This window comes from Chionomys nivalis, chromosome 1 (assembly GCF_950005125.1).
Source record: "Chionomys nivalis chromosome 1, mChiNiv1.1, whole genome shotgun sequence".
NCBI classification, from domain to species: Eukaryota; Metazoa; Chordata; class Mammalia; order Rodentia; family Cricetidae; genus Chionomys; species Chionomys nivalis.
Window position 1 is genome coordinate 85,738,509 of NC_080086.1, and position 136,360 is coordinate 85,874,868.

General features: G+C 40.4%; 1 protein-coding gene and 1 pseudogene across 1 annotated transcript; one reads left to right on the forward strand and one right to left on the reverse strand.

Annotated features, from left to right (window-relative positions):
• The first annotated feature begins 33,783 nt into the window (after positions 1–33,783).
• On the forward strand, positions 33,784–104,506 carry LOC130879782 (PRAME family member 8-like; annotated as a pseudogene).
• A 12,489-nt stretch (positions 104,507–116,995) lies between these two features.
• Atoh1 (atonal bHLH transcription factor 1) lies at positions 116,996–118,051 on the reverse strand. Its single transcript, XM_057755035.1, has one exon. It carries the CDS (start codon positions 118,049–118,051, stop codon positions 116,996–116,998), a length of 1,056 nt encoding a protein of 351 aa, XP_057611018.1.
• Positions 118,052–136,360: the final 18,309 nt, after the last annotated feature.

Here is a 136,360-nt window from a genome sequence, read left to right on the forward strand (position 1 = left end):
ACATCTACAAAATTACCACCACACCTAAGATTTTAGGATCATTATGGAAAAGGAGACACAAAGATTGTAAGAGTTAGGGGATCAAGAAGTTTGTTGTCAGATTGTATCTTCTACTAATGTAGTGTAGATGCTTCATCAATAAAATCTCATGACTGACAACCTATAGAGGACATGTCCCTGAAGAAGGCTGATACTTCTGTTCTAAGTTACCATGAGTTGTCTATAGGTCTTCCTTTAGGGGAGGAACTTATGAGAATTTCCCCACACATGTTGGCAGGTCAATTGATGTTGTCATTTTTCAGGTCATGCTTAGTCAACCATAATGTTGAGATGTCATTGGCACAATATCCCTGCCATATATAGAAGACATTCTTGCCGTAGACATCTGGACCCTCTGGCTCTTTCAGTTTTCCTATTCTCTCTTCTGTGGTGTTCCCTGAGCCTTAGGTGTAGGGGTTATGTTGTGAATATGTCGGCATCCCTCAGTCAGCTGGGCATCCCTCAGTCAGTTGCTCTCTGCATATTTTCTGAAAAATTCTGTCTTTTTGCATAGTCTGCTGGAAAAAGAAACTTCTTACCACTTACATGTGGGATACAAGAATGAGGATTTACAATGTATTTAGAAATTATTCTGGTTTAGGGTAGCAACAGTAATAGGTTATCCTCTAGCACCCATGACCTCACCAGCCACAAGTTGTGGGCTAAGTTTACAGAACCCAGGCATTGATTCCTTCCTTTTAACTGAGTCTTAAGCACAATTAGATGGCGATTAGTCCCAGGCTATAAGTGCCACTATTGCACCTTTCAGAATATCTTCTTCTTCTGGTCACTTTGAGGGCACCTAAGTTTTATGTCTCTTAGAAATCACTTGATCTCACTATTTTTTCTTTGTTCTCCAGAGATGGTGCCATGCTCCCTGAACTGAACGTCTGCCCTCCATTCATCTCTCTCAAACATCTATTTACCATGACTTGTCTTCATTAAGTCCACTTGAGAGGTTGCACCCTACCTCAGCACCCATCACTGCTTTATCCTCTCTCTTAGCCCTGATGCTTTGTGCTAAGTTAATTTGTCCTTGTTTTCATGTCCCTTTTGCAAGTGCTGTTATACTTTTCAACTGCATTTTGTTCTCCTATTATAGTGTAAATTCCCAAGAATGAGGACAATGTATTTGCCTTCATTTGCATATCTCCATGGCATCCAGTTGAGAATGCCATTAGAAGGCAGCGCTCATTAAATCAAATTTTCACTGATGAAATCATGTCTAGGTTGAAAAAAACACGGGTCATGCAGCATCAACATAGTAATTACATATATTTTCTCTTGAGGTCTTTGAGAAATATAGGCATATAAATGCCATGTGAAAGATACATGTTAAGGAGTTTTATTAAAAACAGCCCTCACAAATTAACATATTCAAATATAATTGTTTTTTAAATCAAATGATTTATAATAACATATCATTGACTAGTGTGTTTGTGTGCAAGGGCTGGGCAAATAAAGTTTGTTCATTCTAATAGTATTCAAATAAATATGATTTTATAGTACACACTTTCTCTCATCAGAAGAGGTAATACCAATATGACTACATAAGAATGACAGAATCTGTAACAGACTCAGCTTTAGTATAACTGGAAGGTACACTGACACACACACATCGACACACACACACCGACACACACACATGAAAGAGAGATCCTCAATTTGTTTTTTTTTGTTGTTTTGTTTTGTTTTTTTGTTTTAGAAAATTCCTTCAAGCTCCTTTTTTACTACATCAAATTTATGTCTAGTTTTCAACTCAAGAATTCTGTTTATAGTTCTTTGTTTCTTTTGATAAGGTACTTCTAAAGTATTAGAGTTAGAGGAATTAATTGCTAAGAGTAGTTTCTAAATATGGAAGGACGGGCAGAATCAGGAATGAATACAACTAAATATCCAGGTCTCATTCACAGCCAAGAGAAGCATTTTAGCAACCTATTTACACTTTGCATCCTATTTACATCTGTTCTGTTAGCAATTCAATGATTAGTCAACTCTTTTTCATATACGTAAAAATATGCACCTATAGTGAGTATACTGCTCCTCTTAGCATGTGTGTGTGCACACCACTCTTTCTAATGCATATATCTGTGTGTATGTATGCACATGTGTTGTGAATATGTTGCTCTCCTTGTTCCTTTGCTCACAGTGAGCTTTTGCTTCAGTAACACACTTGAGTCAACATTCATCTATATCCATCATATTAATTGTTTAGTCACACTCCACGTACATCACTTGTGAAATTCCATCTTCAAGACTTTAACCATGATTAATGGTTAATAAATACATGAAGTGAATAGTTGAATTTGTGACAAGCACTTTGATTTTTACAATGTCTTGTTAAATCAAAAAGAAAGAAAGAAGGAAGGAAGAAAGAGAGAGAAAGAAAGAAGGAAAAGAAAAGGGAAAAGAAAAAAGAAAAAAAGAGTCAGTCTTGGTGGAAATCTTCTTTAATCCTGGCACTTGGGAGGCAGAGGCAGGTGGATATTTAGTTCAAGGCCAGTCTACAAAGTGACTTCCAGGACAGCCAAGACCACACAGGGAAACCCTGTCTCAGGAAAAACAACAAAAACAAAATAAATAAATAAATGAAAACCCAGTCTCATTAAAGAGCTCTTAAGGACATCTAAAGTGCTGCATAAAATTAAAACCAAGAAGCATAGGAAATGCATCATTCTCAGAAAAAGAAGCCCCACAAAACGTAAAGCTTTGTGGATTTTGTTGTTTGTGTTTTTTTGTTGTTGTGAGGTTTTGTTTGTTTTGCTAAGTTCAACTTCAATAGTATTTAATATGAGAGATTTAAGAGTCAAGTCATTGAAGACTAACAAATCAACTGCAGGTTGGGGAGATGGTTCAGTAGGTAAATTATTTTCTATGCAAGTGTGAGGAACTGAGTTCAAATCCACCAAACTCACATAAAGCTGAATATAGAAGCATGCAAGTCTATAATCCCAATGGGGATTTGACAAGTAGAGACAGGGAATCTCTAGAAGCTTGAGGTCAACTAACATATATATATATATATATATATATATATGGAAAGAATAAAGACATTCAAGGTTGTATGTGCATGTGCACACACACACACACACACACACAAAACACCCCACACAAAGATTAAGAACTCAGGTTCTAAGCTAGAAATATTGTCACATTCTTTTAGTCATGAGTGGAGCTCTATGAGTTCAAGGCCAGATTGCTCTAAAGAGGGTTCCATCCTAGCCAGGGCTACAAAGTGAGACCCTGTCTCAAAACAGGCAACAAAAATCAGCTTCTAAATTATGGGATTTAGAATAAAATCTATCCATGAAGGATGTATAACTATTAAAATGAGTGATATTGTTTCATCAAGCTTTAGATTTTTACCTGAAATGTTTATAGATTAGATGAGATAATCTATCGCTTTCTTTGATGGTATTGCTAGTCAAGTGGAGGCATTAACATGACTCTCAGAGAGATGAAGGTATTTGCCTCTGGACTGCACTCTCAGGACATGGGTGATCTGATGTGTCCTTAGGGAAGAGCACTTTGAGTCCCTCTCCCTCTTTCCTGGATTTTTATTGTCTCTTTTGAGACAATAGAGAGTCATATTGGTAGGACTCATACTGAAGAGTGTCATAGTTTTAACAAGTAGCTCCTTCTTTTGAAATAAGGCTCAAAGTTTCATTTGCTCTTATTAGAAATTCTTCTTCAGTATAAAAACCTGTGTTTATTTGTGTGGGTCTTGGGGTAATTTATGAATAGAAATAAAAATACATTTATATTTAGAATACTATCCATTAGAAATAAACATAAAATAAAATATATATGAAGAACAATTACTAGTTGCACACTTTTACAGTGTTTCTTTGTCTACTCACTGAAATGGTCAAACATTTATTTTCAGATTTTATTTTTGCTGAAAAGTACTTTGCAATTCATTACACAGCTTCTTTCCTTTGCTCATAATCACTTCATTAGCCATTGTGGACAGCATGCTTAAGTAGGCTATTATTATTCTCTTGATTTTATGATTACTACATTGAACCTATTCTATGTTGACTTCTAACCAGAGTCAGGTTAGTACAAATCCTGGTAGAAGTGTAACTTTTCTGTCGTCCCACAAGAGAACTGAAGTTTTCTGTACTATATTAGATAGCAGCTCTTTTCTTTTTTTTTACTTCCTTTTTTTATTAAAAATTTTCTTAATTAAAAATTTCTGCCTCCTCCCAGCCTCCCTTTCCCCCCCCCCTCCCCCCACTCCCCACACCCCCTTCCATCTCGAGTCCAAAGAGCAGTCAGGGTTCCCTGCCAAGGTCCTCCCCCCTCCATCCAGGTCTAGGAAGGTGAGCATCCAAACAGACTAGGCTCCCACAAAGCCAGTACATGCAGTAGGATCAAAACTCAGTGCCATTGTCCTTGGCTTCTCAGCAGCCCTCATTGTCCACCATATTCAGTGAGTCTGGTTTTATCCCATGCATTCTCAGTCCCAGTCCAGCTGGCCTTGGTGATCTCCTAATAGATCAGCTCCACCGTCTCAGCGCAAATGAATGTAGACAGATTATATAGATATATACAGCTTTAATAAGGAAATAAACTTACAGGACCACAGGTTCCCGCGGTGTACCGGAAAAGCGGAGCAAAAGAAAAAAGGGCTGCTGGGCTCACGCCTGGCAGATTTATCCGTAAACATTAGCCCGAGGCGAACACGCCCCCAATGGGTGGGGCTATGTCCCTACGGGTGGGTGCACCCCTCGCGGTCTTGACTTCCTTGCTCAAGTTCTCCCTCCTTCTGTTCCTCATTTGGACCTTGGGAGCTCAGTCCATTGCTCCAATGTGGGCCTCTGTCTCTATCTTCATCCATCGCCAGATGAAGGTTCTATGGTGATATGCAAGATATTCGTTAGTATAGCTGTAGGATCGGGCCATTTCAGGCTCTCTCTCCTCAGCTGCCCAAGGACCTAGTTGGGTACATGTCTCTGAACCCCTGGGAACCCCTCTAGAGTCAAGGCTCTTGCCAACCCTAAAATGGCTCCCTTAATTAAGATATATACTTCCCTGCTCCCATATCCAACCTTCCATTATCCCAGCCATCCCATTCCCCCAAGTTCTCCCTATCCTCCCCTTCTCACTTTTCTCTCCCCATCTCCCCTTTCCCCCATTCCACCCCACCGTCCAGTTCCCAAATTTTTGCCCAGCAATCTTGACTATTACCAATATCTAGGTGGATGACTATATGTTTTTCTTTGGGTTCACCTTCTTATTTAGCTTCTCTAGGATCGCGAATTATAGGCTCACTGTCCTACCATGGCTTACACCCTACACCCATAGGCATGCTGATTACTGAAGGTCTTCAGGCGTGAGGTGTGAAAGACATTAACATTAGCCTGCAATGGAGAGTCTTCCCAAGCAAGAGTTTATTCTTAGCAAGGGTGAAGAGAATTCTTGCATATATGCCTTGTTTCATCATCTTTCCTCCATGGCTCCTTTTCCAGGTTTTTGTCTTGAGTTCCTGCCCTGACTTCTCTCAATGCTGGACCATGACCTGGAAGTGTAAGTGAAATAAACCCTTTCCAAGTTGGTATTCATCATGATGTTTTTGTTACAGCAAGAAAAACTAAACTGGACTATTAAATTGGACAGCTGAGAAACATGATGCTTTTTTTCTTTCTAATGCTCATTATCTTATGAATTTGAATCTTTTTAATATTTTTTTCTTGGAATTTAACATGGGATCATTTACATGTTTGGCAAGAGCTCTAAGAGTGAATAAATCATTTTAAGTGCATATGTGTCTAGATACATCAAGGCTCCTATGTTTCATGCACATGTTTTGTTAATTGCTTTTAGCCACTTATTAAATAGTGGGAAACGTCACAACTATTAATTTGTTCATCTCAGAATAGTTACTAAAATAGATGAGTGTCCTTCACATGACAGGCCACCATATCCCTCTTAGAAATGAATACAGAAATATTATTTATTTCCTTGTTCTACCTTGAGGAATCACAGTATAGGCAATTCTGTAGAACTTTTTGCTTGGAAATTCCTATAAATAGCGTTCTAAGAATTTGTACATGAAAGAGTCAATAGATAGATGATACTGTAACTAACATTGTAACTTTCTTTTCCAAACCTCTTTTCTGCTTTTGAAGGCAGGATTGTCTCTCTCCCTTTTCTCAGGTACGCAAAGCCGGAAGTAGTTGTGCATACGTTGAAGCAATATTCCCCATCATTCAGATACTTTTTGCAGACATCCGATGCACATTTCTATACCAATCCAGCCTCTAGAAAAATACTTTTTAAATAAAAATATCTGTTGTGTCTTGGCAAATATGTGGCTGTGGTTGGCTAGAACATACTTTACCAGAGAATACTCACAGAGAGCACCCCAATACATTCTTAGAAATGGGCTGCAGTTTCCAAGGAGTGTTAAATGCAAGGATGATGTCCCGGAGTAGTGGTGGTGGGTCCTAGAGTGCAGCAGCTTCCCCTGGAAGTGGACACCCGAGAGAACAGGCATGCTGTGTCTGGGTGCTATCTGCAGCAGGAACCCAGTGTGTAGAAGGGCTTCCAAAATGTTGGCTTACAGCAAGGATCAGTTTCAGTTTTCAGTGTTGTGAGCAACAATTTAAAAATGTTCATTAGTGCCAGTCAGCATTCAGTATCCCAGCTTAGGCATGCTGGGAAATTCTGCAGCTAGCTGGGTCACAGGGTAACAAAGACACCCTGTGTTTTACAGAGAAGAAATGATGGGACCTGGAAACAGACACTCTACAAAACCACCTTGGTATCAAAGCCTGCATCAGGTACACTAAATTTAAGATTTCAGTTTTCTTCTGATTCTAACACTCCACATTTTTCATCTCAGAATACCTACTTGAGTGGCAAACAAACTATGCTTATATTTAAGTCTCAAAATAAAAACCACAAACAAAACTAAAATAATATGTCAACTAAATAAAGTTATAAAAAGTTTCCCAAGAGCCACAACGTATGGTTGGTGAGAAACACAGCTCTCAACTCCTTTCTCTGCAAAGCATGTTTAAACTCCACTACTTCATTTTCCGCAGATAGTCCTTAAATGCTAGGCATGCTGCGAGGTTCTGTATTGGTTTTTCATTTTAAAAACAGATATGGAAATATATGTTTATAATTAAAATATGCTGCACTGCAGTCGTGAGTATCTTTTCAATCATCAACTTGCACATTTTACTCACTGAAGACAGAGACAATTGGCGTCATGTCTGAACCAGCTGTGAATGTAGTGTTTGAAAATCCTCTGTAGTTTAGTAGAGAGCCACAAATTGGAGGAGTAAATAATCCTGTGATGAATAGAGCTGTACTCTAAATGCTCCGATTTACCCCTCAGAGGTCAAAGCTTACTCATCTGTCTATTAAAGAACTGGGGCTAAGAATGATTACATGAACGCACTATAGACAGGAAAGAGGTCAAAGAAATTTGATGAAATGGGACAGTAGGCCAGGTTCCAGAGTGTTAAACAACCTCTGTTCTCTGCCCTCAATGACAGACAGTTAAGCCAATGACCACTATCCCAACTATTCATTCAGTAAAATTCAGCCTAGTAATATTTCACAAGTGGGTTCAAGTTTGGAAATCTAGAAAACCAGCACACTAAACCATGGAAGAGAATACTATTTCTGTGAAGGAAGGTTGGGTAAGCCTGGCTTCTAAGTAGCTGGGGTTTTTGTTTTGTTTTGTTTTTTTTTTTTTTAATGTTGACATACATTCCAAGATTTTATTTAAGAAGTTCAAAATTATCTTTAAATAATGAAGGTTTGGGGCAGAAGACATAGTTCAGTATTTAAGAACACCGAGTATTCTTTCATAGAACAAGGGGTGGGTTCCTGGCACTTATATGGTGTCTTACAAGCATTGTAACCCCAGTTCCAAGGGATTTGGTACCCTCTTTTGATCTTTGTGGGCAGCAGGAACACACATAATACATATGCACATATGCAGGCAAAATACTCATATGCATACAAATAAATAATTCTTTAAAAAGGAAACCTAGAACACTAAAATTTAGAAAATTTGTAACACAATTCAGCAAATTATAATCAAAAGATGTTTTAATGTAACACTGTTTAAGTGATAGCATTAATATATATTACTAAATATACTTAAGAATCTCCAGAAAGCACAGTGGATTGCATAATGGAGTACACTATGAGAAGATAACAGCTCAGGGGAATTGGACTCAAGGTTGATCACTATACTTTATGGAACTACTTTGATGATTTTCTATGTCATATTTGCTGGGAAGGAAAGACAATATATATATAATTATGATTTTTATATAATCAATTTTATATAAGTCTATGAGAACATGTGACTTTATTTCAATGAATATATTTGGACACCAGGGCTGGGGATGCAGCTCAATGGTAGCATGTGCATCTAGCATGCACAAAGCCCTTGGCTCAATTCACACTATCACAAAATGAAGTGGAATTTCAGTAGATTTTAAAAAGTAAAATAGCCTAAAATAGCAGAAGGAATTCATACAAAGTCAACTGTCCTCCAGGTGAAAAGGCACTCGGGTGACTTTACAGCTCACTGGCAGTTTTGTCGAACTCTATTCCACAAGCTTAGATATCAGGGTATGAAAATGTTCCAGAAGAAAATCCTCTTTGCTGATGTGGTAGTTAGCCAGTGCACCTTAAGCACTCAATCGCTAGGCACGCTGTATCACTCCACACAGCAGATGCTCTCCTTGTCATACCCTGCAGCACCTTGTTAGGCATTCCATATGGCTTGCAGAGCTGCTAACAAGTACGTGCAAAAGCCTGCGGGCTGGAGTAAAACTGAACTGTTTAGACAATTGATTTATGTGTGAGAAGTGCCATGAATAAGGAAATTCATGTCATTATCGCAATTAAATAATTATATGATGACTTTTAATTCTAACTATAAAATTCATCAAATAATTATAATTTCAGAATTAGACTGAGAAACAAACACAATATTCCCTGGACAACCATTTTTTTAGAGCTCAGGGTGGTATTTATCTTCTAATATTCATAAGTATGCTGGTAGGTACTTGTTATATAAATAGAAAATGACATTAAGTATAAAATTCTGTAAGTGAGAAAGTACTTATGTTTGTATTATTATGCCAGCTCCATGGAATGCTCTCTGTAAAGAGAGCTATCCAGTTGGACTGATGCACATATGACAGTTTCTAGCATGTTCAGAATAGAGATTAGGGCCAGGAATAAAGAAAGTTGGGTTGTGGTCTCCTCACTTTCTTTGGGTTATATGCAGAGATAATTAGTCTCTTTAAGCTTACATTTCTACATTGTGGAAATCTGGATATGAGCTGAGGTAATTAATATTCAATCAAATTCTAAAATTGGAAATTTTCTTTTGTCTTCCATTTTGTATTTTTTTTCATGAAGAGTAAGTGTAGATGGACAGTTCCTGTCCCAGCCACCAGGTCCCTAATATCCAACTCAGAGGCTGAATATGAATGGTTAATGATTGACTGATAGCTCAGGCTTGTTAATAGCTAATTCTTACACTTAAATTAACCCATATTTCTATTTATGCTTTGCCATGTGACTCATGGCTTGTTACCTCATTTTTCATACATCCTACTTGCTGGGTGGCTGGCTGGTGTCTCTCTGACGCCTCCCTTCCTCATCTTATCCTTCTCAGTTTGGTTCTCCTGCCTACGTTTATCCTGTTCAGCTATTGGCCAGTCAGCTTGTTTATTAAACCAATCATAACAGCACATATTCACACAGTGTACAGAAAGATTATTCTCCAGCAAGTAAGTATAGAAGAAATGATGTAATTTTAGATGTAGAGAAATACAAACCCACATGCACACATGTATGTGCACATATACACCTCCATTCCGCCTCCCCCGCTGCAATAAGAATAAAGAGAAAGAAAGGAAAGAGACAGGATAACAGTCAAGGGTTACTGGTTAAACTGTCAAATACAGGTCAGAATGCTTGTCCTTCACCCAGGAGGTTTATATCAGCTAGTTGGAACCTTCATGTGGATTTTTTCTTGCTTTTAGTCTGGATTAGGAGGGAGTGTGGTATGTTTTTACTCTCATTCTAAAACATTTGAGCAAAGAATTTTAAGAACAGCGTGGATGAGTAGCGTGAGTATTTTGCAATCAAGATATTTCATACAGGCAATAGACACAGAAAGTGTGTCCTCCATCCCCAACAGATAAGGTAAAGCCATACTAGAATGAGATAGACTAAACCATGACACACAAGCTAGAGGGGGAAGATAGTTCTCTTGTTAGGTGCATAAATCATCAGAGTCAGTACTCAGAGGTTAGATTCCATACACCGAAACCATGAATAGTGCATTCCATTTGTATTAACATTCCGCTTCCAGAGAAGTGCAGTAAAATAATCATCCTGCAATTTTCAGAAAGATGTGTTTTGTTTGCTAAAGAGTGTTAATTGTGGGATTTGTTAAAACAATGAATATGGGTCAGCAAGATGATCCAGTGGTTAAAAATCTGTCCATCTAAGGGCCTTCATTTCATCCCCTGAACACATGTGGAAAGGGAGAACTGACATTCATAATTTCTCTCTGTCTCTGTCTCTCTCTCTCTCACATACACAAATCTAAACAGAGAATATAGTTAAATAACATTTATCAATGGTGAAGATCAATAAAATCATAGAAAACAATAGGGTAAAATAATTGGTTTTTACTTCACATAATTTAAGATGCATGTTTTTTACTGCCTGTCTTTCATCCGTTGTGCATAGGCAAAGCTCCCAAATACAGAGCCTTTGTCATCTTTGTCTTCGTATTCCATACCTCCAGGCAAACCTGAGAAATTGTAAGGAGCTTAATATATGTGGATGAATGAATAAATTTATAAAGGCAGAGTATAAATTTATGTTAAAAGAATTTAGAAAAGTAACAAAAGGAGAAAACCCATAGTCACAGTTCAGGGGTAAATAAATAAACAAGTTGGAAGATAAAAAAGTAACAATCTCAAAATTTTTTGAAGCTTGGTCTTACTACCTAACCCAGGCTATCATTGAACTCATAATTTACCCAGGTTGGTTTTGAACCCATGATCCTCCAGCCTTGGTCTCCAAATACAAGGACTGTAGTTCTTGATCATTGCACTAACTTTCAAAGAAGAATTTTACAAAGATTGTGCTTGTGGTCTATAGCAGTAGAATTTTAAAGCTTATCTAATGGAATGGAATAAGAAAACTGGAATTGTTGAAAGCAAGCTTATGCATGGGTATACTAGCTTTCTATGATGGTGATAAAACACCTGAGAAAACCAACTAGTGTAGAGACAAGGTTCAGTTTGTCTCATGGTTTTGAGACTTTCAGCCCATGGTTTGTTGGTCCTTTTGATTTCCAGTCTGTGGTGAAGCGGCATGTGATAGATGTGTGTTCATAAGACAAAACAACCCACTTCCTGTCTGGGAATAGAATAAAAGAGTGGGCAAGAGGCAAGGATGAAGCCCCACTTTCCCTTGCAAGTACTTATTTCCAGTGGTCAGAGATCTTTCAGTAAATTTGAGCTTGTAAAAATTCAAATAAAGTCAGGCCAGGAGACAAGCCTTTAACACAGGGGCCTGTAAGGTGTTAGAGATTGAGTATGAAATATCTCTCACAGGTTTACACGTCTGAACATCTAAATCCCAGTTGATGTTAGATTATGGGCCCTATTGGGTCATACAGGGCCCTTTACTTCCTGAACAACTGATGTGCTTCCGTTGGTAGAGCCTTCTCTGCCATGCCTTCTCCAACACAAAGGCCTGCATCCCCTAAACCACAAACTAACTATATCCTTCTCCTCTTAAGTTTTCTCTGTCAGGAGTCTGATCAAACTGAACAAGAAAGTCACCAGTTCAGAGTCCTGGTACTGAGAGGTAGGGCTGCTGCTGTGGACTGTGAAATCCATAGGCCTTTGGGTCTAGTTTATAGGAGAAATATGTAAGTTTCCTGCTGAAATGTTGCTGTGGAGACCCACCAGCCAGAAAGAACACAAACATCCTTGTCAATTACAGACCACAAGGAAGTTCCACTATCAGTCAGGGGGAGTGAGGGCAGCTGGATCACAACACTTCTCCTCTGAAGGTGCATACCAGACACTGTCAACAAACTCACAGCTTTGGAAAGTTATTCAGAGTATCCAAGAAGTGTCTTTGACCATTGGTTTTGCAACTGTAGAGTCAACATATGATTCTATTAAGTGAGGTCCTAAGCCCTCAGACTCCTCAGGAGGAGGTGACTTAGATGAAGGAGAGTTTCTCCAACCTGCGCTCACCTGTGGAGGATCCAGGACTGGTACCTGCACTCTCCCCTTTACATCTACAAGGCATGTACAGGCTTCGCCAGTGATGCTTGGGATGTCTTCCTAACAAATTTTAAAAGCTAGCATTTGTTAAAGCTTACTGAATTTTGTTACCTTGCTTTACAAATTATTCGTCTAAATAACCAGTATCTTTTTAAATAGAATGACATTAAATAATATGGTTACCGCGGTCAGTATGTGGTGACCGAGAGATCTGTACATTGATAGCAGCAAAGAGTTGACTTTACCTGCCAAGGTAAGGCTGCTTGCCCTGGGTGAGTAGAAGAACCCACTGGCTGGTGAAGGGCCATTAGACCATATAGGGGAAGGACATTCACAAGCTTGCTCTGGGACTGCCTGCCATGGGTAATTACAGCCTGCTAGGTGCCATTAGGTGCATGCAAGGGAAAGACATCCATAAGCCTGCCCCGGGTGAAAAGAAGAATCCACTGGCCCACCTTGGCACCTTCTAGCACCAAGCAGCCAGTACCATTACGGTGAGCAAATATATGGTGGAATCTCAAGGAGAGAGAGAGAGAGACAGAGAGAGAGAGAGAGAGAGAGACAGAGAGAGAGACAGAGAGAGAGACAGAGAGAGAGACAGAGAGAGAAATGTCCAGGGTAAACTTAAAAGGAATCATTTTTTCTATCCCAGGGAATATGTATTTTTAAACTGAATCTTAAAAATAATTTCATTTGGGGGAATACATGTCTCTCCATGTAGCTCAACAGTATAAAATATATTTACTGCATATAGGTACAACAATTTGATGTTAACAAAAAATATTAAGTCATGGTTTCAAATACTAGATAAGGTCATTTAAGGCAATAATCTTAATTTTTAAAATATCATCTTATCAATTTTTTTCTATCAAATTGTTTCTAAACAAAAACTGTGTTTCCCCTGAGATTCTGTTTTTGTTCATCAACATCTGGTATTGTTAACATCTGACACAAATCTTGAAAGTTTATCAAACGCGGAAGCCAGAGACATCACTTAGACACATTCTGTTCCCAGTCGTTCCTAGGATGATGCTGACTTTGACTTCTTTTACAAAGCATCTAGGTGCTTGCTCCTTATGCAGGAGTCTGTTGTAAGCAAACAGCTGATTACAGTCACCTTATCCTTCTACAGAGCTCTGGTGCATGATCCGGCCAGTTGCACAATTGCATTTAATCTTATACTATGTTGATTCATGTTAACCGTGATGCAAAAGTTTTCCTTGTGTAACTTTGTCTCTTAATGTTCCCCACAACACACAGTTAATGCCTCCCGACTCTTCTTCTGGGTCTTTGCCAACTGTTCTGTTCTATCATGGCCCTTTGGATGGACCCTCTTCTGAAGAACTCTAACTGCTGCTCCCCTCATTGCCCTTCTCTCAGCCTTGGCCAAGATATTAATATCCCGAAGCCCCTAAAAGCAGTTTGGGTGACCTCTGAAAGGAGACTTAATGGACAATCTGCCTCATCTCGCTTCGTGTCACTCTGGACATTGTCTTGGGGACTCAAGAACTAAAACATCTGGGCTGGTGCCTTGTGCATCTATTAACCTTTCTGTCTCAGCAGATCAGATCTGCTTACCACCCTTCAAGGACCAACTTGGTTGCCGAAATACCCCAAAATTTAAAAGGACCAAATCTGACTACTGCTGACCATGGGATCTGTGTACTCCTTAGCCAAAGCTGTTCCCGCACCCCCAAATCCCAACTGTTTGAAATGGAGTCTAAAGATACAAAGACCCAGGCGAAACTTTCTTCTGGCTGCCTCCCACTCTGGCTCCTTTCCTTGATCACGCTTTCCTCCTTCTTATCCTCACACCTGTGTTCTTACTCTGTCCTTTGAATGTTTTACTTACTGAACTTCATCTTCTACCCAAACAAAATGTTCCAGACAAGCTCTTCCCAACAGCTTCCACCCTACAGCAGTGTCATTTGTACCCAGATACCTCTGCAAAAAGCATAAGGGAGGACAGTCCCCAGGGTCCGTACAGGATATGCCTAGACTCCAAACTGTCAGCACAAAGGAATATTTTTACCCCAGAGGGGCAAGCAGTGGGTGATAAGGGGAGAGAGGAGGCTGCAAAGACCACAGAAGCAGAAGCAAGTGGAGCAAGCAAGCAAGAGCAGGCATTTCTGTGAGTTTTTAAGGGACAAAGGAGGGAGGGGTCTGTTCTAGGGTGAGTTGGTAAGTCCTGATTGGACATATTACTCAAATAATAAATTTTTATTATTGGACTTCAGTGTTTGATCTCAGGAATGAGTCAGTAGCCAAGTCAGGAATAGACTTGGGGGTTAATTTTAGGAATGCAATCTAATGGTTTGCAACAAGGGAGGGAAAAGGGGTAAAGGGGTAAAACCTTTTTGCACCGTGTTTGCCATGCTTGGGCCTGCTAGAGCCCTTCAGAAAGACCTATTAGAGGCCATGAAAAGCTGGTTAAAGGGGCCTTCATCCCTTTTGTCCCAGGCCAGATACAATTCTTTACATTAGTCCTCCATTTTCTTCTGTTCTTTTCATTTGAGAATCCATAGCTCCTTGCTAATTCTGCTAGGTCATCTTGGTGCAGCAGTCCTGGCCATGGGACCAGTCACTGTCACTCCAAATGAACTTTGTGTCCACTTCCTTTCACCATCCAACTCTGTCTCTCCTGCCTTGGCTCCTTCCCCACCACCCCAACCTTCCCAGAAAAATCTTTCAGTTCTTCTCTGTAGTCAAATCATCTGCTTACAGCCCTCTATCAGTTATTTTCCAAGTCTCTTCAGCAATATGGGATGACAATTTCCTAATCCATTATAGCAGATTAAATTAAGATCCTCTCCCTCTTGATGTGAGCAGAAAAAAATCCTACTTCAATGAACCCTGAATTACCGCCCCTCACCTCGCCAACAAGGACTCAGGAGAAGCAGCTCCCACACCCCTGCCCTGCAGTTTTGTACCCTCTCAGAGTTAGGAATGACAACTTCTTGCTGAAGGACTACGCTTCCCAGCTTCCTTTTAAGAGCATGGGAATCATTTTTGCCCCATAAGGGGTCACATTTCATCTTCTTCTATAGGCATTTTGGCCACCTGCACACCTGAATGACAAAGATGCCCTTGCAGTGAATAAATATGATCCTGCTTAAGATCAGAACAAGCCCCTCTCTCTTTCTGCCTCCCCCTTTTTTCCTTCAGCTTTAAATAATCTAACAACAGTAAGATTTAGGAGCTGTATACTAGAAAATCCTAGATTCTAATAAGGAAAGTTTAGTGGGTTATTAAGACAGAATGCAGACAGAAAGAGAGACAGTGAAAGCCAGGTCCTTCAGGTTAGAGGTGAGATTCAGGATGCTACTGAGGATTAGGCTAATGGCAAATAATCTTGCTGTGTCCTGACCATGAATTTGAGTGAGACTGACTTCAAACAGAATGACACAATTGTTTTTTTGTAGAGAATATTTCAGAATAACACAGCATTCAGGTTGTGGAATGGTTAGTGCTCGTGATTTAGCCAGACTTAGAGTAGGAGCAAAAGAAGAGAGTCTAGCAAAAGGTAAACTGTACATTTGGAGGAAGAAAGGTGGATGAGCAATTTATTTTTTTTTTATTTTTTATTTTTTGGCTTTTTACCTTTAAATTTATTTTTACTTAATTTTCTTCATATATTATATTTTGTTTTTTTTCTTGCTGATTTTTTTATTAATTAATTAATTTAATTTAATTATTAAAGATTTCTGCCTCTTCCCCGCCACCACCTCCCATTCCCTCCCCCTCCCCCAATCAAGTCTTCCTTCCTCCTCAGCCCAAAGAGCAAGCAGGTTTCTCTGCCCTGTGGGAGGTCCAAGGACCACCCACCTCCATCCAGGTCTATTAAGGTGAGCATCCAAACTACCTGGGCTCCCACAAAGCCATTACATGCAATAGGATCAAGAACCCATTGCCATTGTTCTTCAGTTCTCAGTAGTCCTCATTGTCCATTATGTTCAGCGAGACCGGTTTTGTCCCATGCTTTTTCAGTCCCCGGCCAGCTGGCCTTGGTGAGTATACATAACCGACCCCAAAAACTCTACCAAAGAACTCCTACAGCTGATAAACACCTTTGGGAATGTGGCAGGATACAAAATCAACTCCAAAAAATCAGTTGCCTTCCTATACACTAAGGATAAGGAAGCAGAGAGGGAAATCAGAGAAGCATCACCTTTCACGATAGCCACAAATAGCATAAAATACCTTGGGGTAACTCTGACCAAGGAAGTGAAAGATCTATTTGGCAAGAACTTTAAGTCTTTGAAGAAAGAAATTGAAGAGGACACCAGAAAATGGATGAGCAATTTAAAGCAGTAGAGAAAACACTGGTAACTAGCAGAGACCAGTGCAATGAAAGAGAAATCATGAAAATAGGAACGGTACCTTGAGGGCGCGTCCCTGCCCTACAAAGGCTTCTGAGCGGCAGTTCTTAACCCATGGGTTGGGACCCGTTTGTGGGGGTTGAATGACTCTTGCACCTAACAACATCACAAAACACAGAAATTTACATTGTGATTCATAACAGTAGCAAACTTACAGTTATGAAGTAGCAACAGAAGTGGTTTATGGTTGGGGTCACCACAGTATGAGGAACTGTATTAAAGGGACTTGACCTTAGAAGGCTGAGAAGCACTGCTCCAGAGACTGACCTGCATACCCATTCCCAGAGTGTTCATTGAAAAGAAGAGTGCCTGAGCGGATAAAAACTCAGGAATTTTCTTCCTCAGGGTTGGCCAAGCAGGTAATTCAAAGGCCTCTGCAGTGGCGAAATGGGGCCAGGATATGTCTTGAGCTGGCAGGAGAACTTGGCACTGTCAGTCACAAAGCGCTCATTTCAGACGCGCAGAACCCAAGAGTTAGAGGCTCAGGAAAGTTTACACAGAGGATCCAAAAACAAAACAAAACAACAACAAAAAAAAATAAAACAAAGCAAAATGTGGCTAAGCAATGTTTTAACAAGGTCAGACTCCCTGAAAAAAAGGTCTAGAGAGGCCATTGTCTGTAACTGGGAAGGTGAAGTTTAAATTATTGTGGAGACCTCAGGATGCTGAGGAAGCCAGACTTGTGAGGACCTTGCGGGAGAGCTGGGCGCCACTTCCTGAGCTGCCTCAAGGGAGAGCCCATGCAAGGTGCAGGACACTGAACTGCAGAGGTGAGGCTACCAAGCCACCTGAACCTGGAAGCTGCCAACTGAGGTTGGAGCTAGGCATGGAACTGTGGTTTGGTGTTGCCCCATAGCTTCAGTTTACTTTGGGTCTATTGTTCCCTTGCTATCCTCCCACTCCTTCCATTGCAAAGGGAATGTTTCCTGCATGCTGTTTATGTAGGGAGTGTGTGACCTGTGCTTCCCTTTTCTTAGCTATGAGTTTGAGTCTTTCGATTTCCACCCCCCCCCCAAATGTCTTTACTTGTGTGTGTGTGTGTGCATGCATGCAGGTGCAGTGGGGGCCCAAAGAAGGAGTTGGTTTGCTTTTTACTGGCTTCAAAAGGCCTCTCAGCATTAACTGACCCACCACTATTCAAAGGTCCAAAACTGGGGCAGGAGACATGGTTCACCAGAATCTTCAGAAATTATCTGACCACGTGGTCCATATGTGTTTTGCTAAGTGTTACACTAGTGGTCTGAATGCATGCACAAACACCTGAATGCATGTTCTGGGTTTTCTACAGATCATATGGATGGGAATGGGTGGGATCATATGGATGGGAGTGGGTGGGAGCTGTCAGCAGCATCCTGGAGGGTAGGCTATACCTTCAAGTTCGGTGTTGTTGTTCAGAAGTATCTTTCTCCCTGAATCTCATGGTCCTCACTTCTAATTCCATCCTCCCAAGCTTTCCATAAATAGAGGACACCACCCATCAGTGCCCATGGACCAGTGCGTTTTCCTAGGCGGCATGGGCAGTCAAAAATAACACTGATTTTTGCACACCAGAAAGAGCTCCCCACATATATCACTTCCTCCTTATTTTATAAACTCCCTTGTATCATTCAGAACTCTTCATCACTCATAGTTTGATCTTTTTGTCTCCTAATTATCTGATCATTTAGAATGTGTCATCTGCCTAAGTGTGGATGAAAACATTAAGGAACAGTATCTAAAATGGATGTTCTGATTGGTTTAGCAGTCTGCTTCTGAAATTTCATGGTGTTTGGGATCTTCAAATTCTTTTCTTCTCTAAACCTTACCCACTGAAGACAGAATACCACCAGGTATGCTGGCATTGATGGTGTTGCAGGTTTCATATCTAAGTTATGATGGGTAGAATGTGAGGCCACAGCATGCTGTTTTACCACCTGTCAAGATGTCTTTACCAAAACTCTATGGAAAGCAAGGAGGTCTTTCTCAAGAGACTCATAGCTATTCAACTGAAGAAAGATGACTGTGCTCCAGACCTCTAGGGACCTGTGCTGAGGCACTTTATGGTTTCTTGCACAGTTTCCAAACAGCCTGTTTCTCTAGCTACTTTTAGCACCAGTGAATTCTCCAGCATAATGCAACCTGGCTGTATTTGAACATAGTTATCAGAGTTATTTTTAATACTATTATTTTTTCTTTGGCCACCAGTCAACATAAAAGTCTCTTAGATAAACATTCGGATAGTGTCATTAAAGCTCAGTACATAGGTTTTCTTTTTGAAAGCAGGATCCTGCCCTTCCTCTTACTGCTTTCATCCTGCAGATACTTAAATCCCCAGGAAACAAGCTGAGGTAACTGTCCTCTGTGTGTTCATGGAATTTCCCTACCTTGTTCTGTTGTGCATGTGATTTGACAAAGGTTCTAGCTGTTTGTCCTAGCTTTTAGATCTATAAGTCTAGGATTTTAAATGGTGTTTTTGGTTCCACCATTCTGTCTGCCTCCTGTTAGGAAAATTACCTTCACAAAGGGAACTGAGGGGTGCCTCACTTTCCAGAGGTGGGGTGTAGTCAAACAGTTGATATATCGAAAAACGGTGATTTCCTCAGTATTGTGAAATAAGACAAACTGTGCTGCACTGATTTTTAGTAGGGTTTTTTTTTTTTTTGTAGAAATGGGAGAAAATGATTATGATTATTCTTCAATACTATGGAAGTGTCCAATTGGTACAATTTTGTCCTCAAGGATGGGTTCCATTTCATGATTGAAATTTATTCCCACAAATTTTTGCCACTATTACACCAGATTATCATGTAGGCAGGTCAGCATTGTAGATTGAAGAGTTTGTAGCTGGGTTAAGAGTTACTTTTCTCTTCTGGTAGCACACAGAGTGCCTTCCACTGGCTCATGGGGCGAAGGCTCTACTTAGACAGCAGCGTGAGTTAATTATTTGTCTTAGAATGCAAATGTCCTTAGTTTGAAAGTCTTCAAGGAAGTTTGATGGCAAGGCAGGAATGAGATCTACCTGATCATAATCATCATGAAAATTAAATATAACTTAATACATACAAGGCTAATATATATAAGGTTAACCTTAATTTTTTTACATTTTTATATTGATAGTGCCTGTGACCGTCAATATTTGGGTGAAGTATTTATTAAGTTTCAATATAAAATGTGTTTCTAATTGTAGATTGTTACTAATCTAATCATCTGAATGGATCTAGTCACAAACTGAGTTAATGGGGGCTGATAGAAAATTCTTTTCCTGCTAATAAGGGCCTTCCTGGTTTTGCTGTACATAAGAACACAGACTACTAGGCAGTGGTGGCACACGCCTTTAATACTAGCACTAGAGAGGCAGAGGCAGGTAGATCTCTGTGAGTTTGAGGCCAGCTGGTCTACAGAGTTAGTTCCAGGACAGCAGGATTGTTACACAAAAAACCCCTCTCCTGAAAAAACAAAAACAAAACAAAGCAAAGCAAAACAAAACAAAACAAAACAAAAACAAAACAAAACAAAACAAAAAGAACACAGACTATAAAACAAAATATCTGAGTTGGGATCTGCAATAGGTTGTGAACTACTTTTGATTTCCAGACAAAGTACTTGATATTTTTGTATCTCAGTTTCTTCAGGTATATAGAGAGAGCTGGTTATTAGTTGTGATGTCATGGGCCTGTGATGAAGATGGTGTTAGGAGAGGACAGCATTGCAGCACCATCAGGCAGCTATGACAACATTTAAATATAGTTTACTAAACAAACAAGAGCTTGTGAGTCTTCAGTCAAAGAAAGAACATCATTTTACCCTAGAGCACAACAAACACACATCACTATCAAAAGAAGAGTGAAGTATGTTTAATTAGAATAAAATATGTTCACAAGTAAGTCCAAAAAAATAAGAGCATAATCCAAAATGTGGTTTTTATAATCAACAGTTCCCTGGAGAAAGGTTTAAAAAAAATCACCCCTACCTAATAATAAACTGGTTGGAGATAATTTTCTAAAAAACTTGCCTGAAGTTGCTTGAGTGGGCTTTGCTCTACAAAACCTTTAAGTTCATGTTTCATTTATGTCAGTCCATTGAATGCTTTAAACTTCGGCAGTGAAACTAACTTCTGTCCTTTGTCAGAGCTGGAGGGATGTTGTGGGAGCATTCTAGCATCTGCCCGTGCAGCCAGCACTTGACGGAAAGCTGCTTCTATTAAAAACAATTTCCCCACTTTAATCTTGAGAAAGAAGCACAGGGGCCGGAGGACTTCGTAAAATGTCAGTTCCTATGGTCACTGGCATAGATGTCAGTTTTGGATTAGGAAAATTATAGGATCCATGATAAATATTTCAGGCTGCTGACTACAATGAAAAGTAATTAAACCAGCCAGGACAACAGGTGCTGTATGGGGGACGTGGTGCCTTTTATCAGGAGGCTGTGGGTGCGTGTGCTAAATGTGCTCATCGTTTTCTCTGTTCTATTCTTCAACAAATACCCTGGGGAGGTTATTCTATTGCCAGCATTTATTGGATATAATGAAACCACATTAAATATGTATCTGATTGCTACCGACTGTGGAGAAAGAGCATGCTAACCATGGCTATGTGTGGCAAGCTAGCCTCCGAGACCAGTGATGTCTGACTTCACTGTGGCTTCTTTGTGTCTGACCCATAGGCCTTCACTGTTTCATTGACCTTTAATTCAAGCATGAGATGTCTTTTGATTTGTTTCTTTTTAAGTGAAAATTTCAGGGGGGTTATAGTAAGACATATCATTCTTTAGACATGTTCCACTCGGGGAACTCCTTAACATATGGCATATGAACAACCGAGATGGAAAATGACTTTAATCTGATCAGTTTTAATTATATATTTCTTTGAAATATTAAGCACTGCGTTTCATAACACATCTCATTTTAACCTCATGCAATTCATAGACTTTTTCTTAGAAACCAAAACGAAATGCTTTCAATTGTATGCTACTCCAGTTTTGATTAAGAAGGAGTTATGTCCATGTTAAATATGTGAAATGAAGTAACAAATATGATTTATGACATGGTTTTAAAAACTGCTTTTAAAAGGTAGACAGCTTCTTGTCTGCTTCTGTAAAAGATGAGAACCAAGTTGCAGTTGAACTGCTACTTTAAATGCAGAAGTGACTTCTATGTTTGTCTCCCTGTTTCTATTATGACTTTTCCCATACAAGGATATACATTTTCCCAGTATCATAAAGGTGCAAAACTCCTTTACATAGATGGAGTTTATCAGTAGCAAATATATGGCATGTCCATATTCACTTCAGAAGATTTCCAGCTGTGGTAATGCATAGTAACCTTTTTCTTTATTTTCCACCAATTTAATGTAAATTCAAAAATAAATTTTTTTGTTTGTTTTTTGAGACACAGTTTCTCTGGCTGTCCTGGAATTTGTTCTGGAAAACAGACTGGCCTTGCTTGAACTCAAAGATTTGCTGTTTCTGCTTCCTAACTGCTGTGATAAAAGGCTTGCACCACCATGCCTGGCTAAAGACAAAAATCTTAAATTCATATCCTATTAAAATCTATATGATGTTGCAAATGAGTTAATACAGAAAGCACCTAAGAGTTCTGATAATACCATATAAAATTTGCTAAGAAACTACATTTACTTATTTATCTATTTATTTATTTGGTTTTTCCAGACAGGGTTTCTCTGTAGCTTTGGAGCCTGTCCTGGAACTAGCTCTTGTTGACCAGGCTGGCCTTGAACTCACAGAGATCTGCATGCCTCTGCCTCCTAAGTGCTGGGACTAAAGACCTGCACTATCACTGCCAGGCTTCAAACTAAGTCATTTATATTTTGTATTTTTGTGAAAAGGGGAAAAATAAAAATATTTCTAATACATGAAAAAAGAGTTTTGAATCTGTCCTGAGTTCTCAATCATTTATTGAAGCAGTCGTTGACTGTTGAATCCTGCTGCATTCCTGGTACAGTCAGTCTGCACGTTGAAGTTGATGCCGAAGAAGTGCTGAGGAGGGCTCTACTGCAGACCCAACTTATAGAAACATGGCTTTCTTCTTCATTGGGATGAGAGTCATAAAAAACATCTTCCCACCTCTCTGAAGTGTTTGACATTGTTGATATAGCTCTATTTTCTAGAACATTCCCTGGGCTTTTGGTCTCTGGATTAAAATGTACAAACTCTGTCTGTAGGATTAAATTGTAAATGTCCTTTTTAAAACCCAAGCTAGAACTCTTTAGGCATCAGAGCAGCACTCTGGAATGTGATCAGAGGAATCTCATCCTAGTTGATGAGAGCTCCATTTAGCTCAGTTTCCTTCATTCTTCCACTCCAAGTGTTTTATTTGGAGTTACAGGCAAGTAAGATGACTTCCCCCAATCCTGTCCCCATCTCCACGGGGAAGGACTGTGCCAAGGTGAGAGGACAGTTAGGAAAGCAGCAGTCCTATCACAGAATGGCAATCCCCGTGGGATGGACACCAGCTGCCGATCAGGATCCTAGAGATTGACCCTAGAGCCCTGTACATGCTAAGCAAACATTGTACAAGGGAGCTATGTCTCCAGCCCTATTTTTATGCTGTTATGCTGTGACAGTCTCACTAAGTTGCCCAGGCAGGTCTTGAACTCACTGTACAGTTCAGGTAGTCTTTGCATTCCTTTTGCTTCAAACTGTGGAGTAGCTATTCCACAGTGTGTCAGTAACTGGGAGTAAACCGCACCATGAGCCTTGATAAGAAGAGAACCTGAGCATCCAGGAGAGAGCATCCCAAGAAATTCTGAGCAAGCACCTATAGAAATCGGTTAGGAAATTGTGGATGACAAGAGGAATGGAGGCAACTATTCCTTTCAAACTTTCAAGCCACGTGGGCTTTGGTGCTATTGTTCTCCGCTCAAGGTCGGCCTGGAAATCTACCTAAAGCTCAAGCCTTGCTTACATTTGGGGCCAAATCACTATTTGATGAGTGTCACTGCCAGGCGTGTTGCGGGATGCCTAACAGTAGCCCTGGCCTATGTCAGTTAGATAGTAATAGCACAAACTTATTCCCAACCGTGATGTGGCTACACACTTCCAGATGTCCTAGCAGAGCAAGGACATTCAGAGATTCACTGTATATGAAGTCAAATCTCTTCACAGACTGGCATTTTTGTCTTTTTTAAATCCACTCTTGTGTCTTCTGTACTACTAGGAAACTGGAATCCTGCTTTTGACCGCTAAGGAAGCTGATATGATTCTTGTACTCAGTCAACACTGGCCCCTCTGCCTTGGATTCTGAAGAGACTTTCCAGGGCTTTGCTGCTGCTGCTGCTGCTGCTGCTGCTGCTGGCTCCACCTGCCTTCAGACAATAGTTTTACATCACCTAGATTAGAACCTTCCACCTGGAGGCCTCTGTCGCAGCCTGTTGCTCTGCTCTGTTGTCAAGCTGCACTTCTTGTAGCCAAATAGAAGTAGGTACCTCCCTAAAGTCCAAGGGCTAAACACATGCCTTCTGTCTTTCTGTGCTTCATTAGGAAGTCTCTCCTCAAATCCTAAGACACAAACATATGTAATATTGTTGATGGCACCAAAAGGGGTTTAAGGCAGAATCTTCAGCAGCCTTGTGACAATATACAAAGCACCCCTACTTTCCTTTAAATAGCCTCTTGTAGCTTCAGCACCCTTTCCAAAATTCATCTTTTATGTTACAGTATAGCAAATAAGGTTGCAAATGAAGAATGATTATGCATTTAACTGCTTTTCTCAATTCTATAGTGTTTCCTATTAGTTTTAGAATTTGGAAATCTGGCAAACAAGGCATTGCCTTCAACATGCTCAACCCTGTGCCTTCGGCTCTGGTCATTTCCCTCATAGGTCTGTGTTTCCATTATTTGACTTTTCCTTTTCTTCGCTGCCCAGAAATACTGCTCTCTTTTTGGGAGATTTAGTTGCTATGAGTCTCGTGTTCTCTCTTTTTGAGGTGTGACTAGCATGAGTTGTTTAGTGTTCTAAATGCAGAAAGCTAGAGTCTTGGTTTCCGATGGGTGAAATAACATTTTATGTTAACGTTGTCTCTTTTGTTTCTGATTCTTAGTGCTGAGATACGTCAGATAACTCCATTAAAAAAAAAAAAAAGGACAGGTTATCCAGTGAGTCACAGTGTTGGCGACATGTTTTGTCAAAAATCTACCTTTACTATCAAATGGTTAATTTTTGCTAAACTTACATAATGAGATAACTTCAATATCAGTGCATGTTACTTTCTAACATGAATGTTCACTGATGTGTGTTCCCACATCCACACATCTAAGCTGGGCTGTGACGCAGGGTACTGCAAGGGTTTAGCAGTCCTTGATGGCCAGTGGCAACTGTCTTAGCATAGCTATGGTGTCTCAAAGTTGAGTTTGGTCATTAATACTTTGAAGACTATCTTGTTTTATACAATTTAGTCCCTTTCGTGTGATTACCCTAGCCTTGACTATTGTCATATTTGAATCACCTAGCCATGGATTAAATGCACTGTGTGGAAATAGAATTGGTTAAGTTCAGCAAGTCACCTCCTTTCACTGGGAATCACCAAACCTTCTTCACCAAACCAGTGCCAAAGCCTCAACAACAAAGGTAGCAACGATCTTTCCCTTGACATGAAGCCTTTTGTTCAGAATTTTGAAATTTCTTACATTGTTGAATTTGAAATCTATCCTAGAAGCAAAAGTTAAGACAATCACGTAAGAAAACTAATCCCGGGAGGCACCGGCAGGCAGGCCTAGGCGGCGGAAGCACCGGCGCGCAGGCAGGCCCGGGCGGTGGAGGCACCAGCACGTAGGCAAGTCCGGGCAGCAGAGGCACCGGCGTGCAGGCAGGCCCGGGTGGCGGAGGCACCGACAGTCAGGCCCGGCAGGCAGGCCTAGGCGGCGGAAGCACCGGCGCACAGACAGTTCCGGGTGGCGGAGGCACCAGCAGGCAGGCAAGTCCGGGCGGCAGAGGCACCGGCAGTCAGGCCCGGCAGGCAGGCCTAGGCGGCGGAAGCACCGGTGTGCAGGCAGGCCCAGGTGGCGGAGGCACCGGCAGGCAGGCCTAGGCAGCGGAAGCACCGGCGCACAGACAGTTCCGGCTGGCGGAGGCACCGGCAGGCAGGCCTAGGCGGCGGAAGCAACGGTGCGCAGGCAGGCCCGGACAGCGGAGGCACCAGCACGCAGGCAAGTCCGGGCGGCAGAGGCACCGGCGTGCAGGCAGGCCCGGGTGGCGGAGGCACCGGCAGTCAGGCCCGGCAGGCAGGCCTAGGCAGCGGAAGCACCGGCGCACAGACAGTTCCGGGTGGCGGAGGCACCGGCAGGCAGGCCTAGGCGGCGGAAGCACCGGCGCGCAGGCAGGCCCGGGCGGCGGAGGCACCAGCACGCAGGCAAGTCCGGGCGGCAGAGGCACCGGCGTGCAGGCAGGCCCGGGTGGCGGAGGCACCGACAGTCAGGCCCGGCAGGCAGGCCTAGGCGGCGGAAGCAACGGCGCACAGGCAGGCCCGGGTGGCAGAGGCACCGGCAGTCAGGCCCGGCAGGCAGGCCTAGGCGGCGGAAGCATCGGCGCACAGACAGTTCCGGGCGGCGGAGGCACCGGCAGGCAGGCCCGGGCGGCGGAGGCACTGGATGCAGGATAGTGCGGGCAAGAAACAGTGAAGACTGCACTGAGAACAGATTGCCCCACTACAATTAAATCAAACCCAATAGATAGCATCGGTAAGAGGAGATGGGCAGACGCCAAGGCAAGAATTCACCCAACAATCTGAAAAACAACATGAAAACACCAGAACCCAATGATCTTACAACACAAGGACTTGAACACCCTAACACAGGAGAAGAGGAAAAAACTGACTTTTTGAAAGCAATAGAGTCCCTTAAACAACATGTAAAAAATGCCCTCATAGAAATGGATGAGAAGTATAACAAAAAGTTTGAAGAAATGAGTAAATACATAAATGATACCCTGGGAAGCCAAGAAAAAACGATCAAACAGGTAATGGAAACAGTCCAAGAATTGAAAACTGAAATGGAAGCAAGGAAGAAAACACAAACTGAGGACCAGCTGGATATGGCAAATATAGGTCAATGAGCAGAGACTACAGAAACAAGCATAATCAATAGAATACAAGAGATAGAAGAAAGAATCTCAGATTCTGAAGACAACATAGAGAAAATAAACGGACTGATCAAAGAAAACACCAAAACCAACAAATTCTCATCACAAAACATTCAGGAAATATGGGACACAATAAAAAGACCAAACCTAAGAATAATAGGGATACAAGAAGGAGAAGAGGCACAGCTCAAAGGTCCAGAAAACATTTTTAACAAAATTATGGAAGAAAACTTCCCCAACATAAAGAAAGATATTCCTTTGAATATTCAAGAAGCATACAGAACACCAAACAGACTGGATCAAAAAAAAACGTCCCCTCGCCATATAATAATCAAAACACAAAATATACAGATTAAAGAAAGAATATTGAGAGCTGCAAAGGAAAAAGGCCAAGTAACTTATAAAGGTAAACCGATCAGACTTACACCTGACTTCTCTATGGAAACCATGAAAGACAGAAGGTCCTGGATAGAGGTACTACAGAAACTAAGAGACCATGGATGCAAACCCAAACTACTATACCCAGCCAAGCTATCGTTCACTATCAATGGAGAAAACAAGACATTCCAGGATAAGAACAAATTTAAACAATACGTTGCCACAAATCCAGCCCTACAGAAAGTAATAGAAGGAAAATCACAACCCAAGGAATCCAACATTGCCAACACTGCCTACAATAACTCAGGCATCTAGCGACCCTTCAACAGCACAACTCAAAGAAGGGAGACACACAAACTCTTCTACCAAAAGCAGTAAGAATAACCGGAGTTAACAACCACTGGTCATTAATATCACTTAATATTAATGGTCTCAATTCACCAATAAAAAGGCACAGGCTAAGAGATTGGATACGAAAACAGGATCCAACAGTCTGCTGTTTGCAAGAAACTCATCTCAACCACAAAGACAGGCATCTACTCAGAGTAAAGGGTTGGGAAAAGGTTTTTCAAGCAAATGGTCCTAAGAAAAAAGCAGGTGTGGCCATACTAATTTCTAACAAAACTGACTTCAAACTAAAATCAATCAGAAGAGATCGAGAGGGACACTTTATACTCATAACAGGAACGATTCAGCAGGATGAAGTCTCAATCCTGAATATCTATGCCCCTAATATAAAAGCACCCACTTATGTAAAAGAAATATTGATAAAACTCAAGGCAGACATCAAATCACACACACTAGTAGTAGGAGACTTCAACACACCTCTCTCACCAATGGACAGGTCAATCAGACAGAAAACTAATAGAGAATTAAGAGAATTGTTGGAGGTAATGAATCAAATGGACTTAATAGACATCTATAGAACACTCCACCCAAATAGGAAAGAATATACCTTCTTCTCTGCAGCTCATGGAACCTTCTCGAAAATTGACCACATACTTGGAAACAAAGGAAACCTCCACAGATACAAAAAAATATCAGTGTCCACATGTGTCTTATCAGATCACCACGGATTAAAGTTAGAAGCCACCAACAAAGCTACCCCCAGAAAGCTGACAAACTCATGGAAACTGAACAGTCAACTACTGAACCACACCTGGGTCAGGGAAGAAATTAAGAAAGAAATTAAAGTCTTCCTTGAATTTAATGAAAACAAAGAGACAACATACTCAAACCTATGGGACACGATGAAAGCAGTGCTAAGAGGAAAGTTCATAGCACTAAGTGCCCACTTAAAGAAAACGGAGAAAGCATACATTGGGGACTTAACAGCACACCTGAAAGCTCTAGAAAAAAAAGAAGCAGACGCGCCCAGGAGGAGTAGAAGACTGGAAATAATCAAACTGAGGGCAGAAATCAACAAAATAGAAACACAGAAAACAGTCCAAAGAATCAATGAAACAAAAAGTTGGTTCTTGGAGAAAATCAACAAGATTGACAAACCCCTATCCAAACTAATTAAACGACAGAGAGAGAACACGCAAATAAATAAGATCAGAAATGAAAAGGGGGACATAACCACAGACACAGAGGAAATTCAGAGAAACATTAGATCTTACTACAAAAGCCTGTATGCCACAAAACTGGAAAATGCAAAAGAAATGGACACTTTTTTAGATAAGTACCATATACCAAACCTAAACCAAGACCAGGTGAACGATCTAAATAGACCTGTTAGTCGCGAAGAATTAGAAACAGTTATCAAAAATCTCCCTTCCAAAAAAAAGCCCAGGGCCAGATGGTTTCAATGCAGAATTCTACCAGAACTTCCAAGAAGAGCTAATACCTATACTTCTTAATGTATTTCACAATATAGAAACAGAAGAGTCATTGCCAAATTCCTTTTATGAAGCTACAGTTACCCTGATACCAAAACCACACAAAGACCCAACCAAGAAAGAGAATTACAGGCCTATCTCACTCATGAACATCGACGCAAAAATTCTCAATAAAATACTGGCAAACCGAATCCAAGAACACATTAGAAAAGTTATCCATTATGATCAAGTAGGCTTCATTCCAGAGATGCAGGGCTGGTTCAACATACGCAAATCTATCAATGTAATCAACCATATAAATAAACTGAAAGAAAAAAACCATATGATCATTTCATTAGATGCTGAAAAAGCATTCGACAAAATTCAACACTCCTTTATGATAAAGGTCTTGGAGAGATTAGGGATACAAGGGGCATACCTAAATATAATAAAAGCTATTTACAGCAAGCCGACAGCTAACATTAAATTAAATGGAGAGAAACTCAAAGCCATCCCACTAAAATCAGGAACACGACAAGGATGTCCACTCTCTCCATACCTCTTCAATATAGTGCATGAAGTTCTAGCAATAGCAATAAGACAACATAAGGGGATCAAGGGGATCCATATTGGAAAGGAAGAAGTTAAGCTTTCATTATTTGCAGATGATATGATAGTATACATAAGCGACCCCAAAAACTCTACCAAAGAACTCCTACAGCTGATAAACACCTTTGGTAATGTGGCAGTATACAAAATCAACTCCCAAAAATCAGTTGCCTTCCTATACACTAAGGATAAGGAAGCAGAGAGGGAAATCAGAGAAGCATCACCTTTCACGATAGCCACAAATAGCATAAAATACCTTGGGGTAACTCTGACCAAGGAAGTGAAAGATCTATTTGGCAAGAACTTTAAGTCTTTGAAGAAAGAAATTGAAGAGGACACCAGAAAATGGAAGGACCTCCCTTGCTCTTGGATTGGGAGGATCAACATAGTAAAAATGGCAATTCTACCAAAAGCAATCTATAGATTCAACGCAATCCCCATCAAAATCCCATCAAAATTCTTCACAGATCTGGAGAAGACGATAATCAACTTTATATGGAAAAACAAAAAACCCAGGATAGCCAAAACAATCTTATACAATAAAGGATTGTCTGGAGGCATTACCATCCCTGACTTCAAACTCTATTACAGAGCTACAGTACTGAAAACGGCTTGGTACTGGCATAAAAACAGAGAAGTCGACCAATGGAATAGAATAGAAGACCCTGACTTTAGCCCACAAACCTATGAACACCTGATTTTCGATAAAGGAGCTAAAAGTATACAATGGAAAAAAGAGAGCATCTTCAACAAATTGTGCTGGCAAAACTGGAAGTCAATCTGTAGAAGAATGAAAATAGATCCATATATATCACCATGCACAAAACTCAAGTCCAAATGGATTAAAGACCTCAATATCAGTCCAAACACACTGAACCTGATAGAAGAGAAAGTGGGAAGTACTCTACAACACATGGGCACAGGAGAACACTTCCTACGTATAACCCCAGCAGCACAAACACTAAGGACATCATTGAATAAATGGGACCTCCTGAGACTGAGAAGCTTCTGTAAAGCAAAGGACACTGTCACTAAGACAGAAAGGCAACCCACTGACCGGGAGAAGATCTTCACCAACCCCGCAACTGACAAAGGTCTGATATCCAAAATATACAAAGAACTCAAGAAATTAGACTGTAAAAGGTTAATCAATCCAATTATAAAATGGGGCACTGAGCTGAACAGAGACTTTTCAACAGAAGAAGTTCAAATGGCCAAAAGACACTTAAGATCTTGCTCAACTTCCTTAGCAATCAGGGAAATGCAAATCAAGACAACATTAAGATACCATCTTACACCGGTCAGAATGGCTAAAATCAAAAACACCAATGATAGCCTCTGCTGGAGAGGTTGTGGAGAAAGGGGCACTCTCATCCATTGCTGGTGGGAATGCAAACTTGTGCAACCACTTTGGAAAGCAGTGTGGCGGTTTCTCAGGAAAGTCGGGTTCAACCTACCTCTCGACCCAGCAATACCACTATTGGGAATATACCCAAGAGATGCCCAAACATACAACAAAAGTATATGCTCAACTATGTTCATAGCAGCATTGTTTGTAATAGCCAGAACCTGGAAACAACCTAGATGTCCTTCAATGGAAGAATGGATGAAGTAAGTATGGAATATATACATATTAGAGTACTACTCAGCAGTAAAAAACAATGACTTCTTGAATTTTGCATACAAATGGACGGAAATTGAAAACACTATCCTGAGTGAGGTAAGCCAGACCCAAAAAGAGGAACATGGGATGTACTCACTTATATTTGGTTTCTAGCCATAAATAAAGGACATTGAGACTATAATTCGTGACTCTAGAGAAGCTAAATAAGAAGGTGAACCCAAAGAAAAACATATAAGCATCCCCCTGAATATTAACCTTCATCAGGCGATGAAAGAAGACAGAGACAGAGACCAACATTGGAGCACTGGACTGAAGTCTCACGATCCAAAGGAGGAGCAGAAGGAGAGTGAGCACGAGCAAGGAACTCAGGACTGCGAGGGGTGCACCCACACACTGAGGCAATGGGGATGATCTATCGGGAACTCACCAAGGCCAGCTGGCCGGGGACTGAAAAAGCATGGCACAAAACCGGTCTCGCTGAACATAATGGACAATGAGGACTACTGAGAACTGAAGAACAATGGCAATGAGTTCTTGATCCTATTGCACGTAATGGCTTTGTGGGAGCCCAGGTAGTTTGGATGCTCACCTTAATAGACCTGGATGGAGGTGGGTGGTCCTTGGACCTCCCACAGGGCAGAGAAACCTGCTTGCTCTTTGGGCTGAGGAGGAAGGAAGACTTGATTGGGGGAGGGGGAGGGAATGGGAGGTGGTGGCGGGGAAGAGGCAGAAATCTTTAATAATTAAATTAAATTAATTAATTAATAAAAAAAATCAGCAAGAAAAAAAAAGATGGGGGAAATGAAAGTTTATGGAAAAATTGAAAAAAAAAAAAGAAAAAAAAAGAAAACTAATCCCGCTTAGGACTGATATGAGTTATTGCTAAGAGTGAATTATTAAAACAGGAAACTAGAAGCTTACAATAAACAACTTAGGCAAGGGCACTGCCATCCCTAGTGCCTTTTAATATTGTTAGTTATGTAATCATGATCCCTGGGGAAATAGAGAACATGAATTAGAATTTTTTGAGTCTTATGCTTCGTTGTGTGATTTTCTCAGCAATGTTATAAGCAAATGCCTCTTTTCAGCACAGATAGGACACTGATGACAGATTCAACATGTGTTTTGGATGAAATGCTGAGTTCACTGGGGTTACTTACAAGAATGTGGGTACATGTGACTGCAGGAGCATGGCAGCCGCATCCCTGTCACCCTGGGTGAGGGAAGCTGCACTGGTGGAGCTCCATGCTGTGCTTTCAGGCAACTCCAGGAGCAGCCTTTCCCCAGTCTTCACTGCTTTTGTCACAGTGGGGAAGGACCTGGAAAACTGTAACTTTCTAAGCATTTGGAGCCTACTAAGCTTTATTAACTTCCTGAGTCTTATGTACCATCATTCCTGTTTCTAAAGGGGTAGGAAAAATAATGCAGAGGAAATAACTACACAACAGACTGCTGTCATTTCATTACAACCATGTGGGAAAACCTAGATTTCAATAATTAAAACAAACAATTTGCACCAGTGAGCATTTCTGAAGTACTTGAAAATATGTCCAGAATAAAATCATATTCATTCTCACATGTGGGCGAAACATTTGAAAGTTATTGATTTGCACACATATATACAAAACACTGACACATGCATGTGAATTAAAGGTTATAAGCAGTCCCTGGTCTCATCCCAGCACCGGAACATGAATGGTCACAGTAAGCAGGATCTTCAGGTGGAGAGATTCTCCATGTCTCTGAGGTCATTGGTTCAGTATGGTGGCTTAGAGGAGGATGGGCAAAGCAAAGACACCAGAAGACACAGAAAAGAAAAGAGGCAGGATTCATGAAAAGGCACACAGCATCCTTTCTTGCCTCAGCAGCTAGTAACTAGAATTTTAAGCTCCATTTCCTCTATTTCTTGGATAGTCAAAAGTGGAAAACAGTTGACACTTAAATGTTTCTGAATCTCTGCAGATATTGATCTGGGAAAGGTTTTGTATTTATCCTTGAACATGTAAGATTCTATTCTGATGGATTTTTTTCTGATGTAACAGTATCTGTGAGATCAGGTCAGAGAGCAGGTTGTAAAAGCAGAAAGGATGCTGGGATAGGAGCAAGGACCAGAATGTAGTAGGAGGCCGCTTGTTCCTATTCCTGGCTGCTCAGCCCTGAAATAATCACATAGAAACCATATTATTTGAAATACTGTTTTGCCAATAGGTTAAGTGTATTCTGACTAACTCTTATATCTTAATTTAACCCATCTCTATTAATCTGTGTATGGCCATGAGGCTGTGACTTACCAGATAAAGTTCTGGCATCTGTCTCCAGCTGGGCAACATGGCTTCTCCTGACTCCTCCTCCTTTCTCCCTGCATTCAGTTTAGTTTCCCCCACCTACCTCTCTCTATTCTGCTCTGCAAAAGCCCAACACAGTTTTTTTTTTTTTTATTAACCAATGGTATTTACAGCATACAGAGGGGAATCCCATATCAGGAAGACTATGGAGGCCTCCCTGAAAAAAGAAATGGACAGCAAGCTTTTTCACACAAGACCGTAAATTTGACAAAATTTGGAACCTGGAGAGATGACTCAGGTTTGGTTCCAAGAGCCTGCATGGTGGTTAACAACCATCTATAACACCAATTCCAAAACAACAAAACGATCTCATGCCTTCTTCTGACTTCTGTACTCAGGGTGCACAGACATACATATAATCAGAGGCTGTTCTGCCTTTCCCAGCCACCCACACTCAAATAGCCACACCAAAACTGTATTAATCGTAACACTGCTTGACCTATTAGTTCAGGCTTCTTATTAATTTACTCTTAAATCTTAAATTAACATATTTATATTAATCTGTGTATCACCAGAAGATTGTGGCTTACTGGGTAAGGTTCTGGCTTCTGTCTCCTTCAGCAGCTACATGGCATCTCTCTGGCTCCACCTACTCTCTATATCTCTGTTCAAATTTCCTATCTGGCCTTGTTCTGCTAAACCATTGGCTGAAACAGCTTTATTCACTAACCAATAAAAACAATACAAATACAGAAGAACATCCCATATCACACATATTCAGGAAAAATACCAACACACATAAAATAAGCAAAAATACTTTTCTAAGTTGATAAAATTTTGTGTTATATTGTATTGAGGCATCTTTGATCTCAAATATTCTTGAATGTGTTCACTTCTTGATTCCTCATCTTTTTTTAATGACTGTATCTCAGTTTGGTGTGGGATTCCCCTCTATATACTGTGAGTATCACTAGTTAATAAAGAAAGTGTCTTGAGCTGTGATAGAGTACAATAGAGCTAGGCAGGGAAAACTAAACTGAATTCTGGGAGAAAGGAGGTGGAGCAGTGAGGATGGGCATCTTTATGACACCTGTTATTCTTTTTTTAAAGATATGGTGGTGGGGGACTGGTCTCACAAGGGACAGCAGTCCCATGAGTGGCAGCAGCTGTGAGAATGTTATGAGTTGCTGGCCTTGCCTGTCACCTGGGTACCCTGTCCCTTTGAGAGACAAGCCCCACCCACTCCCAATAAGGGATCTCCTACCTTCTCCAGCTTGCTCTCTCTCTTTCCATCCCTCTTCTGAGGGGCTAACTACTGCTTCTCCCACTCCCCTCTCTTCATCTCTACCCGTCTCTCTCTTCCTGCCTCTCTCTTCTTCCCATTTCCCTCTTTCCTTTCCTTCCACAACCCACTATAAACTCTATACCCAAACTCTCTATGCATGGCATATCTGTGTCTCTCACCTGCCAAGGGGACCTGCCGAGGCCTCTGGGGCCCTGCTGCTAACCCTCATGCCCCCACAACCATATCTTTCAAAAAAGAATAACAACAGCCACCACAATAACCATTGTAAGATGATCACTTCTTCTATTGGGTTTTGGTTTTGTTGTTGCTTTTTGCTTTTATCGATGTTAAAGTTTTCAAAGTTATGTTTGTAGTTCCAGGTCACTTTCTCAGTTCATAGAACAGCTTTGCCTACAACATTAGAATTTCATTGGAAAACATTTATTAGCCTTTTTGAATAAGCCTGATTTTACCTGGGTAATTCATCCCTTGCCCTGGGCTGACAGCAGCAGGCCAGGCTTGCTGCAAGCTGAACAACATTCCATGATGGCACACATGCACCACCAGACAGGTTTGATGGCTGTTTCTACTTGCTCCCATGGCAGATAGGGATATTTTCACTTCTTGAAACTTACACGAATTTTTTTCCTTTTCTTTTGTGTAGAGATTTTTCTGAACCATGGAAACATAACACAAATACATTCAGTTTTAAAAATCAGCAATTTAAAATGACGCTACAGTGTCCTGTGAAGTTATTTCACGCTGTCAGTGACAGGCTTCCACATGAATCATAGTCATAGATTAGATGGTCCTCTGGTTGTAGATGGCAAGCGGTCTGAAAGGCCAGATGTCCCAGCTCTACTGTGGACCAAACTTTTCAGGTGAATCCTTCTTGAGCAGAAACTTATTAAATCCTTTGTTTCACTTAGAATGATACAGAAATCTTGCCTACATAGGGAAGCTGCTTGAAGGAATTTATAGTCTGTGTACACAATTCAGAAAATTAATAAACATTTTTGTATATTGCATTGATTCATTTGTTATTCCAGTTATCTAACAGTGAGGAAGAGCTGAAGACAGGCGTGTCTCCATACCTACCCTCCCTTCTTTTGAAGTCAAAGGTCCAGACTGGGGCATTCTGAATCCACATTCACATTTTTGCACCATTTTACCTTTCCAAGGAAACATGAGATTCTCCTATTTTTATACAAAGCCTTTCAAGAGAAGATTTCTGAAAACAACTCATTTTGGTCAATCTTCTTGATGGAAGTGTTTTTCTATTTCCCATTAAATCAAAAGCTATAGTATAAACAACCAGAGGGATTACAGAGATGTGAAGAATAATTTGGGTGCCTTGAATCTCTAAGAGAAAGCCTAACTGCAGTATTTCCTTGGTGGTAAAAATTATAACCCAAAATTTCTTCAGTTTTTATAATAAAATGTTCATGTATGTTCAGGTTAGCATATACTTGAATATAATCTGTAACAGTGACATCTTGTGGCTTTTATTATAATGCTACGGCATTTTCTGGGCAAAGTTATGGTGTAATTAAAGAGAAATGCATGACTGATTATGTTTTATACTCAGATAAGTGCACATAGATGTGCCTTAGCTTTTATCAGTATGATTTTTTGGAACGAGGAGCAGTGAGATGGTAAGACTTTCAAGTTGAGTAATTATAAATGATTTGGCACAAACACATCAATAACTTAATGTTGTACAATTTAATACTCTACTGTGAACTCAGTGCCTTCACATTTATAGGGATGGAAATTTTCTTTCTCTTCTCTGTGCTGTGGGAGTGCAGCCACCCACCCTAGTCTGTCACTCAGTAGCTAAACCCCAGAACTCCCAGGTTCTCCATCTTTCTATCTAGTGCTAGATGCCAATGGTAATCTTGATTTTCCATGTGCACCCCACCTGTTCCCCCAGCCCTAGGGTCTGGCAACCCATGACCTGGAAATCTTTCCAGACACAGAGGGAATTAGGAGAATATACAGTAGCAACAGAAGTTCTTTAAAGCCTTTTTATGTTTAGCTATAAAGCCTTAAAATACCTCCTTCAATTTGCACCTTATTCACTGCCTGGAAGGCATACAGGAGACTGATCTTTTTGGCAATTCCCATCCCTTCAATTCTTTGACATTGTCTTTATAAATGCTGGCTGCAGCACAAAACCTAAGCTGCCATCATTTTAGCACAAAGGGACTTTTAACCATGTATTTCAGCGTGTTGGGCACTCAGATAATAGACATTAAATGATCTGGTTTAAAAATTAACACCACTGAATCTAGAAAAGAAATGTGAGCAGAAGCTCTAGAATTCGTGTGTATGAATTGGAAATGTTTGAATGGTCTTGAGGTTAGTGTTTCCCATTTACAAATATGCAAAAAAACAAACTGGCTGGCTTCAGGAACCCACAGTTCCTACTTTGTTTCTCTAGAGTTATATCATTGGTGACAGGTAGCAGAACTAATCAAGAAAGGTTTTAATAGAAAATTCTGAAAAGAAATAGACCACACACCGTCATGATTGCCTTCAGCGAACAGAACTGGAGAAACAATAATCAAAAGCACTCACTAGGGAGTACATTTAGGGAAAGACAATACTGGAAACAGATGTAATTTTGTAATAATATGGTAGTGAAGTTACCAATTCAAAGAATGAATCAATAGCCATAAGTAGGTTTTAGTTTGTCTTCCTCCTTTATGGGGATGGGGATTTATTTTCTTATCTGTGTCTGATCTGTGGAAATGGGTGAAGGTCAGAATCAGGCTGCCCGTCGTAAGTGATTATATCGTTTTCCACATAAAGCATGAACCAGCTGGATAAATCACCTGAAAATTCCTAGTTGGCCATGGCTTCTATTTAACAGGAAATGATGACTATTCAGCTGGGCTATGCTTACTGCGGTCCTAGGAGAGCTGATTTCCCTACCTGAGGACCATCTCCGCAGCACTCACCCTCCGAACATGTGGCGCCTGCAGTCTCCAAGTTGCACAAGCTGGATGATCTTCTATGTCCATGTCTCCCTTCCTTCCTATCCCATTCAACTCATTAGTAAATCCTGCTGGCTTTCTGTTACCAAAACACACTCTATTTATTCACTTCTTATCTCTCCACTATTATTCTTTGTCCAAATCACTATTTTAATTTATTTTATTATTCTTCAGTTTACTTGATATGTAGAATATATTAGTGTGGCAATCTTAATTACTATTGTGTATTCTATGATCTATAGGATGCTGTATATTTTCATTTCAGCAGCCAACATCATGCTTTTAAATTTGAGTTATAAAATGTTATATTTTTCTTCAAATCTTCCTAAAACATTCACTTCTCATGCAGAGTAAAAAAAATCTATAACTTCATGTAACTATTTAGAAGACTATGAAAAGTCTGGTTTCTGCCTTCTACTGCTCCACTTTATCTTACTCTGTGTGTGTGTGTGGGGGGGGTGCAAGAATGCACAGGATATGTGTGGGTCAGAATAAGCTTTACAGATTTTCATTATCTCCTTCTACTGTGAGTTCTAGTGACTGAACTTGGTTTATCAGACTTGTGAGGAAAGTGATTTTACCCTCTGAACCATCCCACTGACCCCTACCTGTTGTGATAAGAGCGGCGGGCCGCTTCCCGCCACCCAGCTAGCTTTACCCGAAATAATTACATGGAAACTGTATTCTTTTAAACACTGCTTGGCCCATTAGTTTTAACCTCTTATTGGCTAGCTCTTACATATTGATCTAACCCATTTTTAATATTCTGTGTAGCACCATGAGCTGGCTTACCAGGGAAGATCTTAACCTGCATCTGTCTGGAGTGGGAGAATCATGGCGACTGCCTGACTCGGCTTCTTTCTCCCAGCATTCTGTTCTGTTTACTCCACCCACCTAAGGGTTGGCCTATCAAATGGGCCTAGGCAGTTTATTTATTAATTAACCAATGAAAGCAACAGATAAGATACAAGACCCACCTCCATCACCTACCTCTCTTCATGGTTGATGAACTTTTGTTGCCATGGTTGTTTTTCTTGAAACAGGGTCTTGCTAATGTAGGCGGGAATAGAACCCCCAACCCTCCTCCTTACTCTCTGGATGTGTGTTACCAGGTTCAGTCTTTCCTGCCTTATTTTCTTTTATTTTAAATTTTATTATTCTTTTATTTGCTTTAGCAACAGAACTGTGATCTTGCCTTGTCGAGAATGAATAACCATTCCTCTGTTTCCAGGAGAAATGGAATATTTAATAAAATCTCCAGCACGAGGCCCAAGAAAGTTGTTGATTAGTGAAGTCCAAAAAACTGCCCTCAGAAATACAGGCTTTGTAGTTACCCTTTGTTCCTCCCAGAGACTGAAGACAAGTCTCTGTTCCTTCAGACACGGGACTCAGAGGATATAAGCTGGATCAAACCTGAAAGCCTACTCCCTAAGGACTATCTTTCATAGAACCAGAAGGTTCTGTGCAGGCTACCAAGAGAGGGAAGCAACCAGGAGTTTTATCCTGCTGTGAAGCTCAAGACCCTCAACAGCAACCAGTATGACAAGTTTTCCCTAAAGTGAAATAGTGTTACACATACATTGGTGGTGAACATCAGTTATCTAACGGATTTCAGGTCTGATCAGCAAGGGAAAAATGTGTCTGGTACTGGAAACCTAAGCAACTATCAAGGCGTAGTGAGGTCAGGGATCTTAGAGAAGAACCTATTACTTTACTAAACCAGCATAGTTCCTTACTGCTTTTTAAATGTTCATCCTGTTCTAGTTTTCTCTTTGCTGCTCCATGACACTACATTCTCGTCCCCTTCCTTGCGAGATCCTCTGCTCCCCACTAGTCCCTTACTAGGCATCTGTACTCTGTTGTTATTTGGGTTGTAGCACACATATCAAAAGCTTAAATGCTACCATCCACATATAAAAATTACATTATTTGTCTCTTGTGAGTCTCTCTGTGAATCCAATAATTTCACTTTTCTTAACAACTGAATTATTTTTCTACTGTGTAAATGTATCATTCTTCAGCTGATAAACATATGGGCTGTTTCCAATTTCTGGCTTTTATGGACAGAGCAGCCATGAACATGGATGAGCAAGTATCTCTGCAGTAGGATATAGAAATCATTGAGTATAGATGCCTGAGCGGTTTAGTTGAATCGTGAGGTAAATCTATTCTCAGTTTCTTGAGGAACATTGCTGTTGATCTGGGAAAGGAGGGACAGGAGTTCATGTCAGTCCAGTCACATGGATAACAGTAACTCAGGTACTCACCCTGCATTCTTTGTTCTAGCAACAATACTGCGGATAGAAGCCTTCACCACAGTTCACAGACGAGGAAACTAAGGTTTGGGAAGATCTTAGAAACCTACAAGGTCATACAACTATCACGTCCATGCCCAAGCTAAGACCATGTTCACATGTCCACATGCAGAAGGCAATAATAATTCCTGAGATGCGCAAGCTGAGTGTTGTGGAGATTCTTCATATAACAAGAGTCTCTGAAGTTGGTTAAATTTAAAGAAGGCTTTGGGGGCTTTATCTGGTCAGTTTTCAATGACATGTGTGAGTTAGTATCATATAAAATATGTGGCTTGGAGACGGAATACGGAGGGGCGAGGGTGGGGTGGGGGTGGGGGTAGGGGTGGGGAGAAGCTTCAGCCCGGAAGTGTAAGGCAGAACACCGGATGCGAAAGTTTCAGGACAGAAGTGTGAAGTGAAGATGGCTGAAAAGTCTTCAGAGGAACCAGGAAAGACACTCACAGCCTTGGAGCGCAAGCTTGGAGTGGCTGCCTGACTCTTCTGGGGTTCTGAGTTCTGTAATTAGTGCTTGTTCCTGATTGCTTCAGATTGAAGATCTGAAGAATGAGTGGTCAGGACCCACCCACACTCCTGCAGCTGGCAGTGCAGAGCCTGCTGAGGGACGAAGCCCTGGCCATCTCTGCTCTGCAGTGCCTGCCCAGGGTGCTGTTCCCACCACTGTTCAAGGAAGCCTTCAAACACGGACAAAGTAACATTCTGAGGGCTATGGTAGCAGTTTGGCCATTCAGCTTCCTTCCCGTGGGCCCCTGAGGAAGACTTCCCACCTGGAGACCTTGCAGGCTGTCCTGGATGGAGTAGACATGCTGTGAACACAGAAGGTGCTCCCCAGGAGGGGGAAGCTCCAGGTGCTCGACCTGAGGAATGTGCGGCACAACTTCTGGGATGTTTGGGCTGGCACAGACGATGGAGAGTGCTCGGCAGAGGCTGTGGGTAAGAAGCAAGTGGTGAAGCGCTCTCCTAGATACGCCCTGAGGCAACATTTGAAGGTGGTCACAGACCTTTGCCTCAGGTTCCATCTGAATGAACACCAAACATACTTGTTACAGTGAGCCCAGCAGAGAAGTTTCATCAGGTTGTGCTGTGTGAAGATGCAGATCTGGGCATTGCCCGTGTACACTGTCAGGAAAGTCCTGATGGTTTTCCAGCCTGACAGCATCCAGGAGTTGGAACTGAATACAGGTTGGAGTCTGTCTACTCTGGTGCATTTTGTATCTTGCCTGGACCAGATGAGAAATCTTCAAAAACTCCTTTTAACACGAATCCACAAGAACACCTTCAAGGTTCTAAATACCCCCTCAGACATACAGAAGTGTATCACTAAGTTTGTTTCTCAGTTCTCTAAACTCAACTGTCTGCAGCATCTCTCCATGAATGGCGTCTACTTTTCCAGTGAGCACATGAAACTGTTGTTCAGGTACCTGAAGACCCCTTTGGAGACCCTATCCATCACTGTGTACAAGTTTTCACAGTTAGACTTGAATTCCTTGTCCCAGAGTCAGAGTCTCCATCAGCTGAAACACCTGAATCTGAGGCTTGTGAAATTAATTGACCTATATCCTACGCCTTTCCATGATCTCCTAAACAGTGTTGCGGGCACTCTGCAGACCCTAGAGTTGGAGGGCTGCTTGATGGTGGACTCTCAGCTCATTACCCTCCTGCCTGCCCTGAGCCAGTGCTCCCAACTCACTAGGGTCAATTTCTATGACAATGATATCTCCATGGCTGTCCTGAAAGACCTTCTGTATCACATAGCCAGCCAGCTGATCCAAGAGCTGTAACCCGCCCCTCTAGAATGCTATGATGACAGGGGTGATGTCCGTGTGGGAAGATTTGCTCAACTTTGTCCTGAGCTCATGGATACACTGATTACTGTCAGGCAGTCAAGAGAGTCTCCTTTGCTACACATGTGTGTCACAAATGTAGTCAGCGCCGTATCTATGACCTGGAGACCAGACTTTGTTGGCGGTAAGTGGGGAAGGTTGCTTCTTGATACTGAGAATTGAAAACCTAGCAATAGGTATTTCATCAAGGGTGTGAGTGGTTTCCTTGCACATATGCGTGCTTGGTGCTTGTGGAAGTCAGACAAAGGATTGGATTCCCTGGATTTGGAGTTACAGGTGGCTGTGAACTACCATGTGGGGCTGGGAATCTAACCTGGGTCCTCTGTAAGAACAGGCGCTCTGAACTGCAGAGCTGTTCCCCTAGCCCCAATTTTGCATTTTCTAAAAGGGTTGTTCTAGGACATGATCGTAAGTGACTTTCTCCTACATGGTAGTTGTAGAGTAAGGGTCTGATTTTGACTGGATGTTCTGGTGTCCTTCCATGCCATTAACCTGGATTCAGTTCCACGGTTTTCCTTTGATTCTTGAGCTCGAAAGACCCTGTGTTCCCTGACCCCTTGTCCAAGATCTCTAGACGTCTCTGATGGCTAACCTGGTTTGTCAACATGGGTATGCCTGTAATCAACTAGAACCCACGCTGCTGAGCATTCCTGTGAGGTGAGATTCTTCATCACATTATTTGAGGAAACACACCCATCCTGTATTGAAACCATGCCTTCTCTTGGCGGCATATATAAAAAGATACGGAAGAAGGAAACTGTAAGAGACTTCCAGCTTGTGGATGGACGACTCCTACATCCTTGGTCTACTAAAGTTCATCTATTTCTACTATATATAGTCCTATCAGTTCTGTTCCTTTAACCTTGAGAGAATCCTGACTAATGAAAGTAAAGGCAGGCAGAGCTTGTCTTCTCTTCTGCCTGGGTGTTGGTTATGTCCCACTGTGTGTCTGCTTAGTACCTCTGTGTGCAAAGTTTCCAGTCTAAAACGAGCACTGCACTCCTATGAGGTTTGGGGAATAGAATGGTCGAGGCATTCTATCTAGTCCATTTGTACTGGGAGGTCACAGATAAGCCATGGAGCTTGCTCGCTCTCCTCTTTCATAGTTGTATATTGCGCAGGCTGGCCTTGAAATCCTCCTGCCTTAACCTACACACAGAAATTTCTGAAGTATGTCCCCATGCTAAATTGCATGTCTGTGGGGCACTATTTGATGCTTCCATCCCTCTGGCTGTCCCTAAACATAAATATGTCCAGCATATGGACAAATGTCCCTGTCTTGTCTTAAAGGATTGATAGACCTTAAGAACTGTATTGTAGATGTCTGGAGTAAACCTGTTTTGGTAATGAGTGCCTAAATCTACCCATTGCACTCCTCCTGTGTTTGTATATTGTAACAATAAAGATTTTTGTTAAAAAAAAATAAAATTCGTGGCTTTCAATGATTATGGCTACTCTTTTAAATTAAAAAGTGAAAAGGCAAAAAACTTGAAATGATTGAGTCCTCTTTTTTTTCTTTTTCTTTTTTTTTTTTAACCTGTGAGGATCTTGTCAATGCACACCACATTCAAGTCCCTTCTGCTGTTGGAAAGCATCGACAAAATGGGATAAATGAAGGTGAGCAATTAAAGTTCACTTTTCATTTAACTGTTTGGCCATAGCAAATATGCATAGCTAGTTACAGACACTTGGATACAAGCATGTACTTAATCATATTTGTTTGGTAATCTTTTACATTGAATGTCAAACTTCTGCTGAAGTATTTAAAAATGTTGGAATGTTGATAAATGTGAATAACCACTGGAAATTGCTTCCCTCAAAACATGAAATGGATCTCAAGGCGAGAAAAATTTTTGGAGTGGTAGACTGAAATATACAGTTTTATATAAAAAATAGATGGAATCAAGTATTAGTTTTAAGGATTGCTGCTGCTGTCTCCTCTGATTAAAAGAAACCTGACTCATAGTAGCAAGGTTACTATTTTCCTCTTTTCTTATTTCTCATTCAGGTCTGGGGTGTTATAGCTCTACAAAACTACTGTTTCCAACTGCTAACAACACTGTCTATGGACCTTCTTAGGACCTCAGCAAATCCTATGTAACTGCTTCAAACTGGGCTCAGGAGAATGCACTCCTAGTTTGTTCGCAGAATGTAAACGTTTCCTAGAAAGTGTGGTTTGAGAGCTATATAGTACAGTTATTTAAAAAAATAAAATCCAGCATACATCCAACCTCCCATGAACAGATAATAATGGCAGAACTGCAGAAAACAAAATGCTCAATGCTCAAGTCCCCCCCCCCCCCCGTCCCGTCCCCCGTCCCCCCAGTCCCCCCCACTCCCATCCCTAAGCTGACTTTATTCACCTTGGCGGTTTACCTAGGATATGTTTGGGACTTTCACTTTCAAAAATGTCCTCATTTTAAAATTTAACACACAGAATCCAGCTTAATTCTGGTACCCTTGGGAGATAGCTTGGAGGGTTTTCGGTTTCAAACAGTCCTGCATATCTAGGGTGTGTGTCTGTGCGTGTGCCTGCACGTGGACGCCTGCCTGCGTGGGTAAAGGAGCATGCCAGACAACACAAAGCGGCCACTCATGAGAGGTCCTGAACCTGGCTTGGCAGATCAGGATGCCACTGTGTGCAAGGGTATTACTTACACGCGTGGCAGCTGTTCCGGTGACTCTAAAGTTAAACACGCTGGCCCGGTGTATTCTGAAGCTAGTGATAAACAAGTGTCGCAAAGATACGTGCACACAGCAGCACATGCTTAGCCTTTGATGCTCGACAATAGCTGCCCCACACCCCCAGGTTTCCTGCCGCCCCCTTCACTGTCCCTGTCACCCAGTGCCAGATGGGAAGTGAGAGCTCAGCTGATCCACCTCTTTGTGGTGAAAAACCCCCAGAGCCTCAACTCCAGGCTACAGGTTACCGAAGCCGTCATGAAAAATTCACAGCTGATATTAACAAGTCGGAGAGTAAGGCACGTCACATGATCCCCGCCACTGCCCTTTTGGTCTCAACGGGGAGAAAGGCACACTCTCTGAGCTGGTGCTCCCAACTATTCAGGTTGTGCAGAATGAAAGAAAGAAGTAGTTAAAAACAGAGGAGGGGAAAGATCAGACAGCTGAGTCACCGAGCGCCCTGGAGAAAGGAGAGTCAGGTTTGGAGTCTCAAGGAGATGACCTCTGACACCCGAAAGGGAATGGGAAATATTTTACGAAAGCTCCAAGCTTGTACCTTCCTTTTTTAACTTAATATACTCATAATTATTTTATGTCGCATTGCCTCTAGACTGCCCTTATTTTAAAATATCTTCCTTTCTAACTGACCCAAAGTGAATATATGTACCAGTGGCCACATGACATAAAGTGTGTCGATCAGGGCACTCGAAATCCCTCTCTGTCTATTATGAAACATTCAATTAACTGTTAACACTGGCCATCCAACTGTGTTGGAGAACATTCTAGGCTGTGTTTCCTACCCTTTAAACACCCTTCTCCAGCTCCTCATGAATGCTCTTTTTCCTTTGGTTGACAATCCACAAATTTTTTTTTAATTACAAAAAGAATGTCAGGAATTTTTGAGATATTAAGATAAATGATCACTGTAATTTTAACACAAACATTTTTTTGAGACATGGTTTCTCTGTAGCTTTGGAATACTAATATTTTTAAAGCATCCTTTTCTTCCTCATTCTTTCTTCCTTCTCACCATTTCCTCCTTCCCACTTTTATACTTTTCTGTTTTATCGAAGTAGGGTTCTGCCCTGTAGCTCAGGCTGACCTCAGTTCTTGGTAACTCTCCCTCTTCAGCCTTCTCAGTACTAGGGTGACAAGCTTGTACTCGCTCCTTGCTCTATCCGTGTGTTTCTTCACTTACTCTTCACAATAAGGGATAAACTAAATTTTAGTCATTAATACCATTAGACAGATAAACTGAGCACCTAAAGGTTAACTGATTGTGTACAGGGTCGCGTAGAAAGGAGACATTTAAGCCCAGACCTGTTTAATGTCGTTTGAACCTTGCCAACTCATTATATTTCAAGCAGTAGAGGTTACTATACACACATACCCATTCTATACCATTGCAACTGCTCTAATATTCCCACTTCCCCAGTCAAGAGAGATTCCACACTCTAAAATAAAATTCATTAAAATAAGACAGGCTTGGTCGCACATCCCAGACTAGGAAACTGAAGCAGGAGGATCACTAGTTTGAAAATAAACTTAAAAGAAATTAAAAGAGCAAAAGACACATTTTACAATGAAGTTAAAGTCCCATTTGGCAAGCAGCTTCAGTTTGAATCTTCCCTGGAAGCAATGATTACTAATGAGTTTGGTGTGTGTTTTAAAATATTGCATTGTACACTATATATATAGTATCCGTGTTCTCAGGATTTCTTTTTACTCTGCATTGTGTACTTTGAGATCTACCCATATCCAATCCTGGGTTGTAGAAGGAAATCCTTTAAGAGGACTTGAGTTTGTGAGACTTCAGCCAGGAGCAAGCAGCGCTAAGCAGTGGCAGACTACAGCACACACATCACCGCATGCTGAGTGGGTGTAATGGGAGCACATAGGAGGTCTTAGTATGAATGCAATGATTTACTGGCTAGACATCCACATCAGCCAACTGTCAACCTCCTCAGAGTCCCCTCCCCCCTGATGAAGTGAGGGAGCCACACCTCGTCAATAGCATTAAAAGAAAGGGGTGGCCTCTTTTCCAATAAAAACATTTGAACTTTTTTCTTCATTTCAAAAATTGATTTGTGATTTGTTCATGTTACTATCAAATCATAGGGATATGCCTAAAATCTCATCAGTATATAAAAATTTTTCAATATATTGCTATAGATCATAAGTGTTCACTAAAGAAAACTGAATTATTGTGCGGTTTCCATCATGGCTTTTAAATAGGTTAGAGTCAAATTTCTTTTTTGTCTTTATAAGTTGAATGATAAACTACATCAAGGAAGAAAAAAGTCATGTGAATTGATTATACATGATTTAATCACAACCATATCCCTTTGCTATCAATAGCAGAGCCATTTAGTTATTAAAAAAAATAACCTCCAGAAAATTACTTGGGATGCATCTGTCACTGGTACAAACCAGTCTTCAAAGAAAGGGAGAAGAAAGAAGGGAGAGGGGCAGGAAGAGGGATTGAAATATCTATAAGTGATTATTATTATCAGTATTTGTGAGTTGTGTTGGTGTAATGACAATATATGCAAGCTATTCACAATAACCTATCAATTTCACCAGGAGCCTATCAATAAATCTAATGTGAGCTAATAACTGTCGTACTCAAAATTCACCATTTAAAGGTCAAAAGAAAAGTTTGTGTTAACTAATACCAGTGTCACTTGTATTTACTACCTCATCTTTATCTTATTGTCAAAATGACTGCAAACATTTGGTTTTAAGAGGCTAAGTACACATGGGGGAAACCTGATCTTCAGGCTCATCTCAGGATACGCTGAACTTTCCTTGGCACCTGTGTGTCCTGCACAGGTTGCAGAGAATCAAATCAGCAATGGTTAAAGTAAAAATGAAATGGAAACGGAAATTCTAACGCGGTCTTATTGTCACCATATAGGCTTTTATTTATTTTAATGTGGCAACATTTGTACTTTTTGACAATAAGGCAGTGAGAGTTAGCCAAAGTACAACCTAAAATACCAATGAGCAAGTGGAGGAAAACTTCTTTTTTAATTTTCCCTTTATTTTATAAACAATTTTCAGTTGCCCTAAGGCTATGCAAGGTTGGCAGGACAGAGCAGCTAAATATTGGTTGGAAAAATATTAAGTAGAGATGTTGTTTATCATCATGGAATCTGTCAGCTGAATATTCCTCAAGAGTGTGGAATTCCTGAAAGGATAATTTTAAATTAATTTTAAAATTAACACATGAAACAATGTAGCCTTTTCGTATGTATGCGCCATGGTATTTGTTCTTTTCTGCCCCACCTCCCCATTCTTCCTTTCCAGTCCTCTTTCCTGGAGGAAGATTTAAAGACTGTAAAATGATGTAAAAACACCAATAACCTGAGATAAACCCTAACCAATATTACAGCACCTATGACAGGCATTGTCTTTTTTTTATCTTATTTATTTATTTATTTATTTATTTATTTATTTTTGTTGAAACAATTTCCGCCTCCTCCCCGCCTTCCATTTCCCTCCTCCTCCTCCCACTCCTCTCCCCCTAACCCCACTTCTCTCCCCCTCTCCCCATTCCTCTCCCCCTCCCTCCACTCCATTCCCCCTCCCTCTGGAGTCTGAAGAGCAGTTCCGATTCCCAAGGTCCAAATGAGGAGCAGAAGGAAGGAGAACATGAGCAAGGAAGTCAGGACCCCGAGGGGTGCACCCACCCACTGTGACAGTGGGGCTGATCTTTTGGGAGCTCACCAAGGCCAGCTGGACAGTGACTGAATAAGCATGGGATAAAACCGGACTCTCTGAACATGGCGGACAATGAAGGCTGATGAGAAGCCAAGGACAATGGCACTAGGTTTCAATCCTACTTCAGGAACTGGCTTTGTGGGAGCCTAGCCTGTTTGGATGCTCACCTTCCTGGACCTGGATGGAGGGGGGAGGGCCTTGGTATTGTCTTTCTTTTCACCATCTGTCATGGGGCTGATTTTCATTTACAAGTCGAGAGTTCAGAGGGCTGTTAACCCCCCTGTGAAGTGTGAGCACTCTTGTTTGTAGGACCAGAGTGTAAGTTACCTGAGAACAGCCAGAATAGCATTGCCTGGAACAGAAACTCCAGAGCATCCATGCTTTCACCCAGAAGTTATGTTCACGTTGAAAAGACTATCTTTAAGCACTTATAAGGAACTTTTAAGTTAAAATGTAAATGACTGGTTATCAGACACTTGGGCTTTTTCCTGCTATCATACAATCGATTTAAAATTGGTGATGTTGGGAATTTTATGCAATAAATGACTGAGAATTTGTCTTTGCAAACATTGTTTTTTTTTTACCCTGGCTGAAAATGATTATAGTGTTCTATCTTGTAGGCTGAAAAGAGCCACAAAAGTTCAGTCCTTTCTTTAATATTTCATATTATTTTTTAGGACCTACATGTTCTGATTTTCTATGAAAATTAATTAATCACTTTTTACTTAATTAAAATGATTATGTTATTTCCTCCTTCACATCCTTATTCCAACCCAACCCTTCTCATCAACCCCTCCCATGTCCCATCTACCTTTAAAATTCAAGCCCTTTTTTCTTTAATTATTTTTTACTTTTTTAACTAAGCTATTATTTTTCTCCTCTCCCATCCCTTCCTCACCCCTCCCCTTCTACTCTCTGCCATGAGTCCCACACTCCAACTTTTCTCAGTTGATCTTGTCTTTTTCTACTTCCCATGTAGATTAGATCCATCTATGTCTCTCTTAGGGTCCTCTTTGTTGTCTAGGTTCTCTAAGATTGTGAAATGTAGGCTGTTCTTTGTTTTTGTTTTAAGTCTGAAAGCCACTTATGAGTGAGTACATATTTTATTTGTCTTTCTGGGTCTGGGTTATAAAGCATAAAACAATATTATGTTTTCTAGATACATCCATTTGCCAGCAAATTTTAAGATGTCATTATTTTTCTTTCCACTGTATAGTCCTCCATTGTGTAAATGTACCATATTTTCTTTATTCGTTCTTCAGTAGAGGGGCATTTAGTTTGTTTCTAGGTTCTGGTTATGACAAACAATGCTGCTATGAACATAGTTGAGCACATGTCCTTGTGGCATGTTTGAGAATCCTTTGGATTTATACCCAAAAGTGGTATTGCTGAGTCTTGAGGAATGTTGTTTCTTAATTTTCTGAGAAAACACCATGCTGATATCCACAGGGTCTTTACCAGCTTGCACTCCCACCAGCAATGCAGAAGTGTTCCCTTTATCCCATATCCTCTCCAGCATAAACTGTCATCAGTATTTTTGATCTTGACCATTCTTACAGGTTTAAGATGGAATCTCAGAGTTGTTTTAATTTGCATTTCTCTGATGGCTAAGGATGTTGAGCATTTCCTTAAGTATATTTCAGCCATTTGAAATTCATCTGTTGAGTGTTCTCTGTTTAGGTCTGTGTCCCATTTTTTATTGTATTATTTGTTCTTTTGATGACCAATTTCTTGAGTTCTGATGTGGGGCTGGTGAAGATTTCTTCCCATTCTGTAGGTTGCCATTTTGTCTTGTTTACTGTGTTGTTTGCTTTACATAAGCTTCTCAGATTCAGGAGGTCCCATTTATTAATTGCTGCTCTCAGTGTCTGTGCTATTGTGGTTATATTTAAGAAGAGGTCTGTTGTGCCAATGTGTTCATGTATACTTCCAACTTTGTCTTCTATGAGGTTCAGTGTGGTTGATTTTATGTTGAGGTCTTTGATCCATTTGGTCTTGAGTTTTGTGCATAGTAATAGATATGAATCTATATCCAGTTATGCTAACACTATTTGTTGAATATGTTCTTTTTTTTGTATTTTGTATTTGTTGCTTGTCAAAATTCAGGTGTGCATACGTGTGTGGGTTGATATCTGAGTTTTTGATTCAGTTCCATTGGTCCTCCTATCTGTTTTTATGCCAGTACCAGACTGTTTTCAGTACTGTAACTCTGTAGTAGAGTTTGAAGTCAGGAATTGTGATGTCTCCAGAAGTTCTATATTGTACAGAATTGTTTTGTCTATCCTGGGTGTTCTACTTTTCCACATGAAGTTTAGTACTGTTCTAGTGTAGGAGGTCCTTCTGTTTAATGTGTTGCTTTTATTGGTTAATCAATAAAGAAACTACTTGGCCTAATAGGGCAGAACTTAGGTAGGCAGAGAAGACAGAACTGAATTATGGGAGGAAGAAAACAGAGTCAGGCAGAGAGCCACCATGGAGTTGCCAGGTCAGACATGCTGAATCTTTTCTGGCAAGCCACGACCTCGTGGTGTTATACAGATTATTAGAAATGGGTTAAATCAAGATGTGAGAGTTAGCCAATAAGAGACAAGACATAATGGGCCAGGCAGTGATTTAATTAATACAATTTCTGTATGATTATTTCAGATGTAAGCTAGCCGGGTGGGACGAACAAGGGGCCCTGTGCTCCTTTCAACATTGTTCTTTCGAGGTTTGTGAAAAATTTTTTCTGGGATTTTGATGGGCATTGCATTGAATCTGTAGATTCATTTTGGTAAGATTTCTATTTTTACTATGTTAATTCTACCTACCCAAGAGCATGGGAAATCTTTCTATTTTCAGGTGTCTTCTTCAATTCCTTTCTTCAAGGATTTAAAGTTCTTGTCATTCAGGTCTTCTACTTGTTTGGTTAGATTTACTCCAAGATTTTTTTTTTTTTTGCTATTTGTGTCTATTGTGAAGGGTGATGTTTCTCTGATTTCTTTCTCAGCCCATTTAACATCTGTATAAAGGAGAGCTGCTAATTTTTTTTGAGTTAATCTTGTATCCTGCTACATTACTGAAGGTATTTATAAGTTGTAGAAGTTCCTTGGTAGAATTTTTGGTGTTACTTATGTAAACTATCATATCATCAGCAAATAGGGAGAGTCTGACTTTTTCTTTTCCAATTTTTAGTCCCTTGATCTCCTTCTGGTGTCTTATTGCTCTAGCTAGGACCTCAAGTGCTATATTGAATAGATATGGAGAGAGTGGACAACTTTGTCTTCTTTCTGATTTCAGTGGAATCACTTTGATTTCCTCTCCATTAGTTTGACGTTGTGTTGGCTTGCTGTATATTGCCTTTATTATGTTTAGGTATGTTCCTTTATCACTGGTCTCTTCAAGACCTTTATCATGAAGGGATGTTGTATTTTGTCAGCTTTTTCAGCATCTAATAAGATTCTGTATGCTTAGTGTTTTGATTATTATGTATCAAGGGAACTTTTTTATCAAGTCTATTTGGTGTTCTGTAAGCTTCTTGTATCTTCATATGCATCTTTCTTTAGATTGGGAAAGTTTTCTATGATTTTGTTAAATATATTTTCTGTTTTTGAGTTGGACTTTTCCTTCTTCTATCCCTACTATTCTTAAGTTTGGTCTTCTCATGGGTCTCATATATCCTATATATTTTGTGTTAAGCTTTTGTTAGATTCAATGTTTTCTTTGACACATACATCTATTTCCTCTCTCATATCTTCAACACTTGAGCTTCTCCATTCTCTTGTATTGTGTTGTTGACACTTGCATTTTTTTTGCTTCTGATGATTTTCCCATATTTTCCATTTCCAGAATTCCCTTGGTTTGTGTTTTCTTTCTTGTCTCTGTTTTGGTTTTCAAGTTTTGAATCTTTTCTTTCACTTGTTTGATTGCTTTTTCTTGGTTTTCTTTAAGGGATTTGTTGATTTCTTCCTTTTTTTTTGTTTGCTTTTCCTCCATTTCTTTGAGGGAATTTTTCATTTCCTCTTTAAGGGCCTCAAACATTTTGCTCACACTCATAAATATGCACACATATGTGTATATATGTTCACACACTGAATTCAACCTAATGTACAAGACATTGTGAGAATTACTATATAAATACTAAATATATTAAATATATGCATACACATTATATATATGTGTGTGTGTGTGTGTGTGTGTATGGACACATGTTGTATACAATCTGATGTACAAGACTCCATGAAAATTACTAATATGAAGAACCTAGCTAAACTGGTTTGATGGATTCAAGTGAACAATATAATCTATACACAACAGGTATGACACACATATGAATTCACAGACACTGTGGTAGTATGCCCAAGTCTTAACAATAAAAAGCTAGATGAAATCTCAACACTAAGATGGGGAAAGTGGATGTGGGCTTCTACTTCTAAACAAGAAGTTATATGCCATTGATACTCAGCAACAGAGGGAAAATCAGTTTTCTCTAGTGGGGTGTCACTGGCTATACAAGCCACACTCCAGGACAGGCTCCATGCTTAGGAGTAGTTGACCAAAACAAAATGAACTCAATTGTATTTTTATAGACAACTGATGTCCTCCCCACTATTTTATGGAACTTTATTCACAGAAATATTCTTTAAACTGCACTTCAATGACAGAGATCTTGGCAGCGATCATGATATCTATCATAATAAAAGTGCAAATTGAGAGAAAAACTTTGAATTAAAGCATTGCCCTTTAAGCTAAAATTACCGTGTAGTTTTCTTTTATCTAGATCACATGTTTGATCTTTAAAAGGGAATTGGAAATATCTCCTTGGAATAATCTCTTTTATAAGGGAGCTACTGATCTCAAACATAACAGATGATCTACAGAACAATGTCAAACTTTTTTTTAAAAGTCTCCATGATTTATGATGCATTCTTCTGTCAAAAGTTGACACAATTAGAATGATTAAACCAATTAATAATTCATTGACTTTATAAATTTAAGTCAAGTCTGTGGTGGTTTTGAATAAGATTCATTTATTTTTTATTCTTCCTTCCTACCTAGGTTTTTACTGATTGTACTAGATACACTTATTCTCCTTACTGGATAAACAACCCGCAGTGAGCAGTCTATCTTTCTGTTACAGCCATGCTCCTTTACCCGGGAAGAAGCCAGCTTTTGGCTACTTCCACAGCTTTATTTATAATCCTGGAAGTGAGGAGAAATTTAAGGAGGAAGTCAGTTAACTACAGTAAAGGAAGTCTAACATGCCAATTGTTTCTTTAATCTTAAAAGTTTGATTAACTGTATAATATTTGTTATCCAACTCATATGTGGGTTTTTTCAAAAAGGAACAAAATTTAAGCAATAATATGTGTAAAATGTGCCTTTAATAAGTGTAACACATTAAACATGAACGAAATATTTACTAGTTAATAGCAACAATATAAAACACTTTTAAAATGCTTTTATGTTATTTGAGAAGAAGAAGTAGACTAAGTAGCCAATTATACATAGACTTTATATAACAGAACAATCAGAAGTAACCTTATAGCATAATCTCTAGACTCCTCAGTGGCTATACTCTAAGAGATCTTTTACTCCATAGTCTCTGAAACAGAAGCATTTGTTTAGCAGTCATTGGCTAAATGGAAGAATGGATGTGTTAAGGTTTAATCCTCAGTGCAACATTTCAGAAAGAGATGATTTATTCCATACTGGTTGCAAAATAAACAGCTCCAGGAAAATATGTTCTTCTCTTACTGCAATGCTTAGAATGTGTGACTGTGGATGCATTATTCCTGTGGGAATTCCAAGGACTTGTCTCATGATTAGCCTATTAACAGCCCCAATCAAGTCCCCTTGCTCAGCTGCATGTAGAAAGAATGGACGCCCCCTGGAGGGACACATCCTCTCAAATAAGCCTGCAGGACTTGTCCTGCATAGTGCCATGGCAGTCTAACAGTATGTCTTAGAGCACCCCAAATGGTTAGTTTGGTTAGTTTGAGTGTTTTACAATCTTCTGAAATAACAGAAATAATTATCTTGGTGCAAAAAGGGTTATCAGTGGTTTTTTTTTTTGCCTAGTAACTTACTGAAATTGAAGTGGTGGTCATTTTTATTTAACTATTGCTATATTTTGTAGTGGCCTTACCTGATAACAATGCTTTTTAAATTTATTTTTATTATTTTAAAATTATATGTATGAAGAATATTTGGCTTTAATAGACATTTAAATTGTCCTATTAATGAATTTCAACTGTGTTTCATTAATTTTATGAAGTTTTTTTAGACTATTGAAGTAATACTATTTACCTCAAATTCCATTTGAAACACATTTCTTTCTTGTATTTCTTCTAAAATATTCCTGGATATTGTATTAAGACAAAAGCTTTGCATTTGAAGTCAGTGAAAATAAAATACAGCCTCAGAACCAGGGCTATGAGTAGGCCTACCCTAACATCTACCTCATCTATGAACTTCTGGAGCAAGTGAAGGGGGCCAGATCTGCAGATCAAAAGCAGCAGAATGTCCATATTTCCATAACACAAGGTAACAATAAGATATCCAACAGGACTCTCAGTGAGGGCCTAGTATCACAGGTGTAGCAAAAGTCAGAAGCCTCAAACGAGGCCAATGACTCATTGGAATGACACTTACTCAGGTAAAGATGTATGAACTAAAGGATATACTGTGAGACTCACTGTACCACATTACAGTTTCCATGCTGAGTCCCCCCCCCCATATGTTAGTTAATTTGTTTTTGATTTTAGGACTTTCTTTTTGTTTTAAATTTTATTTTATTCTGGGACTAGGTTGCAAAGGCAGAGGGCAGATATGAAGGGCCTGGGAAATGAAATGAGTGGGATTGGAATGCATGATGTGAAATCCCCAAGGAAGAGGAGAAGAAAAAGAAGGAGGAGGAGGAGGAGGAGGAGGGGGAGGAGGAGGAGGAAGAGGAGGAGGAGGAGGAGGAGGAGGAGGAAGAAGAAGAAGAAGAAGAAGAAGAAGAAGAAGAAGAAGAAGAAGAAGAAGAAGAAGAAGAAGAAGAAGAAGAAGAAAGAGAGAGAGAGAGAGAGAGAGAGAGAGAGAGAGAGAGAGAGAGAGGTGGGCCTAGTTCTTAAATCATCTCTCTGGCTTCCTGTCTCAAGATGTGACCTTACCTTAGCTTATACATTACTGAGATACCGTCTGCACTGAACAACACAGCCCCATAATGATCTTTGCCACACTGAACTTTCAACATAAACACATCTAAAATTACATGTAATTTTTATAGACAATCTGCTGTTAGTGTTTTATTAAAAATAAACATATACCACCACAAGGATGTTTGAATATGCAAGTTTTATGAAAGAAAATTTGCCTTAAGTGCAATTGTGTGTTGACCTAAGGACTGAAGCAGGTGACTTAGCTGTATGGTCAAAGATTTGGAAACAACATTACTGGAAAATTGGAGAGAAAGACAATTGTGGAAGGGATTTGTGCATAGATATCTCCAAATAAGCAAATACTTTGTTTCCCATCTATCCTTGCTTTGCCCAGTGGTCCCATTAAAAAGTGACCATGGTGACAAGTATGGATGCCAATGGGCTCAGCAGCATGGACTTCTACTTATCACAATCAACTTGTATATGACTGACACAGAGCGTCAAATCTGCAAGCAACAGGAGCCAACACTGAGCCTCTGATTACTCACTATTGCATGAAGAGACGTCCAGTGACATAGTGGCAGGTTGTCCTTTTAAAAACATGGTGGCAACATGAATTAGGTAGCAATCACCTGGAGGCCTGAGCAGGGCTCCCTAGAAGGCCATACGTGCTCTGTATCAGCGTTCCTCCCCTTATTCTCATTCTCATACCCATTCTCCTAGAGCCAGATGGATTGGTTGGCAAGTGGAACAGACCCTGTCGGACAAATACACGTTATGAATGGAGTTTTGTAGGACTGGCATCAGTGATTCAGGTGGGAGATGCTGCTCAGCCCACAAGGCTGGCTCTCTCACCAGTCCCAATCTAGCAATGAAGGTGTGGCTGATTTCTAGAGAACCGTATATCTTCAGTTCACATTGACAGCCAAAGCCTGGGCTCCAAGTCAGTAGAGGTCGACAGCAGGAGTGACAGCAACAGGGGAGACGCCCTCACCAGCAGGAAAAGAGGGCAGGCAGCTAGTTTGCTGTATATTGCTTCAATAGAAACCATAAAAGCAGTTGAGAGGAAGGGGTGGCTTCAGCTTACAAGTCACAGTCCATCATTGGACTCAAGGCAGAAGCTTGAAACAGAGACCACAGTTCAGTGCTGATTGCCGGCTTGTTATTTTTGACTCACTACAGAGAATTACCTACCCAGCGATGACCTATCTGCCCATGGCTGGCACTGCCTGTGATGGGTTGGGCCCTCCCACATCAATCAACAATCAGACAATTCTTCACAGACATGGCCGCATTCCCATCTGATCTGAGAAATCTCTCAAATGAGATACTCTCCTTCCAGGCGACTTTTGGTCATACCACGTAGACATAACTGACCAGGACAGAAGGGTAGGAAAAAGCAAAGGCTTTTTCTTTGAACCTCTTTACACCTGAGCCACTGCCAGGAGGTACCACGCATTCTGAGAGAGGGAGGGCCTTTCCCCCTCAGGCAAGCCTTATAAGGAATACCGTTGCAGACCTGCATAGAAACACGTTGCTTTGATTAAAGATCCAATCAAGTTGACAATCAAAATTAACTATCACACCAGAATTCATGGGTCCAAAAGTCAAATGTTAATGGTTCTGCTCAGCATCACTCATAGTAACCTATTAGAGAAACGTTTGCATTCTGCTCCTGTGACCTTGTGCTCATTGGCCTAGAAGCTTTGGCCTCAGAGAAGGCATAGCAAATATTTCACTAAACTGGAACCTAAAATCGGCAGCGATCACTTTGGGCTCCTAATACACTTCGGCCAAAAAGCTAGGGGAGAGATGATTGGTCCAGACTACCAAGGGGAAATTGAACTGCTTTACTGGGGAGATTAAGAGCAGTGTGGCTGGTATGTGGTGGACCCTTTAGGAAATCTCTTGGTGTTCCTATGCCCTGTGATTAAGGTCAAGGAGCAATTCTGACAATAAAATCCAGGCATGATGATAAGTAACCCGGATCTTTCAGGATCTTTAAGTTGTGGCTTATCCCTTCAGGTAAAGAACCAAGGCCTGCTTGCTGAGGTTGGTGGAACTATGGAATGGAAAGTAGAAGAAAGTAATAAATATCAGATAAGGCCACATAACAGGTTATGGAAATGGGGATAGTAATTACCATGGGTATTTCTGTTATGTTTTTGAGCAATATTTTTATGCGTGTATGCATTAAGCAAATACTAGTGATTTTAGTTCTCTATTTCTTTATCATGTAATATAATGTAATATATAGTTAAGTGTTGTAAATGTATTTCATCATATGTATAATATGGAACACTAGAAGATTATTAATTCCTTTGGGGATTTTGCTATCTATTCTGGTTATATGTGGAATAATTACATTAGGTAATTAGAATTTAAACTTGGTATAAGAAAATGTGATTGACTCTTTACATGAGATGGACTTGTGATAGTCAATTTTCTTGTCTACTTGATAGGATCTAGAATCAACTAGGAGACATACCAGTAGGTGAGTCTGTGAGCATATTTCCTGGAAGGATTTGCGACAGTGGAAGTCCTTTACTAAAAGTGGTTAATACATTTGAATGGCAGCCTGGATATACAAAAGGCTGAAGAAAAAGTAGTGTTAATTTTGCCCTTTATTCCTTCAATCCTTGCTTGTATATATAATCTTTCCTGTTGCTGCCACTTCTGTGGACATCAAAACCCAGCTTCCTCTGTTCGCCAGTGTGGACTAAACACCAAAACCTTTTTCTGACCTTTAGGACCAGATTGGGACTGCTGAGGCACACAGCCACACAGGCTGAGCAGCAATGTTCTCAGCCTCTCCAGTGTGCAGCTGTGAAATCCCCTTTGAAATATATATTTATTCTATTAGTTTTGTTTTTCTAGAGGTCTTTCACTAATACACAGGCATATTGATAAAAATCTTTTAGGTGTAAAAGAGATAGATAAGCTGTATTCACAATAAAATGACTCAAAATGTACCCTAGAGAGCATATTAGTATGACCTGTGCTTGTGTTCAGCCTTATTGCTGAAGAGACACTGAAATAACAATGTAAGCCTGTTTAGGAGATATAGCAAAACATCCTGCTTAGTCACTCGCTCCCAAGCAGCTCCCCAGACAGCCAAGATCCAATTAAACCTTTGTCTTTCACAATGTAACACTGTAAAATGCCAATGTAATAGCTGATATCCATGGTATTTAATTTTGATTATCAACTTGGTGGGATTTAAAATCACCATGGAAACAAATTTCTGCACATGTCTGTTGACAGAGATATCTGTTCCACCTGGTCTCACAGCCATTCATTTCCAAGGAAACATACAGAGGTCCACATTAATCATAAACTGGTTGGCCTATTAGCTCAGGCTTCTTATTAACTAATTCTTACATCTTATATTAGCCCCTAATTTTTGCCTGTGTTAGCCACATGGCTTGGTACCTTTATCAGCAAGGCATTCTCATCTTGTGTCTTTTGCATCTGGGTGATTGCTACAGACTGACTCTTTCCTCTTCCCAGAATTCTCCTGTTCTGGTTGCCCCACCTCTACTTCCTACCTGGTCACCTTGCCTATACTTCCAGCCTGGCTACTGGCCAATCAGTGTTTTATTTAAATATAAGCGACAGGTCTTTACGAAGTACAAGACCATTGTCCCACAGCACATGTCCTTGAGGGATTATTTTGATTCCATTAATGGAAGTGGGGATATCCAATCAATGTGGGTGGGACCATTCTATGGGCTAGGGTCATACACTGACTGAAAAGAGGAAAGTGAACTGAGCAGCAGCATTCCTCTCTCTCTCTCTCTCTCTCTCTCTCTCTCTCTCTCTCTCTCTCTCTCCTTCCCGATTTCAGGTGCTTCCTCACATGACTATCCTGACTTCCTGGCCATGATGACTTCCCTATCATGATGAACTGCCCCCTTGAAATCTGAAACAAAATAAGACAATTTCATCCCTTAAGTTATTTTCGTATCAAGCATTTTGCTATAGCAATGAGAAAAGTACCTGGGCTAGAGAAATGTCTCAGTGGTTTGGTTAAAAGCTTATAGGACTTTGCAGAGGACCCGAGTTCATTTCCCAGCCCCACACTGGATGGCTTGTAAGTACGTGCAACTGCTGTTGCATATAGGCTTCAGGCCTCTGGTCTCTGCAAACACCTGTGAGCACATACACATACCCATATGCAAGCACAAATATGTAATTAAAAATAAAATAGTTTTAAAGAAAAGTAATTTGATGGAGGAGGGTCATCTGTCTATGTGTTACTTTCATTGGTTAATAAAGAAACTGCCTTGGCCCTTTGATAGGACAGCAGCTTAGATAGGCAGAGTAGATAGAACAGAATGCTGGGAGAAAGAAGCAGATTCAGGCAGATGCCATAGCTCTCCTCTCCAAGATGGATGTGGGCTAGACTCACAGTAAGCCACGACCTCGTGGTGCTACACAGATTATTAGAAATGGGTTAAGCAAGATGTGAGAATTAGCCAGAAAGAGGCTAGAACTAATGGGCCAAGCAGTGTTTAAAAGAATATAGTTTGTGTGTTGTCATTTCGGGGCATAAGCTAGCCAGGCGGCTGGGAGCTGGGCGGGAACTCAGCCCACTGCTCCTTCTACAGTAATTCATATAAATACCTATTAATTTGTTGAGGGAATGTAAAAGTTTTTATAAGGAATATATAGTATGCTACAGGCAAATTAATACACATTGTGAAACAAATATTTTTTAAAATTCATAAAATGAATTAAATTATCTGAATAATTTACACATCCAGTATTGGAAACACAAAGATGTTATGGGGAATTATTTAAAAACCTCTAGCATTGTATATCATTGGCTGTGTTTCCAGTACAACACAGCTTTCCTTGGGAAGCATCTGTACATTGTCACTACATGACAATACTCTTTTGGAAATTCTTTGGCTCCAATTATGTAGCCCTGACAATTTTCTACCAATTCCTCATGTTTTCTTGCTACACGTCTTTCTTATTTTGGGCACTAGAAATTAGTCTGTTTGCATGCATCCAAAGGCCGCAATTGGTAGAAGCAGTCCTGGTGGCTGAGCAGCGACATCAATAAGCAAGACCCCTCTTTACCCCATTGTGCACATTAGTAACTTGAGACTCTTCAGGCAAATGAAGAATCTTAAAAATTCCTACCATTTTATTGGCTGTAGGAAAAGTTAATGTAGACAAATGATATGCTTTTTAGGTTAAAAAAAAAGAATTGATAATTGTTAAGTCTCAAAAGCAGGGCAAGTCTCACTTGGTACCTGTGGCTCCTTCCTGTACTTCTCACCCACCCTGTACCCTCAACCTCTCCCTCCCAGGGCTGTCTTTTTGCTTCCATTCTTCCAGTCTGATTCTTATATAACTCTGCCATTTTGGCTACACCAGTCTATTGGCTCAGGCTGACTCTCTTGGTCTTCATCTCCTTTCTTGCCCTCAACCCCTCCTCTCAAGGTTGGGTTTAGTCTGCTGACCATGTTCAGACTGGGCTCTTCCCTCTGCCTGCCATTGTATTTACAAAAAAATTCCTTCTCCATACCTTAGAAACAGGCATATCCTTCTCCCTTTACCATGTCTTCTTTCTTTTATTTCTTTTATTTTGTTCAATAATATTTTGGAAATCAGTTTTAGATGCCTTGATTGAAGCTATTAGAATTTTCTACTGCACAGTTCACCAACTGTTCAAATGAGTGTTTATAGCATACCTGAATTCTTCCAGTTATTAATACTGTACACAAGCAGATTAGTTCAGAGCTTTCAGCTCCAACATGAGAATGGATTTCATATATTTGATAAAAGAAGACAGCAGAAGTAGGGTAGATTTTAAAATACCATCTAGTAGACAAAATGAACGATGCAGTAAATCTTCTGGTGATACATTTCGTGGTAAATATAAATTCCTCTTGTTTCATGGTAAAATTCCTAACCAAGAACAACTTACCATTGAATATATTTTGCAATGTTAGAGAAGATTGTATCAGAACGTGTGTATGGTTTAGAGGAGCTGAGCTAGTGAAATTCTTTTTGTTCTGCCATTAGAAGCATACCGGAAGGCAATTATGATGTTATTTGTGACAAGAAGTGACAGATACAGAAGAGAATAATTCGACTCTGGATGTTTGTAGTATTTTTCATCTGCATTTTCACTTTTGAAAATTGGCATGGAGAAGTGGGATTGTTGCTGTGATAAACCTGTAGTTTGTAGACTTTTGGAGTTGGTTTGCAGAAGGAATGTGGGAGAATTAATAGCTATGAACTAAAGATACTGTAGAATGCTGTAGGCTGAGCTATATGAACTATTCTAGTGAGAGTTTGAATGCTAACGTGCTGACAGAAGTGAAAACAGCTAAGGTACAGCTCAAGAGGTCTCAGAGGAGAGCAAGGCCTCTTTCAGGAACTTTCCCATAGACCATTTGAGTTATGTTCTGGCAAAGTATCCAGCTTCATTTGGTCTATGCCCTGAGAACTTGACTGAGGTTAAATTCAAAGGTAATGGTCTGAATTGCTTAAGAGAGGATATTCAAGACAGAACAACATGCAGGCTGTGGTATAGATACTGATCAGTGCTCTTATTCAAGTCTACAGTAAAAGAGGGAACAGAAAAAATTCCAGATGAAAATAAGGCTACCTTGAATCATAGAAACACAGAATCACAGACCTTCAACTAATTTCCAGACTTCAGATAGTTCAGAAACCTAGAAATCATTACATAAAGTGAAAGCCAATGACCACTTTGGGAAGGGTCCTACTTCAAAATCAAAAGGTTTTACTATTAATCTTTCTCTCATCCTTCCTCAAAGGGATCCATGGCATTTTCCTAGGGTAGCTGTACATTGGGGGCACAATTAGATCATTTGAGTTCTACCAGGTTTTTGCTTTGACTGACATTGATTCCAAGGGACCCAAACAGCATTGCGCTGCTCAGTCCAGGAGGAGCTTCTGGAGATCAGGTGGCCTCTGGAGTGTTAGCCAGTCAGATACACAGTGGGTCCTGTTCCACAACTTATTCCGTAGCTATCTCCTCAGTGCCAGAATGAATAATCAAGGGAGGTATACTTTCAAGTTGGCAGACTCTCCACATTAGTGCCCTCCCCTGTAGAGTGAAGGTAGGCTTCTACAGTGGAAGAGGTCAAATTGAAACCTTTGAGCTTACTTTGATGGAAAAATAATGAAGCGGGGGAGGGAACACCAAAAAAAAAAAAAAAAAAACAATATTGCATGCCTGGGAGGGATTATAAAACTAGTGTCATGTTAAGGACTTGAAAGATGTAGTGGGTGATGGTTCCTGCCATCACATCCCTCTTAACTTTCCCATGGATGATGGAGAATGATAACTGAGTATCAAAACTGCAAGCAGTGACTCCAATTGTAGTTCTTTTTTTTTTTTAATCAGGTGTAATTTCCTTACTTAAGCAGATTAACACATCTCTTTGTGTCTGATATGTTGCTCTGATCTCCCAAATGTATTTTTCTCTGTATTTGTGTATGAGGACCATTATTAACGATACTTTCAGCAGTATGCCATCACTGCTATGCCTTAATGGTATCAATTCTCCTATTCTGTGTCATAATATAGCTAACAGGGATCTTGATACCTTGTCTCTTCCACAAGATGTCATACTGGTCCATTATAGTGATGATAATATGCTGATTGGGTCAACTGAGAAGTTGTTAGTGAATACTCTGAACTTGAACTATGTGTGCATCAAAGGAGGGAAATAAGTCTTATTAAAATCCAAAGACCTTCTTCAGCAAAACTTCCAACAGTGTACTGTTGTGGTAATTACAGAGGTATTCCTTTAAAGGTAAAGGATAAATTGTTGCATCTGGTCCTTCTTAACACCAAGAAAGAAACATAATGCTTGGTGGACCTATATGCATTTTGAAGGCAACACATTCCTCACTTGTGTGTGTTACCATGTATGTAGAACAGCAGAAGGCTCCGCAGCTCATCCAAGCTGCTGTGCTGGATGGAAGACTGCTCTGCCACTTGGGCCATATGTTCCCGCAGACACATTGGTACTTGAGGTGTCAATGTTGATAGGGTACTGTTTAGGGCCTTTGGCAGACCACTTTAGGAGAATCAAAGCAAGACCCTGATATCATCTATAGATGGACCTACCAGTGGGTGCTGGGAATCAAAGCCTCTGGAAGAGTAGCCAGTGCTATTGACATCTGAACCATCTTGAATCCCAAATAGTGTTAGACTTTGGGGATTTTGACCTTTGGTTTCAGCACTGAGGATTATGATATTCAGCTTGGTGCATCTCAAGCTTATCATGTGCTCCAAAATGAAATGAGAAAAGTAACAGAAAAATGTGTAGAAGCTACTCTGGCAGTTGCAGAGAATCAGGAGAGGCTAGTGATGTGCAGACCTACACAGAGAGGCTTCCAACTGCTGTCCAGAGCTCAGGAGTTTAACGATTCAACAGTGTTTATCAGCTTTGTCATACGAAGCTGCCTTGTCCTCACTGTGAACTTCCGATGTGGTGATGGGTGCGTCAAAGGGAGAGGAGAGCTAGAGTATCTATTGTTCCTCTCACACTTAGATTTGGAAAAAAGCTGAAAGCCGGGAACAAAAGATTTTTAAAAACCTGTCTGTTTAAATTTGTACTGTAAACAAAATGTAGATAAAGATGGACTAAGATTTCCAAAAAGTTAAAGTGGGATTTAGAAAGCCCATGAAAAGATTCCAAAATTAAGTCATACTTTGCTTTCTTATAATGCCTTTCTTAGGATCTCTAAGTCATAATCTAATTCAGTTTCTAAAAGTAGTTAAATTTTAAAGGGATTTTTCAGTTTTCTGGTGACATTGTTTAGATTCTAGATTTGACTGCTAGATGAAAAGAGTAGCTGAGTAAATAGTGTTTCATAAAACAATTGTAGAGGTCAGGGTTAAGTGGGTCTTTTCTCTCATCATGTGGGACCCAGGAATCAAAGTCAGGCCATCAGCCTTGGCAAAAAGTACCTATACCTACTGAGTTATCTTTCTGACACCTTACATGTCATTTAAAGTCGCATCTTCTGCCCATGAATATTAATAGTCACCATTTATATATCAGACTTGAGGGTTTTATTTTGAGATTGAACAGACGACATTAGCAAAAGAAACACGCACTCCCATTTACAAAGACACTTAGGAACCTTGGACTGAGAATACTCCTCCTGTCAACAACTGTCTTCTTTAGGATCAATCCAAAACTTAGTTTGGGATCCTTAGTAAATGTGAGGCTTATCGTATTTTCTCTCTGGAAACTATGGTACTATATGAACCAGACTCTCTGTTTCTCAGGCTCTCATCTGCCTATCCCTGTGGACTGTGGAGAAGCCTCTACTCAGTCATTTATATGCAGACCAAATTCTGTGTATAACTTCTGGGTGGGAGCATCTTGTGCCACAGTTAACTTGTCCAGCTTCGTTTCCTTACATCTTTGATATCAACATTCTTATGGACCAGGGAGATGTGGTCCTCCAATTTGCCCACATTTAGCTCTCACATATTAATTGGGAGATTAATTGTCCAGTGTTTCCTGCTTCTCTCTCAGTTTTTTTTTTTAAATAATGAAACAGTAACTGAGCATTTAATTAAAAAGGACTTTCAGTGAGTTTCAGGGTTAGTTCACATTAGTTACACTCCAAAATTTTTTTGGAATGAATCTCATCTATCATTTCCAATACTTTCATGATTACACATATTGCATTTATTAAAGAAAACATACTCTTTTTCTTAATATTTACTACTTACCATGGCAAACTGAGCCCTTTTTAACTGGTTTTATTGAGCTATATATTTTTCTCTGCTCATCTCCCTTTTCCTCCACTTCTACCCTCTCCCATGGTCCCCGTGCTCCCAATTTACTCAGGAGATCTTGTCTTTTTCTACTTTCCATGTAGATTGGATCCATATATGTCTCTCTTATGGTCCTCATTGTTGTCTGAATTCTCTGAGATTGTAAATTGTAGGCTGGTTTTCTTTGCTTTATGTCTAAAAGCCAATTATGAGTAAGTACATATTTTATTTGTATTTCTGGGTCTGGGTTACCTCATTCAATATGATGTTTTCTAGATCCATCCATTTGCCTGCAAATTTCAAGATGTTGTCATTTTTTCTGCTGTGTAGTACTCCATTGTGTAAATATATCACATTTTCCTTATCCATTATTCAGTCAAGGGGCATTTAAGTTGTTTCAAGGTTCTGGCTATGATAAACAATGCTGCTATGAACATAGTTGAGCACATGTCTTTGTGGTACAATTGAGCATCCTTTGGGTATATACCCAAAAGTGGTATTGTTGGGTCTTGAGGAAGGTTGTTTCCTAATTTTCTGAGAAATTGCCATACTAATATCCAAAGGGGCTGTTCCACTTTACATTCCCATCAGCAATGCAGAAAAAAAGAAAACATATTTAACAAATGGTATAACCGAATATCAACATGTAGGAAAATGAAAATAGATTCATATCTGTGACCACTCACATAACTCAAGTCCAAATGGATCAAAGACCTCAACATAAAGCCAACCACACTGAACTTCACAGAAGAGAAAGTGGGAAGTACACTTGAACACATTGGCATAGGTAACTACTTCCTAAATATAACCCCAGTAGCACAGACACTGAGAGAAACAATTAATAAATGGGACCTCCTGAAACTGAGAAGCTTCTGTAAAGCAAAGGACATGGTCAACAAAACAAAACAACAGCCTACATAATAGGAAAAGATCTTTACCAAGCCCATATAAGACAGAGGGCTGATCTCCAAAACCAAAAGAACTCAAGAAATTGGTCTTCAAAAGAACAAATAATCCAATAAAAAAGACCTAAACAGAGAACTCTCAACAGAGGAATCTAAAATGAATGAAAGACACTTAAGGAAATGCTTACCATCCTTAGCCGTCAGAAAAGTGCAAATCAAAACAACTCTGAGATTCCATCTTATAAGAATGGCCAAGATAAAAAACACTGATGACAACTTATGCTGGAGAGGATGTAGGGTCAAGGGAACACTCCTGCATTGCTGGTGGGAGTGCAAATTGGTACAGCCCCTTTGGATCTCTTTCAGTTTTTTAATATCAAGGTGAAAAGACTCTTCAAAGGTCCCATATCCAGACTTTTGAGATACTGAAAGAGATCAGAAGGTCTCAAGACAAGTTGAAGGTATCTGACTAAATCCTCTTGAGTCCTGGAGAATGAGGTTCCCGGGGTAGGCTTATGTATTGTGATAGTGTCTAGAACTGGGATTCTATGACAGTTACAGCTTTGTTAAATAAATTTAACTCTAGATTTGCATTTTAAAAGGCATTTGTATGTTGGTTTTTTTTTTTTTCTGGCCATGAAGCCCAGGAAGAACCACAGTGTTTCATTCCTGAAATATATGGTGGCTATTTAATTGCATTAATAGGTGTCTTTGTTTTTTCTTGGCCTTCTCTGACCAGTTGTAATCACAAGAAAGATCTGCTTTGAATCTATCTTTTGCTTTAAAAAGCTTTCTTTTAGTGGAGCTGTGAACATGCTTATGTACTGAATCGTGAGAACAGTGGAGTGGAAGAAAGAAATCAATAGCATGGAACTGAAAAGGGGTGAATGCAAAAGAATGAGATTCAGGGCTCAGGTGGAAGAAGGGGAGTCATTGACAAAGGATCCTGCCATCCTTCATAATGGAGAGCACAGTTTCGGATACAGGAAGCATGGGACGAGTTTCAAGGTAAAAGGTGAGACAGCTGCACTGATATTAACTTGCTAAAAGAAAGTTTGATTACAGCGTCAACCATGTGATCAAGAGAAGCGCTCCGGAAAGGAAGCTGGGATCTTGAGACTGAAAGAGTCTTTATGGAGAGAGAAGTGAACTACAGAAGTATGGTGGGGTGGAACCTCAGCACTTGTGTAGGAAGATTGTAAGTTTCCAGCCAGGCTCAGTAGATAAAGATGTTTATTGTGCAAACTTAGCAACCTGCCTTCAATTCCCAGAATTCCTGTAAAGATGAAAGGAAAGAACTGACTCCACAAGATTGTCCTCTGAGGCACGCTCTTACCCGCACCCACATCATGTATACATATATAATAATAAAAAGTCAATATTAGAAAAATAATTATGGAGATTTGTGGCTATAGTTATGATTAATATGGCCTTATAGTTATTATTAATAGAACCCAATATTTTCCTTTAAAAAGAAAAATTCCAAAGATAAACATATAAACACTATTTGAATGCTTAAACTTGAGCACCAACTGAGTAGCTAGACAGAGCAGTGACAGTCACTATCTTCACATGCTGTTTGTTAGCACAGATTTTCAGAGCCCCAAAATCTGCCCCTATGCATGACAGGACCCAGACCTTGCTAACTTTGGGTTTCCCTGTACCGTGGAGTTTAATCCGTGGTGTTGCTGTGAAGACTGTCCATGTGCTGCAGTGGTTGAGCACTGACCATGGGTAGCTAATAAATGGCAGCCATTCTTATTACTCATGAAATGGCTGGATGAGGTTAAAGCTTCAGGTCTCAATTTTCCTTTAACCCACATGTTTCTAGTCTGAAAGGTAGCCCAAAGTAAGGACTAAAATAAAGCAAAGTATAAGAATTTTTTTCTTTAGTTTCATTTTTGTAAATATTTGTTGTGCTGATGTATATATTTTTCACTTCAGGAATGGTACCTATAATAGAATGAACAGCAGCCGAAGTGATCGCTACTTACAAAATGTAAACAATAATCAGTATTGTTGGTGTTATCTTTAAATTGAGATGGACTTTACCCATGTAGTATCTTAAATATCCAGTTGTTTTATAATAATGTATAATGAAAGCCCAATAAACTGTATTCAAAATTACTTATGGTCTAGAGAGACAGCTCAGTCAGTAATGGGCTTGCCTTGTAAGCATGAGCACTTGGTTCCACCCCCAGATCCCAGATTTAAAACAGTCACAAAACACCGAATACGTTGGTACCCACTTGCATCCCCATCACTAGAGAGACAGGTGAATTCTTGAGGTTGATGACTTGGTGACCTACCAGTCTAGCCTATCTTCTATATTCTGGGCCAATAAGAGACTACTGTCTTATGAAAACAAACAAAAATAAACAGAAAAAGGCCAGGTACTTAAGGTTGTTAAGGTTGACCTCTGGCCCCTACAGTCCCAAAATGAATGTGCTCATCCACACTCATATATCCACACTTGCATGCTCCACACAAAACTGCTTGGATAAAGTTAAGGAACAATAGGGTTATAAAGGCAGCCTGGTGGCAGATCACTTTATTAGTACGGTCTAAGCCCTGGTTTCAAGTCCTGACATTAAAGGCAAAAGAGGTAAATAGAAGCTAGTCTGCAATCAACACATAAATGTGTCTTTAAGTCAGTTTTACACATCACATGTGTTCAGTTAGGATTTTATTAGCCAACTCCAAGAACATTGCTGCTCTCAGTTTATTGATACTTAGGAAAATCAACAGACCCACCTAATGATCTAAACATAGTGCCTTGCTCCTGGTATGAAAGCACAAGACATAGTTCAGATACGATAAGCTTATGTCAAATGGTAGTCACGAATCATTGGCCAAACAACATCAATGAAAAAGAGAGAGAAAATCCATTGCTAAAGCTGACGTCTATTGAAATAATCTTATCTAAATTGCAGAAACAAAGATTCGTTTACAATGTGCACTTAGCAAAGGGAGTTGAAGTCATCCCTAATCTAAGTAGCAATGACAGAGGCCTTGACAGAGGACATGCTTTGTTCCTTCTCTGTCTTCCTTCCTGGCCTTTTTGGTGCTTGAACATTTAAGAAATTATGAAGGGGGAGAAAAAGGTAAGGCCCAGAACATTTGATGACGACAAAACATGCAAGCACTCTCCGACATTTCCTGGCGCTGCTTGTTTGATCTTAGTCCGACTCTTGTGAGGGCAATGTTAGACAGAAGCACACATAATTAAAAACATCAGAAAAATGTTTAAATAATGATTCTTAGAAAGCACTAAAATATCAAATTAATCACAATTTCTTCGTAAATAATAAATGTAGGAGATTCAAATCAAACTACAAATGAGAATTCTCTAACAGTTAGGACTGGTTGATGCTCTTAAAACCCTAGGGCTGTCTTTGTTCCTTAATTGACTCCTTCACGGATGAGGGAAAGCTCAGCCCCTCATCCCTGCTGTTTGACACCTCTGTGAGCTTTTGTGTGGTTTCAGTCATGTTCCTACAATGCTGGCAGAGAAACTGAGCGATGCGCAGTCAAACAAGAGGAAGCTCCTTTTGCAGCCCCTAGCTGCCCACCCGGACCAGCCATGGAGACTTCTTCAGGGACCTGACAGCTTCACTCCCTGCCAGTGATGCTGTTGTTCATGACTTTTTCTGTACTTGTGCTTTCGATCACCATTGAACAATACCTTTAGCTTCCTTTGCTTTCTTTTCAGTCCTTAAAAGTTTTTTTTTTCTTTTTTGTGAGCTCATGGTAGAGATTCTAAAAAACAGCAGGAAAAAAGGAAGTTGTCCAGGCAGTGAGTGATATGGTTTTGCCTCATTGAAGACAGGCAGCCTGAAGCTCAGGCTTTCTCTTGCAGCCAGCCGTATTTTCCTTAGAGCCTAACAACCTGTCTCTTCCTTGTCCCGACCTTTGATTTGCCTCCAGTGTAAAATGGAACTTCAATTCATGATTATGATACAGAAGGATTAAATTTACATCATTTTAAGTGTGTCAAGCATTCATGATGAATGAAAAGGCTTCTTTATAAAAACAACAGCAAAAGCCCTCCTTACACATAAAAGTCTCAGTTGGACCGTTACTTTCTATAGCTAAACTAGATACATAAATAGATACATTTACCTTAAAACGAATTTTGTATAATTAACCTCATTTAAGTTTCACAATATCATATAACCCACTTAAGGCTAATTTTGTTCTATTTTATAGGAAGGAAAAAGAGTTTGAGAGAGATTCAGCAGTTTCCCACATACCAACCTTCTAGGCAGCCAGCAGCATGGACTTAGGAAGTCAAGCCCAGATCTTCTCTTACTAGATCAATGTTCTCCCAAATTATATGCTGATGAAAATGACCTGCTCTGTCCTGGCTTAATAACATAATTTTTTTTATCAGTAGAAAGTAGAATGATTTTGTTAAGGGAAGCAAAGCGTGAGTGTCCTATATTTTAGAATTAAATTTCTCACCTGGAACTTTGTATTGGGGGCACTGAGGGATATGGTACATATTGTCCTCAATTATATCAATGTTATGAATAATTTATCACATGTTACCTCAGACCCTCAGTTCATTCTTAGGGCTTGTGGCTCAAGTGCCATTCAGTAAAGCAAAAGAGAGGAGCAAAGGCACAATCATGTAGGAAGGCTGCCTTCTATGGACACTTATTTCAAGGATATGATACCAGGTTAGCCCAAGAACAACCCAGCACATTATTAATATTTGTACTTAAGACTCACACTATTGGAAGAATATAAACTAAGCTCTGAATTTCTTAAAAAAATGGAAGAGACTCTTGGTTTGTGTGGGTGAACTGCAGAGGAAGATCTGGAACCCAGAGGACATCATAACACTTCTCCCATCTTGACACTGTATCTCTCCACCCATTGACCTCACCCTCAGAGATTGGTTTGCTTTTCCTAGGAGGGTCATAGTTACAAACATTAATGAAGCTCACACTCTCAAATGGTCCCTTTGTCAGTGACAAGAAAACATCAAGCCAACTTACTATTATACTTTTTATTGAGCTCTACATTTCTCTTCCCTCCTCCCTCTTCCTTCCCTCTCACCTTCCTCTAGTGTGCTTTCATCATGTGTGTATGCCTCCTGCACTGCTGGTGGGAGTGCAAAGTGGTACGGCCTCTTTGGATATCAGTATGGTGATTTCTCAGAAAATTAGGAAACAACCTACCTCAAGACATACCACTTTTGGGTATATACTCAAAGGATGCTCAATTGTACAACAAAGACATGTGCTCAACTATGTTCATAGCAGCATTGTTTGTCATAGCCAGAACCTGGAAACAACCTAAATGCCCCTTGACTGAAGAATGGATAAGGAAAATGTGGTACATTTACACAATGGAGTACTACACAGCAGAAAATAATAATAATAATAATAATATCTTTAAATTTGCAGGCAAAAGGATGGATCTAAGAAACATCACATTGAGTGGAGTAACACAGACCCAGAAAGACAAATATCATATGTACTCACTCATAAGTGGTTTTTAAGCATAAAGCAAAGAAAACCTGCCCACAAATCACAATCCCAGAGAACCTAGAAAACAACGAGCACCATAAGAAACACATACATGAAGCATATATGAATCTAATCTACATGGGAAGTAGAAAAAGACAAGATCTCCTGAGTAAATTGGGAGCATGGAGACCATGGAAAAGGGTTGAAGGGGAGGGGAGAAGAAAGGAAGAGATCAGAGAAAAATACATAGCTCAATAAAATCAGTAAAAAAGAAAGAAAAATGTGTGTGTGCTGTTGGGGCAGCCTTCCTGGTTTTCTAGGTTGTGTTCTGTCCTAGGTCTGAAACAAAATGAGGCACTTGATCTTTAACGGCTGCTCAATTTGAATTGGATACTCATCTCTGCACTGAGTCAGAAAAGCCTCTGGTGAGGATGTGGTGTGTGATGGTTTCTGATGGCAATGGTTTCTGTATGGTGAGTACAAGCCTTCACTGGCTTCCAGATGGAAGAAGAATTATGAATAAAAAGCCAATTAGAACGGAGTTCTGACTGCCAGCTTTGAGAATCCCATGTGCTCTTACCTCCACTGGATTTACACTGAGAGATGCCATTTGCTTCAAATATTTGGTTTTACTCTTTCTAACATGGCAACATTTCTTCATTATCTACCACTTTTACATAGATATTCCCAAAAGACGTAGAATGAGTCAGAAATTCTCAGAAAAGAGTAAACCGTAACTTAGAAAGTTGGTTATTTTAGCAGCTCTAAGACTGCGCTCCACAGAGGGACTGTGCTCCACAGAGAGACTGTGCTCCACAGAGAGACTGTGCTCCACAGAGGGACTGTGCTCCACAGAGAGACTGTGCTCCACAGAGGGACTGTGCTCCACAGAGGGACTGTGCTCCACAGAGGGACCTCAGGAGTTCTGATCCTTTTGCTCCTTTGTCCGTGTTATGCACCAGGGGCATGTTCTTCAGTCCACTCATTGGAAATGGTAAAACTTTGCTAATGCCTTCCTCCAAGTATTGTGAGGATTATGGAAGGTTATTCTACTATGTAGATAAAACAATGACACACAGTAAATGTCCTAAAAATACTCACTGGTACTTTTATTCTTGAAAACAAATGTTAAAACTCCAACTTGGGGCAGAGCTTACCATTGATGAAAGTCACAGTTTCTAAGGACTGGTGGCATTCCCAGATGTCAGCAACTAAGGCAAATCATAGTGTGTGTGGAAGTCTCCATCCCAACCCCATGGTCTGAAGTAATTAAAATGAAACAAACTTAAGAGAGATATGGAGAGACGCAATTTCTACCTCATCTCAGTGATGGCAAATAGAGTTTGAATGTGGGATGACTGTGCACATAGGTCCTCAGGAAGACTTTTGTCCTCTGAAAGGAAAGTGTTCCTAACTTACTGTGTGCATCTTAGAGTCACAGTTCAAGTATGTTCAATTTTGGTAGAAAGATGGACCTGTAGTCTTGCTTGTTGTCAGTGAAATAAATGTGGATTATTAGTGCCCAATATGTTGCTGATCTGTCACTAAACTCAGAATCCTATTTTAAAAACATAATGGTTTGCCTTGAAATTTACCATGCATCAACAAATTTGCTATTAAGTCAATACCTTCTTTCCAGGTATGTCTGATTTATCTCATTCTCCAAGAGAAATATATTTGTTTCTTTCGCTATTAGTATTCTGGCTTCCTTCTTCTCTTCACAGCTATGAGAAGTAATGATACATCCATCTATCTTTCTTTTCATCTCTCTCTCTTTCCTTGTTCTATCTATCTATCTATCTATCTATCTATCTATCTATCTATCTATCTATGTATCTATCTATCTATCTATCTATCTATCTATCTATCTATCTATCTACCTACATATCTATTTATCTACCTATCTCTCATCTATATATCTAATCTATCATCTATTATCTATATGTTATAACCTATTATCTTTCTCTCTCTCTATATATATATCTATTTAAATATCATCTGTAAATTTATTATCTATCTCATCTATCAATTTATTGCCTTTCTAGGCATCATCTGCCTATTGTTTATCTATCACCTATTATCTACATCCACACATAGAGAATTAATACATTGATATATATTATCAAAACACCAGGTACTTTCCCAAGCATTCCCTTATTTGTATATGGTTTTGAGACAAAAATCTCATTCTGTAGTCCTGGTCCTGACTGGCTGATAATTCAGTATGCAAAGTAGCATGTTTCAATCTTATGGAGATCCTTCAGCCTTTGCTCCCTGAGTGCTAGGATTACAGGCATATGCCACCACTCCCAGTTCTTAAACACCATTATCAAACAATATCCCACTTAAATTTTACTACAACAAATGATGATAGCAATATTTTTGCCATTTGAGGAACTTTTAGGAAGACTAGAACAATCATCTTGCAAATGATAAGTGACAAATGCAGAATTCAAATGGGTCAGCTTGTTTCCCAAGCCCATGTTCCATGTCTGTGAGCACGAAAAGATGTGTGATCATGTTTCCTAGTGGAATAAGTAAGGTGGTCTGGCTAGCTGGTTGATGATTAGTCAAAAAAGATAACATGAATGGCTGGAAGTAATGAAACTAACCCCTGAACAACTCAGATGTTAGAGACACTGATACTTGTACAGTGAGAAATATCTGCCTACAACTTTGGATTCCTCAAGTAGCAGTGTCCTTTGCTATTTGGAAGACTTATGATAATATAAGTAGATAGTGAAAATGTTTCATTTATATTTATTACACATGTTAAAAACTTTGCAAGGAGTTGAGCAGTTGTTTCTCACTGATCACGAGAAATTGCTGGAGAGATAGACTGCTCTCCCAGGAATCACCAGGACTGCAGGACAGCTTAAGTGGACACAAGAAAGACTTGAGTTCACCACAATAACGATGAGGTGGGCACTAAGGAATCAAGTACAGTAGTGTTTTTTGTATGACAGTTAATTCTCTACATTTATGACTTAATATTGCATCTTTATAATTACTTACATTTCTCTTAAAGGCAAATGGTGTCATGCAATATCTGTATAAGCATAAAATTCTGAAACATTTGATAATCTTTTTGTATATTTCAGTTTAGAAAATGATACATAGAGTATTGTCTCTTTATTGTTTTTAATATTGGTGACATGCCTTTTTCTGTTTATTGAAAATAGATTATTTTCTTATACAATATATTCTGATTATAGCTTTTCCCTCCCTCTACTATTCCCAATTCCTGCCCGCCTCCCCTACCCTCATGATCCACTCCCTTTTTGTCTATTATTAGATGTGAAGAGGCTTCTAAAAGACAACCAATCATGACAAAATTAAATATAATAAGATTAAACAAAAGCTATCATAGTCAACTAGTCAACCAATGTCTGATTTGGATTAACACCTACTCCAGGAGAAGAAACCCATACCCAACACTGCTTGGCTAAACAATAACCAGAGACTAGATAGCCCAGAGACGTAGGGTGAAAACAAATACCTTTGGTCTTTAAAACAACAGCAAAAATAAAACCACCAATAAAATGACTCCTGGTGATATTCTGCAAAAATTATAGATCAGAGTTTTATCCAGTCATCATCCGAGAGGCTTCCTCCTGCAGCAGAACAGAACAGATTCAGAGACCCACAGTCAGACATAGACAGAGAAAGAGTCTAAATTTGAGATCTCCATTAAATCCTTCTCTGTGGAGCTCTGGAAATCCCTAGGAAAAGGTGACAAAAAGATTGTAAGAACTAGAGGGGTTGGAGGACACCAGGAGACAAGGCCCTCTGAATCAACTAATCAAGATGCATATGAGCTCACAGAGACTGAATCAGCAAGCACAGGGCCTACATGGGTGTGCAGTAGATCTTCTGTGGATATATTATAGCTATTAGATTAGCATTTTATGGGACTCCTGAGTGCGAGGACTCATGGGTCTTTGACTCTTGTGCCTGCTCTTGGGACTCTCTTCCTTCTGTTGGTTTGCCATGTCTAACTTTGACATTCTTTTTTCTTAAGAACTTTCTAGGCTTTGACTTTTATGTGAGAGCTGTTTCAGGTTGTTACAAATAATTTTTTAAAAATTTATATTTAAGTATTAACTAATCATAGTTCAAAGATCAACCTTAGATACAGCAAAGGAAACTGAATCCATGCATGATTGTGTATACCTACAATCCTAACATTGGGGAGGTTGCGGCAGGAGGATTACAATTTCAGGATCAGCCTGATCTATATAACAGGATTCTGTCTCCAAAAAAAAAAAAAAAAAGCTAAATATAAAGTCTTACGCTGAAGTTGAAAAATCAGTTGCATATTTATAAGACAGAGAAATACCTAGTTTAACCATTCGCAGTGTTTCTTTAAAATTCTCTGATCATCTTATTTGACAGAAAGGTCATTTTGAGTCCAGACTGTAACTATGACCTTAAGAAAGCCAAAGTAAATGTTGACTGTTTTAATAGCATATTACTCAGGTCAATAAAATTAACAAATGCCGAGTTCCAGTGAGCCATGAGGAATTATGACTAATATTATGTACTTCACTTTAAGAACATATAGAAATCAATAATTGTTATCCATCACATAAATAGACTCAAAGATAAAAATCACATGGTCACTTCATTAGATACAGAAAAAGCTTTCAGCAAAACCCAACATCCCCTATGATAAAAATCATGGAAAGTTTAAGTATGAATGCAGCATATCTCGACTAATAATAAAGGTTGTATATGAAAAATCTGTAGTCAGCATCATATTTAATGAAGAAAGACTCCAAAGTTCCCACTTAAATTAGGAACAAGGGCATGGGTGTCCACTCTCACTACTCATATTCAATATAATTCTTAGAGTCTTAGCTGCAGCAATAAGAAAAGGAAAAGAAATAAAAGTGATATGAAAAAGAAAAGAAGTCATGGTATCACTACGTGCATATAATATGATTCTTTACATAGGATACTTGCAGCATCCCATCAAAAATAGAGTTGATAAATAATTTTAGCAAAGTTGCAGGATACAAAATTGTATCAGTGGTCTTCCTCTATACCAATGACAAACAGAATAAAAACATCAGAGAAAAGAATCCCATTCCCAATGGCCACAAACACAAAATAAAATGTCTGGGAGTAAGCCTTTCTGAGGAAATGAAAAAACTCTGAATGAACATTTGAGGACTCTGAAGAACAAAACTGAGTAACATAATAGAATATGGAAAGCATCCCATGCTTGTGGATTGGGAGGATTTATACTGTGAAAATGACTGCCCTACTGAAAGCAAACTGTAGATTTAACTCAAAACCATTGAAAGTTCTATGCTTCTGAAGAAATATAGAAAAGACAATACAAAAATTATTATGGATGAACAAAAGACCAATGATACCCAAAGAAGACTGAACAAAAAGAGTGTTGTGGGAACTAGAATCATAGTTCATTCTAAATGATTCTATAGAACACTAGTAATAAAACAGGCACAAGGTCATGTAAGTCACATTGACCAGACATGTAGGTCAATGGAGTAAAATTGAAAACCCAGATATAAGTCCACGAAGCTAGTGTTACCTGATGTTTTATAATGATACCAAAACACACACTGTAGAAAAGACATGATATTCAACAAACAGTCCTTTGAAAACCAAATTTTAGCTTGCAGAAAAATGAAGCTAGATCCTATCTCTTACTCTGAACTAAACTCACCTCCACATATATCAAAGGTCTTAGCATCAGACCTGGAACTACTAGTGGATCAAGTCAAAAGCACCTTTCAACTAACATGCATAGGTAAGGGCTTTCTGAATAACTCCCCTATAATAGAGAACATGCATTATAAAAAAACAATGACATAAGTTGGGAGGGGCCATGTTGTGGGAAATATGGTGGGATTTGGAAGGGGAAATGGGTGGAGTAAGAACTGCAATCAACAAATGGGACTCTGTGAAATGTTAAAGCTTCTGGACAGTTGAGGGAGAAAAGACACCAATTTTGTTACCCAGCACTATTCTCTGCATGCTGCCATCATGACCCACCAGACAAAATATGCCCAATGAAGCAATCGTGATATGACTCTTACAAAGAAAATATACTGCTTTAAAATTGGATTTGTGAGCCGAGTGGTGGTGGCGCACGCCTTTAGTCCCAGCACTTGGGAGGCAGAGGCAGGCGGATCTCTGTGAGTTCGAGACCAGCCTGGTCTACAAGAGCTAGTTCCAGTACAGGCTCCAAAACCACAGAGAAACCCTGTCTCAAAATAAAATAAAATAAAATAAAATAAAATAAAATAAAATTGGATTTGTGGTTTGCTCCACAAAAAAGAATTTATGATTGGTATTGTAATCCTCATCAAAAGTCAATGGTTGGGAGGTCACAGGCCCTAGGGTGTGATCTACCATAGTTATTTTTCTAAATGACCATACTATCAAATTGACTTAGATATAATTACATTAATACTCATGGTCCTAGTCTGTTGTCAACCTTTGTCATAGAAGCTTCTTCCTGAAGTGGACAGCTTCAACACACACACACACACACACACACACACACACACACACCAATGGACATATGTATAACCAGCAATCATACCTAGAGGAGCACTTATCCCCAAATAGGACGTCTATATTAATCTCACCACCACTAAGGCTCAGCAAACATTGTAAACAGTGGAGGCAGAAAGAATGGGGGAAAAGGCTGTGGGAAGTTGACTTCTGGGCATGACACAACTGTGGAAATCAGGAATTCAAAGCTGCTGTGGTCACCTTTTTAAGACCTGTGCAAGATCAAGCCAACCCCAAATCAAAGCATAGATGGAATAGGTAATCTTTGAGTTCTACCTTTACTGAGGCAATAGGTAGTAGCTTGGGGAAGGAGAATTTCTTTTTTCATAAGGAGGGTCACTGGTAGGTTTCCCAAACTGATGGCCCCATACTCATGCACATAAGGCCAGCTTTAACTGAGCTTAGCACATTATCAATGGAAAAAAAAACACATAAGTTGATAACAGCAATGTTATGAGGAACATGATGGGGTGTGGAGGGTGAAATGGATGATAGATATCACATTTTATTGGTACATTTACAAACTTCTTGAAATTAAAGAAAATAATTGTTAAAAGACACTAGTGAGTGTAAAATGCATATGAAGGGTACTGAAAGGCACTGAGACATAATGACAGAAGCTAACAGGGATAAATGTGCCAGAAGAACTAGGGAGGAAACGATGTGAAAGGAATGTGGAGATATCTAATAGGTGTCTCAGACACTAAGAGACTTGGTTCTGTTTTACAGACTACTGAAAATATAGTCTGATAGGCACAAGCCATAGTAAACTTCAGCTCAGAGTGAAGATGAACTGCTCAGCTTCTCAGCAGGGGAAAAATGCCTTCACACCGAACAATGAGCTTTGCTCATTTATTTTCACAATGCATGTTCAATGAAAAGCCAGGCCAAGCGTGATAGCTTGGGTCTATAATTCTGGCACGTGAAAGATTGAGACAGGAGAATCGCTGTAGGTTTGAGACCAGCCTGGAATATAGAATAAAAGCTTGTTTTTTTTTTATTTCTTTAAAAAAGCATCAAATGACTATTTCATAGGATTCTATCAAATAGAGTGTTGAAAATTATCCATCAAACTGCCTTATCCAAGGAAATCAAACTAAATACCCTTTCCAAACAAAAACAAAAACACAGTTTTCTTGCCCAACCATATTTTCTTATGATAAATTCTACCAGCAGTATTAATATTTTGCCCTCATTGTTGCAGGAACTCTGTTCTATTCATCAATGCAAAATCAACTAAAAAATAATCATGTAATATTTTCGTGAAATCATTCAAGCCGTCTCCATCTGAATATTTGTACAAGTACAATCCTCCTTTGTTTCTATCTGCTTTGAGTCTTTAAAACTTCACTCCTGGTTTTGTCTCTCACTTAAAAAGTAATTTGCACATCTCTCCAACTTGCCTTTAAAAAGATTTGAGAATGAGTATTACCATGCAAACTTTAAAGCTTTAGCCAACTATTGAAGGCAAATATTAATACTTATGTATTTTCCTCTGTCACTCAATTGCTCCATGATAGGACTGCAGAAAGCAAGCATTTCACTTGAAAATGAGCCTGCAACTTATGAAACCTATTTGGTTAATCTTAAAGTTGCAGTAAAGCACAGAGTTGAGCCATTTTGAATACTTCTGGAAGTTGGAAGTTAATGTTTAATATTACTGAAGAAAAGGTGGAACCGCTTGCCAAAGCCATAAATACTGACACACCACAGTCTGCACGGCTGCTGCTGGATGGTGGCAGCTTCACAGTTGGCTCCATGCCTCAGAAGCCTGGCACACCCGGGGAGCATTGTAAAAACTGCCTAACGCACAGCCTGGCGTGCGTGCCCACTTTTACAACGAGCAATAATCTTAAAGGAACATACAGTACCTACCAGGAAGCATTTTCAGAAGGCCAGTTGTAAATCCCTAAGAATACAAGCCTCTTTTTATTATATTCTTACTTATTAAAAACCATGGCAATTGTTTGAAGTGCTAAAACAAGTAGTGATTCTAGACTAGACTACTTTAACCTCTTCACTATGAGTTCAGACTCTAAACTTGGGGCTGAGATCGCAATGATATGACTATCGAGTATCTAGATTGATAAGCTGCTTATCTTGCAAATGCTCTTCTACTTTTCAGTCTGGAGTTGACAAATTGCCATTCGGTACCACATTCTTCAAATAGGAATGAGCAAGGGGCTTTCTTCTGTAGATATATTATACCAATTGTGAAAAAATTGCTGAGAATACTTAGACTTGGTTTTTTTGAATGAAGATGCTGAGACCATGTTTTAAAAATTCTTGAATTATATCAACAAAAGCAACCCATTACATACTAGTGGTAATTTGACCCTTTGATTTGACTTAATAATTAAGGGATGAAAAATTTGTTAATCTTAGATAACTTATTTTTTTCAAGACAAGGTTTTTCTGTGGCTTTGGACCCTGTCCTGGAACTAGCTCTTGTTGACCAGGCTGGTCTCGACCTCACAGAGATCCGCCTGCCTCTGCCTCCTGAGTGCTGGGATTAAAGGCATTTGCCACCACCGCCTGGCATTAGATAACTTTTTGTTTGTTGACAGTGATCCACCAAAGTCACAGGAATCAACTCGCCATCAGGGATGTATTCAATTTGTGTGTGTGTGTGGGGGGGTGCGTATTTTAGTGTACAAAGTCTGGTAGAATTGGAGGTGACCTCTTTAAAAATATGGGCTTGGATAAAAGAGTGAAGTAGATGGTTCCTTACTTGAAATTGTTCAATTTACAGTTTTTTGATGCTGTGATAGAGTAAACCCAACATTTGCTTTGTAGAGTCTTTTCATTGGATTTTTAACTGTGGTCTTTTTTCACTCTAGAGCTATGTTTTACCATACTATCTAAGGTGCTGTGACTGTCCAGTACTACACAATGTGCCCCAGATGCCAACAATCCTTCTGACCACACTGTAGACAATTGACCAATAGCAGTGGTCTGTGCTGCTATGGTATTTGGGATACTAGATATAGTAAATATAGTTGCCACTTAGGTTTAGTAAATGTAATTTCAATTTATGATGAGTTCATAGGCCTATTCTCTTCAAATATTTTTTTTTGAAAAAATCCATAGAAATATTTTGTGATCTTATACCTACACCTCAAAATCTCCACACCTCCTGTACAACCAAATACTCAAGTTGTTTGTACAAATAAGAGGCCCTGAAGCTATTTACTTTTCATGAGAAACTTTTACCTTCCTGTTCACATATAATATTGATGAAGAAATGTTGTAAAAAGTGTTATTTATAACTTGCCCTTCAGAGACAATGTTTCTACACTGAATTTAAGAATGTAGCAAGGAGTTAGATCAGTAGGATCTCAACCTGTGATTCATGATCCCTTTGAGGGTCTGATATCATATCAGCTATTCTACATATCAGATAATTACACTACAATTCAAAATAGTAGCAAAATGCTATTATGAAATAGCAGAGAAATAACGTTATAGTTGGTGTCCACCACAACATGATGGACTATGTTAAAAGGGTGCAGCATGAAAGGTGAGAGTCAATGAGTCAGATGGAAGTGCAGACTCAATCTCAGCAGGAAATAATTTAGAATGTCTTCTTTAAAATCTGTGCTTCGTACTTCATTCTTGTCAGGCAGGTTCAGGCCACCCCTTCATTCAAAAGCAAAAGAGGGACCAGGAATCTCAAAAGCATTTTTACTCTCAGCAGCTCACAGTATACACATAACTTCATAGCTTAATAGTAATATATAAGCATAATAAATGGCTAATAATTTCTGTCAATGAATCCTCTAAGAAAGCATATATTGTTTGATGAGATAGACAAGTCAAGAAGGACTAAACCTTTGGGAGGTAAAATGTTTTTTAAACACACTCTTCCTCCCTCAGATAGGAGATGCGTGGAAAAAGGATTGGAAGCTGTGGAGGGCCTGAGACACTCTTATCACATCAAGAAAATGTTCCGAGTACAAATATTCATGTCACTCTTTGGGTTTTCTTGTTTTGCTTCATTTTTTTTCTTTTTCTTAGTCAAGTATACTTTTTATTGATTTTATTGAACTCTAAATTTTCCTCTGCTCCCTTCCCTTCCTTTTCCCTCCTCTCCCCTTGATGGAGGTGGGTCATCTTTCTATCTGTTGTTTCATTGGTTAAGTAATAAAGAAACTGCCTTGGCCCCTTTAATAGGACAGAAAACTAGGTAGGCAGAGTAGACAGAACAGAATGCTGGGAGAAAGAAGCCGAGTCAGGAGTCGCCATGATTCTCTCTCTCCAGACAGACGCAGGTTAAGATCGTCCCTGGTAAGAAACACCTTCAGAAAATTACTTCACTCAACTGCCGACTGAGATGACCCTGACACACAGGTTACACCATAAAAGATCTGAATAACAGCGCCCCCATTCAGCAGGAAGCAGTTTGGAGAGAAAAACTGCGCCCATGTTCCCAAATATGGTTTATAAATGTTCTTTTACATTTAAAGGGGGATATGATATAGATATAAATAATTTGCATTGGTATGGATTATAAGGTCAATTTTGTTATGTGTATATGTATTTCTGATCTTGACTAAGGTATTGTGATTGTGTAGTTCATTTAAAAATGTAATGTATAATTAGGAAATATAGGTTGCTAATGGATAATCATAAATAATAGTCAAGCTTGTAGTCATGTTAGTTAGATTTTCTAGATGTGCATAGATATATTTCAGATAGGCATTCTTCATATCTTTCAAAGGCTACAGAATATGGCATTTAATGTTTTAATAACTTAGGGCTTTTCATGACAATGAGACACTCTGCTCCTGGCAGCACCAAACTACTTCAAGAGGATGATGGGCATTGAAGAGGCTCCTTATGGAGTTTGATAGCCATTTGGGCAAGAAACTGCCCTTGCCTGGACTGTTGCATAAACTGGACACAAAGAACCCGCAGAGAGAGGACTGCTGAACTTGCCTAAAGGTGAGATGGTCTTTCGGGGTTCCTGACTCATGAAAGAGTCTGCGAGACATTCTGCAGGACACAACAAAAAATGACTGAACTGTCTTTGGAATTTCCTGCTTCATGAAAATGTCTGCTGGATACTATGGGCCTGTAGGCCAAAGATGGATGCCCCAACGGTACAAAAGAACTTTGGGTGACTGTCCAGGCAGCAAGATGTCTCTGTCATTTCTAGAGTTTGAAGTTTCTTATTTCTTGTTTACTTAGGTAATATTGTATCCTTCTGGAGTCTTTGATGGAGTTGAAGAATGGTTAGCTATAGTTATAGTTTTCCTTAATTATGATAAAAGATAAAATAGATATAAATATTGTAACTGTAATTCTTGCTTGATAACTATTTTGTTATATGTAATCTTACTATGTTAAAGTAAAAGCCATTTTTTGTTTAAACAGAAAAAGGGGAAATGATGGAGGTGGGTCATCTTTCTATCTGTTGTTTCATTGGTTAAGTAATAAAGAAACTGCCTTGGCCCCTTTAATAGGACAGAAAACTAGGTAGGCGGAGTAGACAGAACAGAATGCTGGGAGAAAGAAGCCGGAGTCAGGAGTCGCCATGATCCTCTCTCTCCAGACAGACGCAGGTTAAGATCGTCCCTGGTAAGCCAGCTCGTGGGGCTACACAGAATATTAAAAATGGGTTAGATCAATATGTAAGAGCTAGCCAATGAGAGGCTGGAACTAATGGGCCAGGCAGGGTTCAAAAGAATACAGTTTCCGTGTAATTATTTCGGGTAAAGCTAACCGGGTGCCGGGGACGCAGCCCCGCCGCTCACTATTACAACATCCCCTTCAACTCTCTCACATGGTCCCCAGGCTCCCAATTTACTCAGGAGATCTTGTCTTTTTCTACTTCCCATGTAGATTAGATCTATGTATGTCTCTCTTGGAGTCCTCATTGTTGTCTAGGTTATTTTGTATTGTGATTTGTAGGCTGCTTTTTGTTTTGTTTTATGTTTAAAAACCACTTAAGAGTGAGTACATATGATAATTGTTTTTCTGGGTCTGGGTTACCTCACTCAATATGATGTTTTCTAGCTCCACCCATTTGCTGAAAATTTCAAGATGTCATTATTTTTTTTTTCCTGCATAGTAGTCCATCCTGTAAATGTTCCACATTTTCCTTATCCATTCTTTGGTTGAGAGGCATTTAGGTTGTTTCCAGGTTCTGGTTATAACAAACAATGCTGCTATAAACATAGTTAAGCACATGTCCTTGTGGCACAGTTGAATATCCTTTGGATATATACCCAAAGGTGGTATTATTGGGTCTTGAGGAAGGTTGTTTCCTAATTTTCTGAGAAATTGCCACACTGACATCCAAAGGGGCTGTATCAGCTTGCACTCCTACCAGCAATGCAGGGAGTATTCTCTTTACCCCACAACCTCTCCAGCATAAGTTGTCATCAGTGTCTTTGATCTTGGCCATTTTTACAGGTGTAAGATAGAATCTCAGACTCATTTAGACTTGCAATTCTCTTTGTCACTGAGGTGGTGATAACTCACAGAAGTTGGCAACATTACTCCACAGTCAGAAAGTCCTCAAGCAACCGGGCTGAGCATCAGCCATTGGGTAGGGAGCCATAAGAAAAGGCCCTCATAGCAACAGAAGGGGACTATGGGAAGCCTGTGGAACCTAGGCATGGTGGGAGGCCAGAGAACTTTCCAACAGAAAAAAAAAATAAGTAAAATTAAATTCCTCTGAAACCAATGCTCACTAATTTGAGCTGGGCTGTGGTGGCACATGCTTTTAATCCCAGCACTGGGGAGTCAGAAGCAGGCAGGTCTCTGTGAGTTCAAACCAGCCTGGTCTACAGAGTGAGTTCCAGGACAGTCAGGACTGTTTCACAGAGAAATCTGTCTCAAAAAGCAAAACACTTCTAGTCAGTCTCAACAATACCAAGCCAGTCCATCATATTATTTGCATCTTATGTCGTATTGACTGTATTATACCTTAGTCTTGAGTTGAATGTTCCACATGTGCTTGACATATATTATCTTTGCTTTAATAGACAGCTCATTCTCCCTGTTCTTTGATGGGGAAGATGATTTTAGAGATAATACATTCCTGAAGGCCATGGTAACAATTTGTGCAAGGTTTGTTTGATTCCAAAATCCTCTGTCCTGGAAATCTGTGTTCTACATTGCTTTTCTTGTTGCTTTTTTTTTTCTTTTGTACTCAGGATAAGTAGTTCTTAAGAGATACGCTATTTGGTAATAATAAATACGTTTGCCAGTTGCTGACCAAACTTTTTGCTTTAATATCGGTAAAAAGCTACTAATTTAACCACTTTTTCTTTGTAATAATTTAGGTAATGCCTTATATTAAATATTCCATTTCAAAAATTTCTGACATGAGTTTTTCTGAAAACCAGATTTGCTTGAAGATGATTAATAATTTTTTCAAAGCCAATGGCAATCCCACTGTGGCCTATGTGTCATCAACATTTTTCACTCTTTTATGCAAAAGTTAGAAAAAATATGTAGCAATTAGATTAATATTAGATATTTTAAGTTATTTGTTACTGAAATTTGGCTTGAACACTTTATTTTTTAGATAAAGACAGCTAGGAAAGCACTGATGGATAAACTAGTGACTGGATCTTGGAGGGGAGGAAGCCTCACTTTGGTTTGAATTCTCTATTTCAAGTGAATACAAAGACACTCTTTACAAAGAGAATGGTCATTTAGTGAACATGGAGCATTATTAAGGGCTTTCTGATTTCCCTTATATTTAAGTTACCAGTTAAATTCATTAGGGGATAAAATAGTTTAAAAAAATAGTTTAGGCTCAGTACACTGCATTCAGCTTGGCTATGGATATAAAACAGCTTCAAAATAGTCTATATGGTGGGGTGATGGAGGGATGGGAACTAGAGGGAGCAGGTTGGGCTGGGTGTGGGAGGCAGTTTGGAGGCAGGAACAATAGAGACATCTTGATGGGGGATATTTTGGAGTTAGAGAGAAACCTCATGCCAAGGAAATCCCTAGCTGGCCACAGGATGACCCCAACTAAGACTCTTAGCAATGGTGAAGCAAGTACCTGAACTGGCCATCTATTGTAGGCAGATTGGTAGCTTCCCTAATGGCCATCAGAGGTGCTCTACTCAGTAGCTAATGAAAGCAGAGGCAGAGATCCACAGATAAGCACTGTACTGAGCTCCAGAGAGTCTTGCAGAAGAAGGAGAGGTACCAGCCATGGGGGTTATACTGGGGAAACCCACAGAGACAGCTGACTTGAGCTCATGGGGGGGCTCATGGATGCTGAACCAAGTGTCAGGGAACCTGAATGGGACCGGCCTGGACCCTCTGCTCATATGTGTGAAAATTGTGTAGCTGGTCTCTTTGTAGGGCTTCTGAGAGTGAGAGCAGAACCTCTCCTGGTGCTTGGCTGACTTTTCGTAACCTGCTCCCTATGCTGGATCACGTGGTTCCACCTTGACATAAAGAGAGGAGCTCGGTTTTTCCTTAACTTAACAAGCCTTGTATGCAAGCTCATGGGAGGCCTGACCCTTTTTGAATGGAGATGGGAGGGAGATAGATGGAGAAAGGGGAGGGAACAGAAGGAGAAGAGGGATGGGAAACTCATTGGTATGTAAAATAAATGAAAAATAAATGTTATTTAAATAAGAAAAAAATAATGCAAAATAGATGAATAAATAAAGTAGCATCTAGAGTCTCTTTATCCCTGTTTTTAAAAAAGTCCATAAAGTACTACCAAATTTACATTTTGAAAGGAAGGTTATCTGTTGCCTATAGCTAACTTGACTATTAGCTAGTTTTGATGTCTAATGATTTGCTGTCACTCAAATATTTTCCTGAGAGGGGTTGATTTTTTTTTTCTGAAACATCAAGAATCAATAGAATTTACCAAAAGGACTGGTAGATCAAATTTCTTTGCAGGTACAGACGATGCAGCCTTGCAGTGATGCAACACTAACAAGAACATGGTGATGTTCATGACATGCAGATACAGATGATGCAGCCTTGCAGCAATGCAACAGTAACTAGAATATAGTAAGTGATGCCCATGACATGCAGACACAGATGATGCAGCCTTGCAGCAATGCAACACCAACAAGAACATGGTAAGTGATGCCCATGACATGCAGATACAGATGATGCAGCCTTGCAGCAATGCAACACCAACAAGAAACCCAAGCTGATGCAAGATCTTGACAGGTTGGACAATGTCATCCTTTTCGTATAATCCACTCTGAGGGTAATTGTCAGCTCCTTACACAAAAAAGCAGACTCGTGGTTCTACATGTAAACATGTGTGACTAATTACTAAATGAATTACAACTAAGGTCTGATATAATGCTTTGCAATAAAAAGTTTGTTTTTTAAAAGGTAAGAAGTGAATTGTCCTTAGCCCTTTAGGTTGGGATTTACAGATCTGGATTCGAAATCCACAGCTCCTACCCAGCCTCAATTTTATGTCTAATAGAATGTGTCTTGCCGTGTACACTCTATGCTGCTCTTTCCTGGTTTCTGCTTCTCTAGTCACCTTAATTACCTTGAATAGGAAAGCAACTTTCCTCTTTCCATCCCCACTTTGGGTTAACCTTGTTCATCCTGACCCCCACTCTGAGAACTCAATTAATTTAAGCATACCCTTTAGATCAAGAGGGTCTTCAATGTCATGTTCTTAAAACCCCAAATACTTATTAAACTGATGCAAGTCAGTAATTCAATATTAGGCTATGTGCTTACTCAGTTACCACATTAATTTTTAATAATGATTAATATCTTTCTGGTTTAAAGATTACCCTTGGGCATGATTCATCTGGAGAAAAGACCAAGCAACATGGGGAGAGCTTTTAATAAGATACAGAAACCTAACTCACAGAAGCCAATGTGACCAGCCTGGGCTAGAAAACACAGAAGAATGGAAACATAAGCCCTCCATTTGGAAGGGAATCTGTCCTTCGGTGCTTGGAGGCTGGATAATACCTAGAGGACTGTCTGTAGACTGAGCAGGGAGGTAAAATGAGGTCTCTGAAGTGCAAAGCACAGTGCACAGAGGAAGCTTAGGAGTGGGAGCCTGTGACCTTGAAGAAAGGGCAAACTCATCCTAGCAGTTCAGTTATTCATAAACTTTGCATATAAACATGGCACAGGGAGATAAGAGTGTGCACAAAGCCTTGTGTTGGTCGGTCAGATCAAATGCAAGCACCGAGAGGAAGAGTGACAATCAGTCCAGAGACAATATCTCTGGGCAAATTTTGCCTTTGACCTTCTCCATCCTTGGCTCCTTTTTCACAGTTACACCTTATTTCATTCAGACACTACAGTGGAGACAATTTTATCTTTACATGTTTTACAATGATTTGTGGAACTGTTTAGATTTCATGCCACGGAAAGGCTGCATCCTTGAGAACACCTGCACTTGCTGTTAACCGATTATTATTAAGCAAGAGCAAATGTCATGAAGTCAGTTACAATAAAGTGTAAATAAAAAAGTTTATGGCAGGGTGTGTAAAGCAAAAAAAAATTGAAATTAATCACCTAGGTGAAGTGATGGCAGATTCAAAGGTCGCTGTTTCATTCACTCAAATACTCTATTAGATGCCTTGCTCAAAAGCTGTGCTCATGTTTCAAGATCTTTAGCTTCTTGCTATCACCTTTCATTGTATTTTGTGAAATGATTACCTTATTACCTATTTTTTAAATTTTTATGTGATAATTTATTTATTAGGAAAGGGCTTACATGTGCCCTGGTGCAACTGTGGGGGTCAGAGTCAGTTCTTTCCTACCCCACAGTACTTAAGAATCAAACTCAGCTCATCAAGTTTAGCAGCAAGCACCCTGACCTGCTGAGCTGTGTCTCTGGCCCCTCTACTTTAATTAATTTGGGTATTTTCTCTCTCTTTATTCTAATTAGTTTCGGGGGCCTTGAGTACCAGTCTCAGTACCCCCTCAGGGCTCAGAATTGGGTGTCTGTGGCAGGAGAGGATCTTAGGGTTAAAAATATTAACTCAAATACATTACCTCTGCATGGTCTTTATTTTTTATGTGAGGGGAGAAAGTAAATTGAAAGGGTACAGAGAAGATGAAGGAGGAGGAGGAGAAGGGTAGGAGGAGGGGGAGGAGGAAAAGGAGGAAGAGGAGGAGAAGGAGAAGAAGAAGGAGAAAAAAAGGAGAGTAAGGGGAAGAAGCAGAAGAAGTAGCGAGAAGAAAAAGAATAAAGATAATGGGTGATCTCCATGAGGTTTCTAGTTTTTACAGGCATAGTTGGAAAATTCCATAGGCAAGGCCAATGATAATATGCATACCAAAATCACAAAAGAGGCAGACAGAACCTGACAAAGCTGTACCCTGGAACAAGTGACAAGACCCGGAAAAGAAATTCAAAGGGAAATACCTGACATCCCAAACAAACAATTAGATAAAGTTACTAAACATCCCTGATTCCTGGATTCACCGATTCTCCTCACACCTAATCTCTTTTGTGATAACCAGTTTTGGGGACACCCAGATTTGTTTGTTAGCAAAGGTGGGGCATGCTGCCTTCCTGCTCTGTGCCTGTCTTCTACAGAAATTTCTATGTGGAATTAACTCTGTGTAAATTTGACTATTAGAACAAAGTGTGTGTGTGTGTGTGTGTGTGTGTGTGTGTTGGGGAGGGATGGAGCAAGGTCACTCTGATGCCCTTGCAAGAAAGGTTACACTGCTGAGGTATTTTGGGAATGAATCCCATTTTGAAGGGAAGAATCATGGCTTCACAACTTTTTTACAGATATGACAGTGACTTTCCCAAAAGACGAGTGTTCCCACAGCTCTGCAAAACGGGTGCCCCATAAGATGCATACTTGTGGGTCTGCCTTTATGAATCTGTCAGCAGTACATTTATTGTTTAGTCTTGTGGGCTCCAACATCTCCCCTTCTTTTGTTTAGTAAATGTGGCATGTGTCTATCTCTCTGGGAAATAAATAATAGATTTCTTTTTAATTAATAGTCAATAATCTACTGATGGCAAGCTGAGAACTAGTTAGATGAGTTGTATGTGATTTTAGAATATCTCTTATCTGCCGCAGCCACCAGTGCAGCCTGGATGCCAAGACTGGCAGGGGTGGGGGGTGCCGGGATTGAGACACGGAGGCTTCTTTTCAGGTGGAAGAACAGCAACCTTTATTTTACCATGAACTAAAGCCTTTTATACCTCTACTGTTTCTGTGGAAAATCACCGGCCAGAAAGAACACAAACATCCTTGTCAATTACAGACCACAAGGAAGTTTTGCTGTTGGTCAGGGGGAGTGAGGGCAGCTAGATCACAACACTTATCTACAGTGAAACAGGGGAACAATATGAAAATCTGTACTAGTATGACGTGACGCAACTAAGTGTGTCTAAAAGTTGTAGGTTTGAGTTAAAAAGGGAAAGGAGTGTTAGTTTAAAATGTTAGTTTTATCTATCAGCCTTTGATTAATAGACTGTATATTGATGAAGCATTTTTAGAATTTACCTGGTTAGTGGTGTGCATCTGCACAACCAAAGCTGTAGTTGAAGCAGACCTCATAAATTAAATTTGTAATCAAGGCAATAATAAACCATTTTAGCAATGAGAGGACAATACCTTCATAGAAGAACAATTGTCAGAAATACATGAGGAGATTGTCTGACAACATATACATTACAGAATTATAGGCAGAGTCTATACAATTTTTAATAAATTTTTTTAAGGGCAGTCCAGTCTGTGAGCTACAGAGTTCAGTACAGTTAAAATAAAACAAAAGGGACCTAGAGTTCTCTCATGGTTGCTTTCTGCAGATAATGGGTGAAGTTGGAGGCCTTGAAGAGTGGAACACTGGAAATTTGAAGAAGCCTTGGAGACCAGGGAGGAGCAGGCTGTGTCAGACTCCTTGAGGCTGTGTCTGGAGAAGGCAATAGGCCCTTCTGGGGGTGAGAGCTGGGGGCAGGGTTGGAGCAGCAGAATTGTGCAAGGCAGCCATGGCCAGAGGACGAGCACTCTGAAACACTTTGTTTATGGATCTGGTGGGATATACATGTGGAAGTTAAGGAAGTTAGAGAGGAAGCCTTTTCTCTTAGGTGCACACTTGGAATTTTCAAGGTGTATATTTTGGCAGTTGAGAGAAAGGCACTTTAGGCCAGGGAGTGAGGGGAAAAATTCCCTCGCCTCTAAAAAAAATTAGGCAGGTGGGAAAGCAAACTGTAGATCAATAATTATCTGACTTCATTTATTTTTTGCCTGTGATGTTGTTGGTGGATCTAAACTATTCTCTTGAAGCTCATAAGAACCTTCCGTAAGAGATAAATATGTTAGATATATCAGGTTTGTTATTATTTGTGGCCTGTGTTGAAATTCATGTTGTAGAAGAAACAAAAAGACTCATTTTTGCGTCATAATAGAATTTTTGGAAACCTGAAAGTAATTTTGGTTAAAAGCAGTAATATTTCCTTTCTTGCTTAGAAGGCTGTATGGTTTAAATTAAAGAGGTGTCTCCATTAAGACCAGGAGAATGTTTTAGTTTTATTTTTAAAGAATATTGAAAGGGCAGACAGAATGTTACTATTCTGGCTAAAGCAGTAGCTCTAGCCATAGCTTTATAGAGGCAGTGATTATAGATACTGAATTTTTGAAACTATTTTTGGAAGTAACTTGGAGCATTTAATTTGTCTTTTTAATAAATAAAGGAGAACAATTGACTCCAAGGTATATATTATTCAAATAAATCTTTTGCAAAAACTAGAACAAGGGTAGTTTTCCTTATAAAAAATATTTATATCAATAATAATATGTTTATAAATATTTATATATAAGAGAATATATTCAAATATTATTTGAATATATTTAAATAATTTTTATAAGATTAGTCAATAACTTGTATTTTTAAAAGCTTATAAGTTAGGTAAAAAAAATTTAGCTTATAAATCCAACAAAAATTTTTTATTGATAAGTTGTATAGTTTACAGGTAAGGCAAGTTTATTATTTAAGTTTATAAATTTTTATATAATATATTTTGTATGCCATATATAATTATATAGACCATATATTGTATATATTATATGACTTAATATATTATATGTAATATATTTGTATAATGATTAAATTATCCAAACAGTTGTTTAGATAACTAATTAGGCTGTATCTCTTATTTTTAATAGCTTATGACTTAAGTTTAATTGTTAATAGCTTATACATGAATTGACTTATACACTGGAACTTCATGTTTTATTTCTGTTAAATTTAGCCTAGAAAGCAATAATGAATTTATTTTAATATGGAAAAAAGTTCTTACTCAGAAATACAGTATAAAAGAAGATTGGTAATTATAAATTCTTTATAATGTATCATGAGTTATATCAGGCACAATAGAGAGATTAAAGCACCTTTATGTGTGAAAAAAGAGAAAATGTATTTTAAACTGTTGTGAGTATTACAGGATAACAGAGAACATGTGAGTTTGAATATTTTAAAAAATCAGTTTAAGACCCCAAAATTCTACCAAGGAACTTCTACAGTTCATAGACACTTTCAGTAATGTAGCAGGATACAAGATTAAGTAAAAAAAAAAAAAAGTCAGTAGCCTTCCTGTACACAGATGATAAATGGGCTGAGAAAGAAATCAGAGAAGCATCACCCTTCACAATAGCCACAAATAGCATAAAATATCTTAGAGTAACTCTAACCAAACAAGTGGAAGTCTTGTATGACAAGAACTTAAGATCTTTGAAGAAAGAAATTGAAGAAGACACCAGAAAGTGGAAATATCTCCCATGCTCTTGGGTAGGTAGAATTAACATAGTAAAAATGACAATCTTACCAAAAGCAATCTACAGATTCAATTCAATACCCATCAAAATCCCAGCAAAATTCTTCACAGACCTCGAAAGAACAATACTCAACTTCATATGGAAAAGCAAAGAACCCAGGATAGCCAAAACAATCCTATACAATAAAAGAATTTCTGGAGGCATCACAATTCCTAACTTCAAACTCTACTACAGAGCTACGGTACTGAAAACAGCCTGGCATTGGCATAAGAACAGACAGAAGGACCAATGGAACCAAATAGAAGACTCAGATATCAATCCACACATCTTCAAACACCTGATTTTTGACAAAGAAGCAAAAAATATCAAATGGAAAAAATAAAGCAGATTTAACAAGTGGTGCGGGCATAACTGGTTATCAACATGTAGAAGAATGAAAATAGATCCATATTTGTCACCATGCAACGATCTCAACATAAAACCAGCCACATTGAACCTCATAGAAGAGAAAGTGGGAAATATATTTGAATGCATTGGCACAGAAGACCACTTCCTAAATGTAACCCCAGTAGCACAGACACTGAGAGAGACAATTAATAAATGGGACCTCCTAAAATGAAAAAGCTTCTGTAAAGCAAAAGGCACAAAACAAACAAAACACAGCCTACAAAATGGGAAAAGATCTTCACTAACCCCACATCAGATAGAGGGTTGATCTCCAAAATACACAAAGAACTCAAGAAATTTGTCATCAAAAAAACAAATAATCAAAAATTAAAAATAAATAAAGAGTACAGATGTAAACAGAGAACTCTCAACAGAGGAATCTAAAATGTCTGAAAGACACTTAGGGAAATGCTCAACATCAAAGAAATGCAAATCAAAAAAACTCTGAGATTCCATCTTATAGCTGTAAGAATGGCCAAGATCAAAAACACTGATGACAACTTATACTAGAGAGGTTGTGGTGTAAATGAAAGACTCCTGCATTGCTGGTGGGAGAATGCAAGCTGGAACAGCCCCTTTGGCTATCAGTATGGTGATTTCTCAGAAAATTAGGAAACGACTTCAGCAATACCACTTTTGGGTATGTCTCCAAAGGATGCTCAATTGTGCCACAAGGACATGTGCTTAACCATGTTTATAGCAGCACTGTTTGTTATAACCAGAACCTGGAAAAAACCTAAATGCCCCTAGACCAAAGAATGGATAAGGAAAAATGTGGTACATTTACATAATGGAGTACTATACAGCAGAAAAAATAATGACATCTTGAAATTTGCAGGCAAATGGGTGGAGCTAGAAAACATCATATTGAGTGAGGTAACCCAGACCCAGAAAGACAAATGTCATGTGTACTCACCCATAAGTGGTTTTTAAACATAAAGTAAAGAAAAGCAGTCTACAAATCGCAATCCCAGAGAACTTGGACAACAATGAAGACCCTAAGAGAGACATACATAGATCTAATCTACATGGAAAGTAGAAAAAGACAAGATCTCCTTAGTCAGTTGGGAGCATGGGGGCCTTGAAAGAGGGTTGAAGGGGAGGGGAGAGGCAGGGAGGGGGGCAGAGAAAAATGTAGAACTCAATAAAAATCAATAAAAACATTAGTTTACAGAAGCTTCTCAGTCTCAGGAGGTCCCATTTATTCAATGTTGCCCTTAATGTCTGTGCTGCTGGGGTTGTACGTAGGAAGTGTTCTCCTGTGCCCATGTGTTGTAGAGTACTTTCCACTTTTTCTTCTAACAGGTTCAGTGTGTTTGGACTGATATTGAGGTCTTTAATCCATTTGGACTTGAGTTTTGAGCATGGTGATAGATATGGATCTATTTTCATTCGTCTACAGGCTGACATCCAGTTTTGCCAGCACCATTTCTTAAAGATGCTCTCTTTTTTTCCATTGTATACTTTTAGCTCCTTTATCAAAAATCAGGTGTTCATAGGTTTGTGGGTTAAAGCTAGGGTCTTCTATTCGATTCCATTGGTCGACTTCTCTGTTTCTATGCCAATACCAAGCTGTTTTCATTACTGTAGCTCTGTAATAGAGTTTGAAGTCAGGGATGGTAATGCCTCCAGACAATCCTTTATTGTATAAGATTGTTTAAAGCAAAGGACACTGTCACTAAGACAAAAAGGCAATCCACTGACTGGGAGAAGATCTTCACCAACCCCGCAACAGACAAAGGTCTGATCTCCAAAATATATAGAGAACTCAAGAAAGTAGACCGTAAAGGGCTAATCAACCCAATTAAAAAAATGGGGCACTTAGCTGAACAGAGAATTCTCAACAGAAGAAGTTCAAATGGCCAAAAGACATTTAAGGTCATGCTCAACTTCCTTAGCGATCAGGGAAATGCAAATCAAGACAACTTTAAGATACCATCTTACACCTGTCAGAATGGCTAAATTAAAAAACACCAATGATAGCCTTTGCTGGAGAGGTTGTGGAGAAAGGGGTACACTCATCCATTGCTGGTGGGAATGCAAACTTGTGCAACCACTTTGGAAAACAGTGTGGCGGTTTCTCAGGAATTTCGGGATCCACCTACCCCTGGACCCAGCAATACCACTCTTGGGAATATACCCAAGAAATGCCCTATCATACAACAAAAGTATATGCTCAACTATGTTCATAGCAGCATTGTTTGTAATAGCCAGAACCTGGAAACAACTTAGATGCCCTTCAATGGAAGAATGGATGAAGAAAGTATGGAATATATACATATTAGAGTACTACTCAGCAGTAAAAAACAATGACTTCCTGAATTTTGCAGGCAAATGGACGGAAATTGAAAACACTATCCTGAGTGAGGTGAGCCAGACCCAAAAAGAGGAACATGGGATGTACTCACTCATATTTGGTTTCTAGCCATGAATAGGAGACGTTGAGCCTATTATGCGTGGTCCTGGAGAAGCTAATTAAGAAGGTGAACCCAAAGAAAAACATTTAGGCGATGAAAGGAGACAGAGACAAAGACCCACATTGGAGCACCGGACTGAAATCTCAAGGTCCAAATCAAGAGCAGGAGACAGAGCACGAGCAAGGAACTCAGGACCACGAGGGGTGCACCCACACACTGAGACAATGGAGATGTTCTATCAGGAACTCACCAAGGCCAGCTGGCCTGGGTCTGAAAAAGCATGGAATAAAACCGGACTTGGTGAACATAATGGACAATGAGGACTACTGAGAACTCAAGAACAATGGCAATGGGTTTTTGATCCTACTGCACGTACTGGCTTTGTGGGAGCCTAGGCAGTTTGGATGCTCACCTTACTAGACTTGGATGGAGGTGGGTGGTCCTTGGACTTCCCACAGGGCAGGGAACCTGGATTACTCTTAGGGATGACGAGGGAGGGGGACTTGATGGGGGAGGGGGAGGGAAATGGGAGGTGGTGGCGGGGAGAAGGCAGAAATCTTTAATAAATAAATAAACAATAAAAAAAACATTAGTTTAAAAGGACAGATATTTTGTGGCTAGATTATTATCTATACCTGTAAGGTAGATGGCTTTTAATAAGAAGACAGACAGCTGATGAAATGTTTGTAGGGCTAGGATCAGAGACTTTTAGAGTTAAAAATGAAGACTGTAGAATGTAATTTTTTTTTTTCGAGACAGAGTTTCTCTGTGGCTTTGGAGCCTGTCCTGGAGACCAGGCTGGTCTCGAACTCACAGAGATCCACCTGCCTCTGCCTCCCAAGTGTTGGGATTAAAGGTATGCGCCACCACGGGCCCGGCTTAGAATGTAAATTTAAAATCAAGCGACAGCATGAGTTTTCTTGGCTGGCCTGAGAAATGCAGGCTGCCTAATGTGAGACAGACAGTAAAGAGCAGTTAGAGGCAGAGGCACAAAGAGTTAATAAGCTTTACAAAGGAAGATTTATTCAGTTTCTTTGAACATCTCCAATCCAACTGAAAAAAAAAATGTGTAGAGTTTTTACAAATTGTTGTGAGAGTGTCCTCTCTCAGAATTTATTTTTGGATGTGCTAACCCATAGCTACGGCATGTGGTCACTTTGTGTGTGTGTGTATGTGAGTTTGTGTGTAAACAAACCAGGAGAGGGAATAGCCTCATCTATAAAGAGAGAAAGGCATATTTTAGCATAACAATATGAAGAAAAGCCATAGGAATACTTTATGAAGTATTGAGAAAACATCATTTGAGTCTTTTCAAGCATCTGAAATAAGTCTATTCACACAGACTCATGCTGTAAGCCTGTCAGAGAAACTTGCTTTATTTCAATAAGGATCACCAGTAATAGGTGACTGCAAGACAGTTCTAGAGTTTTAGAGCAAAACTGAACCATTTAGTCTTTAGGAGTTGTAGTAAAGAAGCCGTTTGGAATAATAGGAATCTGAATGGCCAGCCCTTAACACTGGCGGTCTTGTTAACTGGTTAATTAGAAGTAACAAGCAACACCAATTAGGAATGCAGCATTTCACTGTCTCTCTATTAGACCCCGAATAAAATAGCAGTGGGAGTTTTTTGTCTGAGAGTTTGATTTAAAGTTATATCCTCCAAGGTAAAGTTTTCTATGCCTAATTTATTAGTATCATCCCTTGAACTGTTAATTTTAGCAATTGCCTGTTGTATTGTAGATGTTTGACTTTAATAAGAGAGGAAGTTACATGGTGAGAACATTTAAGGAGGGGTTGGAATTTTTTTCTTTCCTCGCCATCAATGAGATTTCACCATCTTGGGAACTAAATAACACCAATACTCCTCAAACTATTCTATAAAGCAGGAAAAAAAAAAAAACCCTTCAGATTCTTTTTAAAAATCCAATACTACCTGGATACCAATGCCATACAAAGACCGAATTTTTTTTAAAAAAGAAACTTATAGGTCAATATTTCTGATGAACATAGACACAAAAATTCTCAATAAAATGCTTGTAAACTTAATTCAAGAATACATATATTTAATACTTGCTTGTACAGTGAACAGATAAAAACTGTTCTTCCTGTGGAAAAATATTAGCCTAGTATTAAGCAATATCAGTATGTAAATATTAGCTTAATATAGAATTAATTCTTCTGAAAAATAAATGAGTTAATATCATTAAGCGTATATGTAAAATGTATATTTTTCACTTTTTCCTCTTATTGAAAATAAGTGTGCCTGGGACACTGTTACAAATGCAGGTCTAATGAAAAAGCCAGTTGTGAAAAACCATCTATATGGTGTGTAAATTTTAAAAAAAGAAATAAAAAATGAAAGAAAAAAGAAAATAGATATCTTTCTCACATAATATACCCTAATTATGGTTCCCCTCCCTTTACTCCTCCTAGTTACTTTTTGTTTCCTCTTCTATTCAGATCCAACCACTTTCTACTTCTCAGTAAAAAAGAATGTGCTTCTAGAGGATATAGATAAAATATAAAAAATAAAATATGATAATATAAAACAAAAGCTATCATATTGGAGTTCGACAAGACAACAAACAGAAAGAAAAGAGCCCACGAGAAGGCAGAAGAATTAGAGATCCACCTAGTCACACACTCAGGAATCCCATAGAAACACGAAACTGGAAGTCATAACTATTCCATCCTCTGGTACAAGCTGAATGTATAGTAACACAAAATTAGCAACATTTATATAATGTTACTATTTTCAATTTATAAATATAAAAATAAAAGTGAAATTAATTTGTTAAAAAAGACCACAAGAAAAAATTATCCACCTGTGATCAAGATGGCTTTATCCAGAGATGCAGAAATGGTTCAACATACATAACTCAATAAGTGTAATCCACCACATAGACTCAAGGAAAGAATCAAGATGATCATTTCATTAGATGCAGAAAAGGCTTTTGAGAAGATCTAGCATCTTTTTTTTTTTTTTGACAAAACTTCTAGAGATTCTAAGGATCCAGGAGACATATCTCAACATAATATACATAACTAACAGCTTGCTGAAAGTAGAAAAACTATAAGCATTTACATAAAGTTAGGAAGAGGACACACTCTCTCCCCTCCTGTACTACACAGTGTTTGATTTCTCATCTTAATCAATAGGACAAGTGAAGGGTTAAAGTGAGAAACAAACAGGAAAGGAGGAATTTAGAGTATCCTTACTTGCAGATAATATAATATTTTACACTAAAGACTTCACCGTAAAATTCCTATAGCTGACAAACTTATTCAGCAAATACTAGGACACAAAATTAACATGCTAAAATCAGTACCTAATGTCTATATAAATGGCAGTCATACAAAGAATTAAATCAGGGAAACAATACCTAATTCAAAATAGCCTCAGAAATACAATGGAATAAATCTATTCAGGTGTGAGGGTTTGAATAAGATGTACCACGTAAGCTTATAGATTTGAATACTGAGTCACTAGGGAGTGGAACCCTTTGATAGGGTTAGAAGGATTAGAAAGTGTGGCCTTGTTGGAGGAAGTGTGTCACTGGTGGTAGGCTTTGAGGTTTCAGTAACCCACACCAGTACCACGTCAGTCTGTCTTTCTCTGCTTGTGAATCAGACTCAGCTTCTTCTCCAGCACCATATCTGCCTTCATGTTCCCTGCCATAAGGATAATGGACTAAGCCTCTGAAACTGCACACAAATTCCCATTTAAATCCTTTCTTTAATAATGCATGCGTTGGTCATGGTGCCTCTTTACAGCAATAGAACAGTGACTCAAACATTAGGGAAGTAAAATCTTGGAGAAAGAAAACTTTAAGATACTGAAAAAAGAAATGCAATAAGATACCAGAAGGTGGAAAAAATCCTCCTTTCCTCATGGGTTTTTAGGAGTTGATAGTATGAGCATGGCCATCCTACCAAAAGCAACCCATAGGTTCTATGCAATTTCCATCAAAACTCAAATGTAATTCTTAACAAAAGCTGCAAAACTAATCTTAAATATAATATGGAAATGCAAAATACCCAGAGTAGCCAAAACAATTTTGAACAAGAAAATGCTGAGGTTAGCACTATTTCAGATTTCAAGCTGTACTATAGAGCTATAGTAATAGAAAGGTATTAGCATGAAGACAGACTCATTGGTTAATAAAATAGCATCAAAGCCCCACATATATGCCCACTCATACAACCACCTTATTTTTGACAAAGAGGTCAATTATATACATTAGAGAAAAGACAGAATTTTCAACAAATGGTGTTGGTCAAGCTGGATAACTTTATGTAGAGAGTTGAAAACAGAATCTTCAGCCTTGCACAAAACTCAACTTCAAAGGAAATAAGGACTTCAGCAAAGGACTTGAAACCTTGGATCTGATAAAGCAGAAAAAAAGAGAATATGCTTGAACTCATTTGCTTAAGAAAAACTTTCTGAACAAGACGCCAGCAGTGCATGCATTAAGACCACTAACAAATAAACAGGAGCCTCATAAAACAAAACCTTCTGTACATCAAAGGACATCACTGTTCAAGTGAAGAGGCATGTTTTCTCATAGAAAAAAAAATTCTACAAGTTATACACCTGACAAAGGGTTTGTATCTAGAATGTGGAGAGAACACCAAGAGAACAAAACAACATAGGGCTTGGAACTAAACAGAGTTTTCAAAGATGAGATTCAAATGGCTGTGAAAACTGTACAATATATTTAATCATGATGGAAATGCAAATAAGACTACTTTGATATTTCAGCTTGCTCCATTCAGAATGGATAAGCCCCTAATCCAATGAGCACACATGGTGGTGTGGATGTGAGAAAGGGAAAACACTTATTCACACCTGTTGGGAGTGCAAACTGGAGCATCCTCTGTGGAGATTACTGTGGAGATTCATTGAAAAGCAAGAAATATTTACCACTGGTCCAGCTGTATTATTTTGGGAACACACCCAAAGGACTTTGTATCCTACTGTAGAAATATTTGATCCTCCTCCTCCTCCTCCTCCTCCTCCTCCTCCTCCTTCTTCTCTCTCTCTCTCTCTCTCTCTCTCTCTCTCTCTCTCTCTCTCTCTCTCTCTCTCTCTCTCTCTCTCAGTTTGACTAGGTCTTTGCCAATCCTGAACAGTTTTCCTAACACCCAGTCTTTGCTCAGTTGTCTTCTTCTCTCACAGTTTCCGTTTCAGGGATTTCTCCCCTGCACTTGCGGTTCGTCACCTACTGCTTTCATGTGTGGTTTGTCTTGTCCTCATGCGATCTCTCTGCATTTCTAATGTAAGCCCTGGCAGCTATGCCTTCCTCTTGGAACTGCCCTGGTTGTGTCCCAAAGGTTTAGTCAGCTGTGTTTTCATTTGATTGTGGGGATTTTTCAATTCTTTCAGAAGCTTTCTGCAGTTTAGGATTTAATGCAGAGGCAGGAGGATTATGATCTTGAGATCAGTGTGGCTACATACTAGGACTCTGTCTCAATAAACAAATAAAAACTTTGAAAAATGCTAAATAATGTTATAAAAACTGTATATAATTTTAAAAGTTTTTCTTTATGCAAAATAGTCTTTCTTAGTTATATTAAATAAGGATGCTGTTTACCACATTTTTTAGTTAACACCATTGTTCAAATAGCCACTCTGATGTAGCCTTGTTCTAGTTCGGGTTTCCATTGTTGTGAAGAGACACCATGACCACAGAAACTCTTATAAAGAAACATTTGGAACTGGCTTATAGCTTCAGAGATTAAGTCCATTATCATCATGAGAGAAAGAATGAGGACCCATGGTATTGGAGGAATAGCTGAGAGAATAGTCAACAGGAAGTTGACTGAGACACTGGGCAATATCTTGAGCATAGGAAAGCTCAAAGGCCACAGCCACAGGGACACATTTCCTCCAACAAGGCTATACCCAGTCCAACAAAGCCACAACTCCTGATGGTATCACTTCCTATGAGATTATGGGGGCCAATTACATTCAAACTACTAAAAGACTTAAGCAAAATAAATAAATGCAACTAATATTCATTTTACCAAACTGATCCAAATAATAGAGAAAACCATGTAATCCAAACAATGGATGTGTTAATAAGTTCTATATTCTAGTTCTAAATTGTATTTCATTCTTAGGATATAACTTGAGATTCTCATACTTTCAACCATTGGTTGAATCACAGTAAATACCATCCATTTCTGCATTGTTCAGGACACCCTTAAATCTATGTGGCAGAGACTCAGGCCAAAATGGCTTGTAGAAATTGAATGAAGGATGATGATCGGAAACGTAGCTCAGTGGTAGAGTGAATGTCAAGCTTATGCAGAGGCCTGGTTTCAATTTCTATGATCACAAAATAAAGCATGGGAAAAACATGAAGAGCCTCAAGTACAGAGTAAATTGTATCTGTGGAGACAAAATTGGTTACAAAACAAAATTAAAAGTATTTTAGAGGTGGAAGTGATGGCCCAATTTGTAATTCCAGCACTTGAGTCATAGCAGGAGGATGCTACACAATTGAGCCAAGCCTGGATTTGAGTCTAGTCAGAGCTTCAGAGTGAGGGAGACTCTGTTGCCAAACAAATGGGCAAACAAAAACACAAACAAACCAAATCAAGAGCAAAAATCAGTGGAAGAGACTCACTGGCAGAAGCAATTAGGAAGCTGAAGGATGTAATTAATTCTCTGGAAGTGGAGTTCAGAGAGCACAAAATGCATGATGAAATTAGAACACATGTGTGCACACACATCTTTCTGACTGCTCTGCCTCCTGCTGTGTTCCTCTTCCTAAACAAGTGCTGTTCTTGCAGTGATAGAGACAAGACTCACTTCCGAGCTTCTCTCAGCTACGCAGATCTGAGAAGGGAATGTCCCTTTTCCATATCTTTCCTAAAGCCTTGGACTCATAATGACTGACTCCACTTGAAGACTGGCTTATCCGTTAACGGTTTGCACAACCGACATCTGTCACTGGCTTCACTCCCTAAGAGCATAGAAAGGAAACCTAGTTGCTAGTAGCTGTTGCTTCTATCATGTTTTATGAAACAGTTCTGTACTTCTGTGTAAAAACCAGGACCTGGACCAATCAAGTGAAGTGACATGCTTCATCTTACGAATTTCTTGGCCAATACTTTCTGTATTCCTGAGGAATACCCATAGCATTTAATTTAAAGACCATAGTAAGTTTACTTCTGAAAGTTCAATCATACAAGGTAAGAATGATTTTGTCTTTAATTATATCTGCCTTAATTTCTTGAATTTTCCTGTATGTTTTTGATAAATTCTATTTTATTTTATTATTAACCCCCTTCTAATTGTTAAGGTCATTAATGTTACTTGTAGTTCTGTTTTTGATATTATTATTGTATGATTGTCCTGGGCTCTTTGCATTGGAATGGAGCCCAGTGGGTAATTTTGGTCACTATTGTGAGCAGAAGTAATATGCACTGCAAGAAGTCAAACATTTTTCTTTCATGTTGCATTTGAGCAAAGGTAATGTGTCTGCATGTGATTACAGTTAAGTCCCAGTTGGAAGAGGAAATAAACCTTTGCTACTTGGGTTCCTGAAATTTTGCACTTGTTCGCTATAGAGCAAAACCTGGCTTGATCTGACTGATGCGTAAATGTTGACGTAATTCTTAAGTGTTATATTATACATGACCTTCACAAAAGCCCCATGAGGTAGGAGATCAGATTTAAATATGTCTTATTCTTTTATAGATAATCAAAGAGGATCACAGGAACTGAATTCTTTGCTTTGCAGGCACAGTGAGAAAATGGCAAATGAAACTCAGAACCAATGACTTGCTATCTACCGCTTTACTATTTATTTATTCGTTCATTCGTTTCATTATTGTGCTGGGGATTGACCTCGAGGCTTCACACTTCATCAGTCCAGTTCCCACCATGGAGCTAGCTTGCTTGTCCCTGATGTTTTCGTAGAATATTACTATCAACTCAGAAAGAATCTCTAACTCAGACGTGCTTCCAATGTGAAACATTTCAAAGGTGAACACTGCAGCATAATTTATGCAATTTAGATGTGCTCATTCACAACACTGTGTGTTTTCTGTGTCTCTGCTTTTCTTTGTCACTTATTGTATTTATTAAGCTCGTTTAGCCCCGAACTAAAGAGTGCCCCCAAGAAAGTCAATCTCTTTTAGCAGTACACCAAGGAGTTAGAGGGCTCAGTTGTAAAGTTCTTGCCATGCCAGAATGAGAACCTGGGTTCCCAGAACACAGGTTTTATGAAGGTCAGCACTGGAGAAGAAAGATAGGTTGATTCCTTAGGACTCACTGGCTAGCCAGCCTAGCTTATCCAGTGAGCTCCAGGCCACTGGGACACCTTGTCTCAAAAAGCAAGATGGCTGATGCCTGAGATGTGACATCAAAGTTGACCTCTGGCGACCCTAAGCACAAACACACCTGTGGGCATATAAACAAATTACACACACAGGATATAATACTTTGATTTAATTACTATGTTTTGCTTATATAAACTATAAAAACTGGATTTGCAATATCTATGGCAGCTTAATGTCATAAATTCCCACTACCTTGAATGTGAAGGCTATATTCAAATTCTTTGGTGTTTTTCAGGTGAATTTCCAAGAGAGATTTCTAAGACTGAGGACTTGGTGCATGGACAACTGATGAAAATGTTTCCAGACCTGAATCTTTCCGACATCCGCGTCCTAGCTTCATGCAGTCTCCACCCTGTGAAGCTATTCTAGAGAAATTATTAACTACACCATGAGTCTGAAAGCAGCAGATGCGAGGCTCGGCTTTCCTCCCTTCTTACCTCCTCCACCAAATATATTTGTAGAGTACATATTTATCTACCTAAAATAAAAAAGAAAGGGAAAAAACCCTGTCACCTCCCTTGTAAGAGGAAGTAAGCAGATCTTTGCCTTGGGCTATAAAAATATTGACAGTAGATAATGGGCCTGCATGAGATACTAGTGGGAAGTGAGTTAATCATCACAGGATCGAACTGCGCGAAGCTTCAGATGCTGCCTCCGATCAGAGCTGCTGTGAATGCCGTTTTGTTAGTAGCTGGCAGGTGACAGAAAGCCCTTTCAGTCTTGCTTTCCAGTAACTGGAAAGCTCGATGTCAGACACGTAGGCGGTGCAAGGACACGTGTGTCCTTATCTATGCCCATGAACTGTTTTTCCACAACTGTCAGGAAGAGATGACCATCCCGAGGGGGCTGAGTAGCCCAGCAGTGTGATGAGCAGCAAGTAGGAATACCAGAAAAGGAAAGCCCAGCTTGGAAAGCACGGCGAGAAGGAAGACACTCCTTTAGCCAAATAATGTTGCCTAGTTTAATATTGAATTTCCTCTTAAAAATATTGCTATACTCTAATATTCTTATCAACCTCGAATGTTACAACTTTTTTCTTACTTTTTTGAGACATCTTATTATGTAGCCAAGGCTGCCCAAAACTGGAGATCTCCTTTCTCAGTCTCCCTTGTACAGGGATTGCAGGTGTTCGGTGCCATACCTGGCTTGATATTAGCATCTTTTAGAAGACTAAGACGTTTCCATGTAGCCTGAGATGGTCCTTATGACAGAACCAAAATCTCCAAATCCATCTCATTTGCAGTGGGAACTAAGATGCTTTGTGACATATTTTTACCGCCTCAGAAATGGATCAATGGAGCCAACGACGCTCTGAAAATAACAGGTCCATGCTCTCCTGAAGCATAAATCTTTACTGCCCTTCAGCATAAACCAAACTGAAGAGATATGATACACGATTTCCTGTAATGATTAACCCCCTATTTACCAGCTGTCCTGGTGAATACCTCTAGACTTGAGCACACATTGGGAAGGTGGAAGAGTGTCCAGGTGCAGCGCTCCCTCCCTCCCTCCCTCTCTCTCTTTCTCTCTCTGCAAACATTACAGTAGCAATCAAAATCATTCCCTTCTCTAAACTTTAACTGAATTCCTTGCTCATCTGTGGTTTAACTTTCAGAGCAAGTGATGAGACCATTTGAAGTCTTGGCTGTGTGAGAGGCAGAAAATAATAACACTGTCAGGTAGGAATGAATTCGTTGACTGCTGAAAAATTCAGGAGGGCCCAGTGGAGGGATCAGCTTTCTAGGTAGACTCCAGGGCAGTTACTTTATTTCATATCCCCTATTGTTCTTTGTAAAGTCCTGCAAACCTAGTTTGCAAGTGGGTTGGCTGAAATTATTTCATTGATTGAAGGTAGTATCTTTGGGGGCAATCTGCTTGTTCTTTAGATGAGAAAAGAAGGGGGAGCATTGACAGCCTGTGTGAAGAAAGAAACAAAATTCTGAGAATGGTCTCAAAGCAACATCTGGAAGAGCTAATGTCTTGGTGGCCAGTGGTGGACCCGCAGCGTGTTCTCTGGGCTGCTGTCAAGGTGAACATGGAAGAGGTCTTCCGGTAGGCTGACTCTGGAATCTGAGGAAGGACGCATTGGTGAGCTGGCAACCCATACATGAAAAATGAATGAAGGTTACTATAGCACGTGCCTATCCCAGGAGGAATTATAACCACAACAAAATAGAGACCTGTAGCACTTGATCAAACAGATGGTCCAATGCTGGCCAGGTGATTGCCAGTTGATTCACTGAGATTAAGCTGCCGCGAAAGCTAAGGTGTACAGCAAGATTCAGGATGTCTTTGTCAGAGGAGTGGGGAGCAGGGGAGAAAGAATAGAGAAAAAGTCTTCCCATCACGATGACAGGAGATTGGTTTCCAAGGTGAGGCCGCCCACCTCACCTTTCCAGTCCTGGCCTGCTTCTCAGAGACGCATTGCAATATTCCACATCTCAGCCAGGCAATAATTTGTCCTTCCCAGGAGCAAGCACTAGCTGGCCTAGCAGTGAAGAGGCTATTCCGGTCTTTCCTGGACTGAGGCGGCCAACAGGAAAGGAAGGGCCAGAGGAGCAGAAACTGACGAGGTGAGGCTAAGGCAAGGAAGGGAGCAAAGGAAAAATCAAACCCATGTCAAGGAAAGCCAATAGAAGGACATTAAGATACAGAGAGTGGGGAAAAGTCAACGGGTGACTGAGGGCTATTGGAAAATGATGGGAATGGAAGATGATGGCTAAAAGTTGGCTAAGGCTAAAAGGCCTGGAGGGAAGAAGGCATAGTAAACACAGTTAGGTGACATGTGAAGGGCAAAAACTCAAAGGAAGATGGACTAGAATAGCTAACCTGGTGAGGCAGGCAGTGTACTAAGTGTGGGTCTAAGGCAGAGAGAGAATTGCTCAAGACTCTTTGTGCTATGTGAACACACATAATCTTAGAATCCAGGAGGCTGAGACAGGAGAATCCTGCTACTATCTAGGTATATTAATGAGGTTTTTTTCTACCCCAGTTAAAGAAGTAAAGAGCAGGAGAAAACTCAGAAGGCAGCAACAGGTGGCAAAATGACTGAAAGTGAAGGGGGAAGGAAGGGGTATACAGAGACACCTCGCAAAATGTAAAGAAGATCTGCAAACCATTTTTTCCCTCTGGAGGCCTGAGATGGGTCCCTCTCCCCTTATTTTCAATTGAATGATTTAAATGAAGAAGGAAGCACTGAGGGAACCCTAGCTTCTATAAACATGTTCGGGACAGGCCTTGAATATATCTGAGCAGCCTAGCTTGGTCATCTGGAAAGGAGTCTCATGTTAGGAGAGTGAGGAAGGACCCCTCAGTTCTATATATTTAGTGTATATCTGTAGTCCCTTTCGTTATCTGTCTGCCTTCTGGGGATCTGCCCCTCAAGTCCCAATTGGTGGCATCCTGGGCTACATCATAATACACTATGAACACTGATATTGTCTGTCATCAGTTTTAAAATGCCATTTAATGAAAAAAAATCAAAGCAAAGTCTTCTGTGGTCAGACATCCTCAGTGACACCGGTTGTCATTTATTTATATTTATGGACTTAGCTGCCTGCCACTATGTCAGGGGCAGTCATTAAGACAGGAGTTTCTCAACTTGAGGTGCTGCTCCTTCAAAAGTAAATCACAAATTCAAGTATGAAAGCACAGAGTTTGCATCAGGAGGTGTTGAGGGAGAGAGAGAGAGAGAGAGAGAGAGAGAGAGAGAGAGAGAGAGAGAGAGAGAGAGAGAGAAGGGGTTATATAGATATAGAGGGCTTCTTCCCCAGTGAAAAAGAAGGCAGGCTCCTCATGTGCATGTCATATCTTTGGTCCCTGGCAGAGCTTCAGAGGGTCTCCCAAATGGCCCCTGCTGTACACCTGCTTCTCCTCTAGAACCCCCAAGAAGCACCTCCCACTGAGCAGTCATGCCACCCCGGTTCCACTCTAGTTCTCAGACTAACTGAATATCCTAGGCTACACGACACAGAGAGAACATGGAAGCAAATCCAAACCTTTGTTTTGGATGAATCCTCATTTCTCTATTGAGCAATAGGCATGACAGAGGAGAAGAAGAGATACGCTTCAGAAACTATTGCGAACGTGGTGTTCTGGTCTACAGCAGATCCTCCGGGAGTTCTGTTTTCACGTTAAAGCTGAATAGAAAAGAACTTACACCATAGCTTCACACTTTTTTCTTTTTCCTAGAGGTAGAAGCCATCGAGAGGTCATAATATAGTGAGAGCAGTGTTTAAGAAGGGAGCTGGTGTGCTACCATAATTCAGGACTGGTCACAGAGCAGTCCAAATTCTATAAGGCTTCAAATTACATCCTGAGGAGCTGCCCACTGTGTACAAAAGGAGAAGGCGGCGGGGGTGGGGCAACTACCCCATAGGTAGACATCTAGAGCTGATGCTGTGATCCTGAAATTCAGCCTAGGCAGCTGCCTGCAGCTTGATCAGAAGCACAATTCCCTTTTCAAATACTTCCAGCCCAGCACTGTACTCCCTCTTTGAAAGGATCTAAATCACAAGCAAACCAAGGATTGTCTTCATTCAACCACGAGAGGTAGTATAAAAGGGAGAACTGACTCATGACAGGCAAAGAACAGAACTTTTGGAACAAAGAAATAACAGGACAATAGTGACTGTTCATTTACAGGGAGGGTGAAAGGAAACAGCCAGTAGCTCAGATGACCAAGCCAATGAAAAATACATGTTATCACCGAATAAATCCACAGGCACAAGTGTAGCAGGTAAATTCACATCTTCTTCCAAGAGAAACCTTGCCCTTTAGAACCCCGTTTTCCTCCTATCCATGCTCTTCCTCTCCATGCATAGATGGGCAACAGTTTTGGAAAATGATTTGCTTTCGGACCATTACTGTGATGATATTTTATCATATATCCTTTTTATTATTAAATTTGTTTTTAAATTTTGTGTATATATGTTGTATTTGTATCATTTCTCTCCCTCCTCCCTCCAACACCTCCTATGTCTCCCTTCTTTCAAATGTATGTTTTTTCTTTCATTATTATTTTTATTATGTACATGTATAAATTAATAAACATATAAGTGCAATCTGTTAAATTCACCTAATGTTGCTTGTATGTATATGGTTTTAAGCTCAACCATTGTTTTTGGAAAACCAATTCTGGGGTTCATCTCTAGGAAAGATTAATTCTCCCTCACCCAGTAGTTACTGAATACTGTAGCTTTTCATGTGGGGTGATACCCATAAGATTTCCCTCATCTACATAAGCATGTCTATTGGTGTCATTGTTCAGATCTTGGTTAACCCATCCAGGTTGTTGAGAACTCTTGGGTGTAACTGCCCTGTTATATAAAGAAAACACAATGTTGAAGTCAACTTCCTGGTCATCTGACTCTTGCAATTTTTCTACCCTCCTTTTTCTTCTTTTATTTTTTTTAAAAAGTAAACAAACTATCTCTTTTCATTTTACATAACAATCCCAGTTCCCACTCCCTCCCCTCCACCCACTTCTGCTACTTTCCCTCTCATGCCCTATCCACTCCTCAGAGAGGGAAAGGCACATCACTTTGGGGAAGGTCCAAGGCCCTCCACTTGTATCTACACTGAGTAAGGTCTCCATCCAAAGAGAATGGGTTCCCAAAAAGCCAGTACAGCAGTAGGGATAAAACGTGGCACCACTACCAGTGGCTCCCCAGTCTGCCCGAGCCATATAATTGTCACCCACATTAAAAGGGTCTAGTTTGGTCTTGTGCTGGTTTCTTCTGTGTCCAGCTGGAGTTGGAGAGCTCCCATTAGCTCAGGTCAACTGTCTCAGTGGTCTACCCTCCCTTTTGAAATGTTCCCTGAGTCGGAACTGCAGAGGTTGTGTTGTAGATGTGTCAGCGAGGCTGGATACCTCACGGTCACTGGTTCTCTGCATTGGCCTCATTTTCTAATTTATATGCTGTTTGTTTAGATTTTAATATATTTTTGACAGGTAAAACAAGGATTTCAATATAGAATAAGAAGCAATTATATCCAGTATCTGTCATATGAGAGGAGCAGAGACAAAAAAGTAAAGGAAATTTACTCTAACAAGTCTTCCAAATGGGGAAAGATGGCTCCATTTCTAGCTCTAAAGAGTATTTTATGTCTCTTAGGAGCAAAGGTATAATGGAAGAGTTCAGGGATCTACGTCATCTACAGACTTGAGTCAGGCTGGGAGGAGTAGCTGTAAAGGGTTTGGTTCAAAGCAGGATTTCGAGGTAGGAGGATGTGGTAGAAAGAGCACTAAAGCTAAACCAAGAGCAGACCTATGGCACCTGCCCAGGCCACTTAGTCTCTCCGAGAACCTGTTCTTTCTTCCTATATGAAATTATTACTGTAGTGTATTAATGAATTCACAAAGAGAAAAATCGAATTTCTCCTAAGTTCGAATGGAACAATTGGGTCTGCGGTTGATTTCTGAAGGCTGACTCTACTAGCTCCAAGCCATTCCAGCTCTTGACTATTTTTGAAGGAAGCAATGAAGCATACACGTTGGGTCAATACGGAATAGCAAATGAAATGGTCTGATGGCTGACAGAAGATGTCTACTCATACCAGCATGACTTAAGGGCTAAAACTTTTCTGTTTGCTCTGGGATTCTCAATAAATTGTAAAGCATTCCAAAACTATAAAGGTCTACTCTGTGTGTGTGTGTGTGTGAGCACGCACGCACGCACATGTGCATCTCTCATAGAGCCTGCTTCCCTTGCTATATTGCGATATCTTTTGAATTCCTCCCGCTGCTGAAAAGAGGAGGAAGTAGAGGAACATGATGTAAAAACAGTCACTTAAGTAGAAGAACAAGTCATCAAAGAAAACTAGTTTCCTTAGACACCTTTTATTAAGACTGGTGTTCTGTGTATTTTCTGATTACCATTATCAACACAAAGGACCATTTTCTCAGTTATCATTGTGGCTAATCTTCCATCAACGCTGATGACTCTGTGTTATGACGGTAATTATTACAAAGCAATGGGATCTTAGTCTACCCATTTAAGCCAAGGACTTCCTGGTAGCCCTACCTCACATATCTGCTCATCAGAGAGTTTGTTTAGCCTGAGCAAATCCTTATGCCTTGCTTTTATAAGCACTCATAATTATGAGTTTATCTTCCCTCGCCCAGCCCTCTTATGTTAGATAGTTCAGAGGTGAGGGCTTTGTATCTCCTATACCAATGCTTTTATCCTCCAGAGGCTGCCTCCATCACTGGGTAGACACATTGCCCAAACCAATGGCCTGAAAACAGCAAATCTAGGCTGTGAGACCAAGAAGCTGGTTGTTTGGTTCTCACTTTGGGGTAAGGGAGTGCTAAAAAGTGTAAATGAGATTAAGAGGAACTTGAAGGCCCAGGTCCCTTCAAATAGGCAATGTCCAGGGGTCCACTGGAGACTGCATTACATTCGTCTTTTAGGAGTTGTCTGCTTCACCTGTATATGATCACCAAAGGAACCTGGAGATGCAGATTAAAATTATCCCCCACCCGAAAAACATCTTGTCTTCTAGCTAGTTTTCCGAAACAGCTTCCATTGATGGAAAAAAGAAAAGACCTGCCATGACAGCTACGGGCCCTGGGCCTTCACGTGTTTCCTACAATACAAAACACAATGTCTGCTCCTTAATTGTTGTGTCAGGTGAGGCCTGGGTAATCCAGGATCCCTCCTAATGCTAGCTCCTCCCTTAGCAAGACCTGAGTTCCAAGAGTTAGTAGGAGGGCAGGACATTGGGGTAGCTCTGAAAGACTTTCTATAAGACCCAAACAAGCAGCCAGTACCCCAGAAGGAAAGGCGTGGATGGGGTGACTTCTGCAGCTCTCACAGAGCTTCTAGCTTCCTTCATCAGATCTCTTGACTCTGCAGCCAGAATCTAAAGTAACTCCAGTCTTTCACTTGGTAGTATATAGGTTTGCCTTCGAGGGGGAGGAATCTCCGTGTTTGGGGAAACTTGTAGAATGGGCCTTGCCTCTTTGTAGATTTGGCACAAAATTCCATTTTGTTTGGGACCAAAAAAGGCAGAGCTGACCCAGGTTGTAGAGGGTCCTAAAATCTGTGTGTTCCCAGTCTTCTTTAAAAGCAAGGGAGAGATGGGTGAGGGACAAGTGATTGACAAGTGGAAGACAACATCATGGACCAAGGTCTTTTCTATTCGCCCTTAAACTCGGGATAGTAACAGTATTTTCAAAAACAATTGAGAGTAGCACAGAGTCGTGGGGGTGGAAAGGAGACTGGATCTCCATGCCAGCAGAGCTCTACGCCAGGCGGCTGGCGGGAACGCTTCTGGTCCCCACTAGCTCGGGACGCGCTGGTTTCCTGCTCCTTGCTGGTTCACTGGTTCAGGTGCCACAGCCCCCGCGCTCCCCCGCTGGTGCAGCAGCCCCCATCCCCTCCCCTAGGCTTTGCTGGGCTCTAGATTCAGCAAGCCCCTTTTCTGGCGGGGCGATTGCGGGGAGGTGCAGTGGGCAGTGGCGGTTCCCGCTGCGCAGCTGGGGACCAGAGGGGCCCCGGCAAGTGCGCGCGGGGGAATGGGGGGCGGCAAGAGGCTCTGGCTTCTGTAAACTCTGCTGGTGGGGGGCCGAGCAAGGCTGTCTACGAGGAGGAGGCAGAGGTTGCGGAGGCCGGGGAGGGTGACGACGGTGTTAAATGTGGCCGCGCAGCTCCCCGGGGAGCGGCCTGAAAGCGAGTGCGCTCACCAGCTGACAGCGCGTGCTCCGCTCCAGACGCTCCGCACCGGGGCCAGGAGTCTCTGCCAGCCCCTCTATTGTCAGCCGCTCTCTAATTAAGAAACACTCACATTACGGCAAACTACCCCCACGCTTCTTGGTTCCTGTCCTTTCCTTTATCTTCCCCTGACTTCTCTCCTCCCGGGCCTCTCCCCTGCATCCTAGGATTTAACCCGTTCTCCGCTGTCTTCGCCTTTTCCAGTTATGAGTCTAGCCGCGAAGGGATGACTCCCTGCCCAGGAAGCCGCTAGGCCTACTGGTTAGACTTGATGAAAAATACTCAAGGTTTTATTTTAGTTTGTCCCTACCCCGCGTCCTACCCCTTCTCAAGAAAGGAACTGCAAACATTTCGGTTACCACCTGTCCTTGCCCGCGGTCTTCACCTCTCACCAGCAAGCGCCGATTTTTCCTAGCCCGCAATTGACAAGTCTAGTTTGTAGCGGGCAAGTGGCTCTATTCCTTTCCTTTCTCACTGGAGCTTGCAGCAGATCAGATGAAGCAGATCATCATTTTCTCGAACTTCCAAGTTAGCAGAGGATTTATTTTACAAGACACACTTTCGCAAAAATTATAACTTTGGGGCTCCGTTTTAAACTTCTACAATCAACAGAAAGACCTCATGAAAACCCTGGTCTCCTGCTGGTTCAGAATAAGGAACTTACTCCCCCCTCCCTTTCTGGTAGATCTGCCATTAGCAATGTCCCATGAAGAACGTGTTAAACTTGCCAGTTGCCAAAAAGCAATCTTCCTTCAGCTCTCCGTGAAATCAAATAAGTTTCCAAAAGTGTGGTGAGCCAAAACCCTCTACAGATAAAAATGTTGGTTGGCTGAGGGCAAAAATAGAATATAAAGCAAGCTGCTTAAAGTATAGAAAACTTTGGAAAACAGCAGCAGTGTCCCAAAGAACTAACCCGATTTATCTATCTTCATTACTTTAAGAAGCGCTGTCTCTTTGTTTGTTTGGGTGATATTAAGCATGCCTAACTTGCGTACATAGTTGATGCCTTTGCTAGTATCTTAGATACTTGGATCTGACTTTGGAAGGTAGAAGCTAATTGCTAATAATGGAGAGAAAGGAACCAGTCAGCATGGCAGGAGTGGTCTGGCATATGGGGAATGAGCTCTCAGAAATACTCAATATTCAAGTTTCCAAAATATTAATGAGATTATAGCAACCTGCAGCTATATGTTACAGCTTGTTAATGGAGTGTAAGAGAGGGAGCTGCCAAACGTTTGTTATGCAAACTTCATTGCTGAACCTTGGAGTGGACCTCTTTTAAAAAAATGCCAACAAAAGAGAGAGAGAAAGAGAGAGAGAAGAAAGAAGAGAAAAAAGAGGTTAAAGTTCTAATTTGAACTCTGAGCACTCAATTTGCCACAAAATAGTCTGACTTTGTTCTCATCTGAATGAGATAGAGAAATTTTTCGTTGCTTTTCAATCAACATCGTATAGAATTGAAGTTTGACATTCTGGCATGGTTGTTTCCCTCCTGAGAAGAATCAAACAGGACCTCCTTACTCGAAGAGTCGAGGTTGAAGTCTGCTAACTGTGGCAGCGGTAGCCCATCTGGACCTTTAGACAAACTTAACTCCTGACCATTCCTTGTGTTGAAGAAGAAATTTGCGGGATCCCTGATCCGTGAGCATAGAGGCATAAGCTGTGGATATTGGTATTGTCTGACTGTGATTAGCTGAAGCTTTGTTATCTATGAAAATCTCTCTGAAGGAAGATACTTGCTGTGTCATTTCTGTTTTCTCAGAGTCAACAAAAATAATGTTGATGAGATCTTTTTCCTTGCGGGTTGGCACGAAATTGTGCATGGGTTGTTTTGAGAACTGGTTGTTCTTTGGGAGGAAAAGCAGTTTCTTTTCCTCTCTCATGTTTCTAGCATGCAAGAGAGTATTAATCACCATGCCCATGCCAGTGCATACACACACACACACACACACATACACACACACACCTAGAAAAGACCAAATCAAGTTAAATAACTATGAGAACATATAAGAGCTGGTACTCTTATCCTGTAGCATGCTTGTCTGTTTTTATCTGGCTTGCTTATTAAGAGAGAAATGGAAATGTGTCAAAAACAATAGCTTTTTTTTTCCCCAGCAGTACAATGATTTCTGATGCTTATCTTAGTAGGTGCAAAAGGTTATCTAAGGTCAGGTGCATTATTCCTGTCCCTGGACAGTGTCACTAGCCACCATCCACTCTGCCCAGTGAGCTGACTTGCAGAACTTCTTAACTTCCCTGGACAGGCTTCCTCTGGAAGTCATCATACCCTGAGCAGAAGAGAACCTGCACTTATTGGGGTAGTGCTTTCCCTACAGCTGCAGGCTAGGGAGCTTTCCATGTGCCAAGGTGATGCAAGTACTGTACAAGAGCCAGCAAACTAAGTTCCCGTTTTTTGTGGGGCCCCCTCAATTTGTCATGCCAACAAAGACAAAGCATTCGCTTGAAACCCACCCCTCAAATCCAGAGATCTTTATCTGGCACACTATCCTGGAAGCTTTGGTTTAAATTAGTCAATCAAATGCATTGTAAAAGTTCCGTTTTCTACCCTCTATCCACTCCACATTCATTTTCCTGAGATCTCTGATCATGAGAGCCCAGAATAGACTCTTCCCCATATGGGAACCCGGGTTGAGTGTAATGGTACACTCAGTTCCTGTAGCTGAATTTAGAATGTACTCGACTGGTTTATTCTGGAGGGAAAATGAAGGCAAATGACAGTTCTGTGTTGTAAGACCTGAGTTTGGGAAGAAAACTTGATTGGCACTGCCACACTTCTAGCTTCTAATTGTCAAACCAATGATTGCCAGCCTATCTTTCCACTCGAGTTCTTTGCCGCTGTCCTTTTTTTCTTCTTGTAGGTGTGCCTCCCCCCAGAGAACTTGGGTTATGCTGTGTACCTGAAAAGATTTCAGCTAATTTTTGCGAGAATACATAGGTAACCTCAATGATACTAACCAGCTCAGAGCAGAGTCTTGGAGACCAAAGTCACCAGCTTGTCCCAGAGATTGCTTACTAGAGGCTTAAGACGGAAGTTTCTCACCATACCAGAGGCAAACCACCTGCAAAGCGGGGCACATTTGACCTCACGATTTATTGGTGTATCCAATACCACCTGAAGGTATTGGATTTGCAATATTCTTCAAAACAGCAAATCTCATTTCTTCAAAGTCACTTACAAATTATCTTTAACGTTTTGCTGGAATAGAATGTGACAACTAAAGGTATTTTTCAAGTTTATTTTATCATTTGTAAAAGCGCATACATAAAGCAATGGCAACTGGATTTGCTAAATCAAAATAAAATGATCTCGAATAGAAAATGTAAAAAAAACAAACAACAAACAAAAAACAAGTAGAAATAGGTTCAAATATTCAATAATAAATACGTTTTCTAACGTTAACAAAGCAAAATAAAATTGACCAAATGCCTTTGACACTACATGGTTTTTGTTTTAATTTTCATTTGTAAAAACACATATTTGCAAAGAGTTTAAGGATTTGTGAGTGGCTGTATTTTAAAAAGTAAAAGTTAGTCTGCAATTGGCAGTTGAGTTTCTTCGCGGTGGAGCAGCAACTAGTGATGAAGTGCGTGTGTTCTGGGTTCCCTAGACACACTAGGTGTTTATGCGCTACAGAAACCCTCATCTGGTCCCGTGTTCTAACAACTCAGTAGTCCATGTTCAGTAAAGCACCGAAAGCCGGTATCAAACGGGTCTCAGAGCCTTTGGGAAACAACTTCGAAGAGTAGACTAACTCCCTTACTTGTGAGTGAGCGCAACACACCGGGATGAACGCTCGGGTATAAAATAAATGAAGCCCAGACCAGAGACAGAGATATGACATTTTAGCAGCGTATTGGCAGCATGGACTATAAAACGATGCCACGTAAAGGTACACGTAATGGTAATGTAGCTACATACAGAGGAAGCAGAAGGTAGGAAGGAAGGGGTTTGGAAGAGTCTCAACCATCTGAAGTCACAGCAGACGTCTGAAGTTATGTTGTTGCTAACAATGACCACCGCAGAGCAAAAATAAAAGGTTGCAGGGATCTTTGGCGCGGGGCTTCCCGCGCACTGGGAAGGGCATTTGGTTGTCTCAGTTTTCCTGGAGCCATCGCCTCCCTAACTGGCCTCATCAGAATCACTGTAATGAGAGTGGGGGGAAAACTCTCCGTCACTTCTGTGGGACCTGGGAGATGTTTTGCTACTGTCCTCCTGTACTGGCTGCAGAATGCTCCCAGGCAGGGAAGGCGACAGGTCCTTCTGTGCCATCATCGCTGTTAGGGCCCGGTCCTCGAAAGATGGGAAGTGTAAAGCGTCCAGCTGCACCGAGTAACCCCCGGCTGAAGCTGGGGCTGAGAAGCGAGTCCGGCAAGCCCCGGGAGGGGTGGGTCGTGGGCCCCCTCCCGGGGCCGCCTGAGCCCCAGCTGCCACGGAGGCACTCGCACCTCCTTCATATGTGGCAGCGGCGCGAAGGTGATGGTGGTCACTTTTGCAGGAGGCTGCTGGTGGCGTTGGCTGCTCTCCGACGCTGGGAGTCTGCAGCAATTCTGACAGGGCGTTGATGTAGATCTGGGCCATCTGCAGGGTCTCATATTTGGACAGCTTCTTGTCGTTGTTGAAGGACGGGATAACGTTGCGCAGCTGGTCGAAGGCGTGGTTCAGCCCGTGCATCCTGCGCCGCTCCCTGGCATTTGCTGCCAGCCGCCTTTGCTTCTGTACCCCGTTCACCTGTTTGCTGGAAGGAGCCCGCTGGCGGCTGCAGCCAAGCTCGTCCACCACAACCCCGCCCTTCAGCTTGCACAGCTGTTCCCGCACTTTTACCGGCCCGGGGCTCTTGCTGAGGCCGCCGCAGCCGCTCCTTCTTACCAGCTCGCCCTGGCCGTCAGCCTCGTCCCGGGGTGCTGCGGCCTCGGAGGCACCCAGTTCGGGAGAATGCAGCAGATACTGGGCGGCGCGTGCCGTGCAGAGACCCTGCAAAGTGGGAGTCAGCCAGGCGCGTGGGTCGGTGCTATCCAGGAGGGACAGCTCTGCGGGGTAGACAGGATGGTCTCTCGCCTGCAGGGTAGCAGGTGGCTGTGGCGGCAGCTGTGGGAGGTGGTGTGGCTGGGAATGGCGATGGTGGTCCCCCAACTCCTTCACCTCGGCCCACTCTTCTGCATGCAGCAGACGGGACATCGCACTGCAATGGCACGGAGGTGTCGTGATAGAGTAGGTGCTAGCAACCCAGTTCAACGAAGGGCAAAAGCCCCAAGCAACAAGAAAACCCTTTCTGGTCCCTTCTTCAATGTCTGATTTTTTTTTTTTCTCTTCTTCCTTGACCCTCCCCCTCTCACTCGGAGATCACACACCAGGTCGCGTGCGACGAAGCTTCTCCGGTTGCTGAAGGCGCTGCGCCCCTTTAAAAAGCGGCACGCGCCAGTGTATCTCCCCCGGCTCCCCTCCCAGCCCCCTCCTTGCGCCAGTCGCGTGTCAGCTCAGTCAAAGAAGGGGGCGGGCAGGCGCGTGCGAGGAGCCAATCAAATAGTTTTTACACCCAGAGAAAAGTTACTTAGTACTGAGGACTCCAGCTCCTGCTCTGAGTCCACCCCCAACCTTCCCTCCAGTAAGTCAGGGAAATTCATATGTTAATTGAGGTGCTGTAATTCGATTCCCGAGGGTGTCTCCTTCAAGGCGGCTGGGGTGCGGGGACTTGAGGGTGGAGCGGGCTCCTAGCTGGTGCCAAGGCCGCCCAGGCTCAGAAGTGTGCTGGGGAGACGGTGCTCGCACCAATCTGGAGGCCGGGAGCCTCCAAGGTACCAAGAACCCAGAGAAGCCGGCTTGACCTGAGATCCCTCCAAGCCAGGCTCACAGCTCTCATGAAACTCGTAAAATCGCTCATGTGCAATATGATAGAAATAAATACACATAGTGTGCATAAAGCTCTTACCTATTGTACATTCAGTCTGTGGAAGTGTTAAGTGGAATCTCAATGAAAATCGGAACAAGGTGAAACCTCTTCGCGTCTGGGTATATATTTCTTAATTTTGCCACGTCTGCGTCTCTTGGATCAGATCGTACTTTAACTCGTTATGGGTCTTTTTAAAATTTTTAATAGAAAGTAAAATTGAAGTATAGTTATGACATACCAAAACCGGGATTGCCCCAAGATGTTGGAAAGACTTTCACATAGCCTTGCGGCCAGTTAGGGTCTCAATCTACAAAGAACTCTGCTAGAGAATACTATGCTAGGACTGAGATATCTCAGGGATCCTGCGAAACACTTTCAACACTCACAGTGTAGGACTCATAATTGCAGAGCCACAGGAGGTTTCCGGAATTAGTGCAAAAGGTGCTTGAGTTCCTTGTGATTCTGGGCATTTTGAAATTCTTGCCTCTGGAGGGCCCGCTTTACTAGTGCGCGTGGCTTCTTGCGCAAACGCCCAGAAACCGCAATTTAACCCACCTGTCCCGCTCTGTTTAGTTAGGGTGTGCACTCCTTCTATAAAACGAGCCCCTCCCACCGTATTAGCCCCCAGCCTTGTGTTTCACCACAAAGAACCAATCAGAAACTCCCTCGCCCGAGACACGCCCCAACTTGCTCTGACTGCTCTCCAGCTCCCGGCTCTCTTCTGCTTCGCCCCTGGGGCACCCGAGTGGGTGGCAACTGTGGCGTGTGCTTTCGATTTTCAAGGCACTTGCGATCCCGGGAGGACTTTCATCTTCCGGCAGATGGTACCTCAGAAAGCTCCCTGGAACCTGTCTTTGCAGGGTCCAGTGCCATTGAAATGTTCCACTAACAGGGACTTGATCCAACCTGCCATCTGGAGCTCCTTGTGCGAAGGATTTCAGAGGTTAGAGAAAACTAGTGTGCTTATCTCAAGAAGATAGAGAAAGATAGAAGAGAATTCAAAAGTGTGCGTGATACGTCGGTCTTCATCAGTTTCAGACTCTTTTTCAAGCTTGTCCGTTTGCTGGTGTGTAAGAAACAGTCCTGGGCTTTTAGACGTTGACAATTAGAAAGATCAGAGGAACATTTTTCTTAAAGAGTTTAAGCTCTGCTGAAATAAGTAGATTAACGATAGAAATATCTTAAATCTAAAATCCGGAATTATCTCAAACCTAAAAGAAAACGATCAATGACATTAAAAGAGAAGAGGTAATTTCTTTTTCTTTAGAGGGTAGAAAGAACATTGTCCGGTATTTTGGTGTTGAAGATAACAATGGTGCTCTTACTGAACCTAGCCCTAGTATCTGTCATTTGTAATCTCAAAAAGAAGAGTTTCTAGGGACTGAGGAGTCCAAAGGCATCATTTGTATATGAAAGGCAGAGCCAGCTCAAGAGTGGGGAAGGGGTCACCTTGCCTTTGGTGACTTCCCTGTCAGTTGGAAGGTAGCAGCAGTTCTTCACAGGACGTCACTACTAAATGTGTGAGCGCTCAAGTTTTCCTTGGGCTTCCAACCTCCAGATGTTTTATTTACAGTTTAAATTTGACCATAAGACTTCAAAAGCCTCCTTTTCCTTCACGCTTAGGTGGATTTAAGGACTATAGATGAATACTTGTGGGACTTTTTTGAACTATTGGTCCTGATCTATAAAATTTATGTAACACTAGTATAATTTCTTTTTAAAGAGCAAATCTCATTTTTGTGTGTGTGTGTGAGCAAAAATAGGTTATTTTAGGATCTCAAGGGATTGTATGTACACTTCTGTAATTTGTCTTTGACCCTTAACGGTGGCGCTGTTTCTTGTTCCTTTCCCCTTCTCTTCCATTAGAAGAAGAAACAAGGCAGGACTGTGTATGCTAAGTGTGAGCAGATCGCCCCTGGGGAAGGCTGTGGAGTGGGGGTGTCAAATCATGGAGTGGGGTGAATATTCATGGTGGAGTTGCAGCTCAGTTTGAGGCCTTCTCTATGTGTGTGGACACTAGACTAATTACTGAAAGGTAGATGGAAAAATAAATATTTGAGAAAAATGTCAGAGACTAGTTATAAATATGACAATTGAAGAAGTTGTTGCATTGGGTTAAAACTTGAGACTTTCATTCGACTTTATAGTTTTGAATACACATGAATAAATAACACATAAGTAAATACAGATAAAATGTGATATAACTATACCTAGATGTGTTTCTATGTATGGTCTTTTCTCTCTCAGAGCTAACATCAGCCAAGAACATATCCAGTCAGCCTTGAAGTTCTCAAACAGGAGCCAGGATTCTTGGGAGTCTAAGCTTCCAGGGATAAAAGAACACACACACACACACACACACATGTGCACACACACAAGGAAGTGTTCAGAGAATGATGGGCACATGACAAAAGGTCATAGACACCTCCTTGAAACAGCTTCCAACAGTGTACAGAATAATTTCTGTATCAAAATCAGTAAGAATAATGACAAATTACTTAACCATTTGCAAAATGGGGTTCATAAATGGTAAGGTGAACAGAGTAAATGAGTTCATTGATTGTTTAATCCATTTAATTTCAAAAGAAAAAAAGGTTGACTCTATCACCGAGGACTTTAATATCACCTTAATTACTCAATTGAAGTTCACATTGCCACAAAGATAAGACATGAACTCTTGTGGAATTTGTTGGGATGCAGAGGCAGCTTCACTTCTATGATGATATTATTCAAAATACTTATCCCAGATCCAACAGAGAGAAAGCATTATTTCAACCCTAACAGAGATGCACTGCAGCAATGAGCAAGCCCATAACCATAAAAAGTGTCAAGATCACAAAATAAAACCTCAGCAATCAATCCTGGCTAGCAGAGGATGAAGCAACACAATAATATAGTTGAGGCCTGATTCCCAGCTGGACCTTCCTGCATTCGGCCACACTATTGGAAACTTACACAACTTATACATCACTTCATGTCTCAGTTTTGATGGCTACATTGTGGTTACACGATGGGGAAGCTTTGTTAACCAATTACCTTCAAGAGGTAGGACCAAGTTAGGGTGTGGTTTTCTGGGACCCTGAGAAAAAAATGGGAGCAAGGCCCAGATGCTCTCTCCCTGTGGTTCCCTGGAGGCACAGATGATCCTGGACTTCTCCTTCCTGTTTTGTGATGTACTGCCCTTATAATAAATAAAAATATAATTGTTTATCTTTTAGCTAGCCTGGTTATTTCCCAAATTGAGTTAACTTCTACAGCTACATAAGAGAACAACCTCCCTTTAAAGGAATCTAATTTGTTCATCTGCACCAAATATCTTCTCCACTTAGAACCATCACACATGTACAGTACACTCTTGCTTACCTGTTGGTTCCCCACCTAACTACCTCTACTCAGCTTTCAGAGAAACAGTCCCTAAGCACTGTAGAAATATCCTCTTGCTGTGTACTCTTAGATACAATGTATTAACTTAGTATTGATAGTGATTATCAAATAATTATTAGTGCAACTGCTTAGTATTGATCGCTTCCATCTCCCTCCATTCTGGCTTGTGAGATATGCTACTTTGGGGTCCACTGTGGGAGCATCATCAGGGAAGCTGGCTGTCTTTCCTAGGTGAGTAATCTTTCCTGCTTACTTAGTGCTTGGGAAGATGCTCTGGAAGATAGTCAAAAGAGATACAAAGTCACAAACGTCACGCTGACTCCTTCAGGTCTTTCTACATAACTTCCTTTTGTGCCCTTGTCTCTACTCTTTCAGTGCTGCTTCTTATAAGTCCCTGTCCGGTCAGGTACTCCCAGGAAATCCTCTCACAGTCTTACTCAGGCCCACTTTCCATGAAACTCATACCAAAGTGAATCATGCCGAATACCCCTTCAACTTTCCATTACCCAGCATCCTTTGTGCCAAACTGTAGTTCACAAGAGGGCCCTGCCACCTCACAACCATACCAAGTCATATAATCCCCAAAGCATGCCTGTTTCTCCTCTGTTGACAGCTAAAGATGAGTCACTGATGTGACTTAGTAGTGTAAGGGGCTGGGCATCTGCCTGTGTAGCTTCCTCATGTTTCTGAATTTACTCATTTTGATCTAGAATGCACCATTTTCACAATGTACCACATTGCTCCTGTGCTCTTTCCTAAAACTTATGACTTGATATGGCATCCAGATCAGGGTAAGGCGTTCTTGTTGAAATGACATCCGGCAGCTCAGTCTACTCTTAGGTCCATTACCTCATCAGGATCGACTTAGGGGATGGTGGATACCATTCCTTAATGTACATGGCATGACTTTGCTCCAAGATCTTACGGGCCTTTGTTGTTCTTAACAAGAGTCTGTAAAAATACCCATAGATTTTAAAGGTATAAAAATCCTCTGGCAATATGAAGTCCATTGGATCATATGATCTATGTGACAGAGATGTTTATAAACATGATTAAAATATGCTGCAAACCTTTGCTCAAACTAGTTTTCACCCTCAACTAATAAATGACAAAGGGCTTTAATTCCTAAATGTGGCCTATATTTTCAACATCCTACCAGGGATAATAAGCATGCTTAACTTAGTAACGAAGTGAGCAAGGGGTAAGGACTTCCCTATTTCTTTGACAGTTATTTGACTGCAATTAAAATGACAATTGATAGAGTGGAACACTAACCTTTGATAGAAGGTTCTAGGTATCAAAATCCCTCTATAATGAGAACTATGTCAAGACACAATGTTAACATTATTGTCAAGATTATACATAGCACATGTCTTTGCTTATGTCAAGCAAATGTGAACTTCTGATAGTTCTTCCTGATAAGTTTTCCAGATCATTAGCTGCATGACAAGTGTCATAGTCTAAGATCCATCGGGTATTTTCAGGTGTCTGACTGGCACATTAAGCAGGCACGTCTTGAAGACTGTTCTTCCTGTATCCATTAGTATTACATATCTTTGAGAATGACACAGAATCTCCATCATTCCATCAAGAATGGGATTTTTTTCTTTTTTACTCTCTTGGAGGAGAGACACTTTCAGAACTTTTACCTTACTGTCTTCTGTTATTTTTAAATTTAATTAAAAGATTAGGGACCAACCATAAGGTTTCTGAGATTTCTTAAACACATCCACCCACATTAGTCAGCTTTCTGCTACTGTGATGAAATAGCCAATGATGAATTCTTTGTTGTTGTTTTAGAGACAGGGTTTCTCTGTAGCTTTGGAGCCTGGCCTGATATTTGCTTTGTAAACCAGGATGGCTTTGAACTCACAGTGATCCACTTGACTCTTCCTCCAGAGTGCTAGGATTAAAGGTGTATGCACTACTGCCCAGTGGATGGGTTCTTTATAAAGACAGACATTTTAAACTGTTCAGGCCTTATGTATGCTGTCACAGTCTTCACAGGTTCTTAACATCCCTGTTGTGTCTGGAAGATGCCCTTTCCTGGGAGTTGCCCACGACTTCTGGTTATTAGAATCATTCTGCCTCCTCTTCCTCATAGATTCCAGAGGGGAGGGGTTTATTAAAGGCATCAAATTTAGGTCAGAGTACTCCAAAGTCTTTTACATTATCCATTTGTGAGTGTCTGAATGAATTACCATCAACTACAAGAGGAAACCTTTCTGATAAGGGTTGAGGGAGGCCCTGATCTATTGGTAAAGCGTTGTGCGTTTAGATGTCATTTTGTTGCTATGTTCTTTTAGCAGAATAATAGCAGTAGGATTTCCCTTAAACCCATGACCTATGTAGTCTCAAGTTATTGGCCACTTTAGCAGAGTCAGGCACGTGTTCTATTTCATGACCTTAAACCCAATTAAACAGTAGTTATTTACTACCAATACATTTGTGCCTCTTTTGTACCAGTAAATCTTGCAGGCACATCTATGTTGTAGAGTACAAGGTTTGTAGTTGAGTGAAATGGAAGATTAAGTCTCTCCTTCAATAGAATGCAGTGTACCTTTCAGAAAATATATATTAGTCAATTGGGGTGAAGCTTCTAGTTGAGAACCAGGTTGATTTCTCCATGTTTGATGACATAGTAAGTGTTGTCTTTTGCAATGGGGCCTTACTATCAGGTTATTTAACATAATCAATAGCTTTAGCAATGGCCTATGATGTTTGCAGTGGTAGTGGTGGTCTGTCACACCCCTTTGGCCAATGATTCAACAAGATGTTACTAACCCATTCCTGGCACTAGTGTTGTTATTTGGTGGCATGAGATATCTAGCTGGAGCACTGTATGTCCACATGGTGACTCCATTTAAATTCCTTTCATATATGCGTGTATTTTAGAAATTTAAATTCATTTCATACATGTATATATTTTAGGAAATAGTTGGTTTCTATATGGCTTTTGGAAAGGCCTTTAGTGTTGGTTATTCCTCCCATATTCCCTCCTTCACTTTGCCTTCCCACATACACCCCCTTTTAATCTTCCTACTCTAGTTTTTCCTTTATCTCTCTTTTTTTTTGTTTTTCTTTTCTGAATGTAATTATTACGTAAAAACAGTCTTTAAAATAGATTTCTTAGGATTATAAAGTAGTAAAAATATTTACTCCACAAAAATGAAATACATATTCATTAATTTCAAATAAAATTGGGAATAAATTTCTTATGTATATTCGACACAAAAAACACAACACTGTAGATAACAGAAAAATAATTTCCTGTTCTTTATATATGATAGGCATTTTGGTTAAATATCATATTCACTTTGCTCAGATCACTTATAGATACTGTATTAGTTACTTTTCTTGTTTTTTTTTTTTTTTCTACTTAAAATTTCCAAACTGCTCCCCGTTTCCCATTTCCCTCCCCCTCCTCCCACATATTGCCCCCTCCCCCCGCTCCCCTCCCCCTATCCCCACCCCCTAGTCCACTCCCCCTCCCTCTCGATACTGAAGAGCAGTCCAAATTCCCTGCTCTACATGAAGACCAAGGTCCTCCCACTTCTATCTAGGTCCAGGAAGGTGAGCATCCAAACAGGCTACGCTCCCACAAAGCCAGTTCATGTATTAGGATCGAAACCTAGTGCCATTATCCTTGGCTTCTCATCAGCCTTCACTGTCCGCCTTGTTCAGAGAGTCCAGTTTCAACCCATGCTTATTCAGTCCCAGTCCAGCTGGCCTTGGAGAGCTCCCAATAGATCAGTTCCACTGTCACAGTGGGTGGGTGCACCCCTCGTGGTCCTGATTTCCTTGCTCATGTTCTCCCTCCTTCTGCTCCTCATTTGGACCTTAAGAGCTCAGACGGTTGATCCAAATTGGGTCTCTGTCTCTCTCTCGATCCATCGCCAGATGAAAGTTCCTGTGCCATTCTCCTTGGCCTCTCGTCAGCTCTCATTGTCCACCACATTAAGAGAGTCCGGTTTTATCCCATGTTTTTTTCAGTAGCAGTCCAGCTGGCCTTGGTGAGCTCCCAATAGATCGGCCCCCCTGTCTCAGTGGTTGGGTGCACCCCTCATGGTCCTGACTTCCTTGTTCATGTTCTCTCTCCTTCTGCTCCTCATTATAACCTTGGGAGCTCAGTCCGGTGCTCCAGTGTGGGTCTCTGTCTCTATCTCCATCCATCGCTAGATGAAGGTTCTATGGCGATATGCAAGATATTCATCAGTATGATTATAGGATAGGTTCATTTCAGGTTCCCTATCCTCAGGTGCCCCAATGAACTAACTGGGGACATTGCCCTGGGCTTCTGGTAGCCATTCCAGGTTCAAGTCTCTTGCCAACCCTTAGGTGGCTCCCTTAACTAAGGTATGAGTTTCCCTGCTCCCCCATCCAACCTTCCTTTACCCCCAATCACCCCGATTCCCCCAGTTCCCCTCATCCTCTCCTTCACACTTTTCTCTCCCCATCTCCCCTCATCCCCATCCCACCCCACCCCCCAAGATTCCCATTTTTTGCCCATCAATCTTGTCTATTTCCCATAGCTGGGAGGATATCTATATGTTTTTCCTTTATCTCTCTTTTAAAAATTTCTTTTAGAGATTATAAGTACATTATTTCTTCCTTTCTTTATTCCTTCCACACCCATTCTCTTCTATACCCATCCTCTCTCTACTTCAAATTCATGGCCTTTTCTTCATTAAGTGTACACACATACACATACACACACACACACACAAACACACACAAACACACACACCCCTTCCTAAATATAACCTGCTCAGTCTGTATAATGCTGTGTGTGTGTGTGTGTGTGTGTGTGTGTGTATAATGTTTTCAGGGCTGATCTTTTGGTATTGCATAACCTGTTGGTGTACTCTTCCCTATGGAAGACTATTTCTCCTGTTCTCAGCATTCCTTAGTTGTCTATGGTTCTTTGTGTCAGATCAAAGCCTCATTGGCTTTCCTCAGTCCACTTTGGCATGTCCATTGGTGTCATCATTGTTCAGTTCACATTTGGGCAGTCATATTAGTGAGACTTCATGGGTGTAGCTTCTGACATTACTAGGAGATACAATGTCACAAGAAACTCCTTAATTCTGTGGCTCTTACAGTCTTTCCTCCCCTTCTTCCACAATGTTGCCTGAGCTTTGGGTTCAGGAGTGGTTTGTAGATGTATCTACTGGCACTGGGCTCCACAACACTGCATTTTGATTGCATGTGGTTTTCTGCAGTGGTCTCCACCTGTTGCGGAAAGAAGTTTCTTTGATGACATGGGAGGATTACACTTCTCTGTGGGTATAATAACATGTATTTAGAATGCGGTTGAGGATTATGCTGTTTTAGTAAAGCAGCCATTGTAGATTTGTCTCCAAGACCTATGTCTTCACTATCAGGCATAGTTTCCCTTTTGTTGAACAGGTCTTAAGTCCAAGTAGAGGGTTGTTGGTCACCACCAAGGTATGTGTACCAGTAACTTGTATGAGTACCCTTAGGATTATTGTGCCATCCTGCCCTTTTATCACTGTATAGTACTATACTCTATATCATCTTCTCTTGTGAGGAGAGCCGCTTGTTTGTTCCCGGCTGCTCAGCCCCTAAATAACCACAGAAACTATATTATTTAAATCACTACTTGGCCCATTAGCTCTAACTTCTTATCATATAGCTTTTACATTTTAATTTAACCCATTTCTAGTAATCTGTGCATTGCCACGTGGCTGTGCCTTATTAGGTAAAGTTCTGTCTGGTACCTGTGGGGTTACATGGCTTCTCTCTGACTCGGCCTTCCTCCCTCCCAGCATTCAGTTTAGTTTTCTCTGCCTAGTTCTGTTTTATCCTATCAGGCCAAGCCAGTTTTCTTTATTAACCAAAGGTATTCACAGCATACAGAGGGAAATCCCACATAACCCTTGCTTAAAAGATCTCCTTCTTTTCCCTGGTTCCTTCCTAGCAACCTAATGTCTGTGGTTATTTGGATTGATATATACATAGCTAAATTTTAAAAACTATCATTCATATATAAAAGAAAATATACAACATTTGTCTTTTGGGGCTGGGTTATCTCACCCAGAATGATTGTTTTCTAATTCCATCCATTTATCTTCAATTTTTATAATTTCATTTTTCTAAACAGCCTAATATATCCCATTGTGTAAATGTTGCACATTTTCATTATATATTAATCTGTTGACAGACATCTATGTCACTTCCACTTTCTAGTTGTGATGAATGGAGCAGAAGGGACCATGTAACTTTGAAGTAAGCTTCAAAGTCCTTCAGATATATGCCCAAGAGTGATGTAGCTGGATCTTGTGGTAGATCAAGTCTTAGCTTTTGAAAAACCACCACACATATGTCTATAGTGGCTGTACCAGTTTACTGTCTCACCAGCAATAGAGGAGTTCCCCTTTCCCTGCATCCTCACCAGTATCTGCTATCATTTGTTTTATTGGTCTTGGCCATTCTGATTGAGATAAAATGAAGTCTCAAAGTAGTTTAATTTGAAGCTTCCTGATAACTAAAGATGCTGAGCATTTTAAAAAAGCATTTCTTGAGCATTTGTATTTCATTTTTTGAGAACTCTGTTTAGTTCAAACCAGACAAAATCCTAGGACCAAGAAAGGGACGTGGGCACAAAGTCCCTCCCCTAACCATTTGTAATTGACATTTACAATTTGTAATTGACATCTACTGGGAAAGGGAAAATCAGTTTTCTTTAGAGGAGTGTCAATGGGTATATCAACCATTCTCCAAAGCAGGTCCATGCCCAGGAGTAGTTGGCTATCACATAATGGACTTCATGCCTCTCTCTCTCTCTTTCTCTGTGTGTGTGTGTTATTTTTGGGTATTTTTTGTTTTATTGATTTTTTTTATCAATTTGTCTGTTTTGATTTTCATTTTTTGAGAGATAATGAGAGTGAGAAAGAGAGGAAGAGAACATGAAGTTGACTGAATAAGGAGATGGGGAGGATATAGGAGGAGTCAGGACAGGGCAAAACATATAGTCAAAATATATTATATTAAAAATATTTCAGATAAACATTAAAAAAGAAAAAGAGAAAAAAGAAAGAAGTTTCCTGATCTGGAGGTGCTGGAGTTTCAGGGGCACGATGTGGGCACGGCTTAGCTCTGACAGATCTTGGATTACTATAGCAGGGCTGTGTGAAAGAGCACAGCCACTGTCAAGATGGGAAAGCAAGGAGTGTGGAGAGAGGGCTCCGATCGCTTCTCTTTCTAATGACAGTAACTGGTGCCCCCATGAAAACTGTCCCAATCTATTCCAAATTCAATCTTTTAGTAATCTAAAGACCTTTCTAGGCCCTGCTTGTACAGGCCCCATCACCAGTTAATGTGTTTTCACCAAAAAGGCAGCTTTTAGCCTTGATTTCCCTGTGAGATCAGTTACATTCAGATCACAGTGTCATCCACCGGAGGCAGTTATGCGATAGAGGATGACCACAGTTGTGGACACTGAACCCTGCTGTGTGAGCATGGCTGGGATCCTGCTTACCGGAAGACCATTACATCATCAGCAATCACATTCCGTTTTTCTGCTGGCCCTGTCAGCTTACGTCCTACATCTAAGTAATTAACGTTCGAGTGGTTTTGTTCCTCAGGTATGCCCTGGCACCTGTTTCTTCATGAAACCTGGGCTCTTTTTAACATTGTCTGAGTCCACTAACAAAAGATTAGCGAACTGTTTTTCATTATTGTTATTATTAGCTTTCGCTTTGTTGGTAGCCATTTGTCCTGCCTGCTTTTTGTCCTTTCTGGTTATAAGAAATACCTCTGTGAACTATTGGCATTTGTCGCCTGTTGGTGTTCTAACAAATGCTTATGTCAGTGGTATCTAGGGAAACAGAACTAAGAAGGTATTTTTGAAATCTACAAAGGTCCTCTCCCCCAGGGCAGCTATACTCCAGTGTGTGTCGGAGCTCATGTGTAGTGCTGAGCCCTGTGAATATGGAATATTTCTCTTCTACACTCTGTGGTGTTGCCACACAGCAAGGTTAATCTAAGCTCCCTGCTTCACACAGCAGTGCCTTCTTTGTACCACTGCTCTTGGGCTTTGACCCCAATTTAAGTAAAACTAAGACCACTTGAATACAAGCACAGTGGCACCGTGGTACTGAGGCAGTCTATAATCCAGATGGGCACTGGCTGGATATGTAGCTTACATAGTATGGACGGCTGGTCTGACGGATTGTTCATACTCTGGGATGGAAGTAACTGGATGACGTGACATTTCATCATGTTTCTGAGGATCATACACTATTTTCTCTTTTAAATTATGCATATGTGTAGGTTTATGCATGTGAGTACATGTGCTGACAGTCTGCAAGAGGGTATCAGAGATCCTGGAGCTGTACTTACAGGTGGTTGTGAGCCACCTGACATAGATACTGGGAACTGGACTCAGTCCCGTGGAAGAGCAGGAAGTGATCCTAACCACTGATCTACCTTTTAGCCCCACACAAAACACAATTTAAAAATTGCAAATTACTTGTTACTGTAACTTTCCAATTAGTATTTTCAGGTTGCAGTTGGCTATGTCAAGTCAAGTGAAGCAAGACATGGACAAAGTGGGGCTACAAAAAAACTGGTGTACACAAGGCAGACTCAAAGAATGAATCTATAAGGCAGGGCAACCAGCTAGAAATTCCAGAGTAGAGAAAGAATGTTTCATTTTCTGGAATCCTCCAATTTTGCTTCAGGCTTTTAACTGATTATATATAGCCATCTACCTTATAAAGGTGGCCATCTTTCTTCAAAGTCAGCTGACTTTGAAGTCATATGAACCATAGTTATAAGATACCTTCACAGCAACAATGAGATTAGTATTTGATTAATGGCATGCTGTAGCCTAGTTTATTGATATAAAAGCAGTGATTCAACACATCACTGCAAGCCTAGTGGCTTGCAGTCACAAAAATGTACTGCCTTAGAGAGTGTGAGCTTTAAAAGTTTGAACTCAGTTTCACCGCGCCAAGGACAAGATGTGAGCAGCACATGTTCCTTCTGGAGCCGCAGAACATGGATTTCCTTTCTCCTCTTGCAGCTTTTCTAGGTCACCTGCGTTTCATGTTGCACACACGTGTGATGGCTATTCTTGGTTGTCAACTTGACTAGACTACACATGGAATGAACTACAATCCAGAAATGAAGTACACACTTGTGAGAGATTCTTTTTTGTTGCTTGCTTGGTTGTTTGTTTGTTTGGTTTTTCAAGACAGGGTTTCTCTGTGTAGCTTTGGAGCCTGCCCTGGAACTCACTCTGTAGCCCAGGCTGGCCTTGAGCTCACAGAAATCCACCTGCCTCTTTCTCCCAAATGTGTGCACCACCACGGCTTGGCTGAAGCTTTTGTGCTTGAAGTGGGTGAATCTACTTCTAGTCTGGACCTTTGAGGTAAACAAGACAAATGTGTTTCCTCTGTCAGGCTCTTGAGTTTTGTATGGTAAATGTGTATGGCAAGCCTCCTCTGCGGTTCTGCAGCCTTCGTAGTTAGGCCTTCCCAGGCTGTACTGCCCTCTGGCTGTCATAGATGCAGGTGTCAAAGTGGTTTTCCTAATTCTACAATATGACCACATTGATGCTTGGTTACCTGGGATCCATTATCTTCTTTTGAGAAGTGGTACTTAAGATTAACCTACCATGTGTGTCTTTTATGACAATCACTGCCATCACCTCTCTCCAATGGTAGAAACATTTGTAGGTCATTATTCTCCTCACCTGCTTCCTGTCCTACATTAAAACAGATGATGTCACATCCCTCTAAGCACTAACAAACAGTAGAGTCTCTTTCTGTGTGGCCAGTGAGTGTCCATGGCTGCAGTTCATCTCTGGACCACTTCCACTATGAATTATTTTAGATCCTTGGACAACAGATGGATTCTTAAAACATTACTTGTTAAACTGCACATAATTCTGTTTCTATTTAAATATTTGATCATGTACATGCTCCATTTTGCTATTAGTTTAATCTTCTTACTCTGATAATTAGACATTTGTCATTTCCTTAAAAAATATTAACGTGTACTAATTATACATAATAATGGGTTCCATTATGGCACTCTCACAGAAGAATATAATGTATGATATGGGAGTCACCTCTGTGTGTGTGATTACCATTGATGGATAAAGAAACTGCCTTTGCCTTTTGATAGGGCAGAACTTAGGTAGGCAGGAAAAACTAGACTGGATGCTGGGAGAAGGAAGGCAGAGAGATACACCATGGAGCCACTGGAGACAGGTGCTGGAAATTTTACCCGGTAAGCCACTGCCACGTGGCGATACACAGATTAATGGAAATGGGTTAAATTAATACAAGAGTTAATCAATAAGAAGCTAGAGTTAATGGGCAAAGCAGTGATTTAATTAATATTTTATTTAATTTTCTATGTGGTTATTTTGGTTCTGGGCAGCTGGGACCAACAAGCAGTGCCTCCCTTAATCCACATCCTCTCCTTTCTTGTACTCCACCCTTCAGCTGACTTCTTTATTCCTCCTAGTTGGATTCCTCTTACTTTTGTGTCGTGTGTGTGTGTGTGTGTGTGTGTGTGTGCTGGTGACTATTACCAGAGCTGCTTTCAGGAGCATAGGTGAAGGATTGCTTAGAGGAGTGAGGGCACTTCACCAGTGACTATGCTACTAAGGAAAATGTCTCTCCTTCTCCATCATTAACCCTTAGCTACCTGCAGCTCCTCAGGGAGGGTTAGGATCTCAGGAGTTCCTGACTCCCTCATGACAGGATGTCAGCAGAGACAGTGTTGTGTGAGTCTTGCACAGGCACTAACAGCTACTTCTATGAGCAAATGGGTGCAGTGGCCATGCGAAGCCATCTCCCCAGACCAGCGCTTCATAACACTGCGTTCCTTCTTTCATACTCTTAAGTTTGTGGTGTTCCCTGTTATACAATGATCCCTAGGTCTTCTAGGAGTTGGTGCTGATGTTCAATTGATTTGGACATTCAATGGATTGAGCATTCAACAGTCACTTGTTTTCAGCACCTAGTTCAGTTGTTACTACTGCCCACCACCACAGGCAAGCTTCTAGACCAAAGCTGGCAGCAGTGCTACCTCCTGGGTGTAAGCACAGTTGTCTACAAGGTGCATACCTTGGTAGGAACATCCTGTCCACTTAGCAAAACAATTGCACCAGTTTTGCTACTGGAGGCTAATTTGCTCCTGTGGAGAAAGCCTCAACTCAAGTCCAACAAAAAAGCTGTTAGTTATTTTCAAAACATACTTCTCATTTACTGCAGCTGTGGATACATCTTACTTGTCCAGTTGGCAGTAGAGCTCCCAGGGGCCACAGCTGAATAAGACTAGTGATCATGACTCCACTACCACAACTGGCATGGCATCTTGCTCTGCAAGGAGCTGGTGGCAGAGGATCTTCCCGCTCAGTTTCTCTATATCTTCTGCCTAGAGCATGTGGAGTCTTCAGCAGCAATCACTTACCTTCTGATTCTGGGAAGCATCAGATATGAATACTATTGAGCAAGTGTCATTGTGGTTTGGTGAAACATCCTTTGAGTATATGTCTAAGAGTAGCAGAGCTTGGTCTTGAGGTAGATGAATTTCCAGTTTTCTGAGAATATTGATTTCCAAAGTGGCTTTACAAGTTCTCACTCTTGCCAGCAGTGGAAGAGTGTTACCCTTGCTCCACATCCTCTCCAACATGAGCTGTCACTTGCGTTTTTGATCTTGGTCTTTCCGACAGGTGTAAGATGGGATCCCAGTGTCATTTTGATACGCATTTCCTTGATAGAGCGAAGGATATTGAACATTTTTTAAATGATTTTAGGCCATTTGAGATTCTTCTCCTGAGAATTCTCTGTTTAGATGTGTACTCCATTTTTAAAGTGGATGTCTAGTTTCTTGAGTTCTTCATATATTTTAGAGATCAGCCCTCCATCAGACATGGGGTTGGTGAAGATCTTTTCCCATTCTGGTTTGTCCTTTGATGGTGTCCTGTGGCTTACAGAAGCCTTTTCATTAATCTACTTTAATGATAAAAACTCTAATGCATAAAATTCATAAGAGTTAAAAGTCAATGTCAAACTAGAAAAATATATAAAACAAGTTTTCATGAGGCATAGTGATGCACACAAGCAATCTCAGCATCTGGGAGGCAGAGACCTGAGGACCACTGTTGTCAGGGTTTCTGTTCTGCCTGGTTCCTGCAATTGTTAAATCCCAAAGAAATCACACAGAGGTCTACATTAGTTATAACTGATTGGCCCCTTAGCTCAGGCTTCTTATTAACTCTTTTTTTTTCTTTTTTAAGAATACCTCTATTGCAGACTCTTATAACTTATATTAACCCATTATTCTTGTCTATGATAGCCACATGATTCAGTACTATATTTGATGAGGCAGTTACATCTTGCTTCTTCTGTGGCTGGATCACAACTGCAGACTAGGACTTCCTTCTTCCTAGAATTCTCCTGTTCTCATTGACCTACCTATACTTCCTGTCTGGTTGTCCCGCCTATACTTCCTGCCTGGCTCCTAGCTAATCAGCGTTTTTAAAATATAATTGACAGAATACAGACCATTGTCCCACACCAGAACATAAGTTCAGGTAAGCCTAGGATATATGAGACCCTGCCACCAAACAAGCAAAACATTTTACACACTGTAAGTTATTATAAATGCTATAGGAGTAAAGTACTGGATTCTATAAGAAGGAGAGTAATTCCTGATAGAAACACAGACAAGCATAAAAAGGGGCAATTCATGTTGGTCCATGAAGATGGAAAGAAAATTCAACCTGGAAATGCAAATGAAAATTGTAAGAAAGTTTCAGGTAAGTGATTGAGGTCCAGCACTCAGAAGTCTTCCTCAAATGTCATTTTGATAACTGGAAAAGTACACAAAAGGCAAAAATACAAAGAACAAATAGAATGGCTGCCAAGACAATAAGGAAAAGTGTCAATTAGGTTTTTCAAACCGGGGACAGGTAAGCAAGTGTAACTGAGCTGCATGTGGACTTTCTTGTCCTTCTGCAGGAACGCTCTAGTGGTCACTGATGGCCTGCTGTTTTTAAGATGCCCAGCTGCTGGAGGTGCTGAGAATCAGCAGGGGGAAGGGAGGGCTGATGGAGGGTAGGTTCCCATTGCAGTTGATATTGGTCAGTGGCACATTGTGGTTTTTCTGTATCTGTGAGTTTCCTTTATCTGCTCTCTCCATTCTAAATAGAACCTCTGTTCATTGTGGAGCACTAAAGAGTAATGACACTTTCATTTCCTCTTGACAAAACTTTCAAAATATCTTTACCTGATGTCATTGGGAGGATGCTTAAAATCTGTTTAAAAGAGAGAAACTTTGTGTGTATTATGCCCATGACAACAGTGCAAAAGCAAAATCCTTGGTACCACGTGGATGAATATCTCCAAATTATACACACACACACGCACACACACACACACACACATTTGCAGCAAATGATGACATTGAACTTCTGTTCCTCCTGTATCTAGAAGAGCTAGGAATATAGAATCTGTTCCATTGGCTGATAAACATGGTGTTTATGATTGAATCCACAGCTCCAGATATATTGAAATAAATCCAGCTATGTCATTTGTTTTTCCCATCATCAGTGGTTGAATACCTGACAAAACACAGCTTAAGAGACAAGAGGTTTATTTTGTGTCACAGTTTGAGGGATGCAGGTCACCATGGTGGGGAAGGGGAGGCAGGCAGCAGGCACTTGAGGCAGCTGGTCACTCCGCAGTCAGGAAGTTGATATAGGATACCTGTTCTATTTACTTTCTCTTTTTATTCAGTTCAGGACCTGAGCACCATGGGGGTGGTTCTGCCCACATTCCGGGTGGACCTCCTTCAATTAAGCCTCCCTGGAAGTGCCCTAAGAGATACCCAGAGGTTTCTCTCCAAGAGACCTCAGATCCTATTCAGTTCATAGTCGAGATTAACTCACACCAACCAAAGATAAATTTACAATGGTAGCATTCAAGGGAACACAGCCCAGGAAGACGGTTCATGCCCAGCCTCCCCTGTCAGTTTTGCTGAGGTGCAGAACAAGACCAAGTTCCTTGACAGGGTCTCTAAGGCCGAGGTTTAGTTCCCACCACTTCAGCTACTCACCTCCTGCCATTAATCTTGCTTTCAAGTCCCAAGTCACCTGGGCTGTGGTAGCACTCAGAGGCCCATCAGCACTTCAGTTTTCAGAGGAGTCTTGCTGGCACCTCTGCACCTTT

Excerpts from the sequence above, each read along its gene's own strand:
- Atoh1 (XM_057755035.1), bottom strand. The coding sequence starts at position 118,051 with ATGTCCCGTCTGCTGCATGCAGAAGAGTGGGCCGAGGTGAAGGAGTTG.